This window comes from Poromitra crassiceps (assembly GCF_964638095.1).
Source record: "Poromitra crassiceps genome assembly, chromosome: 9".
In the NCBI taxonomy this organism is placed as follows: domain Eukaryota; kingdom Metazoa; phylum Chordata; class Actinopteri; order Beryciformes; family Melamphaidae; genus Poromitra; species Poromitra crassiceps.
The window spans coordinates 28,532,407-28,654,906 of NC_139630.1; the positions used below are offsets into that span (position 1 = coordinate 28,532,407).

Below are 122,500 nucleotides of genomic sequence, written 5' to 3' on the forward strand. Positions count from 1 at the left end.
GTATATGGTCTTAAATTAAGGCTAGGTATTTTTTTGGGGGTATTTGACAAAAATCAATCATAGTTATCATTTTTATACGATCCTAAGACCTATTTTCAAAAATACTCCTCAATTTACTATTGGTCCATCTGATGGACCCATTGACTTCCATTGAAACCACTCTATTGGTACTCCCAGCAATTCACAAAATTAATTTATTTCATTTATTTCAGCGGGCATCCTGGACCAAATACCTTGAACTTTGACCTTAATATCTAACCTTGGTAGAAATTTTGGGGGAGTTACATGGTCTCAAAGTCCATTGCATAGTTGTCCCATTGATTTCAATGTTAATTTTGCACAAAAAGAACATTTTTTTTTTACTTCCAGCAAATTTTTCAAAAAATCATTATTTCCTTGATGTTACACATCTCACCTTGACTCAAGCGGTTAAAATTGTAGTTTCTAATGTGTTTGCCTATTTCCCCATATTCCCCCAGTTCTGGCATAGCAATCAATTCCATACAGTTTACATGAAATGTAAAAAAAACTGATTCCTATGCCAAAGATGGGAAAATATTATAAAACTGAATTTGACAGTCCACACTACTGATTTGAAGCCTTTAGACCAGGATAGATGCTGGACTAAAGCTCGTTTGTGTTTTTTGGGGAAAATGGCTGGTAGTCCAAAACATGCGCTTTTTGGATTTTTGGCTCAAAATATGAAAAAATACTATTTTTACAAAAAATCACAAAAAATACAAAAACCCACTGATGATGTCACAATGTCTGTGACATCATCAGTAATGTCATCAGTGACATATTATTGACAAAAAAATCATCTCATGACATCACTGATGATGTCATAGGCTAGTGATGTCATAGCTATTGTGACATCATGCCTGCGAATCTTTGATACTAGGCATCTTGCAGTGGTGACTTTTGTAAAACACCCCAACCTGCCCATAATATCAGACCCAAAGCCAGTTTGTCTTTATGGAAATGGAGAAAAAAAAACTTTTTTTTTTTTTATGTACTTTTTTTTTTTTTTACTGTAGGCTACTTACTGTACACTGGCATTTGAGGGGTTAAAATTCGAATAGGTATGAAATGTTGGTATGAGGTATTAGGGAAGAAGTTACCAATGAATTATAAACAGTCAAAAATTTTAAAATTTAAATTAATATTTATAAATTAGTACAGTATTCTCGTTAACACATTGAGTGCCAGCGACGCCATATGGCGTCATTAGAAATTTACCGTAGGCTGCCAGCGACGCCAAATGGCGTCAATAACTCGAAATTGTTTTTTTGACGGGGGGGTGTCGATCTATGCTTCTTACATCGCCTCTTACAATATGAGAGCTATTGAATGTGTCTAACCTATTTTACAGAACCCTTAGGTGGCGACAGCGCACTCCAGATGAGAGAAAGTGGAGTAAAACACACAGAAGAAGTCGTTGGGGAAAAGGAAATCGCATCGCATCCGTCCGTCCGTATGCAGCTGCTTCATTGAAGCATAACGTTAGCTGTGCCCCTGCAGCAGCCAATCTGCTGTCACAATTGAGCACCTCCGTGTTTGCTGCACAGCCCATTCGCATGATCAGCCGTGGAGTTGTTATTATTCTCAACTGGAAGCATGGGAGCTGGTGACAAATACACGCGGTTGTAAAAAAGCTGGATGTAGCGGACTTGTCAGTGCAGAGCAAACGCAGGCAGCAGAAAGCCCCAGAGACACTCCCAGAAGGAGGAGTGTGCAGTTGAGGGGGGGGGGGGGCACGCAGAGCACGCAGAGCAGCATACAACACCCAGACAGCAGGACAGGATTAGGAAACGCAAGCTAGAATATCTGATGCCCACCAGCAGTAAATCAAGAACAGCAAGAAGCTGCAACCAGCAGCGCACGCAGGGGCCAGCGCTGCTGGTTGCAGCTAAAAAATAGTATTTGGCCAAACAAAATTCCTTTGTTTTCACTCTTTTATTGAAGGAAATTATTTTTGAGGTGTCATTACATCAGAAAATATTAGCAATGAGTCAATGATGTGCTTGAAATGCTTCCTTTCACAAAAGGCTGAATATCTCAGGTTATAGAAAAAAAGTGGCTGTTTTTGGTCAAATCAAGCTATCTTCTCCGGCTCATAACTAAAGAACGGAAAATGGGATCAATAAACTTTTTTTTGCAGGTGATAGAAGAGAGTCTCATCGTTATTTGTGCGTGTTCAGTGTTTACATAGTAATTATTAAAGAAATTATATGACTGTTTTAAAATGCATTGCGGCCTATGTGGCACAGTACAGCACCTTTTGCCCAAGGGCCGTGGCACTCAAAGTGTTAAGGTCCATCAGATGGACCAATAGTAAATTGAGGATTCCGCGCCTGCAGGGTACAAGGGTTAAGTAGGCTATACCTATATCATCATAGTTAATTCCTCATCAACACATACATTAACACACTGTGTTCAATAATACCGTAATTCATGTGTTAATTACCACTATCAACTTCCAGTCGCCTGCAACCGGGAAATCGATTGAGTTTCCCCCGTTGCATAACGAAGACGGGATGCGCTACTAGCCACGCTCCTCCTTGTCTGAGCTAGCCTGGTAAACCAGCCCATCACGTGAACTCACATTTAATTTCCAAATGAAAATCACGTGACGGGCTGGTTTACCAGGCTATGTCCGAGCGACATCTCAGGGGAAACATACTCGACTTCGGGGAAAGAGAGTTCTCTTTGTTTGACCGGTGCCTAGCTGGCTGTAAAGAGAGGCGTCCGGGGTGCAGCGGAGTCGCCTCTGCTGTTTACGGTGGTTTGTCAGTGGTGGTGGCCTGGCGGGGACACTGGCGCTATGTATGACTGGGATTAGCGTGTGTGTATGGGCGAACTGGGTTCAGTGCGTGCCCCGGCCGGCCGGCTACGGCGATTTCAGCAGCTGTGCTGTAGTCTATCAGTAGGCTATCATTCTGATTACTTGTTACTAGTGTAGTAGTGTAGGCTACGCTATTTTATGGAGGTTCCTCTCGTGGCTCAGGCTGATCGAGTGATTGATGCTTGTTGCTCACGGGTAAACTCAAATTGACAGTAGCCTAAAAGAGGCTTGCCCATGGGTTTACCCAATCTGGCATCCACTGTATCTTTGCCAGTTTGGGATTTGCCCCTGCAATCCGAAATAGGCTAAAAGCGAGTGAGTGTGCGCTATTACTGGGCCACTGTCAAGGTAGCCACGAGAAAACATATTGTTTCCGGCCAAGACTTTCAGAATAAAAGTCGAAATTCATGTTGTAACCAGCTACGCAGTACTGAGCTCTGCATGCTTTTATTTTTGATGGCAGGTTGAGGCAGCGGAAGTAATTGTTTGTGTGCCATGTCTTTCGTGACACTTATTCTCGTGGTCGAGCAAACTAGCTGGTTTGCACACAACGTGGTGGTCGTTTTGCCCGAATAATATCAACAGCAGCCTCCGTGTTCTTATTCTACGAAGAGTACAAACTGCAAAGCCTAAGAGTCGGTCACAGTGGTGGTGGCAGTGTCGAATGGATACCAATCGCAAGATGAACGAGCGGGTTTGTTAGAGTTTCAGGTAGCTAGCCGTAGCAATTTAGCTTTAGCAATTTAGCTAGCTTGTGGCTTAGCTAGCTTGTTTGTTGTGTGCGTGCATGGTGGAGACCTGTCGCTACAGTCACGTTGGTTCGGGAAGTGAAGAGCAACACAAGTGAAAAAGGACGAGAGCTGGAAGTTGGAGGAGGTGGACCCGCTGGAGAGATCGAGCAACGCGGGCCGTGGGGAGGAGAGGGGAGAGGCCAGACTGTTCCCCCCCAGCTGATGGACAAAAGGGGCACCGGAGAGCGTCTTGCTGCAGGGCAGAATTTGGGGACATGTTCACAAACTTGATAAATAAATGTGCTTTTATAACTCCAATGATGGTCTTCACTGATTACCTATATATTTTGAATTGTTCTCATGACTATACTGTATAAAAGTGATTTCATGATCAGCATCAGCTAATGATTTGTGAGGATATCATTATGTTGTGACTTTACAATATGTGGCACAAAACTATTAATTAATACATAAGTATGTCGTGACTTTACTATCTGTGGCACATAACAATTAATTAATACATAAGTATGTCGTGACTTTACTATCTGTGGCACATAACAATTAATTAATACATAAGTATGTCATGACTTTACTATCTGTGGCACATAACTATTAATTCATACATAATGATATAGGCACTTGTGAGGCACAACACTTAACTCATACATATATATGTGGTTCTTGGCATATAGAGCCTACAAGACATACATCCAGTGTTTGATGTCTGTTGGAGATGCACAGTGGATACAACGTCAGAGAATGTGTTGGAGTTTGTCTGGTTCGGGGCTACCAAGGCGGGCTACTACACGCATAGCCTACATATAGGCTACACGCATAGCCTATATCAGAGCAGCAACATCGGAATGATAGCTACAGCTGCTGAAATAGCCGTACCCGGCTAAGAGGTTCTGAAGGGGTCTCGGCCGGAGGTGTGGGACCCAGGCAAGGTGAGGGGCAGGGCGGGTAGGGGTTGGGTGGTGGTAGCCTGGGTAAACCCAGCCCCCAGTGACCTCGACCTGCTCTCAGACAGAACCTGGGCTGCCCTGGGTGTCGGGCCGGGAGAGAGGCTCTTAGCCTGGGGGTGGCTGGCCTGCTGGGTCGTGCATTTAGACACCCGGTAAGATAGGCACAAAACACCGGCCACATGTTCTGTGTCCCTGCAGTGGACCAAGCTTCGAAGAGGAAGGAATGCCCATGATGAACGAGGTAATGGCTGGGAGAGGTTAGATCCAGCCGGTCCCTGACACGCTGCACACCGCCTCGCTCAGCTGGTTCTGATTGTGGGCTATCGGCATTGCGGTCTGGTAACGCTAAAGTTCCGGTTGCAGGGACCTGGATGTCGATAGTGGTAATTAACACATGAATTACGGTATTATTGAACACAGTGTGATAATGTATGTGTTGATGAGGAATTAACTATGATGATATAGGCATAGCCTACTTAATTAATAATAATTCATATATGACTCGGTGTGTTCATCAAACATACCTTTCATTAGTTGATGATGCGGTAAGCATCAATTAATGGCTTAATTCATCATGAGTTAAGCATGCATTCATGCACATGTTTGCACCAGTATTGTAAAGTGTTACCGAAATAGCTTAGTGCAGCGCAGATAATTACAGGGTGTGGTCTTTGTGTTCCTGAACTTCAGTTAGCACACTAACTCCATTAAAACATAGCATGTGTGGTCAAAAGTGAGTTTTCAGCTTCACTGGAGCGGAAAACAGTTACTCCCTTCATCCAAAAATACATGACAAGGAAGAGGATGTTTTAATGTTTTTACTTATTGTCCAGCATAGCGAGTGCCATTATCAGTTCAAGGAAACTTTTCATAGCCTATAAAACAAATGCCAAACCCTGTTACATGGAATACAAATATTGATGTAGAAAATATATATATAGATATATTTTTGGCAACTCCGGGAAGAAACTATGAGAGAAAAGACAATGTCAGAGAGCCTGATTTCTATATATTGGAATATATTGACCATTTCATGGTCTATCAGAAGAAAATCAAACAAAATAGAATACAATGATAGCTTATCTTTTGGCCAAATTTCCCTCTTTTGTTAATTTACACTGAGATGTAGCAATATCAACATACATTTAATTGTTGTCCTTTACACATAATCTCTTTCAGATACACAAATCTTCTATACGAGGAATCAGCGTGACCTCACGACACTGCAAAACACCCTGCCACCTGCAGTTAACTAGTACAGTATGAGTTGTGCCAAACAAACGTTAATATCTCAAAAACCATACATCACATCGCTTATATTTTGGCATTTTGAGTGAGAGCAGAAGTAGCTCAAGAGTCAGATGTATAATATATGCATGTTTAGTTAAAGTTGTGTGAACTGTTTCCACCCAGTGACGCGGTTTGGTTACCAAAATGCTGCTCGGCTGATCCCTCGTATGAAAGCTTGAAAAGCGAGTTTCGGGAGCGGGACCACACAATCAACCAATCAAGCGTTCACACCATAGACTGTAAGGTTCACACCCACACCTCCCCAGCTAGGTGTACCTAACATCACCTAACCCGTTCTCTCCTCTTGGCTCTTGCTTCTGCATCGTCGATCAACTACATTTAAGTCAAGTCAAGTTTATTTGTATAGCACATTTCATACACAAAGGCAATTCAAAGTGCTTCACATAAAATGGTTGACACAAGAAAATAAAAGAATAAAAGAAGAGAATAAAATAGGCATTTAAAAACATCACAACAGAACTTTAAGAAAGAGCATAAAAAGTGCATTAAGCGACAGGTGCAGCAGTTACAAAAAGAGCTAAAAACTGACAGAGGACTCATTGGGTTTGCATAATAGAATAAATCAATTTTTTTATATTAAATCCCCCGACATCATGATAAGAAGCATGATTACACACATGATTGAAAAAATGTCCATAACCTTTATAATAGTTGGACGCAGTTAAAAGCGACTGTAAACATAAAAGTCTTTAGTCTATTCTTAAAAGTGAGTAAAGTTGGGGCAGATCGGAGGGCTTCAGGCAGTTTGTTCTACTACTAAAATAAATTGTTAAACATTCCTGGTTGATTGTGTGGTCCTTGCTCGTGAAACATAAGATTTGAATTGTTAGTTGTGAGTAATGACATGTGCAATGCTGTTGAATCACTTTGGTAGGCATGTCGGTAAGCTTGAATATCTCCTCAACTGCTTATGATGATTTCTCAAAGTGCATTCATTCAGCTTCTCAGTGGGACTTGGCTTAGAGTCTGGAGAATCAGAGACTGATGGCCCCACTGTGGCCGAGCTCTGGTCCGGCACTGCACCTGATGCTGGTGTTTCCATCTCTAACGCTACGTTCTGGTGCCCTCCAGAGCCCAACGGAGGCGAGAGCTGGTGCTGTCTGTCCTCGCGTAGCACGTCACCCATGGAATATCTCCTAATATCCTGCTGGAACGCGCTCACTGTGTTTGCTTCCTGTTTGCACAGAATGATGTAACACTTTGGCATAAAGTGGCAAAACAGAATGCCAAAGGCTGAGATGAGGATGACCCCCATCTCCACTGCTGGAAGGTACTGGCCTTTGACATTGGCATACACTGGTCCAAAGATGATCCAGCACATGAAGTAGATCAACATGCCGAAGGTGATGGACTTTGCTTCGTTGTAACTTTGAGGCAGCTTTCTGCCTTTGAAGGCAAAAACAAAGCCAATGAGAGCCAACAGGCCAATGTAGCCTAGCATAGCTCCAAACGCACCAAATGACTTCTCATCGCACTTGAACAGGCGCTCCTCTTTGTTTGTCATTAGCTCCCACTTGGGCCTTGGAGCCTGGAACACTAGCCACAGGCTACAGATGGCTACTTGAATTAACATGCACACTGCAATGATGATGTAGGGCTTATAGAGCTTCTTCAGGACCCTCTGCACACTGGGGTCAAACTCAAAGGCAAAGACGATCTTACAGGACTTGACCAGGATGCAGGAGACACACAGGGTGAAGCTGAGGCCAAACAGTACCTGCCGCGCTCGGCACTGCCACCTGGTGGGCCTACCGCCAAAAAGGACCACACTCACAAAGGTGCCCAAGAGAGACAGGAGGAGAAGGAGGGAGATGGGGCCCACTGACGCCCGCACAACAGGGCTGTTCCAGTAAACTATGAAGATGATCCCAGCAGAGAGGGTGAGCAATGCCGCCACGGCAGTAAAGGCCAGCAGTATGATACAATAGATATTTTCCCAACCGAGGAAGACGGTTTTCTTGCGGGTGCAGTTGGCGCTTCCTATCCTGGAGTAATGGGTGTCGGTGCCACATTTAGAACACACCACAGAATCTAGAAACAGAGGAAGATCTCTTAGAAACAACACAATACTGCACTCGCCTACCACCCGCATAGCATGTAACAAAACAACGTTTTTGACAAATCTAAATGGGCATGACTACTCAATTGGGTCCCTTGACCTCTCACATCAAGATATCTGAATGAAATTGGGCTAATTAGAACCACATGGCTCTTAGCTTTACAGCATGTCTTAGGGTATACATAGGGTATATGAGCTCCAGGATCCTAAAGACAGTGTTCTGCATGCAGTGAAAATATGTTATTCTTGCCTTTTTTGTTTCCCTATTTCTGCACACTGTTGTGCCAAAACAGTCATTAGCCTCCTGAAAATCTGTGCAAAGATCGGCGCGGCCTGGGGTCCTTCAGGCTAGAGCGAGGTGCTCGGCGCAGGCGAATGACGTGCAACACACAGGCCTTCTTGAGGCATCCTCTCTGCCTCTGAATGCCTTTGCCCCGGGAGGGTCTGGTGAGACGAAGGAGGAGCGCGGCCGGGAGTAACCCACAGGGCCTTAGACCCTCCATGCACTGAAGGGTCTTGCAATGCTGCGGTGTAGCACTAGCTCTATTGCAGCGGATTGGGCGTGATCAGCCCTTCTGCGGGCAACATTGCAGACAGAGTAGGAGGGCTGAACTGTGAGCGGCTGCTTCTGGGATGCGGGTCGGGGTCTTAATCAGCCTCGGCCCTCGGCTGGGTCTACTGGGCGAGGGTGTATGATGTTCGACAGACCCGAAACACCTTACGACCCCAGTTAACATCACTGATGACGCATCCCAGCGCATGCTGTAGTATGTATTTTTAACATGGAATCGTATATGGCGTGGGTATGCTACAAAGCTGAGAGCCCGGTGATTCCAAAGAGCCAAATCACATTAATGTGTGATGCAATACTGGCCTCATAGTAACCATTTCAAAATGTGATAATACTTTTTTTTACTTGACCTTATACTGTATAAAATGACCTATTGTGAACTCTAGGATAATCACATCCTGAACATCATTCCAAACAAAGTTAGGAAATTCCCCTTTGGTTATTTGATCATTTTACTTTTGGTATGCCTACACAGCAAATGTTACTTTGTACTTGAGTTCTTCCCTGGACGTGATTTTGGTATAGAAGGGCCACCATTGAATGTAAGCAAGCAATATTCTACGTACCATTCTACCTGTATGCAGGATATATATAGTGAGACTATTATTTTTTCATCATCATTGTAAAGCAACAGAACAGTAAAGAGGATATTAATGTGCTGTGTGTAGTTCTTCAGAGATCTAGCCTATTCTGCTCTCAAAGTGCACCAGGTTGATTAATTTTTACTTTAAAATGTAAAAAATAAATCTCCCGGGGGGCATGCGCCCGGACCCCCCTAGGAGGTCTGCAGTCCGGGATATTCGGATTGGGGGCTGAGCCCCCCCAAAGGTCTAAACCTAAAACCGCCCCTGCGTGTCTTCATTATTTGGTAGCATATAAGGCTAGCTGTAGAGGGGAGCCAAAATTAAGGTGAAACTAATGCACACCTGTGTCACTGGAGAAGTAGTTCTCAGGGCAGGGGACACATTCATAGCAGCAGACAAGCTGTCCCGTCGCTGACTTCTTCCTGAAGCCTGGAGCACAGCTGTTTGAGCACCTGGAAACCACCGTGTCACGGAGTGACTGAGGAGAGAATGGGGAAACAGAGAATATAGATTAAGAGAAGAGAAGGTGAAGACATGAAAGAAGTGTAGAGAGAAACAAATTAAAAAATAAAATGTATTACTGCGAGATTGAAGAAATGCTCTCCTGAGGTAAAAGTCAATTTCCCTTCTTGGATGCTGTAATTGGCTATGATGTCATTCACGTGCACAAATGCTGATGGAATCTGCTGACGCCAAAGGACGACATCATATCCTGTGTTGAGGTCACCTCTTTTATCGAATTTGTAGTTTTGCCCATCCATGTGAAACGTGGCTCTCCGTAGGGCTTCCTTCACCTGACGTGCAAAATGATGAACATAGAGTGAATTTGTGATCATGTGAAAAGATAGTCACATTTTCATGTGACTTCCAATCGTCTAATGTCGTGTGTGTGTGTGTGTGTGTGTGTGTGTGTGTGTGTGTGTGTGTGTGTGTGTGTGTGTGTGTGTGTGTGTGTGTGTGTGTGCGCGCGCGCGCGCGCGCATGTATTTACCTCCGAGGGCTGCAGTCTCTTGCTGGTCTTACAGTCTCTATCAACACAGAGATCTTCCACAGCCTGGGCAATAGCTCGAACTGCCAACCCCACACTCAACACAGCATAGGGACGGACCTTCTCCTTCAGCATCTCAATGGCTGATTCACTGGTCTTTAGAAACCTACGCAAGAAAGTGTTGTTCTTGTGGGCATCAGGGTTTACGTCAAGATTACTGAGGTACTGCACAAACTTGGAGGTGTTTGCAGCACACTTAAGAGTGACCCCAATGATGGTTCCTGCATCACTCAGATTCCAGTTCCCTAACACACGCCTTGACTCTGACCAATTGTCACTGGCCACCCAAACCTTCCCTCTGCCTCGCGGGTCTTGAAGAAGACTTTTAAAAAGAATCACCATATGGTCGGGCTTGGCGAAGGACACGATGACCTTGACGTTGGGGTTGTCAATAATGCTTTTGACTGTTGCCTTAATGCGGCGCTTAAGGTTATAGTCACCCAGAACATCTGGTAGGATGGAGGTGAATGCCAAGCAGATGTTGTTCTTTGCTGCATGATGCTGGAGGCGCTCAAGCGCATAGCGACCATAGTCACCATCAGCTGTCACCACACCAACCCAGGTCCAATTCTGGTTATTCAGAATCTCGATGATGGCACGTGCCTGGTGATCGTCCTCTGGTACTGTCCGCATAAAGTTTGGAAAGCGGTTCTTATCACTCAGGAGACCAGAGGTTGAACCGTAACTTATCTGTTAGGAATGAAGAAACATGACATTATACAAGAACTATAATCACATCGTCTCTCACATGGTCAGACCCTCCGTAGCGGAGGGTCTGAATCAGCATTTCCGGGTTTTGCCATAGGAATTTTTTGCGGCAAGCCTCTGATTGGCTGGGTTGTTACAGAAGTCCGTCTCTCTGTGCGCATTGGTGCATCGCTCAAAATGTACCGCCCCACAAGTTGCGTCATTCCAAATAAGGAGGTCCGTGGTTGGTCAATTCATATGTCTGTCACACATTTTGTTCTGGTCTCAGGGAGTGGTCCGTAACCACGTGTGAAGAGGGATCAGACATAGATCTACAGCTGGTTACTACGAGACTCTTTTATATCTTAGAATAGCGTTGGGCTGGATGAAGTTTTCCTTTTATCAATACTCTTTTTCTCCAATGCAGATAGCTCAGATATACGAATGCAGAGCTCTATCATCCAACAGTATTTAATAGCTTTAGTTGAATCAACAGGTATTTAAGCTCAGTCATACCTCAGGGATGTGCTCCAGGTTGAGTTGCCTAGCAACCGCTATGGATATCTCTGAGTGGTAATCACCGATGACAGTCAAGACAGGTGAGGAGGGAAGCTCTGGACCATCCTTACTGCTGTCCTCACCTAAGGATTAGGAGACAATTTGTTAGTCACTATTTGGATTTTGTGTCAACGAGCACATCACCGATGCTCATCATTATCATCATCATCATCATCATCATCATCATCATCATAAGTCCTGGACTTTATCGTGCTATCCCTAGTCTCGGTTTCCCGACGTTTGGTGAGCGGCGCCAACAGCGCCACCTAAACGGATTAAGACTGAGAGCTGAGTCTATGCTATCCCTGACAATGTCATTTATAGGTTTTTTTTTACCCTGTACTTGAAGTTTGTTAAATAAACTAAACTAAACTAAAAACATCATCATCATCATCATCATCATCATTTGTGGCTATTGTCTTAAAACCATTTGGGCAGGAAAAGTGAACAAACAAGGGTCACAGCTACAGTCCAGGTAACCTTTGAACGAGCTACTTGACCCCAAACTGCTCCAGAGCTGCTCAGTTGATACAGTAGAAGACTGCTGTAATTGGGAATGTGTGTGACTGTGGATGCATGTGCTCAGTGAACCTTCCCTAAATAAATAAAAGGTTTCAGAAAGCTGGCCAGAAACACATGGCCTGCATCAGGTTTTGTGAATGGATTCTAAAAGAAATATACCATTGCCATATGGTGTGATAGCGGTACCCTCAGTCCAACGGGGACCTTAAAAAATGTGTTTCTATCAAAAGTTTTGTCAACTTTACTACCATAAACGTAGCCTATAGTTTTGAAAATTAGCCTGCTTCTAATCCTCCCATATTCGTATTTTGTTTTGTTTTTGTGGGTGTAAAATTAGTAATCCATGTGTCATGTATCTGATCCTGATCGTTTGTTGTCTCTAGGCCATGTTCACACTACAGGCAAATCCGATTTGATTGGTTTCCCAAATCTGATTTTGGAGTGTGTCCGCACTGCCACAAATCTGATTTGGGCAAGTGTTCAAGTCGGATCTGTGTGTCCAGACCTCCATGGTTTGGGACAAGTGACACAAATCAGACTTGGAGCGTCCAGACTCATAAAACCAATCTGGATAGAATCATTAATAGGTCACTAAAGTTCACAAATCAGATTTGGCCTCCTAGTCTGAACATGGAATCTCAGAGATTCCAAAAATGCATTTTCAGATTTCAGAATCTGCTACTGATTGGACGCCTGCAAGCTCGATTACTGAATCAATTACTGACATTGCCCGCTCCCTCTCCTCATGAAGGCCAGGATCTGCTGCAGTGCGGTGGTCACGTCGGAGCAGGAGTCCAGGATGTGATAACCCAGCCTGAGGGGCCCCAACTCAGACCGCCTGTTTACCTCCTCCACCATCTGCACCACTGTGAGAGACTGGACCAGCCGAGCAGGGTTGAACCTGAGGGACGCAAACCAAATGGACTCTATAAATAAACACACAGACACACACACACACACACACACACACACACACACACACACACACACACACACACACACACACACAAGGTCCAGTGCCTATGTGTATAGCCTACTGTACCCATGCTAACACCACTTAACACGTCAGGGTGAAGACGTACCTGTTACAAGTCCGTATTTCTGTGCCATCTTCTGCAATGGTAATGTGAACACTTTCATGTATTGGAAAAAGTCCCCCAATAATAATGTCACCAGGTGCGGTGGCAGATGCAGACATCCCATTCGTAATACCATGGATAGCATTGGCCTGGTCCAGAAACACTGAGACAAACATGTAGAAACTGAAAAAACGTTTCATCTTTTGTTCCTTCCTCTTCTTTTAGTTATTCTCTGACCACAGATCCGTATTCAAGTCCCATTTGTTTTATCTCCTCGAAACTGTGTTGTGTCCAACGACAGTGTTGTGTCACAGTCTTCCTCTCTCTTGTATCTCTGTGTCGTGTGCTTGCATACATCTGTGAATTTAATCTTTATAAAAGACTCAACACATTCCTCCTCACATTATTTCCTTCCCGTCACCTCAAGTCAGCTGTCTGGATTGGAATGGAGGAAATGTCTTTCCTTGTACCGGTAAATGTTTTTTCGTTTATTTATTTGCACATATTAAAAAGAAAGAGATAACAGAAACATGAAAAGAACAAGCAGACAAAAATAAGAAAAAAGAAAAAGAGGACAAAAAATAAAACAAAGGGGCAACCAAAATAAAACATAAAAACATGGCAAGGTAATGCATAGATAGTGATAGAAATGTAACACTATACATTATATACTACTAATGATATGCTACTTTTATTATATTGTTACATGATATACTATTATTAAATACACTATTATATATATATATTTCACTCAAAAGATATTACAAAATATATAATGTCACTAGAAGAATAGGCAAGTAGACAATAAAATGGCTGTGTGAGGTGTATGTGTACTGTATTTGGGCTGTGTGATTCATCAGGGAGATTCTAGTTGAAATTTTAAGAGATAATGCTTGTTTTTGCAATATTGATATCAGTATTCCATAGCACCTCTGTAACGTATTGAAATTTGGTTATTAGTCGTATGACAGTAGGGGGGTGGGGTGAAGGTGATCTGAATGTCTTGCATCATGTGTGTATATGCATGTTATAATTTGGAGCGTCATGTGTGTATATACATTTGTAGACAAAAGTGCACAATTAAAGTGTGTTGATATCAGGAGTATTTTAAGTAAGAGCAGCTGAAGGGACATAGAAAATGTAGTCAACCTAACATTTTTAAGGGGTGCAACCGCTTCTATGAGTGACTTTGTGTGTAGGAGCATGAGATGTGACATGAGAGTCACCTGGGTTAGGGTTAGGCAGTTGTGAAAAGTCACCTGGGCCGCTGGGAGAATCCATCTCATGCTCATACACAGGAGCAGTCTCACAAGATCTGGCGAGTGATGTCACTCAACTGGAAGTGATGTCACGCAATTGCTCGACTGTGATGTCATTAGGCAGTCGTGATGTCATCAGTGATGTCACTCAAGCAACTGTTGAATGCATTTGCAATTGTTCAAAGCAACAAGTTGGGGGCCAAGGGGGCCAAGTTGGGAGGTGCCAAGTTGAGAAGCGCTAGCTGTGAGGTGTTGTAAGACGCCAACGTTGAAGGCCAGGCCGAGTTGGAAAGCGCCAGCTGTAAGTTTGTTGTAAGACGCCAAGTTGAAGGTCAGGCCAAGTTGGGAATCGCCAGCCGTGAGTTGCTGTAATGTGAGTTAACTGTATGACGCCAACGCTGTCACCTCACAGCTGGAAGGTCCTGGGTTCGATTCCCACCTGGGACGCTGTGAGCGCTGAAGGAATGCGTGCCCGTCCGCATGTCCTCGAGTGCCCGCCGCCCGGGTGGGGTCGTCAAAAGGGCCTTCCTGTGTGGAGTTTGCATGTTCTCCCCATGCTGGGGGTTTCCTTCATATAGGAACCCCTTCACCAAGAACATGCAATATCCTGGTCGCTGATGTGGTGCCTCCTCTGGTCGTTAGGGGCGCCTGTTCGGCGGGAGGGGAACTCGTCGTTGGAATAGCGTGATCCTCCCACGTGCTATGTCGTACCAGTGAAGCTTCCCCTGTCAGGTGAAAAGAAGCGGCTGGCTACTGCCCATGTCTCGGAGAAAGCATGGAGCCAGTTTCGGCTCTCCCCAGATTGGCAGAGGGTGGAGCAGCAACCAGGATAAATAAATAAAAAATCTGGATAAAAATGGGATAAAAAAATCGGGAAAAAAATTATTTATAAAAAAAAAACTAAGACGCCAAATTGAAGGCCAGAAATTATAGTCAAGTTATTTGTTATTTTCTAGTCGAAGTAAGTGAAAGTAATGGATCGATCTCAATTAACCACTGGGAATTAGCTCTTCCTTTTGGGGAGAGGAGTGCCATCTTACAAGCAGATTTGGGTCTGGATCGAGGCAACAATTGTGTGTGTTTGTGAAATGATGTCACTCAACTGGAAATTATGTCATGTTTATCTACAGTTCTGGGTTAGAGAGAGAGTGGCATCAGCGGAGGACCAAAAATGCGAGACTCATTAGCCAATGAACAGCCAGGAATGGGTCTTGCCCTACTTTTGCATGCTAAAATAAAGCTGATAATGTACAATTTGATTCAAGGGGGGGGGAACCTTTTCAGAGTACAACACAAACTGTCTATTTTTCTGCAATTCGACAGTGCTGCTTAATCCAGGACCTTACTTCCTGGAACTCTGGAGAGTAAAAAACTGGTCCATTGGAGTGAATGGAGATGTCGGGACTCTTCTATCTACATGCCTCTGGGTTAAGCTAATCAGAGACAGAGAAGGGCGGGACTTGGCGCAAATGCGGTGGGGGAGGGTGGGAGGGGGGTCTAACGTGCACGAGCCGACTGTGCACACTGCGCATACGCGGATGTGTAACATGAAGACCAATTTCAAACCTTCGTAAGGGGGACACAGGGGGTTTCTGCTTTGACAGATAAACAGAGGTAGGTTCGTCCACATACCACACACTGCACACACACAAAATGTCCGATGTCAGTTTCTAAACGTTATTCTTTGGATAAATGTCCTGAGCAATGTGAGCATGACGATACGTGCTGGTCATGATGACTGTGCCTGAGTCCTGAGTGAGGTGGAGGTAAGATGGTGTGTTAGGTTAGCTTACTTCCAATTCCATGCGCTGTAGGTGCTCTTCAAAGGTGGGTGAGAATACAATAACATCGTCAAGATATAACAAGAGTGACTGGAGAGATTGATCACCATAGATGCGCTCCATCAATCGCTGGAAGGTGCTGGGCGCATTGCACAAACCAAAAGGCATTCGATTGAATTCAAAAAGTCCAAATGGTGTGCAGAAAGTGGTCTTGGCCTTGTCCTTCTCAGCGACGGCCACCTGGTTATAACCACTGGCCAAGTCAAGTGTGGAAAACCATTTTGCCCCTCCCAGGGCATCCAGAGACTCTTCTATCCGTGGCAATGGATATGCATCTTTCCTTGTCTTTGCATTAAGGAGCCTATAGTCCACGCACAGCCTCATGCTGCTATCTTTCTTTTGAACAATGACTATGGGAGAGGCATAAGGGCTGCAGCTTGGCCGAATGACGTCACTACGCAATAGTTCCTGAATGTGAGCCTTGACTTGCTTATTTCTCCAGCAGCGCTTGCTCTGATGAGAGGGTAGGCCAGGAGGCACTAGAAAGATCAGGGGTTGAGCCACTGTCTGCCGTCATGGATTGCACCACAGCTGCCTGGCTCCCATCCTCGCCCTCTAATGTGACCGAACACAGAGGAGACTTTGTTTGTACCATGTGCAGTGCACCCAATGTGATGTTGGGTTTGAGCCAGGCATCCAGTAAGCCAACATTGACAACAGGTATGTCCACCATGCCCCTGTTTACTGTCAACAGGGCCTGAGAGATCAATACACCTGGGGGCAGACTATGTCCATCTTCAAGAGGCTCCAGTAAAACGGAAGGAAGAGTGGCGGTAGCAGAACTTGGGCAAACAACAGAGATGAATTTCATAGATCCTGCTGGAATGCGTATAGCTCGACCTTTGACCTTAGCCTTTCCCAGGTACCCCTGATCATTAAGTGCCTCAATGGACTGGCACTCTGACATGGCCTCTTTCCAGCCTGCACCAGCATATTTCAGTGGGGGGAACTCAAAGAGGTCAGGGCCAAGCTGAATAAACAACTCATGGTAGCAACCTTGAATAATGTTCATGCCAAGTAAGCCGGGCACAGACAATTTTGTCTCCCTCATACGAGGGTCTTCTGGGCTCCTTACAACCAAGACCCCCATTCGGGTGAGGGTCTTACTCAAGACCTTAACATCCAGTTCCAAGTAACCTATGTAGGGAATTTCCAATCCATTTGCCGCCTTCAACTGCAGCCAGTTGCACATTCGCAACTTATCTTCACCTTGTGATTGGAAGTGCTCTATGAAGAAATCTTCTGTCATAGTCGAGACCATAGACCCCGTATCCAGTAAGCATGGAACTGTAACACCTCCCATACTAACTCCCACAATTGGACATTTCCCTATCAGGTCAGGTGGATGTTCATCTCTGTTAACTGAGCCTAAGAGCCCCCCTCCTGGTGTCTGGCTCCCCACACCAGAGGGCGCTAGTTTTCCTGTGGCCAAACTGGGGCGGCTATGTGTCCTGCTTTATTACAGTGCAGACAGATGGGCCTACCATCTGCTTGAAAACGATAGGGTTTGGGGTCTCTCGCCTCTTTTTGTGGAATTTGTGTGTGTGTGTGGGGGGGGGGGGCGGTGTTGAGGATGCCTATGTGTTTCATAATAGCATCTAGCTGTACCTGCTGTTTCCTAAGACACTCTTTAAGCTCAGCTAGGTCACTAGTAGGAGATGGAGGTGGCACAGTCATAGCATTTGACTCAACATCCATCTGCCATGAGTTGTATGTATTGCAGGAAAAAGCACGGGCCCTTTGTCTACTCCCATCCCTTCCCTCTTCTGCCCACCTGATGGCAGTACTACGGAGCATAGTAAATGACAGATTAGGGTTTTGACTGATGTTCCGTTTGAGCTCCCTCCGCAGCATATCAGCATGCACATGTTCTATGAACTGATCGCGCAAAATCTGGTCAGAGTTAGGAATACCACCTGGTGTTTTACAAATGACCACATCCATGAGGGACTTTAAAGCATATGAGAATATTCTTTAAGAGATTCCCCCTCCTTCTGACTGCGCTGGAAAAACTGAAGCTGTGCAGCAACATAAGACTGCGAGCAGCTATAATTTTCAGTCATTATGGAGAATATCTTTTCTGAAGTGTCTCTGTTTGCTGGACTATGAAAATCAAGCTCTGCTTTCAGCACCCCCATCTAAATGATCATACAGGAAAATAATCTGTTCAGCTTGGGACATTTCTCTAACTGCCAGGCACCTGCGAGCCTCATCAATCCATTTTTCCACAGTTATCAAGTCAACAGACAATTGACCAGAAAACCTTTGGCACTTTCGCTCTCTTGGAACATATACAAATTGGGTTTGTACTGGTGCAAGAGGAACAGGCACATGGGCACTTCCTGGGCCATCAGATCGATTAGATGGCCCTGCTTCAGATGAAACAATACTTTGATTTGCCCTCTGTGACTTCAATTGTTCATTTTCAGCCTGAAGCTGCCGTACCTGCTCCATGAGGGCTTGAAGGTCCTCCATAGCACAGACCAATGTTCACTGAAGAGGCTTTGAAGTCGTCCTGAAGTCGTCAAGCTGATCCTCTGTTGACCTTGATTGCAGCTGCCACCACTGTCTTTCCCACGACTACACCTAACTATAATCCAAACAAGTTCATTTCGTCTATCTATTATTAACTATTAGAGTTTTCTTATTGAAAGACTGTGTGTATTTTGTCATACCTGACAGTTTCGACTGCTGCTTCCTTTAGTCTTCCTCAGAGACGTCATGTGATGTTGTTGTGACGTGCTGTATGGCTGGTTTATGAAGGGTTGGCCATCCCACCTGGATAGGTAGGATGACCATGCCCGCTGCTGGCCGGTAGTTTATGGAGGAGGACTGTGTCCCAGGTGTGGCATAGCATGTAGGCCCCCTCATCCCGGTTCACAGTCCGGGGTGCACGTTTCCGTATCTCCATTGCTTCCCTGATCCAACGGTGGTATTTGTTGCTTTCCGTACACCTAACTATGCTTCTCACCCTAGGGCCAAAAATAATGAAAATAAAAATAAAATAAAAACAGCTAGTAAGCAGTCTCTGTATATATCCTGCCTGACAACGCCAATTGTGACCAGGTGTTAATCAAAATACCAGAATGAACTGGAGCCAGAGACTGCCGTACTCAAAAATATATGATTTTATTGACAATATAGATGATTAAACTAGTGCCACTCAAAACCAGGCAATATCAATGCCGGCCTACAAGCAGGCCATAATGAGGGTGGACGGTCCCTTTAATGTAGACTGCACTGTAAATAAAGAAAGCAAAGAAAACAGAAGAAAACAAACCGTGTGCCAGACTGCAATATCAGGGGGGGTTACAGTATATTAGGTGGAGTCGAACCTCGCAAAGAGAGTCACAAAATGGATAAGAAAGGTCTGGATGAAATATCAAAGCTCAAACTGGATCCAGACTGTTATGCAGCACTCAAGGTGACTCAAAGCACACCAACAAAATACTCAAACCAAAATGGCCGCTCCACCACCCAAATCCCCTCTAAAAGCAGAAAAGGCCCACACAGGCTTTAGGCCCGGTCAGTAAGTTTAATAAAAACACATTAAAATCTATAGAGTCTGGGAAAGACAGTGGCAGTTCCTCAAATGTTGGTTGTTTGGAGCTTATGGTATAAAACTGGAACACATGCAGAAACCCTCTCCCAGCCAGGCACATAGGCGATTGGGATCTTCTGTGCTGGTGCTTGTACTCAAGCTCACTCTCCGCTCTATTCCCTCACCAAACGAATGGCGGCTCCAATCAACCTCCAAACAATTCGTGGCCTCAGCTGCTAGGTGTGTCAGTGTGTCAGGGTGAAAGGCCCAGGTAAGGTTTCCACCCCTATTTATAGACTTGGTCTGGGTCCTAGTGCTCGGCCACGATTAACCTCCCTTCCACACTAGTACATATAGCGAGGGTTCTACGTCACCTCCCTCTCTGGCGGATCATACAGCAGCTGGCATCATGGCTGTTCATCATCTCCTCTCAAGCTGTCCTCTGAAGCTGTCGTTTCGCCCCACTCACCTCCCCAGTCCAGCACTAAGTACTGTAATTTTTTTCTAGAACTCGCCCTATCCATCCTCAATGCTATTTCATGTATAGATCTACAGTATAGGTGCATTTATTGCGTATTTTATGATGGTTTCAAATGTGACTCACAGACTCAGCCAAGAGTCCAGAATCATCGTAATGACCGGTAATGTCCACCCCCCCCCCTCCCCCAGTTACATCGGTCTGTCAGTGTCAAGTCAAGTTTATTTGTATAGCCCTAATTCACAAGCATGTCCCAGAGGGCTTCACAGAAAATATGTCTAGCTAATTCTAGCTGACACAACAGTAGCAAATTACAGTAGTAATGATAACACATTGAACAATTGATAAAGAAATATAGAAAATATAGAAATATAGGATAGAGCGGAAGAGAGAGCAGGAGAAGGGAGGGAGAGCAGGGGGAATGTGAGAGAGGAGAGAGCAGGAAAGTGATGAGGTGGGGAGGGAATGGGAAATGCTGGGGAGTATAGGAGGTGGGGAAGGAGCAGGGGAAGGGGGAAAGAGGAGAGAGCAGGAGAGAGGAGGGGGGAAGGAGAGCGGGGGGTGTGGGGGAGGAGGGAGCAGGGAGAGGGAAGAGGTGGGGAGAGAATGGGAAATGTGGGGGAGGAGAGAATAGAGAAGGAGAGGTGGGGAAGGAGCAGGGGAAGGGGGAAAGAAAGAGAATAGGTGCCATGCTTTAAAATAGTATGGATGCCATGCTTTAGAATAGTGGGGGGGGGGGGTTTGGGAAGGGGAGGAGGTGGGGAGGGAGAGCAGGGGGAGTATGAGAGAGTAAATGGAGAGAATCGGGAAAGGAGGGCTAGCTGACACAACAGTAGCAAATTACAGTAGTAATAATAACACATCAAACAATCATTATGATAGAGAAATATATACAAAATATGGAAATATAGGATCGAATGGGTGCCACGCTTTAGGGTAGAACGGGTGCCATGCTTTAGAATAGTGGTGGAATTGTGGGAGAGGATAGAATGGGTGCCATGCTTTGGATTAGAATTGGTGCCATGTTTTAGAATAGCGGGGGAATAGTGGGGAAGGAGAGATCAGGAAAGGGAGGAGGTGGGGAGGCTGCAGGAGAGGGAGAACAGGGGGAATGTGAGAGAGGAGAGAGCAGGAAGTGGCAGGGAATGGGGAATGTTAGGGAGGGGAAGGAGCAGGGGAAGGGAGAAAGAGGAGAGAGCAGGAGAAGGGAGGGGGAGAGCGGGGGGGTGTGGGGGAGGAGAGAGCATGGAAAGGGAGGAGGTGGCGGGGAATGGGAAATGTGGGAGAGGTGAGAACAGGGAGGGAGAAGGGGAAAGAGAAAGAGAATGGGCGCCATGCTTTAGAATATAATGGATGCCATGCTTTAGAACAGTGGGGGGGAGAGTTCAAGAAGGGGAGGAGGTGGGAAAGGAGAGCAGGGGGAGTATGAGAGAGAGTATGTGGAGAGAACAGGGAAAGGAGGGGATGCCATGCTTTAGAGTAGAATGAGTGGCATGATTTAGAGTGTGAGAGAGGAGAGAGCAGGAAAAGGGAAGTCCCTGGAAAGTCCCTGGAAACCAGAAATATTTTTATTTTATTATTATTTATTTATATATTTATTTATTTAGCATTTTGAGTTCATCACATCACAGGAACCTATGTTAATAAGCCACCAGCCAAATTTGAACGATGATGAACGTCGCAAAGTATATAAATTTTAGGTTTGACAGTCATGGCAAAAGTCATGAGAATCAATTAGATTTTAGAGTGTATTTTCTCCCGCGGACTGTGTGGGCGTGTCCCGTCTGCAGCAGGTCTCCTCTCTCTCTCGGAGGAGACCTGCTGGAGGAGACCTGCTCGGAGGAGACCTCTCTCTCCGTTAACGGAGAGAGAGAGAGAGAAGGAGAGAGAGAAGGAAAGAGAGATGGAGTGTGTGTGTGTGTGTGTGTGTGTGTGTGTGTGTGTGTTCGCGCGTTGCTCGGCGCATAGCCTACTGACAGAGAGGAAGAGATCTCTGCCGCTGCGAGTGCACAGCGCTACTGTGTGTGTGTCAGTGTGTGTGTGCGCGCGTGCGTGCATGCGTGTCTGTGATTCGATTAAATCTTATGACGTGATAAGATCATGCATTTTAGCACCGTGCGCACCTCTATTCTTCAATGAGGAAATGGAAATCCAGACCTTGTAGAAAATATTTTTGGGGTTAGGGTTGAAAGTAATGTCAACTACTTTCTGAGGCACACAATTACTCACATAAGACCCTAAATTTAATAGTTAGAAGGTTTTTGTGGATTTTGGTTTCCAGGGACTTTAAAGATAAAACGAATGTTTGATTTAAAACAACGAACACAACACAGGGAATCTAGCTAATCTACAGCCTAGTCTGGCCTGTCCTACTCTAGTCTGATATTAGCCTGAACACTATAACAGGTCTACAGCCTATAGTTAGGCTGTAGATAATCTATCGCCTAACATAAGCTATTCTAACCTACCGGCAGCCCTCGACCAGTGATCGAGAGTGCCGATGCCCCCCACCCCAGCCCCCACCCCCACACACATAAGGTGTGGGAGAGAAGGCCAGGCCGGGACACAGCGGCACCCCCTGACCCCCAGTGCGTGCAAGAAAACCTTTCCAACACATGGATTGCCACATGGATTGCCTCAGTGACTTGTTGGCTGAGGAGGAACCTTGTGAGGGCCGATGTACTGGGGACCCCCCTCCGGGACAGGCCGAGAGATGCCGGGCTAAACCATTTACAGTGTCAGATTATGGAAATGAAATTGACAAAAGAACAGAAAATTGAAAATGTAAATAGGAGAGGAATACGGAAATGTAGTGTTTAAGTGATCCTAAGATCAGGGAAGAGAGTTGAAAAAGTAAAAGGTAGAGTCCAAAAAATATATATATTTAGTCTTTAAGTGATTCGTAAGTTCAGGGAATACTAGCGAATTAGCTAGGTGAAAAAGGAGTAAAAAGATTGGGAGATTCCACGAGGGTGATCTGAGGGATTCATGAGTCCGCAATGGTGACATCAACCAAGAGGAGAGGAGGGGAGGATAGGGGTCGGTGGTGATGACGAGGCCAGGGGAAGGGGGGAGGAGGACGTCAGGCAGGCGAAGGAGTAATGGGTAGGTGGGCCAGAGTGACGACAGGTGACCAGGATGATGAGGATGGGGGTCGGTGGTGAGGATGAGGCCGGGGAAGGGGGGGAGGGTGTCAGGCAGGCGAAGGAGTAGTGGGTAGATGGCCCAGAGTGACATTGTTTCTTCTGTCACTATTGCTCCTCACTCTCTCTCTCGCACTCTGTGTCTCTCTACAGGCAAACAAACAAATGAAAATAAAATACAGCATGTGTGGGATTGGTCAAAAGTGAGTTTTCAGCTTCACTGGGGCAGAAAACAGTTACTCCCTTCATCCAAAAATACATGACAAGGAAGAGGAGGTTTTTATGTTTTTACTTGTTGTCCAGCATAGCGAGTGCCATTATCAGTTCAAGGAAACTTTTCATAGCCTATAAAACAAATGCCAAACCCTGTTACATGGAATACAAATTATATATAGATATATTTTTGGCAACTCCGGGAAGAAACTATGAGAGAAAAAACAATGTCAGAGACCCTGATTTCTATATATTGGAATATATTGACCATTTCATGGTCTATCGGAAGAAAATCAAACAAAATAGAATAAAGTGATAGCTTATCTTTTGGCCAAATTTCTCTCTTTTGTTAATTTACACTGAGATGTAGCAATATCAACATACATTTAATTGTTGTCCTTTACACATAATCTCTTTCAGATACACAAATCTTCTATACGAGGAATCAGCGTGACGTCACGACACTGCAAAACACCCTGCTACCTGCAGTTAACTAGTACAGTATGAGTTATGCCAAACAAACGTTAATATCTCAAAAACCATACATCACATCGCTTATATTTTGGCATTTTGAGTGAGAGCAGAAGTAGCTCAAGAGTCTGATGTATAATATATGCATGTTTAGTTAAAGTTGTGTGAACTGTTTCCACCCAGTGACGCGGTTTGGTTACCAAAATGCTGCTCGGCTGATCCCTCGTATGCAAGCTTGAAAAGCGAGTTTCGGGAGCGGGACCACACAATCAACCAATTAAGCATTCACACCATAGACTGTAATAGGTTCACACCCACGCCTCCCCAGCTAGGTGTACCTAACATCACCTAACCCGTTCTCTCCTCTTGGCTCTTGCTTCTGCATCGTCGATCAACTAAGTCAAGTCAGGTCAAGTCAAGTCAAGTTTATTTGTATAGCACATTTCATACACAAAGGCAATTCAAAGTGCTTCACATAAAATGGTTGACACAAGAAAATAAAAGAATAAAAGAAGAGAATAAAATAGGCATTTAAAAACATCACAACAGAACTTTAAGAAAGAGCATAAAAAGTGCATTAAGCGACAGGTGCAGCAGTTACAAAAAGAGCTAAAAACTGACAGAGGACTCATTGGGTTTGCATAATAGAATAAATCAAATTTTCTATATTAAATCCCCCGACATCATGATAGAAGTATGATTACACACACATGATTGGAAAAATGTCCATAACATTTATAATAGTTGGACTCGAGCCTTTAGAGGCCACATATACAGTATCTCCTAAAAACATCTGTCAGCAGTTAAAAGCGACTGTAAACATAAAAGTCTTTAGTCTTTTTAAAAGTGAGTAAAGTTGGGGCAGATCTGAGGTCTTCAGGCAGTTTGTTCTACTTCTACTACTAAAATAAATTGTTAAATGTTCCTGGTTGATTGTGTGGTCCTTGCTCGTGAAACATAATATTTGAATTGTTACGTTGTCTGATGCAGTTGTGAGTAATGACATGTTCAATCCTGTTGAATCACTTTGGTAGCCATGTCGGTAAGCTTGAATATCTCTTCAACTGCTTATGATGATTTCTCAAAATGCATTCATTCAGCTTCTCAGTGGGACTTGGCTTAGAGTCTGGAGAATCAGAGACTGATGGCCCCACTGTGGCTGAGCTCTGGTCCAGCACTGCATCTGATGCTGGTGTTTCCATCTCTAACGCTACGTTCTGGTGCCCTCCAGAGCCCAACGGAGGCGAGGGCTGGTGCTGTCCGTCCTCACGTAGCACGTCACCCATGGAATATATCCTAATATCCTGCTGGAACGCGCTCACTGTGTTTGCTTCCTGTTTGCACAGAATGATGTAACACTTTGGCATAAAGTGGCAAAACAGAATGCCAAAGGCTGAGATGAGGATGACCCCCATCTCCACTGCTGGAAGGTACTGGCCTTTGACATTGGCATACACTGGTCCAAAGATGATCCAGCACATGAAGTAGATCAACATGCCGAAGGTGATGAACTTTGCTTCGTTGTAACTGTGAGGCAGCTTTCTGCCTTTGAAGGCAAAAACAAAGCCAATGAGAGCCAACAGGCCAATGTAGCCTAGCATGGCTCCAAACGCACCAAATGACTTCTCATCACACTTGAACAGGCGCTCCTCTTTGTTTGTCATTAGCTCCCACTTGGGCCTTGGAGCCTGGAACACTAGCCACAGGCTACAGATGGCTACTTGAATTAACATGCACACTGCAATGATGATGTAGGGCTTGTAGAGCTTCTTCAGGACCCTCTGCACACTGGGGTCAAACTCAAAGGCAAAGACGATCTTACAGGACTTGACCAGGATGCAGGAGACACACAGGGTGAAGCTGAGGCCAAACAGTACCTGCCGCGCTCCGCACTGCCACCTGGTGGGCCTGCCGCCAAAAAGGACCACACTCACAAAGGTGCCCAAGAGAGACAGGAGGAGAAGGAGGGAGATGGGGCCCACGGACGCCCGCACAACAGGAGTGTTCCAGTAAACTATGAAGATGATCCCAGCAGAGAGGGTGAGCGCTGCCGCCAGGGCAGTGATGGCCAGCAGTATAATACAATAGATATTTTCCCAACCGAGGAAGACAGTTTTCTTGCGGGTGCAGCTGCCGCTTCCTATCCTGGAGTAATGGGTGTCAGTGTCACACTGATAACACTCCTCAGAATCTAGAAACAGAGGAAGAACTCTTAGAAACAACACAATACTGCACTCGCCCACCACCGCGGAGACCCGGGTTCAATTCCCAGTACTTCCAGCTTGGTCAGACGTAGTCTCTCCCCAGTATTATTACGTTATTACTTAATTAATATTACGTTGAATCGCTGCGCTCTGCATACTACATAAGTGAGTCTATGCCAGTTAACTGTTGTTGGTTTTGAAGGCGGGTTGAAATTGAATGAGTGACAGGTCGTAGCACCGATGAGAGAGCGGTTCGAAAAATGGGCTGCGCCTCCCGTGTTGTCTGATCGCAAAGTCGTTACTGATTGGAGAGGACTGAAGCCATCACTGGCATATGACTGGCTAAGTGAACGTTCCCTCCCATAACGAGCCCTCTGAGGGAAAGTGTCCCAGACCCAGAGAGAGCTCTGCAGCATGCAGTAACGTAGTGTATCAGCGTAAGAACTCTCATGGGTCTGGCATTGAGACTAGGTTAGACGTGTCTGCATTATTTGGTAGCATGTAAGGCTAGCTGTAGAGGGGAGCCAAAATTAAGGTGAAACTAATACACACCTGTGTCATTGGAAAAGTAGTTCTCATCGCAGGGGACACATTCATAGCAGCAGACAGGCTGTCCCGCGGCTGACTTCTTCCTGAAGCCTGGAGCACAGCTGTTTGAGCACCTGGAAACCACCATGTGACGGAGTGACTGAGGAGAGAATGGGGAAACAGAGAATAGAGATTAAGAGAAGAGAAGGAAGAAGACATAACAGAAGTATAGAAAGAAAAAATTTAAGAATAAAATGTATTACTGTGAGATTGAAGAAATTCTGTCCTGAGGTAAAAGTCAATTTCCCTTCTTGGATGCTGTAATTGGCTATGATGTCATTCACGTCCACAAATGCTGATCGAATCTGCTGACGCCAAAGGACGACATCATATCCTGTGTTGAGGTCACCATATTTGTCGAATGTGTAGTTTTGCCCATCCATGTGGAACGTGGCCTTCTGTAGGGGTTCCTTCAACTGAAGTGCAAAATGATGAACATGGAGTGAATTTGTGATAATGTGAAAAGATAGTCACATGTTCATGTGACTTCCAAGCATCTAATGTTGTGTGTGTGTGCGTGTATTTACCTTATAGGGGTACAGTGTCTTGTTTGTCTTACCAACACAGTCTCTGCCAGTGTCACCACAGAGATCTTTCACAGCCTGGACAAAAGCTCGAACTGCCAACCCCACACTCAGCACAGCACTGGGGCGGACCTTCTTCTTCAGCATCTCAATGGCTGATTCACTGGTCTTTACCGGCTTGTCTGTCTTTAGAAACTTATGCAAGAAAGTGTTGTTCTTGTGGGCGTCAGGGTTTACATCAAGATTACTGAGATACTGCAGAAACTTGGAGGTGTTTGCAGCCGACTTAAGAGTGACCCCAATGATGGTTCCTGCATCACTCAGATTCCAGTTCCCTAACACGCTCCCTGACTCTGACCAATTGTCACTGGCCACCCAAACCTTCCCTCTGCCTCGCCGGTCTTGAAGAAGACTTTTAAAAAGAATCACCATATGGTCGGGCTTGGCGAAGGACACGATGACCTTGACGTTGGGGTTGTCAATAATGCTTTTGACTGTTGCATTAATGTGGTTCGAAATGTTATCGTAACTCCACGACGGTATGATGGAGGTGAATGCCAAGCAGATGTTGTTCTCTGCCGCATGAAGCCGGAGGCGCTCAAGCGCATATCGGCCGTAGACGCCATCACTTGTCACCACACCAACCCAGTTCCAATTCAGGTTTTTCAGAATCTCGACGATGGCACGCACCTGGTGAGTGTCCTCTGGTACTGTCCGCATAAAGTTTGGAAAGAGCTTCTTATCACTCAGGAGACCAGAGGTTGCACCATAACTTATCTGTTAAGAATGAAGAAACATGACATTATACAAGCGCTATAACCACATAGTCTCTCACATGGTCAGACCCTCCATAGCGGAGACCTCTATTTTGTTGTCTGTTTTGCTATAGGAATTTCTGTGGCAAGCCTCTGATTGGCTGGGCTGTTACAGAAGTCTGGCTCTCTGTGCACTGGTGCATCGCTCAAAATGTACCACCCCACAAGTTGTGTCAAACAAATAAGGAGGTCCGTGGTTGGTCAATTCATATGTCTGTAATGCATTTTGTTCTGGTTTCAGGGGGTGGTCCTTAACCACTTGTCAAGAGTTGTGCCCCAGACATTATTTATCTACGGCTGGCTACTGCGAGACTAATAACCACCTGACAATATTGATCTTCACTCTTTTATATCTTAGAATAGCGCTGGGCTGGATGAAGTTTGCCTTTTATTGATACTCTTTTTCTGCAATGCAGATCCTAGCTCAGAGCTATACAAATGCAGAACTCTATCATCCAACAGTATTTAGCAGCTTTAGTTCAAGAGGTCTTTAAGCTCAGTCATACCTGAGGGATGCCCTCCAGTTCGAGTAGCTTAGCAACCGCTATGGATATCTCTGAGTCGGAATCACCGATGACAGCCAAGACAGGTGGGGAGGGAAGTTCTGGACCATCCTGGACCATCTGGCCTATCGTGCTATAATCACCTAAGGATTAGGAGACACTTTGTTAGTCACTATGGATTTTGTGTCAACTTTGCGCACCTGTTTGCGCCTGCCTTATACTATCGTCTCTGCAGGACGATAGCAGTCCGCCACGCGTAACCCAGCAAACATTTTCACGTATAATTTATTTAGTTGACTGGGGTGGGACAATAGAAACGTGTTTACAGCGGGGAAACGCGGAGATAAAAGAAAAGATTGGAGGATTTAGAGTGGACTCAATTCAAACTCGGTGAAACATAGTGAGAGCTGCGTGCCGAGGACAGAGAGAGATGGAGAGAGCTTGTCGACAGATCATATGTGGTGTGGTGCCCCAATGACGACGCTCCAGGTTATGCATGGATAGGTGAAAGTGTCCAAGTTTTCTCAATTAATTTGCCATTAAGTCCTCTTTCCGATGTGATAAAAGTTTCTCCGTGAGATTGCCTCACTAAATAATCTGCTGGTTACCCCATTTTAGCAGCAGAATATGATGTCCTGGCACGTCCGTGCGTAATGACTTTTCTGCGCTGCGCTGAGATTATGGTGAGCTCAAGTGCAGCAGGGTATATTTGCGCGTGCTTTTCAAAGCTCTTAGCGCAAAGTAATTGCACGCATGCTGACAATAGAAGAATGCCATCTATGCCCCCGCATTCTGCGAGGAAACGCCTGGTTTGGCATCTGGCACGCCTACCCCATGCATGTCCAGTATTATAACAGGCATAGAGGTAATAGCGTGACAGGGAGAATACAAATGCACTTGTGCACGCCCCCAATTTGCATTGCGTGCAGCGTTAAACGAGCGCAAACTCTAAATTACGGCATTTGCGACATAGATCCCATTGTCTTAAAAGCAATTGGGCAGGAAAAGTGAACAAATAAGGGTCACAGCTACCGTCACGTGGCTACGTTTACATGGACAGTTTCAATCCTCTTTAACTCAGAATTCGATCCCAATCCTCTTCAAATTTATCTTGTAAACACCTAAAGCAGAATGAAAAAGGCCAATTCGATGTGAAGTCAAATTCGATGTAAGGGGGTGGTGTAGTTCGTTTCTCAATGCGATTGAAGTATTTTTCTATACATGTGAACGCTCTTTCCTCTACGATCCTCTCTAACTCACTGCGGTCTTTCTGCGCATGCCCGTTGTCAGCTCTCCCTCTCTGTCACACTTCAGGAAGGGAGGGGGAATCACATGGATACATCAAACGCGTCAAACCGCGTCAGACACACCCGGCCCCAGCAGCTAGCGAAACATGGGGGGTTCCTCTGCCTTTCCGACATGCTGCCACTCCGAACGTTAACTTCAATTATTCGGACTGGCGGTCGTTCACCTTAGAAGCCGCAATGCCGACCTTAGGTTTAGGCGTGGGGGTGGGAGAGGTTAGGTTTTGGGTTAGGGTCTGGGGGAGGTTAGGTTTAGGCATGGGGGGAGGTTAGGTTTGGCGTGGGGGCTGGGAGAGGTTAGTGAAAAACGGGGAATATAGACCCCCTTTCTGAGTGCCGATATTTCGGAGTGGCAGAACGTCGGAGTGGCAGCATGTAACCGAAACATGGCCGCTTCCAGAGTGGCTGTTGACAGTTTCAAATTATGACAAATCAACGTGGGGAGGAGGCAGCGGATTTGTTTGGCGTTAACGTTAGCTGTTGTGGTGGCTATGGCTAACTTTAGCTAGCTAGTTGTGGCTACCTTCAACAGGCAGCGCTCCACAAGCTTGTGGTGACGCTAACGTTACATGCAAGCTAACGTGAAGCTAGCTGCGGGGCAGTCATGATCTATAACGAAACGAATGCGCACATTTACATAAAAGTCAACATCACAGTGTCTTTTCTTTAATCTAGAGGCATCATTTTTCAGTCAAAAGTGAAACGGGCATGCGCAGAAAGACTGCAGTGAGTTAGAGAGGATTGAGATTGGATACTATTTTCTCTTGTAAACTCGCAGGAAATAACGATCAATGCGAATGATTTGATTCGAATTATTTCATTTCGAATTAAAAGGCCTCATGTAACCGTAGCCACACCTTTGAATCAGCTACTTGACCCCCAACTGCTCCAGAGCTGCTCAGTTGATACAGTGGAAGACTGCTGTAATTGGGAATGTGTGTGACTGGAAGCATGTGCTCACTGCTCAGTGAACCTACCTAAATCGGTAACACTTTATAATAACATTCAGTTGTAAGTCATTTATAAGCCTTTAGTTAATGATGAACTAATCACTACCAAAACATGAGTATACATTTGTAGATTATTAATAAATGCTATGTTAATATATCACAAATGTGTTTGTTGTAAGTCATCTATAAACTTTTAGTAAATTAAGTGTTCCTCACCTGTTATAAATGACGTGTAAATCATTTACAATTAATTTACAAGGCTTTCTGCATCCCCTAATCTAAAGTGTAAACCATTCATCACACATAAATGTGTTACATACAAGGGGGTAGCTCTGTCAAAATTGAAGCCAATGCGGAAGTGCACTTAAACCTGCATGCTTTTGAATAGCCTGCAGGGGGCGATCCATTGGTCTGTGGACTTCTGTTTTTTTTAACGCCTCACGTATGGCATTTTGGCCATTGCCATCATGGATCTCGACACAATTCCAGGGGTTTCCCACATGGCACGGCCTGCTATTGGTCCGTGATCGGCGAGCTGTGTGATCAGTGGACAAGCGACCTGTCAATCACGCCCCAAAACATAGTCTGCAACTACAACATAGTCTTAAACTAGCGATTTAGACCATAAACGCATTAGGAAAGTGTTTACTGAGGCCATACTTGAGGCTTCAAAACAAAAGTCCACAAACCAATGACACTTCCACATTGGAGGACACTTCCACATTGGATTCAATTTTGACAAACAGAGCTACCACGGTGGCTCAGTGGTAGAGCTGTCGCCTCACAGTCAGAAGGTCCTGAGTTCGATTCTCGCCTGGGACACTGTGGGCGCTGTGGTTGTGTTCCCCCCCATATCTTCAGTGCCTACTGCCCAGGTGGGGTATCTCGTCATAAGGACCCTTCTCTCTGTGTGGAGTTTGCATGTTCTCCCCGTGCTCCCCCAGGAGGGTTCCTCCGTATATAACCCCCCCACTAAAAACATGCAGAAGATCAGATCGTCATCGTCATCCGACCAGTGACGACAACATCCGAAGTTGGTGCCCGGGCGCTGTACGAGAAAGCGACCACTGCTCCTGGCCTGCCCCTTGGAGGAAAGGACATGCCTGGATGGGTTAAATGCAGAGGACACTTTTCACCGGCCACCGTCAGCATGAGTGTGTTGTGGCCGCATGCATGTGTTGTGGTGTTCGTGTGACAATAAAAGACGGGGCTTGTCCCGTTACGAGAGAGAGTACCCCCTTGTATGTAACACATTTATGTGTCATGAATGGTTTACACTTTAGATTAGGGGATGCAGAAAGCCTTGTAAATGAATTGTACATTATTTACACATCATTTACAACAGGTGAGGAACACTTAATTTACTAAAGGTTTATAGATGACTTACAACACATTTGATGTTAACATAACATGTATTAATCATCTACAAATGTATATTCATGTTTTGTAAATGGTTAGTTCATCATTAACTAAAGGCTTATAAATGACTTACGACTGAACATCATTATAAAGTGTTACCGTTTTGTGTCAACTTTACTACCATAAACTTATATTTTTGAAAGTTGGCCTGCTTGTAATCCTCCCATATTCTTCTGTTGTTTTGTTTTTGTGTTTGTTAAATGAGTAATCCATGTGTCATGTATGTATCTGATCCTGATTGCAGAGATCCCAAAAAGGCATTTTCATATTTCAGAAACTGCTATTGATTGGACGTCTGCAGGCTCCATTACTGAATAAATTACTGACATTTCCTGCTGCCTATCGTCATGAAGGCCAGGGTCTGCTTCAGGGCGGTGGTCCAGTCGGAGCAGGAGTCCAGGATGTGATAACCCAGCCTGAGGTTCCCCAACTCATGCCGCCTGTTTACCTCCTCCACCATCTGCACCAGCACGAGAGACTGGACCAGCTGAGCAGGGCTGAACCTGATGGACCCAAAACAAATGGACTCTATAAATGAACACACACACACACACACACACACACACACACACACACACACACACACACACACACACACACACACACACACACACACATACACAGCCCATGTGAACTGTATACATGCTAGCACCACTTCACACAGGATGAAAACGTACCTTACACACAAGTAAGTCAATGTCCCAGCCGGGTTACTAATGCCATTTGAACTATTGGTATGCGCAAAAGTATAACCAATACCTTCATGTATTGGAAAAAGTCCCCCAATAATATAGTCACCAGGTGCTGTGGCAGACCCAGACCTATCATGGTTACCATTGACCTGGTCCAGAACCACTGAGACAAAGATGTAGAGACTGAAAAAAAAAATCATCTTTTAGTTATTCTATAACAGATCCGTATTAAAGTAAGTCCTATTTGTTATATCTCCTCGAAACTGTGTTGTCATCGACAGTGTTGTGGCCACAGTCTTTCTCTCTTTTATATCTCTATAAAAGATGACAAACACGTTCCTCCTCACATTATTTCCATGAGGTGTGTCACCTCAAGTCATCAGTCTGGATTGGAATGGAGGAAATGTCCTTTAATCCATGGGCCAAACCACAAAATGTCACATACCGGTACAAATGTAGTTCTCAACGTAAGTTCAAGCCAGGAAGACTATAATATCTTTTACACTTCCTTAATTCACTTTATATCTCCACTCTTCAATCTACTCACAAGATCATAATAAGCTATCAATTTCCGGGTTTCAATGATCAATCGGCTGGTTGCCGCCCAGTCTCTGTTAACCAATTGCATAGTGTCACATCACTGCTCTCATCACCTCTCACCCCACACACCTCCAGTGTAAGCCTATCACATTGCTCCTCAACCCAGTCGTAAGCCAATTGCTTGGAGACGGGTTCCTTAAATATGCTTGTTTCTGTCTCATTCAGCCTCTCAATCACCGCTGCTGTCAGGCTCGCACCCTCCTCCTCCCCTTATCCTCCCGGTCATCGCAGACCTATCCGATTCTTCAGTCGGAAGAGTCTCATCATGAGTCTCAGAAGGAGATCACCAGCACCACCAGTATCTAGACACTGCAGGGGGATATATCTGGATGCTGATCTGGGCTGGTGCAGCTCTCTCAAGATCTCCCTGCGGTGTCTAACCGCCAAAGACTAATAACAATACTTTATTCTCATCATTCTTTCTGTCGTAAATTATTCACTTTATTGTAATAAATATCACTTTATTCATCCTTTGGTCTCTAGTCTCTCCTGATTGAACTCAAGTGGGCAAATTCTACTCATGATTTTTGAACAGGTATATATCCATAGATGATATTTTAGTATGATAGCCTTTGCAGAATGGCAGCTTTGTCACTGTTATCAGCTCATGAAGTTAGACAGACATCTTTAGATTTTCAGACTAAATCCTTCATCAAAACTATTGGAGAATGGGCTCCTCAATATAGGCTATGGGTTTCTCATTGCATGCTACACCCTTCCACCAATTTTCATGAACATCAGTAAAACGCGAAACCATAACATGCTTTACACCGTCGGTAAGAATATTTCAGTGGTAGGCTATCATCTGCCATCATTGTCTATCAGTGTTAGGATTCCGATTTCCCCCGGCCATGCTGACCCATTGACCATGCGTCTATATGAGGAGACACCGCCTGAATGGCTCTGGCAAAGGCAACATGTTGAAAGGCATGTGAATAAAATGTTTATGTGCAAAGCAGGATTTAGATTTAGAGATTTGCTTTTATATTTTAATCAAGCTTCACAACAGGGTGTGTGTGTCGTGACATGGGCAGACCATCGTCTGTGACAGCCTGTCGCTGTCCATCGGCGGTGGTGTTGAAATGTTCATCAATTGATGCATAGAGCGCCTTGCGCTGTCCTCGGTGCTGAAACATCTGAAGCGTGTCTGTAAAGGTCACTGTCCGCTTTCTTAGACATAGCCTACTATCACTTGGCTCAATACGTGACACATTGTGTTTATGGATAGGACAGGGGACATTTCAGCAATTTGACAGTTGTGACTTTTAAAAGACTCAGAAGGGCCCACTGAAAATGCCCCGCCACCTCTGGGCTGAGTGTAGCTCTGCCCCTAGCTGCTTGTGCTCCTATATATTTATATTCTCAAAACATATGAACCATGATCTGGGGGTGCCCAAATATATACTACATCTGCAGTGTAGCACTCTGTTGGTGGTATATATGTCAGGACACACACACACATCGATAAAACACATTTCTTGGATGATTGCATCATAGCCTTTGTTTTTGTTTGTTTTATTGCTGTTTAAATGTTATTTCTGAACGTAAATTCAAAACTGAACAGAATTAATTAATTAATTAACAAGTGGTGAGGCTCTCCTCACTAACTTTGCACTGTAAGCACAGACAGCAGTGCATAGATAATTATTTTGAAATAAACGTCAACAAAAATGATTTTAAAATTAAAAATTTGTTTGCTATAAATATTTTATGTATGTAAAAAATGATTAAATTTATCATTTTTCAATAGCTACATTTTGACTGGGTTTGTAAATATTCTATAAGGCCGGAATTTTGGAACGGTTGCATTGGAGAGAGAGAGAGAGAGAGAGAGAGAGAGAGAGAGAGAGAGAGAGAGAGAGAGAGAGAGAGAGAGAGAGAGAGAGAGAGAGAGAGTGCTCTTTTCGGTGCTCTGTCCCCGGCTGGAGCTGTCCCCGATTTTGGTCACAAAGTCAAATAATAATACTGGCAAGAAACTCGATAACAGAGCATTTGCGGCATGGCCGTAACTAGCTATGAGGACGGGGAGGTCCGGACCTCCCCTAATATTTCAGAGAAAAAAATAAAACAATCTGCATGGAAAAGCATGAAAAACACGGGATCACTTTTATTTTGAAACGAAAGGCAGGTCAGGCAGGAAGTCATCTGACGCCGCGTCCGCGGTAACTTGATTCCGAGAGAGCAGCAGCATGGTGGTGAGTGATGACTGTCTGTCTGCCTGGCGAGATAATTGAAGGTGAGCGAGCTTGCGAGACAGTGAGCGAGTGAACGACAGACAGTGAGTGACACTGACAGATTTTTTAGCAACAACCAAGAAAGTAAGTGTCTAGTCTGTCTCTAGTCTCGGCTCCCAGACGTTTGGTGAGCTGCGCCACCAAACGTCTGGGAATTTCACTGTCAGAAACTGTCTGTCAGAGCCCGGCGAGAACGGCCGGCAGCAGATACGCCTACATTTATTATTAGAATTTTATTTGGTAGCGGCAATGCCATTTATCATAGTTCCAATATAGAGCAAGACACCGATGTGCTGCAAAGAGAGTTTATACCTGTTGTTTATTTTACAATAATTTTTCCTACCCGGAAGTGGTCCGCTTGCTACTGTGAGTCATCAGCAGGCTCTGTAACGTTAGCCTCGGCAGTCAGGCTTATCGCTGGGGAAAAGACCTCTAGCCGCCGGGGCCGGATGAAACACGCCCTATTAACAGGTTATGTTTGTTTCTAAGTGATTAATATGTTTCTCCGCAAACGCGGCGATGTTTTGCGAGACACCCATTCTGCATGAGCGTCACTGCCCCCAGAAAGCAGGCCCGCCCACAACACTCATGATTGGTTCTCCGATGCAAGGCTTCCAACAGCGCCACCTAACGTTATGCAAAGATTTAAATAGTAATATTCTCAGTCTTACAGGAGTGAAACGGATTAAGACTGAGGGCTGAGTCTAGTCTGTCTCTTAAGTAATGTTACCTGTGTGACACGTTGGGATGCTACTGGCTAATCATGCATGATGCCAATTGCCAAGCTCCCGAAGTCAGGTATGCAGGTGGCTATATGCATGGTTTCAGTTTCATGACCCAATAAGTAACAAAAAGAGGTGGTGTAAAGTTAAAAACAACATAATATATTTTATTTTATTTTTCAATCGTTCCTATCAGGAATAAATAAATGTCCCTCTGTATGTTTTTTTTTATTATCGATGATGACTTTGTGTGTTGTGTACGGCTTGGGTTGTGTACCTGTGTTTGTAGGTGTCATTTTGATATGAATTTGGCTAAAACAGTTTGTGTTTGTTAGTTACAATTATGTTGACAGGAGAGCTGAGCAGGTGGTGACATGAAAGAGAATATACTGAATAATGACATCACAACAGTATAATCCTAATGTTGATTTAAAATGATATATTACTCTAAATATGGCTTAAAAAGGGGGGGAAAAATCTCAAATTTTTTCCGGCGGCGCGCTGGACCTCCCCTATTTCGGAACTCTGGTTATGGCCCTGGGCACCACAAAAGCCTGTCGTTGTGCACGTTGTGCAAAGTGCTGCCTGTATGTGACAGAGTAGATCACAGAGTAGATGTTCTCCCTCTGCCCGTGCCGTGGTTTTCCCAGGACCCAGCCGCCCGCAACTGAAGCGGCCCCAGAGGTGACGAACGAGAGGCGGCATCTGCTTGCTGCTTTGGCTACCGTCCCATGACAAAGTCAGTGCATTTTCTAATTTTGTTACATAATGCGGCCACTTATTACATTTCCAACCAGAAAAAAGTGCAACCCCCGCAATATGTAATAATCTGCGCAATATGTAATACATTTATTACAAAATGCAATAAATTGGATTCTAGGTGCTGCTGATATACATACCCTATTCTATGGGTATTCTTACCTGCACACTTACGGGGCAGGTAAGTGTGTTTTAGTAGATATTAACGGCTAGAAAATGTTAGACCAGAACACAGGTAACACATTTTGTAGTCAGCTAGTCTCATAGACTATGGTGGGTTTCTTACAAACACATTCCTCCTCACATTATTTCCGTGAGGTGTGTCACCTCAAGTCATCAGTCTGGATTGGAATGGAGGAAATGTCATTCCTTGTAATTGTTTTTTAGTTTATTTGCACATATTAAAAAGAAAGAAAATACTGTAAAAGAAACATGAAAAGAACAAGCAAACAAAAATAAGAAAAAATTAAAAGAGCAAAAAAGAGGACAAAAAGAAATTAAAGGAGCAACCAAAATACAACATAAGCAATAAGCCACAAGCAGCTTTACAGTGCTTTTGGAACAGTTAAAGACCCTGGAAACCGAAATCCACAAAAAAACTAAATATGTAATTTAGGGTATTATGTGAGTAATTATAATTAGCCTCAAAAAGTTTGAGATATTAGTTTCAACCCAAATCCTAAATATCGCCTTTTCAAATTTACAATTTTTCGTGAGGCAACTTTGAATTGGGCGGTGCTCAACTACTTCAAATTCCCCTCCTTGTGACATCACTAGGAGGAGCCAATCAGTGCAGTTGTCCATTCAACAAAACCTTCGTGCCCCCACAGCCCGCTGGGACTCTGTCTGAATGGGGCCCATTCGTATGTGTATTCCCAGCCAGCAAGGACAATCGATCTCCCCTCCACCCCACCTCCCCGGGGTCTGCGCTTTGGACGGCGTCCAACTCCCCGGGGAAACGGCTTCGCTGGACGGCATGAACAACAGCTTACAGCTGATCACTTGGATTCAGTCGGGCGGTAGCAGGACGTCCGACTGCAGTATGGGAGCTATGCAGGCTGCAGCACAACACACTCTCTCTAAATGTCTCGTCCCTGGCTGGCTCCCCCTGGGCCTACACAAGAACCCTCAGGCCGCAGCCGCTGGCTATCTGTCTTCGTCGCCGGTGGTCCTATCTGACCACGATCGACCCCTCGCCCCGAAAGCCTGACAGAGTGCTGAGCTACAGCAGCGTGGTGCTCCCCCCAAAATGTGAGTTCCACTGTCTTTTGAATGTTCAGCGTCTCATCCTGGCCTGCAATCAGTCTCGCTGGGCTCACCTGTATTCAATCAGATCAGCTCATTCCTTCAATCAGGGAGTCCATGTTCCTGACGTCATTGTCCCACAGCTCATTCACATCATCGTTCCAATTTGGCTGGTGGCTTATTAACATAATGTTCCTGTGGTGTGAAGAACTCAAAATGCATATTTATTTTGGGTTTCCAGGGTCTTTAAGAGGTGTATGTACTTCAATGTACTTCATGGCTCCCTTGCCAAAATAGCTAATATAGTGAGGTTTCATACCAAATTTCAATCAGAAGGCCGCCATATTTGCATAACCTGATCAGCCCGTGACGTCAGTCAAGTTTAAGTATGACATCAGTTATGACGTCAGTTCATCCTAGTGTGACCAGGTGTTAAATCAAAATACCAGAATGAACTGGAGCCAGAGACTGCCGTACTCAAAAATATATGATTTTATTGACAATATAGATGATTAAAACTAGTGCCACTCAAAACCAGGCAATATCAATGCCGGCCTCTAGGCCATAATGAGGGTGGACGGTCCCTTTAATGTAGACTGCACTGTAAATAAAGAAAGCAAAGAAAACAGAAGAAAACAAACCATGTGTGGCCAGACTGCAATATCAGGGGGGATTATATTAGGTGGAGTCGAACCTCGAGGAGAGTCACAAAACGGATAAGAAAGGTCTGGATGAAACATCAAAGCTCAAACTGGATCCAGACTGTTATGCAGCACTCAAGGTGACTCAAAGCACACCAACAAAATACTCAAACCAAAATGACCGCTCCACCACCCAAATCCCCTCTAAAAGCAGAAAAGGCCCACACAGGCTTCAGGCCCGGTCAGTGAGTTTACTAAAAACACATTAAAATCTATTGAGTCTGGGAAAGACAGTGGCAGCTCCTCAAATGTTGGTTGTGTGGAGCTTATGGTATAAAACTGGAACACATGCAGAAACCCTCTCCCAGCCAGGCACATAGGCGATTGGGATCTTCTGTGCTGGTGCTTGTACTCAAGCTCACTCTCCGCTCTTTTCCCTCACCAAACGAATGGCGGCTCCAATCAACCTCCAAACAATTCGTGGCCTCAGCTGCTAGGTGTGTCAGTGTGTCAGGGTGAAAGGCCCAGGTAAGGTTTCCACCCCTATTTATAGACTTGGTCTGGGTCCTAGTGCTCGGCCACGATTAACCTCCCTTCCACACTAGTACATATAGCGAGGGCGGATCATACAGCAGCTGGCATCACGGCATCACGGTCTCCTCTCTCTCGGAGGAGACCTGCTGGGGGAGACCTGCTCGGAGGAGACCTCTCTCTCCGTTAACGGAGAGAGAGAGAGAGAGAAGGAGAGAGAGAGAGAAGGAAAGAGAGATGGAGTGTGTGTGTGTGTGTGTGTGTGTGTGTGTGTGTGTGTTCGCGCGTTGCTCGGCGCATAGCCTACTGACAGAGAGGAAGAGATCTCTGCCGCTGCGAGTGCACAGCGCTACTGTGTGTGTGTCAGTGTGTGTGTGCGCGCGTGCGTGCGTGCATGCGTGTCTGTGATTCGATTAAATCTTATGACGTGATAAGATCATGCATTTTAGCACCGTGCGCACCTCTATTCTTCAATGAGGAGACCTTGTAGAAAAGATTTTTGGGGTTAGGGTTGAAAGTAATGTCAACTACTTTCTGAGGCACACAATTACTCACATAAGACCCTAAATTTAATAGTTAGAAGGTTTTTGTGGATTTTGGTTTCCAGGGACTTTAAAGATAAAACGAGTGTTTGATTTAAAACAACGAACACAACACAGGGAATCTAGCTAATCTACAGCCTAGTCTGGCCTGTCCTACTCTAGTCTGATATTAGCCTGAACACTATAACAGGTCTACAGCCTATAGTTAGGCTGTAGATAATCTATCGCCTAACCTAAGCTATTCTAACCTACCGGCAGCCCTCGACCAGTAATGGAGAGCGCCGATGCCCCCCACCCCAGCCCCCACCCCCACACACATAAGGTGTGGGAGAGAAGGCCAGGCCGGGACACAGCGGCACCCCCTCACCTCCAGTGCGAGCAAGAAAACCTTTCCAACACATGGATTGCCACATGGATTGCCTCAGTGACTTGTTGGCTGAGGAGGAACCTTGTGAGGGCCGATGTACTGGGGACCCCCCTCCGGGACAGGCCGAGAGATGCCGGGCTAAACCATTTACAGTGTCAGATTATGGAAATTAAATTTACAAAAGAACAGAAAATTGAAAATGTAAATAGGAGAGGAATACGGAAATGTAGTGTTTAAGTGATCCTAAGATCAGGGAAGAGAGTTGAAAAAGTAAAAGGTAGAGTCCAAAAAATATATATATATATATTTAGTCTTTAAGTGATTCATAAGTTCAGGGAATACTAGCGAATTAGCTAGGTGAAAAAGGGGTAAAAAGATTGGGAGATTCCACGAGGGTGATCTGAGGGATTCATGAGTCCTCATTGGTGACATCAACCAAGGAGAGGAGGGGAGGATAGGGGTCGGTGGTGATGACGAGGCCAGGGGAAGGGGGGAGGGGGACGTCAGGCAGGCGAAGGAGTAATGGGTAGGTGGGCCAGAGTGACATTGTTTCTTCTGTCACTATTGCTCCTCACTCTCTCTCTCTCACTCTGTGTCTCTCTACAGGCAAACAAACAAATGAAAATAAAATACAGCATGTGTGGGATTGGTCAAAAGTGAGTTTTCAGCTTCACTGGGGCAGAAAACAGTTACTCCCTTCATCCAAAAATACATGACAAGGAAGAGGAGGTTTTTATGTTTTTACTTGTTGTCCAGCATAGCGAGTGCCATTATCAGTTCAAGGAAACTTTTCATAGCCTATAAAACAAATGCCAACCCCTGTTACATGGAATACAAATTATATATAGATATATTTTTGGCAACTCCGGGAAGAAACTATGAGAGAAAAAACAATGTCAGAGACCCTGATTTCTATATATTGGAATATATTGACCATTTCATGGTCTATCGGAAGAAAATCAAACAAAATAGAATAAAGTGATAGCTTATCTTTTTGCCAAATTTCTCTCTTTTGTTAATTTACACTGAGATGTAGCAATATCAACATACATTTAATTGTTGTCCTTTACACATAATCTTTTTCAGATACACAAATCTTCTTTACGAGGAATCAGCGTGACGTCACGACACTGCAAAACACCCTGCCACCTGCAGTTAACTAGTACAGTATGATTTGTGCCAAACAAACGTTAATATCTCAAAAACCATACATCACATCGCTTATATTTTGGCATTTTGAGTGAGAGCAGAAGTAGCTCAAGAGTCTGATGTATAATATATGCATGTTTAGTTAAAGTTGTGTGAACTGTTTCCACCCAGTGATGCGGTTTGGTTACCAAAATGCTGCTCGGCTGATCCCTCGTATGAAAGCTTGAAAAGCGAGTTTCGGGAGCGGGACCACACAATCAACCAATTAAGCGTTCACACCATAGACTGTAAGGTTCACACCCACGCCTCCCCAGGCGTGTACCTAACATCACCTAACCCGTTCTCTCCTCTTGGCTCTTGCTTCTGCATCGTCGATCAACTACATTTAAGTCAAGTCAAGTCAAGTCAAGTTTATTTGTATAGCACATTTCATACACAAAGGCAATTCAAAGTGCTTCACATAAAATGGTTGACACAAGAAAATAAAAGAATAAAAGAAGAGAATAAAATAGGCATTTAAAAACATCACAACAGAACTTTAAGAAAGGGCCTAAAAAGTGCATTAAGCGACAGGTGCAGCAGTTACAAAAAGAGCTAAAAACTGACAGAGGACTCATTGGGTTTGCATAATAGAATAAATTAAATTTTCTATATTAAATCCCCCGACATCATGATAGAAGTATGATTACACACACATGATTGGAAAAATGTCCATAACCCTTATAATAGTTGGACTCGAGCCTTTAGAGGCCACATATATCTCCTAAAAACATCTGTCAGCAGTTAAAAGCGACTGTAAACATAAAAGTCTTTAGTCTATTTTTAAAAGTGAGTAAAGTTGGGGCAGATCTGAGGTCTTCAGGCAGTTTGTTCTACTTCTACTACTAAAATAAATTGTTAAATGTTCCTGGTTGATTGTGTGGTCCTTGCTCGTGAAACATAATATTTGAATTGTTACGTTGTCTGATGCAGTTGTGAGTAATGACATGTGCAATCCTGTTGAATCACTTGGGTAGCCATGTCGGTAAGCTTGAATATCTCTTCAACTGCTTATGATGATTTCTCAAAATGCATTCATTCAGCTTCTCAGTGGGACTTGGCTTAGAGTCTGGAGAATCAGAGACTGATGGCCCCACTGTGGCCGAGCTCTGGTCCAGCACTGCACCTGATGCTGGTGTTTCCATCTCTAACGCTACGTTCTGGTGCCCTCCAGAGCCCAACGGAGGCGAGGGCTGGTGCTGTCCGTCCTCACGTAGCACGTCACCCATGGAATATCTCCTAATATCCTGCTCGAATGCGCTCACTGTGTTTGCTTCCTGTTTGCACAGAATGATGTAACACTTTGGCATAAAGTGGCAAAACAGAATGCCAAAGGCTGAGATGAGGATGACCCCCATCTCCACTGCTGGAAGGTACTGGCCTTTGACATTGGCATACACTGGGCCAAAGATGATCCAGCACATGAAGTAGATCAACATGCCGAAGGTGATGAACTTTGCTTCGTTGTAACTGTGAGGCAGCTTTCTGCCTTTGAAGGCAAAAACAAAGCCAATGAGAGCCAACAGGCCAATGTAGCCTAGCATGGCTCCAAACGCACCAAATGACTTCTCATCGCACTTGAACAGGCGCTCCTCTTTGTTTGTCATTAGCTCCCACTTGGGCCTTGGAGCCTGGAACACTAGCCACAGGCTACAGATGGCTACTTGAATTAACATGCACACTGCAATGATGATGTAGGGCTTGTAGAGCTTCTTCAGGACCCTCTGCACACTGGGGTCCAACTCAAAGGCAAAGACGATCTTACAGGACTTGACCAGGATGCAGGAGACACACAGGGTGAAGCTGAGGCCAAACAGTACCTGCCGCGCTCCGCACTGCCACCTGGTGGGCCTGCCGCCAAAAAGGACCACACTCACAAAGGTGCCCAAGAGAGACAGGAGGAGAAGGAGGGAGATGGGGCCCACGGACGCCCGCACAACAGGAGTGTTCCAGTAAACTATGAAGATGATCCCAGCAGAGAGGGTGAGCGCTGCCGCCAGGGCAGTGATGGCCAGCAGTATAATACAATAGATATTTTCCCAACCGAGGAAGACAGTTTTCTTGCGGGTGCAGCTGCCGCTTCCTATCCTGGAGTAATGGGTGTCAGTGTCACACTGATAACACTCCTCAGAATCTAGAAACAGAGGAAGAACTCTTAGAAACAACACAATACTGCACTCGCCCACCACCGCGGAGACCCGGGTTCAATTCCCGGTACTTCCAGCTTGGTCAGACGTAGTCTCTCCCCAGTATTATTACGTTATTACTTAATTAATATTACGTTGAATCGCTGCGCTCTGCATACTACATAAGTGAGTCTGTGCCAGTTAACTGTTGTTGGTTTTGAAGGCGGGTTGAAATTGAATGAGTGACAGGTCGTAGCACCGATGAGAGAGCGGTTCGAAAAATGGGCTGCGCCTCCCGTGTCGTCTGATCGCAAAGTCGTTACTGATTGGAGAGGACTGAAGCCATCACTGGCATATGACTGGCTAAGTGAACGTTCCCTCCCATAACGAGCCCTCTGAGGGAAAGTGTCCCAGACCCAGAGAGAGCTCTGCAGCATGCAGTAACGTAGTGTATCAGCGTAAGAACTCTCATGGGTCTGGCATTGAGACTAGGTTAGACGTGTCTGCATTATTTGGTAGCATGTAAGGCTAGCTGTAGAGGGGAGCCAAAATTAAGGTGAAACTAATACACACCTGTGTCACTGGAGAAGTAGTTCTCAGGGCAGGGGACACATTCATAGCAGCAGACAAGCTGTCCCGTCGCTGACTTCTTCCTGAAGCCTGGAGCACAGCTGTTTGAGCACCTGGAAACCACCGTGTCACGGAGTGACTGAGGAGAGAATGGGGAAACAGAGAATATAGATTAAGAGAAGAGAAGGAGAAGACATGAAAGAAGTATAGAAAGAAAACATTTAAGAATAAAATGTATTACTGTGAGATTGAAGAAATTCTGTCCTGAAGTAAAAGTCAATTTCCCTTCTTGGATGCTGTAATTGGCTATGATGTCATTCACGTCCACAAATGCTGATGGAATCTGCTGGCGCCAAAGGACGACATCATATCCTGTGTTGAGGTCACCTCTTTTATCGAATTTGTAGTTTTGCCCATCCATGTGAAACGTGGCTCTCCGTAGGGCTTCCTTCAACTGAAGTGCAAAATGATGAACATGGAGTGAATGTGTGATCATAGTCACATTTCCATGTGACTTTCAAGCATCTTTAATGTCATGAGTGTGTGTGTGTGTGTGTGTGTGTGTGTGTGTGTGTGTGTGTGTGTGTGTGTGTGTGTGTGTGTGTGTGTGTGTGCGCGTGCGTGCATGTGTGTAGTTACCTCCAAGGGCTGCAGTCTCTTGCTTGTCTTACAGTCTCTGTCAGTGTCACCACAGAGATCTGCCACAGCCTGGGCAATAGCTCTAACTGCCAACCCCACACTCAACACAGCATAGGGGCGGACCTTCTTCTTCAGCATCTCAATGGCTGGTGAGTCACTGGTTTTTACCGGCTTGTCTGTCTTCACTTGATCAAGTCTCATACTCAATTCTTCCTGTGTTGAACTAGCCTTCTGTGCAACTGCCACACTTTGCTTCCCCATTCGCTGCTGTTTCCCCCCATATCCCTGTAGAAACGTATGCAAGAAAGTGTTGTTCTTGTGGGCGTCAGGATTTACGTCAAGATTACTGAGGTATTGCAGAAACTTGGAGGTGTTTGCTGCTGACTTAAGAGTGACCCCAATGATGGTTCCTACATCACTCAGTTTCCAGTTCCCTAACACACGCCTTGACTCTGACCAATTGTCACTGGCCACCCAAACCTTCCCTCTGCCTCGCCGATCTTGAAGAAGACTTTTAAAAAGAATCACCATATGGTCGGGCTTGGCGAAGGACACGATGACCTTGACGTTGGGGTTGTCAATAATGCTATTGACTGTTGCCTTAATGCGGCTCTTAAGGTTATAGTCACCCAGAACATCTGGTAGGATGGAGGTGAATGCCAAGCAGATGTTGTTCTCTGCTGCATGATGCTGGAGGCGCTCAAGCGCATAGCGGCCATAGTCACCATCAGCTGTCACCACACCAACCCAGGTCCAATTCTGCTTTTTCAGAATCTCGATGATGGCACGTGCCTGGTGATCGTCCTCTGGTACTGTCCGCATAAAGTTTGGAAACCGGTTCTTATCACTCAGGAGACCAGAGGTTGCACCGTAACTTATCTGTTAGGAATGAAGAAACATGACATTATACAAGAACTATAATCACATGGTCAGACCCTCCGTAGCGGAGGGTCTGAATCAGCATTTCCGGGTTTTGCCATAGGAATTTCTGTGGCAAGCCTCTGATTGGCTGGGGTGTTACAGAAGTCCGGCTCTCTGTGTGCATTGGTGCATATCGCTCAAAATGTACCACCCCACAAGTTGCGTCACACAAATAAGGAGGTCCGTGGTTGGTCAATTCATATGTCTGTCACGCATTTTGTTCTGGTTTCAGGGGGTGGTCCTTAACCACTTGTCAAGAGTTGTGCCCCAGACATTATTTATATACGGCTGGCTACTGCGAGACTAATAACCACCTGACAATATTGATCTTCACTCTTTTATATCTTAGAATAGCGCTGGGCTGGATGAGGTTTTCCTTTTATTGACACTCTTTTTCTGCAATGCAGATCCTAGCTCAGCTATACGAATGCAGAGCTCTATCATCCAACAGTATTTAGCAGCTTTAGTTGAATCAACAGGTCTTTAAGCTCAGTCGTACCTCAGGGATGTGCTCCAGGTTGAGTTGCCTAGCAACCGCTATGGATATCTCTGAGTGGTAATCACCGATGACAACCAAGACAGGTGGGGAGGGAAGCTCTGGACCATCCTTACTGCTATCCTCACCTAAGGATTAGGAGACACTTTGTTAGTCACTATTTGGATTTTGTGTCAACGAGCACATCACTGATGCTCGTCATCATCATCATCATCATCATCATCATTTGGGGACATTGGGCCCTATCTTCGCAAAAGCGGTAATTTAGCGTTTGCGCTCGTTTAATGCTGCATGCAATGCAAATTGAGGGCGTGGACAAGTGCATGCAAAATTCTGCTGCTAAAATTGGGTATTAGCAGATAATTCAGTGAGGCAATCAACTATAACTCACTGAGAAATTTTTATCACATCGCAAAGAAGGAAATTAATTGAGAAAACTTGTTGGACAATGGACATAGGCTTTCCGCCTTCATAACCCGGAGGGTCGTTGGCACCACAGACGATCTGTCCATAAGCTCTCTCCATCTCTCTCTGTCCTCGCAAACAGCGATTGCGAGACGGGAATCCGATTGGTTTTTATTGATGTAACGCCCAGGCATTGCCTGGCCACACCTGTGAATAATTCTGGTACCGCCCAAATCCCGTTTGGGGCGGCTGTAGCTCAGGGGGTAGAGCGGGTCGTCCACTAATCGCTTTGGATTAAAGAGGTCGGTGGTTCGATTCCCGGCTCCTCCAGTCTGCATGTCAAAGTGTCCTTGGGCAAGACACTGAACCCCAAATTGCTCCCGTTGGTGTGTCAGCACCCTGCGTGGTAACCTGCCGCCATCGGTGTGTGAATGTACCTACTGACTTTAAAGCGCTTTGGATAAAAGCGCTATATAAATGCAGGCCATTTACCATTTTGGGGCTCAGATGATTTTGGCACGGCTCTAATTTTCGCCTGCGGCACGTGCCGTGAACATTTCCGCGTCCCCGCCAAGAATTGCATCCCCACCATATTTCGGGGCTGTTTTAACTTTTAACGGAGGTCACGTCTACCCAGACAATTACATCACTTTTAAACAGTTACATTTCTGTATAAATCATTACAATATGCTCCCGTGAGGTGGGGATGCGTTTAGCTGGTGCCGGGTGGGGGTGCAAAACTCGGCATAACACCTGGACAAATGCGCAAGGCAGACCCCTATCTTCCCTGCCTTAAGGCACGCGCAAACAGGTGCGCAAGCGCAAATAGGGGATATCGCCTGTACCAAGATAGGGCCAAATGTCTTTAAACCATTTGGGCAGGAAAAGTAAACACACAAGGGTCACAACTACAGCAAGGTAACCTTTGAATCAGCTACTTGACCACAACTGCTCCAGAGCTGCTCAGTTGATACAGTAGAAGACTGCTGTGATTTGGAATGGGTGTGACTGTGGAAGCATGTGCTCAGTGAACCTTCCCTAAATAAATACAATGTTTCAGAAAGCTGCCCAGAAACACATGGCCTGCACCAGGTTTTGTGAATGGATGCTAAAAGAAATATACCATTGCCATATGGTGTGATAGCGGTACCCTCAGTCCAACTGAGACCTTAAAAGATTTGTTTCTATAAAAGGTTTTGTGTCAACTTTACTACCATAAACGTAGCCTATATTTTTGAAAGTTAGCTTGCTTCTAATCCTCCCATATTCGTATTTTGTTTTGTTTTTGTGGTTATTAAATGAGTAATCCATGAGGCAATTGACACCTGGCATTAACATGCGTTTTCTGCCATCAGATTGCAATCAGATTGTGACCACATTAGCCTGATTTCATTTACACCTGGCGTTAACATGCCTTTTGGGTGATCAGATTTCAATCTGATGGCAATTTGATCACCCAAAATGGGTGTCCTCTCAATTCGCATACAGTTGCTGTATCCAGATTGAGAGGACACATTGCATTTACACTTGTGTTCAATGTGTACACAATGTGTCCCTGACCACCTCCGGAGGTGGTTTGGCGAATCAGATTGCAATCCATCTTCAATGTGTCTTAACGGCATTTCTTCTTCTTCTTCTTCTTCTTCTTCTTCTCTTGAGTTTTATGGCAGTTGGCAAACAGTTTATATTACCACCACGTACTGGGTTTAGTAGTTTTCACAATTCAGCTATTTACAATGAAAAAGTAAGTGTCCACCCCAAGTGCTTGGGACCCATTTGCCTCCCTGTTTGGCACTCAGCATCAAAGGGTTGGAATTGGGGGGGGATTCCCGAGCGCGGCGCACGCTGCCGCTCACCGCTCCCCCAGGGGATGGGTCAAATGCGGAGAACAAATTTCACACATTGTGTGACAATCAGTGGGACTTTACCTTTACTTTACCTTACTGTAACACACATAATCCATAATACACTCTCGGTGGCAAATTTCCTTCAAAAGTCAAGCATACACTCCTACTCATCTCCTTCCTCCCGTCCCTAAATCTCGTCAATCTTCTGGCCTCACACACTGCTTCCACGTACAAAGATTCTTCGGCATCTACCGCTACAGTATATCAATGTCACTCACCACTCCTTTCTTCCTGGCTCACTCACACAATCCTTAACATACTCATTCATCTCCAAAGCTTTTTCCATCTGACTTTCAGACACTAACTCAATAATAACCATACCACTTTTAGTAACCTTTACTGCCTGAATCTTCCCAATTTTCCCTCCAACAGCCATCGCCACCTCATGTGGATCCTGAAAAATCCCGTTTGACTGCCGTGACACAACCACCATTCCAAACAAAAGAATCCTCCATTTGGTCATCGTTTGACTCGCTCAACTTTCCATGCTTCCTTTTATGGATATTGTTTCCATTAATCCCTCTCTTATCCTCGTTTCAAATTTTGCGGCTACCAAACTCCTCCGACACTTCTTCCTCCATTATCTAGCTGGGTTGCCTACTTCCGCTTGGGGGCGTTTACACCTGTACTTTCAAGTGGTCAAGCACAAACTGATTGCAATCTGATAGCAGAAAACGCATGTTAATGCCATGTGTAAATGGCCTCTCAGAGAACCCAAAAATGCATTTTCAGATTTCAGAATCTGCTACTGATTGGACGTCTGCAGGCTCGATACTGAATCAATTACTGACATTGCCCGCTGCCTCTCCTCATGAAGGCCAGGATCTGCTGCAGTGCGGTGGTCACGTCGGAGCAGGAGTCCAGGATGTGATAACCCAGGCTGAGGGGCCCCAACTCAGACCCCCTGTTTACCTCCTCCACCATCTGCACCACTGTGAGAGACTGGACCAGCCGAGCAGGGTTGAACCTGAGGGACGCAAACCAAATGGACTCTATAAAGAAACACACACACACACACACACACAAATACACACACACACGCACACGCACACGCACACACACACGCACATGCACACACACACACACACACACACACACACACGCACACACACACGCACACACACACACACACACACACACACACACACGCGCACACGCGCACACACACACACACACACACACACACACACACACAAGGTCCAGTGCCCATGTGTAGCCTACTGTAGGCTACTCATGCTAACACCACTTAACACGTCAGGGTGAAAACGTACCTGTTACAAGTCCGTGTCTCTGTGCCATCTTCTGCAATGGTAATGTTAACACTTTCATGTATTGGAAAAAGTCCCCCAATAATAATGTCACCAGGTGCGGTGGCAGACGCAGACATCCCATTCGTAATATTACCATGGATACCATTGGCCTGGTCCAGAAACACTGAGACAAACATGTAGAAACTGAAAAAATGTTTCATCTTTTGTTCCGTAAGTCAAATTTGTTTTATCTCCTCGAAACTGTGTTGTGTCCAGCGACAGTGTTGTGTCAGTCTTTCTCTCTCTTCTATCTCTGTCGTGTGCTCGCATACATCTGTGAATTGAATCTTTATAAAAGACTCAACACATTCCTCCTCACATTTAATGTGGTGCCAGTCACTTGTGGTGTCACTTGTGGTGTCACTTGAGGTGACACCTTAAGTGACATTGAGGTGTCAAGTGGATTGGAATGGAGGAAATGTCCTTCCTTGTAATTTACTGGCCGGGCCAGCGAAGCGGCAGGGCCACTTATTGTAGGCAGGGCCACTTATTGTATTTGCCTGTATTATTCTTCTTCTCCCGGGAAGTTCGACTTCCCATGCATGAAAACTAACCAAACTTTGCACAAAGGTCCAGTCCCATGCCAAACGTCTTTGATGCAAATTTGGGGCCGATAGTCCTAACGGTGGCACTACAGCGACCGTCTAAAGTTTGAAACTTTGAAAATTCATAAGAAATCAGGCATACGTGCTATGGCTTTGCAACTTTCACCGAAATGTGCGCCCAAATGAGGAGAAACTTTTGTACAATGCAATATATGGCCAATTATGAAGTCTAAAGACGGCAAAACTGCAAAAACTGTAAAACTAATTAAACCCTACTCCTCCCACATTTTTTCTTCAAACGACACCAAACTCCAGCATCTGCATCGGTAGACTGTCCTCCACAAAAGTATCAAACAGATTTTTGATAGATAAAAAATTGAGCCCACAGTGCATCAAAATGTTTTACTGTAAATGGTACTTTAAACAGCTAATGCAAATTCTTGCTAAATAAAGCTTGAATCTCCACTGATCACTGATGATGTCATCAGTGATGTCATCAGTTTTGTGACATCACTGATGATGTCATCTATAAATCGCTCAGCCTTCCTCTCCATAACATCAGCTTTCCCAGTAGGCTACCTCATCGACTCTACAACAGCAAGGAGGCAAGTAACTTGTGTGTCTGTTTGTCTGTCTGTACACCTTTCTGGAGACGAAGAAATATTTGTAGCCCTAGCATGAGTGCTAACTTATGATAGTGTTGTATTGCCAAAGTATAAATAAGCAATTTTTCAGTCTACCTCTCTCTCTGCCTCCACTGTCCCTACTCTCTCCGCTTCTATGTTCAACTGCCATGTAGGCCTACTTAACCTGCTGCCTTCTGCCCCAGCCCTGTCATGAACGGCAGTGTTCTAATCTAAGCAGACTGGATTGCATGCAACAGATGATAGAAAGCTCATCCATAAGAGACTTGAGACTTGACTTGGACTTGTGACTAAAGACTTGAGACACGACTTGGACTATAGCTAAAAGACTTGAGACTTGCCCGGCCACGACCCATTGCTGCGCAGCAGCTATGTATTTTAGTTTATTTGCACATATTAAAAAGAAAGAAAATAAAAGAAACATGAAAAGAACAAGCAAACAAAAATAAGAAAAAAGAAAAACAACAGCAAAAACGGACAACAAATAAAACAAAGGGGCAAGCAAAATAAAACGTAAAAACATGGCAAGGTAATGCATAGATACTGTAGTGATAGAAATGTAACCCTATACTATAAATGATGCTACATTTATTATATTGTTACATTATACTATTATTAAATACACTATATATATATATATATATATATACATATATATATATATATATATATATATTTATATTTCACTCAAAATATATTAGAAAATATCTAATGTCACTAGAAGAATAGGCAAGTAGACAATAAAATGGCTGTGTGAGGTGTATGTGTACTGTATTTGGGCTGTGTGATTCATCAGGGAGATTCTAGTTGAAATTTTAAGAGATCATGCTTGTTTTTGCAATATTGATATCAGTATTCCATAGCACCTCTGTAATGTATTGAAATTTGGTTATTAGTCGTATGACAGTAGGGGGGTGGGGTGAAGGTGATCTGAATGTCTTGCATCATGTGTGTATATGCATGTTATGATTTGGAGCGTCATGTGTGTATATACATTTGTAGACAAAAGTGCACAATTAAAGTGTGTTGATATCAGGAGTATTTTAAGTAAGAGCAGCTGAAGGGACATAGAACATGTAGTCAACCTAACATTTTTAAGGGGTGCAACCGCTTCTATGAGTGACTTTGTGTGTATGAGCATGAGATGTGAGTCACCTGGGTTAGGGTTAGGCAGTTGTGAAAGGTCACCTGGGCCGCTGGGCGAATCCATCTCATGCTCATACACAGGAGCAGTCTCACAAGATCTGGCGAGTGATGTCACTCAACTGGAAGTGATGTCACGCAATTGCTCGACTATGATGTCATTAGGCAGTCGTGATGTCATCAGTGATGTCACTCAAGCAACTGTTGAATGCATTTGCAATTGCTCAAAGCAACAAGTTGGGGGCCAAGTTGGGAGGTGCCAAGTTGAGAAGCGCTAGCTGTGAGGTGTTGTAAGACCGAGACGGAAAGTTGAAGGCCAGGCCAAGTTGGGAATCGCCAGCCGTGAGTTGCTGTAATGTGAGTTAACTGTATGACGCCAACGCTGTCGCCTCGGGGTCGTCAAAAGGGCCTTTCTGTGTGGAGTTTGCATGTTCTCCCCTCTCTTCACCAAAAACATGCAATATATCCTGGTCGCTGATGAGGTGCCTCCTCTGGTCGTTAGGGGCGCCTGTTCGGAAGGAGGGGAACTCGTCGTTGGAATAGCGTGATCCTCCCACGTGCTATGTCCTACCGGTGAAGCTTCCCCTGTCAGGTGAAAAGAAGCGGCTGGCTACTGCCCATGTCTCGGAGGAAGCATGGAGCCAGTTTCGGCTTTCCCCAGATTGGCAGAGGGTGGAGCAGCAACCAGGATAAATAAATAAAAAAAATTAGCAATAACGGGGGATAAAAATTAGATTAAAAAAATCTGGAAAAAAATTATTTATTAAAAAAAAACTAAGAGGGCAAATTGAAGGCCAGAAATTATAGTCAAGTTATTTGTTATTTTCTAGTCGAAGTAAGTCAAAGTAATGGATCGATCTCAATTAACCACTGGGAATTAGCTCTTCCTTTTGGGGAGAGGAGTGCCATCTTACAAGCAGATTTGGGTCTGGATCGAGGCAACCATTGTGTGTGTTTGTGAAATGATGTCACTCAACTGGAAATGAAGTCATGTTTATCTACAGTTCTGGGATAGAGAGAGAGTGGCGTCAGCGGAGGACCAAATAAATGCGAGACTCATTAGCCAATGAACAGCCAGGAATGGGTCTTGCGCTACTTTTGCATGCTAAAATAAAGCTGATAATGTACAATTTGATTCAAGGGGGGGGGGGAACCTTTTCAGAGTACAACACAAACTGTCTATTTTTCTGCAATTCGACAGTGCTGCTTAATCCAGGACTTTACTTCCTGGAACTCTGGAGAGTAAAAAACTGGTCCATTGGAGTGAATGGAGATGTCGGGACTCTTCTCTGGGTTATGCTAATCAGAGACAGAGAAGGGCGGGACTTGGCGCAAATGCGGTGGGGGAGGGTGGGAGGGGGGTCTGTGCGGTCTGTGCACGAGCCGACTGTGCACACTGCGCATACGCGGATGTGTAACATGAAGACCAATTTCAAACCTTCGTAAGGGGGACACAGGGGGTTTCTGCTTTGACAGATAAACAGAGGTAGGTTCGTCCACATACCACACACTGCACACACAAAATGTCCGATGTCAGTTTCTAAACGTTATTCTTTGGATAAATGTCCTGAGCAATGTGAGCATGACGATACGTGCTGCGGTCACGATGACTGTGCCTGAGTGAGGTGGAGGTAAGATGCTGACGTTGGTTAGCTTACTTTGTTTACTTTTTGACTTCGACTTTAGAGTGGTTTAATTGAGTGTACTGTAATTAGCTAACCTTTAACGTTAACTACAAGCTAGCTAAGCTGTTTGCGTCCACAGTAAATATTTCCAAAAACAACGACGGGCTTAATCCAGGCTCTCCTGACAGTAACAAAGTGTCGAAACAGCTGTTAAGAAATAAACAGAAAGCTGCACTATGTGTGTCGCAGGCATTGGCAATTGTCTGCTCTGTCACGCAAGCGAAGAGCATGATTAACATTATCTAACGTTATATATATGACATGTAGGTTGTCATTTGTACACAGTTTTGCTATTCGCGTTTTTTTTGTCACGAGAAATGTATGGTTCGGCAACATAACTGCGTCCGCGTGACTCAGAGGTGAAGTACGTTACACGGCTCTTATGACTTGTGACTGCTGGGATTTGACATGGAGTCTTGTGTACAGTACTGATGCCTTCCTCCGAGTCATGTTTCAACTGCGAACAACGAGAAAATCCCCCTAATCCTGTCTTCATTCTTATGAAAATTTGAAATAGAAACGTTTCAGTGATGCTGCAGCTACAGTTTCAGAATACAGGTAGCTAACATTATATTATTATATACAGGTCAGGAATGAGCAGTCATGTGCCTAGCCGCGACGTGCAACTATAAAGGACTTTACTTCATTCCCACCAAAGACCACCGACGCTGATTTTCACAGTTCCTCCTCTCTGCTGGAAGCTGTGGTCAACAGTTCCTCCTCTCTGGTGGAAGCTGTGGTCATCAGTGATAGTGCAGTCTCGTGACTGATGTAATCTTTGGTTGTTGTGAAAACCTGCCGCCTCTGGAGGGAAATAGATCTCCGATGGCACGCTCTTCAGTGTTCACTGTTATAACACAGCAGATGCCTTATATGACTTATATCATGGCCTGCTAAATGTCTCACAAGAAACCAGGGGAGCAGACAGTGATTCAGAATACTAGTTGTGGTGGAGGATCAAGCAGGGACCTTTGAGAATTGAAGCCTTTTTTTGTCTCTTTACATAAAATGAGTAAAATAGCTAAATGGTGAAGAGGTATACAGTTCCCATTTTGACCAATTGCACAGTTATGTTAACATGAATGATGAAGGTGGGACTTCTCCCTTCAAGTGGGAGTGTGCATTAGTTTTAGAAACTATTATATGGCTGCCTCCACACCATAGAGCCAAGGTAGGTAGGCTACATGCAACCAAGGATGCCGAGTATGGATGGTATTGTGCATGCAAAGATGAATTCATGCAGTAAATTGGTGGTGGGAGAATATTACTATTTTTTATTCCCCTTGCTCAGATTATTTAATGTTGTATGAATTTACTCTGGAGTATTCCTAAACAAAAGCGTTGTCACAGCTTAGCCTTTTGCATGCCACATACACAGCGGTCTCAAATGCAGCGTTCTATGTTTTGTTATGTTATCTATAGGAGTCCGGTGATGTCGTACCTGTGGTGGGACCAGGTCTCCCCCAACAGTACCTTTGACAACAGCAGCTGCTACAGCGTCACAAAGAGCACCGTTCACGAGGCGGATATCAAGTTCGGAGGGGTGCCCACCGTACTGCTGCTGAACTTCATTCTCTTCCTGGTGTGTGTGTGTATGTGTGTGTGTGTGTGTGTGTGTGTGTGTGTGTGTGTGTGTGTGTGCGTGCGCGCGCGCGCGCGTGCACTGTACAATCAATGGCGCCCACGCGCATGCACATCTGTCTGTCTGTGTGACTGACTCTCTCAGTTAAATTCAGTGTACTTTATTGGCATGAAAGTTAAGAATAATATTGCCAAAGCATGAAGATATAAGTCACACTTGGTTTTTGTGTGTTTGTCAGTGGCGGGTTGGCACCACACCACACAATGACTCTCTTTCCCCCTCCCTCTCTCTCTCTCACTCTCTCTCTCTCTCTGTCTCTGTCTCATGCAGAGTAGGCCAGATACATTCTCCACCAAAATACATTCTTTACATTTTGATGATATTATTCTGGACTGATTAATATCTCCTCTACTATGAGCAGAGCATAATACAGTTCTTCCAGTCATGCAATATAGAGTATGCATTAGAGTATCGCAGGAATGAGTCCAGAAGAGTAGCACTTGGGTTCGTTACAGGAAAAGGGAATGGGCTTTTAGTATGGGGATTTCGGTTAACTGCATGAAATAATCAAGTTTTTTACGCGCTTTTTAAACATTTAAAAAGTGGTCCTCATTTGCGAAGATTATCTTGCTGAACACAGATTTCCATTCCCATAAGCTTGTGTTAACCACAGACCTTATTTCATGCATTTAACCGAAATCCTCATTCTAAAATCCCATAGCCTTTTCCCCTAAGAACAAACACGGTGGCAATTTCTGGTTGAAGCCTACAAAAATATGCCATCCCTGCGGTATTCTATACACCATCTAACTGAGACCTCACACCTCTGATACCTAGCATTGTTGAATTACCTTTCAAGATATATGATAAGCCTGTTGATTGGTAACTGTGACTCTTTGATGTGAAAACGTATTGTTCTGTGCTCCATGCCACCTACAGGTGTTGGTGATCATCTTCTCTATCATCAGGAGGAAGGTTTGGGACTATGGGCGTCTGGCGCTGGTCTCGGGCAATGAAGCGTCAGTTCATGCACTCACACAGTTGCACCATTTTATTGTTTGACCCTTGCATAGGAACGTACCACAATGAGTAAACCTAATAATTCAATGATAATTGAGGAACGTTATGGTTGGTTTGTTAGTTTTGATTTTGTCTTTGATACTCACCTTTCTATACGTGTATCAGGTTCAATGAGTCATCACACCGTCGCTATGGACGCATGGCATCCTGTGTGTCCAGTACTGAGGACCCTGAGTATGAGCTGGTATGGGAAAGCCTGTTTTTGTCATCAGTTTCATCGCCAAAATCTTGTCATATGAGCTTATAAGAGTAGCAGTACTGATCAAGAGTTGACACGTCATATACACAATCAGTCATCACATCAATTAGATTTTTTTTTTTTTTTTTTTATCGCACTGTGATGGGCTCCAAGATCATGTTTGTTTCATTGACTTGACAGTTGACATACCGTAAATTCCGGACTATAAGCCGCGGCTTTTTTCCCGTTTTTTGGCCCCTGCGGCTTATATAACGGTGCGTCTTATCTATGGATTTTTTCAGAAAAAAAAAAAAAAAAAAAAAAAAATCTCTCTTTTTTAGCACTCTTTCTAACTATAAATCCACTTCTGTTTTAATTTCCTCTCTTGCCCTCTTTTCACCACACCGCGGACACTGTGTGCACTGTAAAAATAAACAACGGTGGTGTTGTGTTATGTTGTTTTGTTGAAATGTTGTAATACGGTAAATGGGAGCTTCCTCAAACAGCCATCTCTTCCCGACAATCCCCTCTGTGCGTGACCACTTACATATGGTAATTACGGTAAGCAAACGGCCACTCGGGCAACAACTCCCTCCCCCGACTACCAGGAGAAAATCACAAACTTCGGTGAATTCACACAAAGGAAGATCAAGGAATATTCACAACAAGACGAGCAGTAGAAGCAACACTCTCACTTACCATGGGGAAGGTACGCAGAAATTCACACGAGGCAGCTTTCAAGTTGAAAGCAGTCAATCTCGCATTAAAAGAGAGCAGCCGCCGATCAAACAGAGCAGCCGCGCGTAACCTGGGCAAAAGGGACTGTCCGTCCGGGGGAGAACTACTGAACAACTCCCTCCCGACTATCAGGAGAAAATCACAAACTTCGGCGAATTCACACAAAGGAAGATCACGGAATATTATAGGAGTGTGAAAACATCCACAATTACCAACGGGTTCCAAAACGCTGGACTGCTGCGGGATGAAGAGGATGACGCCACGGGGACTGCCCCCTAGTCCGATACCTCACGAGTCCGACACCTCATGGTTTTGGGTTAGGGTCTGGGGGAGGTTAGGTTTAGGCGTGGGGGTGGGAGAGGTTAGGTTTTGGGTTAGGGTCTGGGGGATGTTAGGTTTAGGCGTGGGGGTGGGAGAGGTTAGGTTTTGGGTTAGGGTCTGGGGGAAGTTAGCCTCTTTTTTCGGACTCGTGAGGTGTCGGACTCGTGAGGTATCGGACTCGTGCCATGGCACCTGAAGGAGAGAGGAGAGTGGTTGACGAAGCCACCCTGAACCTGTTCGTTTCCGACACTGAAGATGAGGACTTTGGTGGTTTCAGTACGCAGGAAGAAGAGGAAGACGAGGATTAGTGACTTGACTTCTCTGGTTACAGGTTTGCTGCACATATACGGTAGCCTATTGTTGTGTGATTTTGTCTGGGGATTAGTGACCTGACTTTTGTTTTGTTTTGTTGAAATGTTAATAAATGGGAGCTTCCCCAAACAGCGATCTCTTTCCCGACATTCCTCTCTGTGCACGAACCCTTTCATATGGTAATTAAACATCAAAACACCCGCGGCTTATAGTCCGGTGCGGCTTATAGAAGAAAAAAATAGTCAATTTTGGTCCCGCGGCTTATACACCGGTGCGTCTTATAGTCCGGAATTTACGGTACTGTTGTGTTCATGGTTTAAGTCTTAAGGTGTGTTTGGCATACCAGACGAGGACTGTCACTCAGCAATAGGATCAACATATTTACTGTCGTCGTTGCTGTATGCCATAGTAATTAACATGTCTCTCTTTCTGTGTAGGGCTGCTGCTCTTGGCTGCCTTACGTCCTCAGAATGGAGTGAGTGATTTTCAATTCTTGTAATTTGTTTGTGTCTGTTGCTGTGTTTCTTAGTTTTTGACTTACTGTACCCAACATTGTGTGTCTGTGTGTGTCTGTGTGTCAGTAATGAAAAGATAAAGGCCAAATGTGGCATCGACGCGGTCCACTACCTGTCCTTCCAGCGTCACCTGATCCTCCTGCTGGTGATCATTACTATCACCTCTCTCGCGATCATCTTGCCTGTCAACCTGACTGGAGACCTAATGGGTGAGTTTGGCTTTTTATATATATATATATATATATATATATAACATGAAAACAGTCTCTACAGGAACAAGTCCATATGAAGTTGACCGCACACTCCAGAAGAACAGGGTGACCAATGCTGTATCAAATGATCATATTTATTTTAAGAGGAACAACGCGTTTTGCAGGCATGCTGCTTCATCAGGTTCATAGTAAAAGTGCAGTGATTACAAACACCTTTGTAGCAGGCCGTGTGACAGAACGGCCCGCCCCTCAATGAACAGGTCAATTAAGCAATTAAATGAGGAAACACAGGTTACACAATAAAAACATACCTTAATGGGCAACAAGTGTAAGGCTCAACACCAGAAATGCCCGCAATCACATTAAAAGGGCAGGAAACCTCCTAAAGAGAGTCAATGCAAGAAAGGAAAAAGTACAGCAGCTGCAGCAGTGTAAAGTGCATAACAAAACATAGAACGCTGCATTTGAGACCGCTGTGACCAGCACCTCCCTGCTTGGATTGTGCACGAGTAGCCTACTTTTCCCTTGATATATATATATATACTGTATATATATATATATATATATATATATATATATATATAAAAGCAATAAGCCACAAGCAGCTTTACAGTGCTTTTAGAACAGTTGAGAGGTGTTATTTGGCACCACACAAGTGTACAATGCTGATGATCAGTGTCCAAAAATGTACTTCATGGCTCGCTTGCCAAAATAGCTAATATACTGTATTTTTTTCTAGAACTCGCCCTATCCATCCTCAATGCTAATTCATGTATAGGTCTACAGTATGGGTCACAGGTGTGCATGTATTGCATCTTTTATGATGGTTTCAAATGTGACTCACAGACTCAGCCAAGAGTCCAGAATCATCGTAATGACTGACCGGTAATGATCAGTGTCATAATCACTGACTCTCTAGTGTGGTTTTTTCGAGGTGATGTTCAGAGATGTGTTATTGTAGATAGATTGTCAGTGGCATGGCTCATCAACTTTGCCGTTTGTATACTCATTTCCTCTGCCCATCTTCCTGTGCCTTCGAAGTTATGATTAAAAAAAAAATTCCTTTCTTTCAGACAATAACGATCCATTCAGCTTTGGAAGGACAACTGTTGGCAATCTTCAAAAGGAGTAACTATAAGAATATATAGATAAACTATATCAATATACAGACTATATATATATATATATATATATATATATATATATATATATATATATATATATATATATATAGATATGTATAGTCTGTATTCAGATATGTAAAATGTTAACCCTTTTTGCCTCTAGTAACACATTCCTAATGCTAACTACTGTTAACCCTTTTTGCCTCTAGTAACACATTCCTAATGCTAACTACTGTTATCCCTTTTTGCCTCTAGTAACAAATTCCTATGGCTGCACACAGTGTTCGCAGTTCTCTACCTGATCCTGACGGTTGTTCTGCTGCGACACCACACATCACAGATGAAAGGCATGGCCAGTGAGACGGTGAGTCTCTGACTTCCTCACATTTCAGAGACTTGATTACTGTATAGAGGACCACATATCTGGGTCTCCACACTTCTACCTGAATATCTGTTACCTGTCTCTAATGCAGGGCTGTACACTTTATCAGGTGGTAGCACTGGTGCTAGTAATGTAAAAATGTAAGTAGCACAAAGAAAGATTTAGTAGCACACACAGGTGGCGGTTAAACACAGGCTTTATTGATCCAAATCCATTAGATATTGATCATATAGATAGGGATGGGTATTGTTCAGATTTTAATGGTAGCCTATACTACTAGATACCGATACTGCTTATCGATCTGGTACTTTAACAGTATTCTTATCACTTCTTTTTGTTAAATTAAGAACGGAAATTGCGTTATTTCCTGAACAAAACAGTTGCAAATGGGTGTGTTAAGATGTGCAAGATAATGTTTATGTAGCAATCATAAATAGGAAGTCTATTTTCTTAATCTCCAGTAGCACCCGTGCGAGAGGAAACATATTTCTCTTTAGTACAGACACATTTTTAATAGCATATGCTAGCAAAACTGTAGCACTGTATAGCCCTGCTCTAATGGCTGTATTTGTTGAAATAGTATCCACATTACGTGCTGCTCTTCCCATCTCTTGACATTACTTATACATGTGTTGGATTGCATCCAGACTAATACTATGTAGAGCTTCATGCATAATGAAAGACTGAACAGATTACAATGTGATCAAAGCCTGATTTGAATTGCACCCAAATTAAACTATTAGACGCCGAGTGTCACTCATCTATACACTGGTGCCTAACTCTGATCTGTCATCATGGCTTTCTCTTTATAGACTAGAAACTCCTTGTTTGTGTGTTCAGTCCCTAAAAGTGCCACAGCGGAGGATCTAAAGACTCATTTCGTGTGAGTAGACTGGATTGTTGTATGCCTGTATTCTTGAATTGAGGTCCTCAATTGCCATCTGCTCCCATTCCTCAATGTCGGTACTGGTTTTCTACAGAGATGCGTACCCTTCCTGTCGAGTGTCTGCTGTGACCCTAGCTTATGACGTGGCCAAGCTCATGCACCTTGACAAGGAGAGGTAAGAAACCACGGATGACCGTAACATCACAAGTGTCTTCAGGCCTGTGTTCAAGTAATGTTGAGGGATTGGATGTTTTTTAACCAATGGTGGTGTTGTGTTTTTTTTTCCCCCACCACAGGGTGCGTGCCGGCAAAAACCTGCGCTACTATGAGCAGGTCATGGAGAAAACGGGGAAACGTGAAATGATTAACCCCCGTTTGTGCAGTCACCTCTGTTGCTGCTGTCCCAACTGTGAGGAGGTGAGGTGGATCAGATGATTTGACAGTGTCTCATGTTAAGATCTCTTCAGCTCTTGAGGAAATTAAGAAGTAAGCTTAGACTGCATATATAGTAGGCTGTGTTCTAGCTCTAAATTGTGAGGTTGATTATAGTCCCTCATTTGCTTTTTGAAAGCCAGCTGAGAAGGTGAAGGTCTCGGTGCTGAGCTCAAAGTATTCCAGTCCAGAGTTTTGGACCTCTGAATTTCAAGTTGTACTGGTGGCTAGATGTTTGACAGAAAGGTAAATGGAGATGTTTGGATATGAAAGGATGTTAGATGGGAAAACGAAGAAATTGTGGAAGGTAACAGTTTATGAATTTGAAAATGAACAGGCATGTTTGGAAACTATTTAATTTGTCGATAGATAATAGTGAATGTGTCTTGAATAGTGGTGCAGATGGTTCATGTCTGTTGGATTGTGAAATCATTCTTAGGAACCTCTTCCGGATGAGTAATTTGTTAAGGTACGATGGATATGTAGCAGCCCAGACGATATTGCAATAGTTAATGTATGGGAAAATAAATCTATAATACTGAGTTAGATGAGCAGAAAGATGGACCAGGAAGCATACCCTTCTCAAGATACCAAGCATCTTCATAGATCTCTTACATATATAATCAATGTTGTTTTTACAATTTAAACAATCATCGACAATAACTCCTATTTTGTTTGACAATATCTTGTCTGTTGCTAGAGCAGCTATCCATTATCCTGCACGGTCACTTTTACTTTGAACTTTCCAGTACTTTTTATCTGTCTTGTTTTATTGTTTTCATTGCTGCTGCGACTGACAGACAGAGATGTATTCAAATGTATTTCAAATACATTTGTGTATTTTGTCATTTGTATTTGGCTGGACAGAGAAAAATAAGATGTGATTTGTATCAAAATACTTTCAGACCTTGTATTTTGTGTATTTTAAATACATAAAATACTTTTTTCTTTAATTTTATGTCATTTTATTCTTAAATTGACACATTTGTAACATTGACACTGGTTTAAACTGTGGAGAAAAAAAAACGCAATGTGACATGCCACTTCTACTCTGCTTCTGATTGTCTTACCCTCAGAACAAACTCAACCACAAATCAGAGGCAGAGTAGGGTGGGTCTTGAGTCAGACTTCACATCACTTCTTCGTCTAAACTAGTATGAAGCCTTGTATTGGTGGAAATTCCCCCAGAGATAAATTACTAATATAAATTGATGATTTAGATATTGCATGCACTGGCCTATCTGCAAATTAAATGGTTTACTGCATATTCGAACCAGTGTATCATATTAGAGAGACACACCTAATTATCTTCTTTAATTAAAATTGGCTAAGTGTGTGGCGGTGTGTGTGGCGGCAGGGTGGGTCATGATTGTGATGTCATCAGTGATGTCACTTGAGAAATGATGATGTCATCAGTGATGTCACTCGAGCAATTGTGATGTCATCAGTGATGTAACTCGGGCAACTGATTTCCCAACTGTGATGTCACTCAGGCAGTTGTGACGTCATCAGTGATGTCACTCGAGCAACTCTGATGTGTGAGCCGATGGTGCAAAGTTGCAGGATGGCGCCTACGTAGGTGGGTGGGCGGTGTCTCTGTTTTTGAGGAGGTGTCTCTCCACGATTTTGGGAGCCCGTGGAGCCGGCGATTTCCATAACTGCAGCCATGGCGCATCATCTCCAGGGATACTGTTATGATGTCAGATATCTATTGCTAAACATGGTCAAAGTTCCAAAACTTGAGATTAACATGTAGAAATGCTGCCTGTAGGTCAAAAGCCCTCACAGAAGGTGATTAACAGCTGATGTGAGGGAGAAATTGGCTGTGCTGAAAAACAGCTAAAACTGAAATGGAAGAACTGTAAGTGCCTTTTAAACATGAACTCTGGATCATGTCGGGCTAGAGAGAACAGGATATTTTCAGGTTTTGCCTTTCTAAACATGAGGGGTCTTTGTTAAGAAACAACTGGATATGAGCCGTTTTTTCTACCAGTGGGCGGCGGGGGGGGGGGGGGGGGGGGGGGGTGGCGCGGTAGCATGTATCGAAAACAAGAAATGTGATAGGAAACAGCTTTAGCTATGAGGCAGTCAAAATAGTGGTCGCACCGTCGTCAATCACTGTGGGTGATTTATTTTACAAGTGGCAACTAGTCATATCTGACTAGTTTTAAATGTATTTCTCCCCACAAAAGTTTGATAGCCTATCAGTCAGTCAGCTCCTCTACGCAGTGAGGAGGCACAGTCACACAACACTGCCTGCTGCCTCAAATGGCTGCCTCACACAATAGAATTGGTTGCATCACGTTAGGACAAATCTGGAGACTTCAAAAAGCATGCCGTTTTAACGGAGTCCATTCCGACAACGAGGGGTGGCAATGTGCCAAAAATGAGCGCTTCCGCCTTTGTTAGGCTACATAAAGCCGCCCAGTCAAAATAGTGGTCGGACTGTCGTCAATCACTGTGGGTGATTTATTTTACAAGTGGCATTTCATTTTCAAGTCATATCTGACTAGCTTTCAATGTATTTCTCCCCACAAAAGTTAGGCTTTTTCTGACATGGGAGCAAGCAAGCAGCGCAGCAGCGTCCCTCCTGACGGCCCGGCCACATCTACGCGTCGTTTGACGCGGGCTGACGCTGCTGCCCATCCACTTTGTATTGGAACATGCTGCTCGCGTCGCTTGGTCTCCCAGCATGCTTTGCGAGGCGTCGAGCAGCATGTTCCAATACAAAGTGGATGGGCAGCAGCGTCAGCCCCGCGTCAAACGACGCGTAGATGTGGCCGGGCCGTGATGGTACGGCCACATCTACGCGTCGTTTGATGCGGGCTGACGCTGCTGCCCATCCACTTTGTATTGAACATGCTGCTCGACGCCTCGCAAAGCATGCTGGGAGACCAGACGGCGCGTAGCAGGCTTGTGAAGCGACAGTGGGCAACAGAGGGGGCGGGGTGGAATTTGACAAAGTACAAAGCGAGCCAATTGAGCTCGTCCTAGGACCTATCCTACCCTTCCTGTCCTCTTCCACTTCCTCTCTACCACCAATTTTCAAAGAAGCAAAGTAAATCTAGCAGCATAGCTTGGGAGCTAGCTGCTGCTTCCGGATTTCCACGCCCACCAAGCGTCAAGCGTCCATACAGCCAAGCGTCCATACAGCCAAGCGTCAGCCCGCGTCAAACGACGCGTAGATGTGGCTGCACCGTGATGCACTGGACCTGGCTGCCTGCAACTACAGTCAAGCCAGCCCTCACCTCGGAAAGCACGGTCATTCTAGCCCCCACTTAACAATTCAAGACGTTTTTGCAGCACTTGAAGAAACCGTGAGTTTGCTCGTTGATATAAGCGATTGCCCGAACGATTCATTAATTAATAAACTAGCGAACGTGAAGTGAGTCACGAAGAGCCACACCTGCCCACTCAGATCTGCGGATAATGACCTGCCACTGTTAAACATGAGCTGCGATTGCGTGGAAGCGGATCTTATACCGGCGGTCGAGGTAGATAAGATACGGAGTCGCGGGAGTGCGCGTAGGCCGGCTAATTGTTGTTTAACATGCAGGCCAACCGGCTAGGTGCAGGTTATAATACGGATTCCACTGCATGTTAAGAAGTGGCTGTAGTGTGTTAGAGGGTACACAAAGGAGAATACTGTCACAGAGGACTAAAGAGACGATTTACCATCTAAAAGAAACCAGAAAAATTCACATTTGAGAAGCTGGAATCAGAGAATTAGGACATTTTTCCTTAAAGAAATGGCTCAAAATGATTAATAGATCAAAATAGGCAATTAATGTAATATTTGGCAATGAATTGACTAATTGTTGCAGCTCTTTATCAGTTTTTATAAAATGTATTTTTATGTATTTTCAAAATACGTATTTGTATTTCAAATATATTTTTCAGACCAGTATTTTGTATTTGTATTGTGATAATGTTTTTTTTAGCAAGTATTTGTAATTTGTATCAAAATACTTTATGATGTATTTTCGCCCATCTCTGCTGACAGAGTCCTGGTTTTGGCATTGTACTGTACCTGCACAGACATTTTCCAGTACCGTAAATTCCGGACTATAAGCCGCACCTTTTTTCCCGTTTTTTGGCCTTTTTTGGCCCCTGCGGCTTATATAACGGTGCGGCTTATCTATGGATTTTTTCCAAAAAAAAAAAAAATCTCTTTTTTAGCACTCTTTCTAACTATAAATCCTATATAACTATAATAAGTTTTAATTTCCTCTCTTGCCCTCTTTTCACCACACTGTATGACACTGTATGACACTGTGTGCACTGTAAAAAACAACACAGGTGGTGTTGTGTTATGTTGTTTTGTTGAAATGTTAATAAATGGGAGCTTCCTCTACAATCCCCTCTGTGCATGAACCCTTACATATGTTAATTAACATTAAAACACAAAAAAAAAAAAAAAAAAAAAAATACCATTAAAACACCCGCGGCTTATAGTCCGGTGCGGCTTATATAAGAAAAAAATAGTCAACTTTGAAGGTGCGGCTTATACACCGGTGCGGCTTATAGTCCGGAATTTACGGTACTCTGTATCTTTTATTTGTTGTATTTTATTGTTTTTTATTACGGTGTGATGCTGTTACTGCTGTGATTTTTAACCACGTGTAGGCTGGTCACCAATCTGATTGGGTTGTTCTTTTAGACCACTGTACCCTGCAGGCCACTTCCCTCCCCTTTGCTGTACTGTATGTCATGTGCTTTGCTGTACTGTATGTCATGTGCTTTGCTGTACTGTATGTCATGTGCTTTGCTGTACTGTATGTCATGTGCTTTGCTGTACTGTATGTCATGTGCTTTGCTGTACTGTATGTCATGTGCTTTGCTGTACTGTATGTCATGTGCTTTGCTGTACTGTATGTCATGTGCTTTGCTGTACTGTTATGTCATGTGCTTTGTGTGTTCTTGCTGCAAACCAAATTGCCCCTCGGGGACATAATGAAGTTGAAGTTGAAGTTACTACCGTTTTCTGGCACTGTAGATGTGCCACAATATTTTAATGGGCTTAATTTAGTTTATGAATGAGTTGAACATGTTTTCTGTGGATGTGTGTGTGTGTGCGTGTTTGTGTTTGTTCTTTCAGGTAGATGCCATAGAGTACTACCACAGACAAGAAGCAGACCTGTTGACGCAAGTGAGGGAGGAGACAGAACTGGTGCCACAGCGCCCCCTGGGGATGGCCTTCGTCACTCTGGAGACTGAGGCTATGGCCAAGTAGTGAGTACACTGTAGTTACTTTAAGGTGTATGTTTCTGCCTGTATTTGTGTGCTTCCTCCTTCGATTAATGAACTAACCTCAGACATATAATACTTTATATCTCAGCCAATCTGTCCATAGCACCCATGTTTATAGTATCTGATATTTTTTAGTAGAGCCCGACCGATACTGGATTTTTGAGGCCGAGGCCGATACCGATATTAGGGAGTAAAAAAATTCCGATATCGATATATCGGCTGATATTCTTATATTAAATATACACATTATATTACACAATGTTTTTGCAATGATCCCTCAAATATCAAACACTTGACAAAGATATGACTTGACATGACTTGAGATACTGTATGTAATGTAGGCAGGATATTTTACAGCTTATCAATAAACTTTATTGTCCAAATTGACATCAATGTCAGGCTTCTTCCTGCCCCTTTTCAAACAGTTCACCTTTTTTATGTTTGCGTTTACGTATTTTCCTTTTGATGAAGTCTATTAGACTGTTATGTTTACTGTTTTTTCACTTTGTGTATTGTTTTAACTGTTATATAAATAAATCGTTTCAATCAATCAATCAATCAATCAATCAATCAATCAATCAATCAATGCAATGAAATGGTAAACTTAACTGGGGATTTAATAATTATAAATAACTAGAAATACAAAAACACAAATATCACAAATATAAAATATAACTTTAATTAAGAAGAAAGATCAAATATACACAACATGTTGTCTATGACTTAAAAAAGACAAAATAAAACAATATCGGCATATCGGCCAACATATCGGCCGATACCGATATATCGGTTATCGGCCGATATCGGCCGATAATATCGGTGGGCCGATATATCGGTCGGGCTCTATATTTTAGGATAAGTTTTATTTTGTTGATGTGTCTTATTGACAGTTGTCATTTGCTCCCTTCAGCATTCTGAAAGACTTCAATGCACTGGACTGTAGGGGCAGAACCAGCAGTGATGGAAGTGGAAGATCAAGCTGCTGTTGTGGGAGGGAGCCCCAGCCTTCAACCAACAGCGGACCTCTGAAAGTGAGGAACTGGAGGGTCAGTTATGCACCCCACCCCAAGAATGTGTACTGGTAAGGCTTGAAACAACAACAACCCTTTATTTGCACCACTTACAAACCATGTGCACAGTTTACCCTCTGGGGACAAGGGTACTGCAGGCGATAGCACTGGAGGTGTCGCTGCGATAGCAACTCCTGCTTATCAGTACTTTGAGCTAGAGAGATGCTGTTTTTTCCCCTTTGAAACTAGAGGAGAAGAACTTTCCGACAAGCCACACTTTGTGTAGGTGGACCATTTACTGTAAAAGACTGTGCAAACTTAAGTAGTAAAACATAGGGGAGGTTTACCTATAGACTTGAGCATTGCTTTATCCCATACATGGGCAATATGCGGCCCGCGGGCGCCCCCTGTGTGGCCCGCGATGGAATTGCAAAAAAAAAAAAAAAATTTTTTTTTTTTACAGTCCACTTGAACGCAACATGCAATATACCCGCTGAATAAGTGTCCAAATGTTCATGTCATTCTGGGCAATACTCTTCTGTTATAGCATTTCAGTCTGGAATATGGAATATCTTTCAATAATATTTATGACTGAAAGGCTAAAAGTAATCTCATGTGTAAGAAATGACTGTTCTACATTGAAGTAGAAATTTAAATAATTAACTTGGTTTTGGATTTATTTAGCTTCAAGAGTGCATTTTTGTTCTTGTGTGACCCTCAACACAGGCTTTGAGAATCCCGGGCCACTTACTGATACTTATGCTTAAATTAACCCACTCATATTCTGGTTTATTTCAAGAAAAACATTTCGGCTAGTGGAAATTCTAATTGGCTGGTAACTTTAAAATCTAGCAGCCATATTGGCAGGTGGTGAAAAAAGTTAATTTCAAGCCCTGCAGGGAGAGCAGGTGGTGACATAGGAGTGAGTGAGGAAAATGATCAAATATTGGTGGTTAAGACTGAATAATGACATCACAACTGTTAATTTAAAATGAGTTATTCCTCTAAACCTGGCTTCAAATGCCCCAAATTTTTCGCGCTGGCGCCATTCAGCCCTCAGCAAACTCTGGTAGCGAGGACATTTGTTTGTGGCCCTCTCTATCATCAAAGTTGCCCATCCATGGGTTACGGCATGACAATATTTGTTCGGCCCCCGGCAACAATCTGGGTTTCTTATGTGGCCCCCCATGAAAAATAGTTGCCCACCCCTGCTTTATCCTATAAGCTTGTGTGTACAGATCGACTGTTATCAGCCATATTTGTTGCTACGTACTGTATGTGTTTTGATGCCCTGATCATATAAGTAAGTCCACATGACCTCTCTGGCCACTTGTGATCAAGTTTGGATCACGCATAAGTTTGTGTGGATCACATTCGCTACCTTAACATCGTGGATCATGATAATAGTGTAAAGCATTTGTGTGTCAAGGCATACTTCCCTGTTTAAAACTCATTGATTCATTCATTTTGAGATACTTATATTTAACTTATTACTTTTAGATTTAGTTATTTTTTGTATTTATTTCTTTATTTCTTTATTTATTGCGAGGGGGGTTAACTGTTTGCATTGATATTTGTATTAAAAAAAATAGGCGTGAAAAATATTGTAGTTTTGTTTGAATTTGTATCATTTTACCATCTGTTGGTTGGTAGCAAAATATGTAAAAGCCCACATAGCTAACATCATGACAGACTACCACCCCTGGCACAGGGAAGTCTAGTGGTTAGAGACAGCATCCTGTAATTGTTAGATCACAGATTTGGTCCTTCGAGAGTATCACTCTAAATCACAGTGGAAAAGAATGCCTACTAAATTCCTAAAATGTAGCAAAACTACAAAACATATATTTAGATTTGTTTCACTGATGTAAATGTGGTTTGAATGGAAATCGGAGTGTGAGGCACCACTGTGTAGTAGTGCCACTGGAACGTTTTCTCTCCTTAGCACTGCCTTTCCTTGTGTAACTATCCAGTTGCTTCTGTCTTTTCTCTTTCCCAGGGAGAATCTGTCGGTGCAGGGTGTTCGCTGGCTTCTGCGCTGTGTGCTGATCAACCTCTTCCTCATCCTCCTGTTCACCTTCCTCACCACTCCCTCCATCATTATCAACGTGATGGACAGGTTCAACCTCACCACGCCCATCTACGACCTAGCCACCACCGTCAACGTAAGGCTTCACATGCAGACTCACTTGACGCAATTACAGTATGTTGTCTAAAACTATGAGTGTAGTGTTTTCTCTTTTTTCCTTTCAGAGTGCGGTCATCAGTCAGTTCCTCCCCACTCTCTTGCTGTGGACCTTCTCTGCCCTGCTGCCTACCATAGTCTACTATGCTACACTTGGAGAGGCACACTGGAGCAGGTACATGCACACACATACACACCGTAATAGTCTAAAAAGTCTAGCAAAATATCTTCATCCAGTGCCATCTGTAACTCAGGTCCAGTGAGCAGCTGAATCTGATGAACAAGCTGTACATCTTCCTGCTCTTCATGGTGCTGATCCTCCCCTCGTTGGGACTCACCAGGTAAACACTACCACCATCAGTTTAAAATAGCATCAATTTCTCCAGGTACTTGTTTAGTTGCAGTAACTATAGGACTTGCAGTTTGGGTTAAATGGTCTCTTCCCAGTTACAAAACTTCTACTATTACATAAATAAGTAATTTACGCAACACACATTGATCTTGGAACTGATTTTGTTTTTGATCATGATTGGTAAAATGTTCATGTTGTTGTCATTGCAGAGTAGCTAATGTTGTAGGTTATGGTAAAAAAAAAATGCTAAATTTCCAGACTTGTGTTACACAGAACTTAAAGGTCCCAATTCGTGCAGCTGTAACCTCTTAAAAACGTATGTCTCTGGTCCATAAAACATGATTCTGGATTAATCTGTCGAAAATATAGCAACCCCGTTTGTTGTGACGGAGTTCTCACTTCCTCATCTGGTCGCTTCCCAAGAATGGCCTGTTTCTATAATATATTCAGAACTAACAGTTCCCATTGGCCGCTGAGGGAGAGCCCGCCCCAGGCTCCCAGCGGCCAATCAGATTAGCGTCTGTGGACCAGCACGCTAGGTTGCGAGTTATCGTTAACTTAACGGTACTACGCTAAAGAGGACATCTCAAAATGCCTAGACTTACCGAATGCACCTCTGCAGTTGCTGGATCACGTACAGTTGGCGTCGCTCCAGCTAGAAGTGTTCATTTTGTGGCTATAGACTAAATGGTGCAGGTAGCTTGTGTGAGAGGGACCCGCGCAGTATGCAGGAGGAAGCTAGTGACGTCGAAATTCCCCCAGATTCCCCTCTGGGCAAACGACGCGTTTGGGGGTGTGGCTTGGAGGAGACTGCAGGGGGACGCTGGATAGGGACTAATCCAACTGTGGCAGTTCTGAGCGTGTGACCACTCATTACAGGGAGGGCTGACAGCAGTATATATGCATTTACAAGTAAAAACAGCTTTTGCACGGAATGGGACCTTTAAGAGAACTCTTATGTAGTTATATTATATATATTTACCAGTCAGGTAAAGAAGAAGAAGAAGGGGAATCCTCCCAGGGCGAGGATCATATCTAGGCATGTACATGTAATGGGATACAGACAGAACTCTGCTTAATTCTGTTGTGATCTTTTTTGTTCTTGTCCATCAGTATTGCGTTTTTTCTCCAATGGCTGTTTGATGAGAAGTCTCCCGGGGGTTTAAGGTTTGAGTAAGTAATCCTCACTTTTCCTTCAGTAGCTTCTAATTAAGAATGTACTGTATCATAAATTTGTCAAGGCCAGTATGTTTTTGTCTAGACAAGTATTATGTGCAGAATTGCTCATTGTCTCATTATAATTTACCCCAGATAATATTGTATCGTCCTTACACCTTTTCCGATCCTATTCCTCTCTCAATGGTTTGTCAAATGTCTTTTTCTCCTTCCTCTCCCACACACCAGGTGTGTGTTCTTGCCTAATCAGGGGTCGTTTTTTGTCAACTACGTGATCGCGGCAGCACTGGTGGGTTCCGGGATGGAGTTGTTGCGGTTGCCAGGGTTACTGCTTTACATCATCCGTATGGCGCTTGCTCGCTCGGCTGCTGAGAGGAAAGCTGTGAAACAGGTTCGTCATGGCCATTATCCGTTTACTGTGGACTAATGCTCCGGCCAGGGAAATGGTCACCATACTGTGACCATACTGACCACACTGACTTGTGCTAGTATGCGGTCTGACTGTGCTAACTGAAATTCAAAGTTAGGAAAAAAATCATCCATGGTTGTAAAAGGCCCAATGGCAAAATCAAAGCTGGATTTGCTTTGCTTATTAAATGTAACCTTTCCACTTTCCAGCACCTTTCTTGCATTTTTGGACTGCAAGGTCAAGGGAAATTGAGAGGAAAAGAAGATATTTCATAGAATTTCCAGTATAATACTTTTCTCTTACAGCCTTAACATCTGCAACTCTGTTGGTAGTTGTAAGTACTTGATAACAGTCAACAGCCACTTGTTGTCATCTGTTTACAGAACCAGGCCTATGAGTTTGAATATGGAGCCATGTACGGCTGGAACCTGTGTGTGTTCACTGTCATTATGGCTTACAGTATCATCTGCCCTGTCATTGTGCCTTTTGGTGAGTAGTTGGGAGTGACACACACACACACACACACACACACACACACACACACACACACACACACACACACAATACTCAGGGTTCCTACAGGTGCTGGAAATCCTTGAAAACACTTGAATTTTAATGTGGTGTTTTCGCGGTTTTCACCAGTAGGGCGCGGCTCCAGGATTAATAGTGTGGGTGCTGGGTGGGCCTACAGATGAACAGGTGGGCCAAAGAAAGATGATAATAAAAGACTACGTCCCTCTTACTAATAAGGGTTTCTCTGCAGCACGCTGCTGCAGGGACCATTGTTCAGTTCAACACTGACTATTAGGAACACCATACTAATTTTTTTTTATTTTTTTATTTCACCTTTATTTATACAGGGATATCTCTTGAGAGCAAGCTCTCATTTTCAAGAGAGCCCTGGTACAGAGGAACACATACACAAGGTTTCAAGTTACAGACAGACAATCAAAACAACATTAAGAATAGGTGAAAAACCCACTTTCAAGTAAAACAAGAGCACCCATTATGTGGGAGACCTTCTAAAAGAGTTTTAAAGGAAACAAGAGGGATCAATGCTTCTATTTTCAGAGTGTCCTGAAGTCTATTCCAACTGTTGGGGGCATAGAAAGCAAAAGCACTCTTTCCTTGTTCAGTCCTCACACGTGGGATAGATAGTCTAATACAGGACTGTGAGCGAGTTTGATAACCTCCACTGTTATGAATGAGAAGTGAGGACAAATATGCCGGGAGTTTCCCAATTAAAGCTTTGTAAATAAATAAAAGACAGTGTTTTTCTCTACGAGCCATTAGGGAGGACCAGCCCACCTTTTCGTACAAAATACAATGGTGTGTAAGAAAAGCATCGCCTGTGATAAAACGCAGAGCACTGTGATAAACAGCATCGAGGGACTTCAAAATGGAAGATGAGGCATGCATGTATACAACATCACCATAATCAAAAACCGACATTATTAATGATTGTACAACAGTTTTTCTGGCACTGAATGAAAAGCAAGATTTGTTCCTATATAAAAAGCCGGTCTTCCTCCTCAGTTTCTTTGTGAGATGTTCAATATGAGTCTGGAAGGAGAGTCTGGTGTCTAACCAGATACCAAGGTACTTATAAGAATTTACTGATTCAATTTGCTCGCCTTGGAGCGTGTGCATACTAAGATTGACATTGGTGCAAAGAGATCTCGTGAACATCATCCACTTTGTTTTAGAAGAGTTTAAGACTAACTTGAGGTCAGATAGAGACCGTTGAAATGAGTCAAAAGCCATCTGAAGTGTTGAAACGGCCTGAGCTGGGGTCGCTCCAAAACAGTATAAAATAGTATCGTCCGCGTAATAATGGACATTGCAAAGTCCAGCGGGAGAAAAAATGTTATTAATATACAGTGTAAATAAAATAGGCCCAGAAATTGATCCTTGGGGCACGCCTTTACCGTTGAGCAGTGAGTCGGACCTAACACCATCGGCTACCACTACCTGCTTCCTCTCGGTCAGGTAGCTGGAGAACCACCTGACCGAGAGTTCGTCCAGACCTGTGGCGGACAGTTTATCTAGTAAGATCGCATGGTCTACTGTGTCGAACGCTTTGGAAAGATCAACAAAGAGAGCTGCACAGTGCTGTCGGCTATCTAGACCATTCAGAATGTTATTTAAAACAAGGGATGTGGCCGTGACAGTGCTATGTCTCGGTCTAAAACCTGATTGATGGGACTGGAGAATATTGTGCGTGTCTAAAAATGTCCGAAGCTGTACGTTTGCTAATGATTCAAGCACTTTAGCCAGACAGCATAGTTTTGAGATAGGCCTATAGTTATTCAGATCGCTCCGGTCACCTCCTTTGAAGAGGGGGGAAATCTGAGCTGACTTCCATACAGATGGAATCTCGCTGGTAGTGAATGTTAAATTAAATATGTGGGCAATTGGTGCTGCGATCAGGTCAGCGCTAAGGCGTAAGAGGAACGGTGTAATGCCGTCCTCGCCCGTGGACTTCTTAGTGTTCAGCTTTGCCAGAGCCTCGCGGACTTCATAATGCCTCACCGGCCTGAATGAGAAACATTCACCTGCAAGGGGGGGGGTGGAGAGATCCTCGACCGCGGGGTCGTAAACATGGTCCGAGGGGGCCGTGTTGGTAGTGAGCCTATCAAATAAAAATCCCGCAGAGACAAAGTGGTGGTTAAAAGTGTTACACATCTGCAGTTTATCTAAAATTATCTCACCCGCAGCATTAATCTGGGGGGGGAGAGCAGACGTGGGTGCTCTCCCCCCCCAGCTACCCAGTACCCTAATACTGGGTAGCTATCAGCTTTCAGCTCAGTGTCAACCGGCTACCAAAGTGAGGTTCAACATGTTACATTCTGAGATGCTTTTCTGCTCACCACAGTCGTTGTTTTTCGCACCATTATGTGTGAACTATAGAGACGGTTGTGTGTGAAAATCCCAGGAAATCAGCAGTTTGTGAAATACTCAAAACCAGTACTCAACCCAGCTCGTCCAACCATGGTCAAAGTAGCTGAGATCACATTCTTTTTCCATCCTGATGTTTGATGCTGACCTATATCTGCAGTATCATTGCACTGCTGCTGCTACATGATTGTCTGATTGGATGGTTGCATGAATAAGCAGGTGTACAGGACAGGTGTTCCCAATGAAGTGCTCAGTGAGTGTCCATCTCCGGTATGAATGGTTGTCACAGAAGCCTTACTGTCTGGTATCTATTTCTATGCCTTTTCCTCATATATAATATATCTCCTCCCCTCCTCCACCTGTTTTGGATACCCAGGTCTCCTGTACCTCCTGCTAAAGCACCTGGTGGACAAACACAACATGTACTTTGCCTATCTGCCGGCTCGCCTGGACCGCCGGGTGCACCTGGGAGCTGTCAGTCAAGCCATGGCTGCGCCCATCATCTGCCTCATCTGGCTCTACTTCTTCTCTGTCATCAGGACAGGTGAGAGACATGCATGTGCTACGCCTGTGGTGCGTTGTGTCAGCAAACTGACCTGTGAAAGGTTTTAGTATGTTGTTCTATTTGTCCTTTTCTTTTTTCCATGTATTATTTGGTAATGAACGTAACCAGCAGCGGATTCAGTTGTCACACTAGGAAACTGTGTGTATGTCTAACTAACTCAGTAAAATCTTGTGTGTGTGTGTGTGTGTGTGTGTGTGTGTGTCTCAGGCTTCATGAACGACACGTCTCTGTTCACCCTGGTGATCCTGTGTATCACTGTCTTCATCTGCATCAGCAGATCTGTCTTTGGACACTTTCAATACCTCAGTCCACACAACTACATGGTGAGTGCGTGCGTGTGTGTGTTTGTGTGTGTGTGTGTGTGTGTGTGTGTGTGTGTGCGCGCGCACTTGCATCCGTGTGTGCGCACACTTTCATCCCCTATAGACGGTTTTCACCAGAGCGCAACCCCACAGCACTTCCTTTTTCTCAGCATTCGGCAAACTGCAGAAATATTCATATTGTTTTCGCTGCTCAGCTGTATAGACGGTTTTCACGGAATGGTTAGTCCTGCATTTGAATGTTTTTTTTTCTTTTATGTCCATAGCAAACACTGCAACAGGAAGTGAGCGGGGGTTCAATTTAGAATGTTTTTGTTGTCAAGTTAAAACCGTCTATTACTTCTTGTGTGATTTTGCAGGTGAAAGAGGAGGATGAGGAGACAATAGACGAAATGGCAGGGAACAACATGGTAAGTGTGCATGTTCTATGACAGATTTCACTGCTAATTGTTATTGACCCTCCATTTGACCTTATGAGTCCAATTTCAGGCCTATCCTTGACTGGTGCCAATTCCTCATCTGCTTGGTTAGTTAAGTTAGCCATTACTTTCACCTAGTTGTCATGGAAATGGCAACGGCATTGAAACTAATTCATGGAAGTAAAGAAATACGCTTCCAGTGAATGATCCTGTTGGTACCAGTACCACACATTAGGTGATTATAAAATGTTTGGACAAGATGTGTCTTTCTCGCAGTGAATCTCAGGGCTTCCCATTTTTTCTTGGCATCCTCGGGTTGGCTAATACGTTTCCAGGATCTTATTCCGTTCATCCTCGGCATTCTTTTGTTTTGGGTTCATACTTCCAGCCGTTGCATATCAAACATCAAACGCATCATGGAGTGCACAAAAACCCACATTGAGAAAGAGCCTTCATCCCTCCTTGGTGCATTGATGTCAATACTTCTCTCTCACCTCTTGCATGTCCACAGGTCTACCTTCCAAGAGTGCTTAGTCCCGAGTCCGCCAGCACCCCTTCAGAGGATCCTACACTTCAGCAGTCTTATGGCTCTACGGAGAACAGCCCAGTCCACTGCGCCAGCCCAGTGGACGCGGACGACGACCTCTTGGAACCCTGAATCATTATTAGAGCCTGGAGTCAAGGTGCTCTTGAGTGCTGATTAGGAATCGTGCACCTTTACGATGATTTCAGTGTTTCATTCATTCAATAATTCAACCCCACCCCACAGCTGAGTCAAACACAGCCCGTCCCCGAGTGGAAAGCTCCACATGGCGCTACTACAGAAGAGAGTGGAAGAGAGTTCCTAAGCCTGGAGGTGTGCCGTCCAACACAAGGATGGGAGGAGGATGTGAGGTGAAAATATCATCGAGGACACTGAAAATGCATTGCTCTCTACAGAAATGCAGGTAAATAAGAGCAGTAATGAATGTTAGTCCTATTAGGAATTTGGGTCAATGGACCATAGAAACACATCCATGGGGAACAGCATTGAATGACAAGTATGTCAAAGACTCATCTGTTGGTCCTTCTGTAAAGCACAAGTACAGCTAACAAATACTGTATTTGCCTTGTAAATTATGTAAGACTCTACTGCCCAGTCCACCAAAGAATGTAAAGCCAAAAGGTGGCCTTACACACAGGCATAAGGGTTATGCCAAGAACCTTTCTCCTTCCAATGACTCTATCCAAATGACTCTTAAGATATGTCATGCAAGTGCTGAAGCCAGTTGTCCAAATATGACCAGACTAAAACAACCACACCAGAGCCACTGATGCCAAAATGGTGTAAAAATAAAGCTTGCTGTATGTTCATAACTCGTCCAGGTGGATTTAGCCCAGTTTTGAATGGTCCATCCATAGTGCCTTTTTTATAGCTACCTTTTTTATGGCAGAGGACAATTCCTGCCAGCTGAGTAAACTCTTGGCTAATGTTGGCATAGCAGTTTTTGTTTGTTTTTGTTTGTTTTATAGAGAGAACAATCTTGTGTTTACTAAGAAGAGCTTCCTGTTTAATTAGACAACAGCACAAACGTTATCCCAGTATTTGTAGCCAGATTTTGTTTAATCTCTAGATAATAATGGTTAGAGCAATTATTTAGATGTTTTGCTTGAGGCAAGACTTCTTTAGTTTAATCGGTGTCAGGAATGATGATGGGAATATTGGGAATATTTTAGGGGTGATAAAAGGTCAGTGCTTGTTTGCAGCTAATGTACTTTTTAATCTTTCTTTGCAGCATTTTTTATTATTTTATTTAACGATAATTATTGTAATATATAACACTCTTTTCAAAAATCCACAGGTTTACTGGTTGAACTCGTTATTAATGCATGGCTGCATGATTTCAGTGTAAAAACATGCGGACGTGGTAAGTGTAAAATACTGACATGTATGTAAAGTGTAAAATATAATATAATTGAAGTGCACCAGCTGTGAGCGTGTCTTATCAATGGGGGGCACTGTTGAGCTGCGGTGTGGTAGCTTCACCTCTGAAATAGTTCACAAAGCGGTGAAAAGGAGAAATGCACAGCATTGCACTAAAGAGTTCTTCTAACTCATTTTGACATTTCAAACATACACTTCCAGTAACTCCACCTCCTCACCTGATCTTCCACTATTGTGATGTCTCCCTTCCTGCCCCACCCCCCACCCTCTTGTCCCATTGCCCTTTCCCCTTTCTCACCACGGTACCTACCCCAGCAAAGAAAGACCTCGAAGTGTTTTTAGGGGGCTGTAGTGATTAGCACAGTTGTTAAATATGGGTAATGAAGTGCTAAGCTAACGGCATATCTAGGTTGTTAGCTGAGATGAAAAGGGGGGGGGGGGGGGGGGGCGTCGTTATTGGATTAGGATCAGTGTACCCTAATTGAGGTTCAGAGTAGTTCCTGAGATAAACAGCCAAAATCGGGAACAGTAGCATTGAGAAGTGCGTCTTAATGGCTTTAAGCAACAAATGGACTTCCTGGCTTTAGGAGCTGACACACTTTTCTCTTATTATGCTGCGCTAATTAGTCTTGATGTATACATGCGCACACATAACACTGCTAAAAGCCTCTTAAAATACATTTTAAAAGCAAAAAAACAACAACTCTTAAGCCTAACGGAGATCTTGAGTGCAACTCGGTAATCTCCATCAAAGGTCTCAGACGCAACATTAAGAAGGTCCAGTCCAGTTCACCATGTGCTTTGTCTGTGTAACCGATTGAATCAATGATTGTCAAAATGAGGCAAAGAAGGGTTGAAACCCAGCTGCACCCATCTTGGAACCATCATCACCTATCATCTGCAGAGCTTAAATCTCATGTACTAAGAGACGAGTATCAATTTGATCATTGTGTTTGTGGAGATATGCTGTACCTTTATTTCATAACACCTGAGTGTACAGGGCTGATCAGCTTTGCTTTGCCCCTAATGTTGGACAGAGATTAAGGACTACAAAACAATCTCTTGCTTGTTCACTCATACTGTACACGACTGTTACTTCAGTGTGAGTGTGTGATCGAAAAAAATAAAAGATGATGTATAAAGTCTGTTCTCACACAGTGTTAACTGCTCTCCCAGTGTGCAGTCATTGAGAATACCACCAATAATCTTGTGGGGGGTTTTGTAATGGAAATCTAATAATCACCCAAACTTGGACTTGGACTTGGAGACAGAAGTGCATCAACGGGGTCACGTGAGAAAGCTGCGCAGGGTCGGGATGCGGGGGCACTAATGACTTGCAGACATGCTCAAGTGGCTCTGGAGATGAGCTGGGGAAAGAGATGAGAGTGTGATACAAGACACCTGATACACTGTATGTGTTGTGTGTGTTTATGCTTACTCGCTGTTTTGAGAGACGGCCATTTTGCCGGCTCAGTGGAGCAGAAGTAATGTGGAAGTGAAGGTTGTAGGAGCCTGGGAAGCGACTCGCTCCAGGCAGAGCCAGCAGCAGCCAGAACTACAGTATACAGCATTCCAAAACCACACACCGGACCCCTGGCCCCCCCCCGCTACCACCACCACAAACCCGCTGGCTCGGTTTCCGACCCACATGATGGCTCCCTGGGCTTCAGGCTAATGGGTGTGTGAAAGTCTGATCTGAAGTTTGATCTAATTGCACGCAAACTAGGAGTGGTTTCACGGCCTCAAGTTCAAACGGGTCACTCAAGCATGCCGCACGTACACTATTGTTGATGTTCACAGATTTTCACTACTGCTTGTGCTCTGCTCAACATTTGATCCTTGACCCTTTACTTCTCCATCCTACGCTGGATCAGAACATTTACCCAACATAATGCTCTGCTACTGTGTAGGTGTGTGAACTGAACCCGGGGCCCTCGACACATTCTTGGTATTGTTTAGTCTGTGCCTTCTTACACCACAAGCACTTTGTTATTTAGTCATCTCACTCCCTCTCCCTCTGTATTCACTTCATTCCGCACTCCCAGGCCACTGAACTTACCCATGCTTAAGAAGAGGTGTGTGTGTGTCTGTCTGTGTGTGTGTCTGGGTCTGACTCTGTGTATCAAATAGGAATTAAATCCATTTAGAGTTCCGGGGTTGGCGGTGGTGGGGGGGGGGGGGGGGGTCAGTTTTCCTTCATGTCACCACCAAGATCGATGGATGTGACCTCTGACCGCTCCAATTTGTATATAAACATGGCACCGGCCAATCACGGCATCGCGTGGGCTCGTGCCAGCCAATGAGAGCTCGCGGCAGCATCGTGCTCTGTGGCACTCCCCACCTTTTGTCCCGCGGGATTAGTGCCGTGGCAACGCTGGTCGCCTGGGAGGTGAGTTTCCCAGAGCAGAGGGGACCGGGACAGAAACGGACCACTGACAGTAAAGCGCTCCACGTCTCTCCTCCCTCCAAGCCTCACAATTTGACTACTCAGTCGTCTCACTCAATCGTAGTCTCACACAACAGCCCCGTATTTTCACTGCGGCCCTACTTTTTCATACATGTAGCAATCACGATACGACAGTACTTGCCTTAAACACAAGGTTGTTGTCCGCCGAACCCGGCTATTTGTGTTCTTAAATATTGCGTGGCTTCCAATAGCTAGACATTTTTGTCACGTTTGTTAATATTGGAAACTACGCAATATTTAAGAACATGATCATAGCCCAGTTCGGCGAACAACAACATTGTGTTTAAAGCAAAACCGTTTTATAGTGATTGCTACATATACGAAAAAGTAGAGCCTTTGCTAATGGATTCCGCTGTGAAAATACGGAGTCATTGTGTGAGACTATGATTGAGTGAAACAAATGAGTAGGCGAATTCTGAGGTTAACCTCCCTCCCAGCCAATAAGCCTATTTCACCCCCCCCCCCAAGCCACCCATTTTGTGTCTAAAAGGAAGGAAGTAAAACAGGTGTAAGCAAGACATTGATTAGAACCCACCCCAATTGCTTGCATGCACCTGCTTTACTTCCTGCCTTTTAGACACAAAATGGCTGATTTGGGTGGGATGGGAAATAGGCCTATTGGGGACAGAGGGGGTCATTCTCGGTTACAGCTCCCCGCCTCCCTCCCCAAAACATCCACATCCAGTGCCAACTCTAATGAGGTGTCACCCTGGGTGAAATGCTGAGAGTGTGTTTGTCTGGGGGAGTGGGGGGCTGTCCCCGTCTGTACTCATCCAACCGCTCTGTGTGGTGGGGAGCTCCGCGGAGAAGTCACCCCACTCTCCCTCCCCTTTGTATTGGTGGACTACATTAGCCAGAAGTCACCCCACTCTCCCTCCCCTTTGTGTTGGCGGACTACATTATAGCCAGAAGGGCGGCGGTCCAGGCAGCTGAAATCAGCGCCACTGATGAAGCATGTGACTGCAGACCGAGGCCCTTTTGTTTGGACAATTACAGCTGACGCACAGAGACTTGGAAATGCAGCGTGGCCTGATGGGAATAGGCTGAATGGGACTGAATACAGATTGGGAATTATTCAAACTTACTAGTGTTCTCTGACTGCTGCCCTTGGGAAAAGATCTCTTGCATGGAAGTAAGCTTCCTAACTCAGAAACCTGCAGATGTGGATTTCAGGTGGTTGTAGGGCCAGTGGCACAAAGCAAGACAGTGGAAAGTCCAGATCAGCCAGCATAAGATCAGGCCCACACTAGTTGTTTGCCCAATTATCTTGTTAGAAATGTTTAATTATGTTTGATTTCTTGAGGTCAAATGAAGGTACAGTGACAAGCAAAATAGAAGTGATGCATCCAGAATAAAACACCCCATTTACACCTGGGTTCTAAATGCGACCTGTATCTGGATAAGTTATCTGGATAATGGTCGCATCATGTAAAGACCAGGTGTAAGTTGGGTGAGAGAGATCTGAACACTCCAGATGTGGTCAGGAAGATCTGATCACGATGCATTTACACCATCCCTTATCCGGATACAGGTCACATTTAAAAACCAGGTGTAAATGGGGTCTGATTCTCTGTAGTTTCTTACTCTATCAGATAGCCTGCAGTGCAAATAAAAGCATAATTTCCATTGGTCGTGTGAATGTTTCCGAAAGCTGTTCACATTTCATTCCTGAGAAGGCAGCATCCAACTGTGTTCTGATCCTTTCTCACTGGAGGCCCCATGCAGTTTCAGCCAGATCTAACCGAATTCAATGATTAAGGATTATCATTCATATGTTTCTCATCATAGCCACACTGATTCCCCTGTGAAATGTCCATTGCATGTTTTCCAACTTTCTCCCCCTCAACAACTGACTCTATACTATCCCCTCTTCCTCTACTCCCCCATCCTCGATGATGTCTCAAATCCAGCCATATCACCTCTCAACCTCAACCCCAAAATACACACAGTCACGTATACAAACACACACTGTTCTCCCAGCTCCTCTCATTTTTCCGGCCTTAAATCCTCTTCATTCATTGCGGTGGACGAGATGCTACGTGAGCTGTGAGCTGCGTCATGGGCCTGTAAGTTATCTCGAATTATGGCCATCAGAGAATTTCAGTTCACATGAAAACATAAAGCCCCATGCAGTTATGTTGCGTCTCCTGCAGCCACTGCGCGCCACAGCCCGTCTACTGGTCTCCAGCAACAAATTTACCTCCAGAACCTCTCATATATAATCACACATTTCAGGCAGTGGTAGTTGCCTATATATTAATGTCTTAGTTTTTTAGATGAACACAAAGACTCTCATGCTCTCTCTCTCCCTCCCTCCCTCTCTCTCTCTCTCACACATTCACACGCACACGCACACACACACACACACACACACACACACACACTGCACACAGTAGGAAGTTGTATGTGGCCTGTTCACTCCAATTCCCAAGTGGCTTGCTGTCATGTTAGTGAGATCTTAGCATGTATCCTGCCAGCTGTGCAAAGGGCTTAGCCATTATTCTCTCTTCACCTGCCAGACTCTCCTTGGTCCTTCCCTTCCTCTGCCCCCCCCTCCTCCCTCTCTGTCCCCCCCCCCCCTCTTCCTCCCTCTCTCTCTCTTCTCCTCTCTGTCTCTCTCTCTCTCTTCTCCTCTCTGTCTCTCTCTCTCTCTTCTCCTCTCTGTCTCTCTCTCTCCCTCTCTGTCTCTCTCTCTCTTCTCCTCTCTGTCTCTCTCTCTCTCCCTCCCTCTCTCTCTCTCTCTTCTCCTCTCTGTCTCTCTCTCTCCCTCTCTGTCATGGGCTCATGAGTAGTGTTTGAAGGAAGCACGTGCTCATCTCTGAGCTCCTCATGTACATGAGGAGCTCAGAGATGAGATAGGAGAGTCTCTGGCACTTCTAGAGGGGATATTCTGTATTATCAATATTCTGTAAAGTACCAGCAAAAAAGAACTGCAAATAGGTTTACTAATTATTCCAATCATTTATTTAACTTGACAACATTGAAACATTCTAAATTGCCCCCTAGCTTCCTGTTGCGGTGTTTGCATCCTGTCAGTAAACTAGATTTATGTTTATTTCCTGACAGAGATATCTGCTCTCTCTCTCACGCGCGCACACGTACTAGAGGGGGCAGCTGACGTCGACCGTCGACATGCAGCAGCCACTAAACTTTCATAATATTTTAATTTGGACATTTTGTGGGGCATGATGCGCCGGAGCGTTGCTATGACAACCGGAGTAACTAGAGATTTGTTTTCATTAGCAACGAAACTGGCAACCGGACGCGTAGCGAGCTAGCATGTTAGCAGTTTTCCCCCCCTACATGTAAATACACAAAATGGACTCAAACTCGTTGTACTATTCTTTGGACCTTGTTACTGGAAGCGGTTATACTTTGAATGCTGAGCAAAGGGCCGCTCTGCAGACTTCCTTGGTCATCATGAAGAAGAACTACAAGTTTAACCGTGTCTTGTTCTGGGGCAAAATACTGGGAATAAAGGGCGATTATTATATCGCCCAGGGGAAGGAAGAGGATGAGATGAAGAACAAAAAGAGTCTTTATAGGTAAGCTAACATTCGCTAATTCCCTTATCTCTGTCTCTGTGGCTCACATGCTAACATGTGTGTCTGTGATCTGCTCTCTCCAGCTTCAACTGCATGGACTGGTTCCTGCTTCCTCCTGCCACAGATGCAATGGTGGAGCAGGTGTCCAAGGCTGCAAAGGGTCGCTTCACGGGAGACCCCTCATATGAGTATGAGCATGCTGAGGTGTTGAGAGGAGATGGGGGTGAGGCTGGAGAGGAGGAGCTCGTGGTAAGTGTGGTCAGTGCCATGTAGTCTATATAGTCTATGTGTGTAGTGCATGTAAGCCATGTAGTCTATATAGTCTATGTGTGTAGTGCATGTAAGCCATGTAGTCTATGTGTGTAGTGCATGTGAAGGGACAGATTTGATCATGGGTATCATCATTGGGTCATGGGAGCATGCACCAGTCAGTTAAATGATAGGCTACTACATGTGTCCATGGCTATGCATTCAGCAGGGGTACCACAGCCAGAAAGAAAAAAATCACAACTGCAACAGACAGTGTTAAATTGTCTTTTGGGCCAGTCTATAATTATGATCAAGTCTATTTTTAGCACAGCAACCTAGAACCTTACCCCGAAAAAGAAAAAAAAAAACTAAGCAGTGCTGTAGATACAGTTGCACAGCAACTGTCTTACCTTGGCACTCAGCGCTCAGGAGAATTGCAGAGGTCCCAAAATGTCTGTTATTTTGTTCTTGGTTGCAGATCAAGGTGAACGAGGAAAGGAGGCTGGCAGTGACAATTCATCAGATTGACGAGGAAGTGTCTGTGGTCCCACGTGGCGCTTTCATCAAGAGTCCTCACGGCCTCGTCCAGACCAACCGCAGCTTTGACGGTACATCTATACTGCTGTGCCACATGCTTGTGTGTGTGTGTGTGTGTGTGTGTGTGTGTGCGTGCATGCCTTTTATTGTCATCCCTCAAGAGACCCAACAAGAGGTAGTGATGGAGACTTTTTTTCTTTGCACAGTGGTGCTCACGTGTGTGAATGTCCTCCTGTGTACGCTACATGTGCCTGTTTTCATACGTTAAATTGTCCCACGACATCATTGTGTCACCGTTGCTGTCATTCAGTTTGAATGCTGTGTCTACACGCATTATTATTTATTCCTCAGGTCTTTCTCACTCTGAGGCAGAGAAGCTCGACAATTTTCTTCACTTCACCGAGCCCAAGAATCTGAAGAAGAAATCCATCCTGGAGATGGCCGATTTGAATCCATCTGTTGACTTCCTGGACCCACTGAGTGACGACATACCTAAAGGTGAGACCACAGGGTTCGGCCTACGCTACACTATAACCTGGCACCACATGTATAACTACACATCAACCAGAAAGAACCCAGATGTCAGGCCTGGTGTACTAACAGTACAAGATTTGTGTAATAAAGTGTACAGCAACTATAATATTTTTATGATCAGCAAGCTCCGCGAAATGTTCTAAGGACAACCGTATCTAAACCAGTACAGAAAAAGTTCCCCACATGAAAACCATTACAACACAACTACATTTCGAGCAAATGCTCCAAGCAACAATTGTTAATGAGGCCTTTACAATGGCGGTGGTATAACATGAGGTTATGTGGCCATGCTACATTGTAGCTAAATGAGCTGTGTTACTGGCTCAAATCATTACAATGATTCAATTTGCCGATGAGTCACTGGGGAATTCTGTCAGGAGGAAACAACCCAGACTCTGCTGGATGAGGCTGTTGACCCCCCCCCCCCCCCCCTCCATTTTTCAGTGCTCTGTGTACAGTAAAAGGTCTGTTTTGGTTAGGTCATCTAAATAAGTTGCTGCTATAGTGGATCACCAGAGGTGAGGACGTAAGCAAGGCTGAATCACTAAAGCTCCCTAGTCATCACGACCAAGTCACGTCTGCCTCGTCGTCGTGCTGTCGACTGATCATCTGCAACAGATGGAATATGTCTTCTCAGAATATCCTGGAAGACTTTGTTCACCGCTGAGTTTTTGGGTGCAATGGTCTGATAACAGGCAACCCCAGCCGATCCAACACTGTTGCATTAGACATGGCTGGTAGCCCTCAGTCCACCGGGGTTCAGTGAGTTCACCGGGTTTGTGAGTAGCGCCCAGTAAGTAAGTAGCGAAAGGACCACCAGAAACCAAACGGATGCCAAATAAATGAATGGGATGGCAGTTAATGATAATATTCTGACATGTTATCGTTTGCTCGGTGTGCGAAGCTGGTTGCTCAGTTGGATGTAGGCCATAGTTAATGTAGATGAAATGAGGTCCCGTTTGCATGTGTGTGTGTGTGTGTGTGAGAAAGAGAGAGAAAATGTTTGAGTGTGTTTAGTGCCCATGACCAAAACACGCAACAGCTGGCTGATTTACTGTAAAGAGCGCGTACACATCTCCTTATACGCGTTTGTGTGTGTTCGTGAGTTTATGCGAATGTCTGCAGCATTGTTTATTTTTATTTTTTATATAACAATAACATTATACAGCAGCTGTCCCAATGCCACACTCGTGTCAACGCTAAGTTTGGCTGAAAAGTAGAAAACATCTTTAATACGGGGAGGGGTCTCGTGGGGGGACAATGTGGTCAACTGTATCTCCACCCAAAGACAGGTGCTTTCCTCTGGGACCCCGAGCTGAGTTCCCCTCTTCCCCACAACAACCCTGAAGGTTTGCATGGAAACAGTCTCTGTCTCCAGCTCCCTGATTTACTTCTTCAGGTTCCTCCTAACGCCACAATGGAATTAAAAAATCACACTCCCTGATGAGCAGCGGTTTTATTGATTTACACTTACAGCCTGCCCTATATGCTGGATGGTGCATGGGCATGACCTTGCACTTCTTTGACTTGTGTCAAAAGTACAACTGTCTGGCTTGTTGGAATCACCACCCTTTAATATTAAAGAAATCCATCAAATAGTAAGTAATAAGATCCATGTCTTGTGCGCAGTTCTCTGAGTTTTTGGGTTCATATAGCCCAACCCAAAAGTATTGAGAAGGTTAGAGGTTAGACCATATCAAAAGCACAATGGGCTGATTTATTGGAATATCCTTTGGATACTTCTGGCATGGGACTAGTCCAGTCATCTGGGAATTACAGTGCCTCCATTTCAGCCCAGCTCAACACCACAGACAGTCTCAGTCCAGCTCAACACCACAGACAGTCTCAGTCCAGCTCAACACCACAGACAGTCTCAGTCCAGCTCAACACCACAGACAGTCTGAGTCCAGCTCAACACCACAGACAGTCTCAGTCCAGCTCAACACCACAGACAGTCTGAGTCCAGCTCAACACCACAGACAGTCTGAGTCCAGCTCAACACCACAGACAGTCTCAGTCCAGCTCAACACCACAGACAGTCTGAGTCCAGCTCAACACCACAGACAGTCTGAGTCCAGCTCAACACCACAGACAGTCTCAGTCCAGCTCAACACCACAGACAGTCTGAGTCCAGCTCAACACCACAGACAGTCTCAGTCCAGCTCAACACCACAGACAGTCTGAGTCCAGCTCAACACCACAGACAGTCTGAGTCCAGCTCAACACCACAGACAGTCTCAGTCCAGCACAACACCACAGACAGTCTCAGTCCAGCTCAACACCACAGACAGTCTGAGTCCAGCTCAACACCACAGACAGTCATTGGACATGACGTGTCAGTGTTCTGCTAAGATCCCATTGCTCTCAGCATTAACAATGATCTGGCTGTGGGCTGAAGGCCAGCAGCAGACAGCTGTGCAGCAAGGCCACCCGGATACAGCCAGGGAAATCCAGCACACGGAATGACTGAAGTCCTAGCCAACTTTTAACTGCAATGTATAAGACTGTCTACTGTACATTGAATCATCTGGAGTCTTGTGTGTGTGATCTCTGCAAATCCCCATAATGTGGGAAGAGCAATTATTTGCGCAGCCTGCGGGACATTATTTTTGATATAATATAAACTGAATCTCGTCTTGTGTTTGTGTGTAGGATCGTGGAGCCTTCAGTTTGAATGTTGCAGCAACGTGTGTGTGATCCGCAGCCTTTTGTGGCTTGGCCTGACCTTCTTCCATGTGCCAATGACACCGCAGCACGGATACATCTACACGGGTGATGGCTCCAAGAATTTGGACCTTCCCTTCATGCTCTAAAAAAAAGAGACGAGCAAATCTTAAATCTCTAATCCAAGCAAACAATTTGCTGGTGTGCATATTAGCGCTACATCATCCACAGACCAACCCTCAAAGACAAAATAGATTTCATAAAGTAGATGTGTTTTTTTATTTTTATGTGTGTGTTGTCTTAGCGCAAATAAACGAAAGAGAAAAACAGTCATACAGTTTGTGAATGATGTACTTAGAATGATGTACTATAGGCTTTTCATCCCATTTACTTCGCATGCACAAAAGATATGCCCATACACTCGTACAGTAAACACACGTTGAGAGGCCGAGTAAACGGACACGTTTTATTTGCACATCTGCGTTGCCTTGAGTATACACAGTCAACATACCACCTACTTTGAAACTGTAACACTGACACAGTTGCTGTTCACACAGAGTTGTCAGCAGAGTTCATTTCGAGGGCTATTTTTTTTTTCCAAAACCCAAATGAGAGAATAAGACTGTTCTGGGTGGGGTGTCAGCTTGATTCACTCAAAGCATGAGGCAGCTTAATAAACACCAAAAGAGACAGAATAAATACAGATACACACAACTTTTGTTCAGCCTTTTCCCCCAGCGTCAATTGCTAGATCACTTGCGCTTTGTGGTTGTGGTGGAACATCCAGTAGAAATGGCCTCCCTGCATATCGGGTCTCTCCGCCGTCTTCTTCACTTGCTGTATTGTTGGCAGGCAGGCATCCTGTCCTTCAGTGGTTAAAGTAAAGCGGTTTGACGCCGTAACGCACATTGTCCCTGAGCATCGGGTGGCCCACAGGCATGCGCTTCTTGCACCACTTCAGGCCCGTTTTGTGGATGGGTTTCACCGTGTCAATGGACCAGCGAGTCAGGTATCTGTCAGTTGAAAGAGTAGATGTGGTTTTGAAAGATTATGGGAATAAAGCTGATGCAAGTTAGACTTCACATGCATTCTGATAGTTGGTCACAACAAGGAGATCAGAGATAATGGTGGGACGTGCACGCAATACACAGGATTGATCGCTTTCGCACAGACACACACATGCAAGTGCACATTTCCAGTCATATATAAGCATCATGCTGCACACACACATGCATACTTTACCTGTTGAGCTGTGGCTTAGGCCTCTTTGGGACATGGCCTTCTGGGAGTTTGGGTTTGTGGTCAGGGAGCAGGCCTTGAACAAAAACAAAACAGACCTTTACTTTCTTCATTCAAACGCGTCTCAGCTTTTGTGTCATCAAAAAACATCAACTATCAATCAGTAAATCTGATGCCAAGAGGAACAAACAATGATTTATTTCTATTTAGATATATTTCTATTTATAGACGTGGCATTGCTTCTAGTCACTAAACTAAAGCCAAATATGTATATATTAAAAAGTCAATGTAACTGACATCATGACAGGCTAACCAATTCAACTTCACTCTCTGGGTCAGTGATGATATAATAAAATGTGTGGTTTTGGTTGGGACTGTACAAGTGGGAATTGTCTGGATGGGAACCGGGGACTGTACAAGTGGGAATTGTCTGGATGGGAACCGGCAAGCAAAATCCAGTTTAAAAAAGAATCATGCAACTGGCATTGTGCCAGGCCAAGAAAATTAAATTTCAATATTTTGGTCACTTCAAATTGTGGGAATGCACAGACGGCCAATGAGTATGTAACCTATTAGCATGTCCACACGGCCCCATTTGCCATCTTGACGACATTAGATTCACCACGCCTTTGTTTGCTGCTCTTCTGTAATAAAACAGTACTGTCTCTGAGACATCCTGAGAACTCGCAGTATTTCCAAACTTGTAACCATGGGGACCCGCTTTTCAAAATAAGAGAGGCAAGCGAGGTCCATTTGTAAGGACTTGGAATGGGGAAGTAGAAATGCACAGACTGGGGACAGGCAGTAACACAGACCTGCTCTGTGGGCCATCTGCACACAGATGGCGATCTTGCGATGTTCCTGTGGACAGAGACCAGTGACTCTCTTGGGTAACATCCCTCCATCTGACCTGATGAACTGACTGAGCAACAAGACATCCTGAAAGGGTACAACACAACAGGAGAAAAGAACATCGAAATATTAAAGAAGAGAAAAATGAAAAAGTCCTAAGCTCATACACACTTTTACATGATCTCTCGCTGATAGCTTGGTCATTACACCACCAGTGAATACACTTACTGTGTAGTCGTATTTGTGCTGCAGGTTCCATCGGTAGATGGGGCACTTGGCTGTGGGGTTGGGGGGTTCTGGTGCTGCTGGAATGTCCACTGTTTGTCCCTCAATCTGGCAAAAAAATATCATTCCTAAATTAGTCTAATAATTAACTATGGTATCTTACTTCTTAGGCTTATCTATGTGCATGTAGTCCCCACAAGTCTTTTTTTCTCAGAGTGGAGTTTTGGTTCTAAGAGATCTCAAACAAAATGGAACATAGTAGCCTGATATTCAGACTGAATTGTCAACTCGTTCAACTCATTTCCCTCTTCAGGAACAGCCCACTCTACAACTCTGTGGAGTGGGCTGGACTTCGAAGGACTGGGGCCAGGCTAGGCAGGGGCCATAGTGCTTCTCTCTACTAATATTCAAATGTAAGTGCAGTGAGAGAGAGAGTCTTTCTCCCCACGCCAAGGAATGTAGAGTGCCAGATCCCCTTAAAGTGTAACTAACCCCCAAAACACTCACACCCCCCCCCCCCCCCCCAGCTTTTCATCAATGTATATGGCTTTTGATGTGGTATGTGAAGGATTCTGGTCAAAGTCTCCACATTTGAGACCAAATTGTTACATTTGTACACAGTGCATCATTTTCAGCAGCAAAAGTGCCCTCTACGGGTTCAAACCTGCTTTTTCTTTGGGCCTCAAATGAATGGCCGATTGGGTACATCCGTACATCGCTACGTCACGGTGGTGTTTGCGTGTGGTGTACTTCAATGTGAATCCAATTGTATATTATCAGTTATATTTTATTATGAATTCAATGTAGCGTGAGCCCTTCCTGGGTGCTGAGACAACGCAAGGTGTTGTGGGCAGGCCCGTATCTAGCCTGCCACACTAGGGTGGGCTGGTAGGGGGCAACTTTGGCGGTAGGTTGCCAGAGGTTGTGGGTTCGGGGATGGGGATTAAATTGCATTATATTCAGTGGCGCTGGAAGTACTTTTAGGTAGGAATGGACTCTCGGTGCTGCCTGCAAGGGCAGCCAAAAAACTTTGACGTTTTTTGGACTTTCATCCAAGAATATTTAATTTTAAATTAACATTAGGATTATACTGTTGTGATGTCATTATTCAGTATCTTCTCCTTTTCTCACTCACTTTCATGTAACCACCTGCTCTCCCTTTAGTCGTTTTACACTACAACAGACAGCAACACAGGCATAAACACTGAACCAAATTGTTCCAGTAGGAGTCACCATTCTGTTTTGGGTCACCAAACTGTAAGTAGGAACTTTCACTCAGGTGACAGGACAGTGTTTACATTATTATTGTCAAAACTATTAGCAAACATGTACAAACTAACTATTTACAAAACTATTGCTATATTTCCAAGACGTTTAGTCTTATTCAAATTCAAACTGAAAAGTGACAAAGAAAACTACTTTGAAAGCAGATTGACTTACCCTAAAAATAAATAAAAATACTTCATCCAGTTTAAAATAATCAACTCCATAACATTTCTTTTCATTGGATGATCTTATTTCTCAAATCAAATTAAAGACTAGTGCAGTGAGACTTAACCATAGCTAAAAACTATTTGCCATTTAGCCTTCAAACCTATATTTACAAGACTTTTAGTCTTATTGAAATTAAAACTTTGAAAGCAGATTGACTTTGTTACCCTAACAAATAAATAACAATCCTTCATCCATAGTTTAAAATAATCAACTCCATAATACTCTTTGCATTGGATGAGCTTATTTCTCAAATCAAATTAAAGCTATAACTACAACTGTTAGGTGCCCTAAACTAACTAACCCAGTGGTCTCCAACCTTCAGGTCGCGACCCTAAGCGCGGTCGCCTGGAATTCAAAAAGGGAGATACAAAAAAAAAAAAAAAAAAAAAAAAAAATTTTTTTTTTTTTTTGGGTGGGCAAGATAAATTTTTGGGTGGGCATAGCCCACCCCTGCCCCCCCCTAGAATCGGCCCTGTGGGTAATCGGCTAGTGTGGCTAATTCTAGTGGCTAGTTAGTTACAGTATGTTACATGGCAGTGAAATGCCACTGAATGACCAAATTGATATAACTTTTAACCATTTCGGGTAACACTGTTTCCATACGGACCACCAGTGTTGGTTAGTTATTTTATAACGTGGCTATATTTATAACGTACTCCGGTTTCCGGTTTATAATTCGGGTCTGAATGCAGCCTAAGAGTATAGTGGGACAAGAGGAGACTCTCTTCTGCCGCTTTCCTTGATTTTTCAAATGAGCCAGAGTGCCGTTTTGCCAGAAATCTGGGGGGGGTTAGTCCCCCTTTAAAGTGCAATTTATTAATTTTCCTAAAACATGCAGACATGTTGTTCTCACACATACAGGACAGTGTCAGAGGAGTTAAAGGTGCTGTAAGCGATTCTGGAGGAAGGATTGAGTCAACACGGTTCTCATTCCCACTTTGGGTTGGTGATCCGGTCCAGAACACCGACCCAAAGCATCAGTATTTGACTACTTGTGAATGAGAACCGTGTTGACTCAATCCTCTTTGTGGAGTTCTCTCTCCTGATTGGATCAAATGGGATGGGACACCAGAAAATGTTTTCTTCTGTTTACCGCAAAGCAGAGCGAGTGGGAGACTCGTGTTACTGCCAAACACTCTATAGCAGTGACTTCTGTCAGAATATACAGATATTTAACACTTGGGACAGGTACAGGTTCAATGTGTCGTGCACAAGAACACTTTAGAGATGCACTGTGGCTGTCACAGGGATCTCCAGGGGTACTCTGAGCTTTCCTCAAGTGCCAGCGAGCTGCCAGACAGAAGGCTCATTACTGACTCTTACTTAGTCATCTACTTTAATAGAAATGTGTTGTGTTATTAATGTGGTCAGTCTGAATCAAATTGCTGTAGTGATGCTAGAAGCCTTGTAGTTGCACACCTATCTCCACACCTCCACGCTTCTCATTTTAGAGCCATGCCAATGCAGGTGAATGTGAGAGCTTTGCTCTTACATCTCATCCATTGTGACAGAGCCTCTCCTTAAGAAAACAGGCTGAACTTACAATTCTATGCTCCACATAGTCCACACTGCTCTCATCATGTCAGTGTTTGTAAGGGCGTGTGGTAGAGTCTAGCAGCTAAAGACAGTCACTTTTTAGATGTCAATGATGTGTAAGATTAACATTCACATATAAGATGAATGTGCACTGCTCTAACTCATCAGTTTGGCACTCGTCATATGGGTCTGGACGCAAGGCGTCCATTGGTGGTTATTGAGGACAGATACTGTCCGGGCTGCCTGATTGGCTGGCCAATGTAGGCGGCGGGACTAATCTTAACGTTATGACGCATTACAGGGCACCGCATCAACACAGGCCTGTATGTAAAATAGCTATCTAGCTGTTAGCTACGTTAGCTAACCCCACTACTGCTGCTGTAACCACTTCACCGGGCTCAAACCGCCAGTGTGAGTGACCAAACGTTTTGCTTGTTAACCAGTTCGAGTCACGCTCTTTCCAGGGAGCCCATCAGCTTTGAAATCCATTGGCCGGTTGTTGAGCTGCTTGTGGCTTGCAGCTAAAGTTGTTGCCGGTGTAGATACTGGATGTATTGAAGGCAAGAGATCCCACCCATCCCGCCCCTTCCATCATTATTTACAGTCCAACATGTCTCATCATGTCTCAGCTATTTATTATTATTATTATTATTATTATTAGCCGAAATGTCAATTGGACCGTAAACAATAACCGCGACGCACGGGAGCAGAAGTCTTGAAGTTTGCATACAAAAACTTCAAAAATCAGTCAATATCATCAGCTATATATCACCTGTATCATTCTGATTGACATCAAATGAATTAAAATGGCACTATATGATCATCTCTGTCCATGTAATTTAGAGTGTAGTGCCTTCACTTTCATTCCAAGGGCTCTCACTACTAATTATAGGGCGGTGAGCCTATTCATTTTGAAGTTTTATTTTAAACAAACAACTTAATAAGTTGTGTATAACATTAAAATAGGCTGCACTTGTGGGTGGGGAAGGCAGATAGTTTTTGTTTGTTTATTTTTGCAGATGCAGGGGAGGGCAGAGGGGAAATAATATAAGGGAGGTCATATTTTACCCACCCCACGTAAATATTGAACATTAAACAGCTTTCCTGCATGCAACCTACCATAACAGTTTCATATAAAATACAATTTTACTTACAGTTGTTGTTTTACCCTCTTGCTTCTCCACCACTGTAGAACAGACAATGTTTTGTAACGTTAGTCATCATTAATCACAACATGTAATGACATTATTTACCAGGCAATTACTACCACTTTGTTCTGGTCTGCATTCATTTCGATGATATGGTTAGTTTAAAAGACTAAACTCATATCAACTTATTTCTAGGGCATTTCGAGCTCTTCATTTCCAAAGTAACGTTTACGTTATTCAATTCCCATTCTTATTGGTCAAGTTGTGGTCATCCTAACTAAATAAAGTACAGTAACGTTAACGTTAGCGAAAAGGAATCATGAAAGTTACAACACAAAATAGATAATTGAGACTGTAAGTAATGTTCGTCTATTTCACAAATACAATATCTTCCCATATCAACAGGGTAATCGTTACATGTTTGAATGGGTAACCCAGGGTAACGTTAACATGCTAACGCTAGCTTGGTTAAGATTTCACTTGACAAGCTAACGACGTGACGTTTCTAAAGAGATCTCACCTTGGCGGATCCCTCTGCTCTGAATGTTTACAAACGGCGACAGTTGGGGAACATGTATCCTCTGCAGAGTACATAAGTTGCTGCTAGCAGCGACTGTTTTAACGCCAGCTAAAGAGGTCCAAAGGGACCTCAAGACACTGCGGGCAGCCATCTTGGTCTGTTCTGTTGACCTTCCTTCCTGCTCCTCGACAATCTCGCGAGAGCGATGTCAGACAGCGACGCTCGTGGTGAAGCAGCCTGCCAGAAGTACACAAGTGCACAAATAACCTAGATCTGTCAAGTAGGAGTTAGGGATTTTATAGCCTGGTGTCATGATTGACAACATTTCCTTTATGATCTGTGCGTGATCTTCAACAGTTATTTTCAGTTCCTATTAAATTATCATGATCTTTCTTTCTTTCTTTCTTTCTTTGGGGAGGGGAAGTAAAACAAATTCACCTGATAAGTTTCACTTTCCCTTGCAGTCTACACTCGGATGCCTTGTAAGGGGAACAGAATATCCTGAAATAACGGGCTCAACTGCATAACAGCAGCTGTTCCCAAACTTTTCAGACTCATGGCCTACTTGAAAATCTCAAAAATGTTCTCGGCCCACATCTGACCATAAACGGTACGGAGGCCAAATCATGTGTTCTCTCAGAGCACTTTTTTATTTTAACTGTAAAAGGAGCTGTCCACCAGCACCACACAGAAATCACAAACTGAAAGTGAGAGGCTGTCTGCAATAGGCTAATTAACTAATAATTGATTACAAATTAAGGTATCATTCAATGATGGACAAATGCATTCTCATACATAATAATTATATATATATATATATATATATATATATATATATATATATATATATATATATATATATATATATATATATATATATATATATATATATATATATATATATGTATATATAATTTTTTTATTAAATTATTTGGCCCATCGGGCCCGGTCCACAGGTTGGGGACGGCTGTTCCATCTATAGAAATGAAGTTATGATTTCAGCATAAGCCAAGGCTTCCTGCCTCACTTCACAGACCTCCAGATTTATGGTTCCTGGTGTTAAAGCGCCGTTGTTTCCAGATGTGGACAGACGTGCCAGCGCAGGGGAAAATAATAAATCATGCTTCTGAAACATATATGACGATCATGTACTGTAGCATGTACATTTGGGTCACAGCCACAGGGGTAGTTTGATTCTCATTTTGCTGTCCTTCAGAAACCACAACAAAGATAGGGTCATGGATGTCATCATGCCGAGTTCACAGGCAGATGAAAGGACAAGGAACAGTGCAGGAACATGCCCGACTTTTGTTGCAGAGAGCAGAGGATACAGGTAGATTCTTCATGCGCAGGACGACCAGATATGGAGGCCCAGTTTGATGTTTGATAGGGTTATCATGAGAACATTGCATGCCTCTGCCTCCGAGCCTACATAAGCAGATGACAGAAAGCACAAAGGAAACCCTGTTACCTCTTGAATCCATTGTTATTGTTTGCTGTTCTTATCTTATGGGTTCGGCATTTGGCATAAAAGAAAGTAAGAAACCCTTAGAGGTACGCCTATGTGCAAAAAATGTATCTGACTTACATTGTCTAGCCATCATCTTTTTGAAACATAGCCTTTGTCGGTGAGATGTTTGAGATAATGTTACAGCAAAGCCTGTGTCTCCCTCAAGGCTTTATGGGAACAACAAACAAGCCATTTACTACAAGTACAACAGCTTGAATTAATGGCGGAGATGATTGGTGCCCTACTAGTTTCCCGTTGGTTTTGGCACCTCATAATTACCGTGGTACAAACAGGGTTCTTTTTTTTTTGCCCTCAGGGTCGGTTTATTCGTTCAAACAGAATATTGTATAAGTGAAAACACTGAAAGCCCTGAACTCTGAGCCCCGGTGAACATGCAGCATTCTCTCCATTCAATTACAGTTGTCTCTGATTGATGGGTTCCTACCCGTAGAGAGGTCGAAATAACTGCAAAACACAAACTCGTGAGAGAGAGCAGAGCCAGTTGTCTGGTGCTTTTGGAAGCGAGGACAGTTTTTTTGTGGAAATGCGTTTTGATAGGCACGATATTGCAGCTTGTAGACAGTAGACATCTTCATCATTTATTCAGCTCACAGTTCATGGGGCGATGACAGTTATGGTTTCCAGGTTCTTTCTCGGGTCATTGCTGATAACGCTTCTCTCTAACGTGTCTCTCTCTGCGCAACGGTTGGATTTGCATAGTTCAGTATTCTGCATGGAAGGAGACCTCTATCTGATGCATGTTCAGTTGTTCACCATCATAGCTCCTCGCGTGCATGGTCAAAGAATGTGAACAATTTCTCAAACGCCGTCCAGACTACGAAGCCTTAGAGAGCCCTACACTGAGATGCAAACGGACGCCATCTGTAAATCGCCTCATCCACGGAATGAAAGATAGAGATTAACATCGCCCGGCCGTCACAAAGACAGCATTGTCTCAATGACCAGGTCCCTTCGTCAAGGACACTTAAGCAGTCACATTCCTTGAGAGAAGCCCCCCCACCAAAAAAAATAAATGACATTTAAAGTGTCTGGCCACCTTCTCACAGGCTTTGATATTCAAATGAAACATGGCGCTATACAAACAGGCGCCTCAGCTGAGGAAGAGGGGGGTGGGGGGGAGAGGGGGTGGGGGGAGCCTCAGCTGAGGAAGAGGGGGGTGGGGGGGAGAGGGGGTGGGGGGAGCCTCAGCTGAGGAAGAGGGGGGTGAGGGGGGTGGGGGGGGGGGGAGTAAATCAGATAGGATTTCCCTCAGATGAAAAGAGCTGCTCTGACATTTTCACAGCGAGTGCTGAGGGACACTGAGGCAATGTTGGTTTGAAGTCCTGGTGGGAAGTTATGGCTGTGTGGAAAAGGTTAGCGTCTTCACCCTGCTTTCCCTGGACAAACTGCTCAACACAGCATGGGATGAGCAGATGAGCTGGGCATGGTCACGCCACACACACACACACACACACACACACACACACACACACACACACACACACACACACACACACACACACACACACACACACACACACACACACACACACACACAGGCATGTCCGCCCCGCCCCACCGCATCTCCACTCTCTGGGCAGGACAGTTTGTTTTGCCTTTCATGTTTTGGTGAACGCTGCAGAGCCCCTGGTGTTAACCCCCACTGAAGAACCTATAAACAAGAAAAGACTGGCGGGGATTTCAGAAAAACAAAAGTGGGGAATCTCACTGGATTGTTGAATTTGGGGGAGCCGCAGGGACCTTTGGTCAAGCTTGCAAATCATTGAATTATAGCCCAGCGGTCCGCAACCTTTTCCAACTCTGGTCCATTTGAGAATCTCAAAAATGCTCTCGGCCCATCTCTGACCGTAAACAGTACGGAGGCCAAATGATGCCATCTCTCAGAGCACTTTTTATTTGAACCATAAAAGGAGCTGTCCATCAGCACCACACAGAAACCAGAAGCTAAAAGTGAGGGTCTGTCGGCAATAGGCTAACAAATAATTGATTACAAATGAAATAACAATATCATTCAACAATTGAGAAATGCATTATTATACATAATACTAATAATAATAATCATCATCATCATCATAAATAGTTTTTTTCCCCACAAAGATTGCAATGTTTTGCAAATGATGTGGCGGCCCACTTGCAATACCTTCACGGCCCACACGTTGGGAATGGCTGAATTAGCCAATGACGGTGTTATGCTCCTCATGATAAGTTTTCCATGTCACAGTCTCTCTGATAGCCTCTTATGGTTCTCTATGCCGTGACGTCTCTTTAGATCAGGATTTCCTATCCGTGAAAAGACAAAACCTTTAGACAGAATAGTTCATTCCCATGCAGATGGAATGTCTGGATTTGCCACTCTTCAAATTGACGGGCACACTCTGGTATGCAATTAAGGCGTAGCTGTCACTTAAGAGGCTTTCCCTGGGTGATTAGCTTGTAAGGGCTGTTGCATCCAGGGAAGTCAACTGAACACAATTAGCCTATTTCAAGAGAGAAGGGGGTTTGTAAAAGGCCCCCACTGTTTGGAAAATGAGACGAGAAGAAATAAGCTGGCCGAAGCAGACGACTGGACACAGGTTCCATAGACCAAGCAGGCTGACCAGGCTTTTGATTTGATGTTGGGTGGTGCCTTGCACTGCCAGCGCCGTGAATCTTCATCCTTCCAAGTGTCAGGAACGCACCCCCCCCCCCTTCCCCACACACACACACACACACACACACACACACACTCTCTCTCTCTCTCTCTCTCTCTCGCTCTGCCCGGCCAGCCACCCCACCTGCTCTTCTGTGGGGTGAATGGAAAGAGCCGGGGTATACGTGCTAAATGGCACTGGCTTCTTCAAATCAAATCAATGCTCTTTGGAGAGAGGCTCTTATGCTCCGCTTGGCCTGCTAAGAGTGCTGGCTTCTATCCTCACAATCTGCTCTCTCTCTCTCTCTCTCTCTCTCTCTCTCTCTCTCTCTCTCTCTCTCACACACACACACACACACACACACACACACACACACACATACACACACAGATACATACATACACACACACACACACACACACACACACACACACTCACACTCACACACACACACACACACACACACACAGATACATACACACACACACACACACACACACACACACACACACACACACACACACACACACACTCGCCTGCATCTGTCCTTCTCCCACACACACTTTATGTGCAACTTTATGGGCCCTTTGAATCCATTTCTGTAAGTTCTATCCAGTTTGCATCACCAATGATACAAAAAGCACATGGCTCCTGAGTGGTAAATTTTTGAAAACACTGCACCCCCCCCCCACACACACACACACACACCACCCCGTAGTTTTAGTTTGGAACCTCCTGAGGTCCAGTCTGGTTTGGTTGAGTCGTGTTTGATATGAAAGGGTGTCCATTTCTCCACAACATCAGTGTCCAATAATCCCTGTATATCTTTGCATGGTTTCCATCTTGACGGCCCTCTGCTGAGACTTGATGTGTTTTGAGTAGGAGCAGTGCCAAGTAGTGAAGCTCCACTGGTCAGCAGCGCAGCGCAGCGCTCTGGCATTGACCTGGAAAAGCCTCTCTCTTAACCCATTGATACCTGATGCAGCATTTGCGTGTATATCCCTCATTTGTGTGCGTATCCCTTTAAGACCGCGAACCGCGTTAACGCGGTTCGCGGTCTTAAAGGGATACACACACAAATGCTGCATCTGGCATCAATGGGTTAAACAAAGGTATGAACCGTGTTTCACCCGCAGGAACAAAGAGACATAACCAATGATTCAATTCAGCTCTGGGAGTGATGTTTTAGTGATGGCAGGCTTTCTCATGCCGTGTTGATTTGTGAAGCACTGCCCAGATTACTTTTCCCACCATGGCTGCCACTGCCCCCGCCTCCAACCGGCCCCCTACTCTCCACTTCCTCCTTGTGCACGTTGCCATGACGCTGGGAGCGGCATTCTCCCGCAGACCAGATGGTTTTTCCAGTGAAGCGATCTCTTTAGCCTCCTAAAAGACTGTCTACAGGTGGTCATGTGACCTGTGAGGTGACCGTCCCCATTATAAACATGCAGGAGGTGCATGCTCGGCGGGGTTTGTATAGGGAGGGACGTGTGACTTTTAGGGGTGGGGATCACCAGATGCCAAACGATACGATATTATCACGATACTTAAGTCACGATACGATAGTATTGCGATATTGCGATATGCTAGCGTTGCGATATATGGAGTATTGCGATATGTTGTTTCATCTAATGAGATAAAGTTTCCAGTTTGTTCATCTCACTTCAATAATTTGTATTTAAAAACGAGATGGTTCATCTCAAGGGGCTATCCATTAAATAACATTTCAATTTATTGCAGCAAAATGGGATTGTCAAGGTGACAGACTGACCAACACTGTCATAAAAGCCTGTCATAAATGTTGCATGCACTTGACATTTTGTTATAATAAAATATCACGATACTTGGCATTCGATACGATACGATATATTGCCCACAAATTATCGTGATACTGTATCGATTTTTTTCCCTCACCCCCAGTGACTTTGTGTTTTGTGAAATTCAAGCCTCAGTGACAATTGTGTTGGTGACAAAGGCAGTGATGAATCAGATTGATATCAAATGCATCATCAATTAAAATGTTCCTTTTGGCAGTAGACTTCCTCAAGTCAGCTTAGGGGGTTCTTCTGGAAAGCACCTTTACATGAGAGAAAGGCCTGCACTGACATGAGCTTGACCCAGTGCTATCTTGGTTTAATCTGCGCAGCTTTCTGCTGTCTCTAAACTATTTTCATTTGTGAGATGTGTTGCGTGGTGCCTTGCAGTAAATTGTTTGTAGCTGTCAGAGGGACGCCTGTAGGAGCGGAGGAGTCTTGCCCGACCTTTGACCCTGGCTACTTCCGACCAGGTGTGGTTTCACACCGCGCGGGACTTTTCTCCATCAATCTCCATTGAACACGATGCTGATGGCCTGTTGGCAGTTCCACTTTTACGTCACGCTGGTCTGGTCAGTCGCTATAGCTCCTTTCACCACTTCCCATTTCGACATACTGTACTTTATCTGGAAGCCAGCCTCAATACGTGCCTTCCCCTCTTTGTGTGGGGGAGAAAGTCACGTCAAACTCGATTAGGAAATCTGTCAGTTCAATGATGCCTTGCATACATCCCAGAACGTCACCATTTATTTCAGGCAAAATTATCCTTTTATAACTTTTCTTTTGGAACTGGTTTGCGTGCAAGACTTACAATCTTCTGAAACCAAAATAGTCAGCAGTGTGCGTCATTTCAAAAAGTAGACCTGTAAAAAGTAGAGATTTTTTATTGGACCGACGCTGCTTGGTGGCCACATGTGTGCCGAATTTATCAGCGGACCGTAACGATTCAAAGTCATGTTCTATGTATATTTGCTGATAATAAGTTAGGCAACATTTAACTGTCAGATTTCAGCATGGAGTTGAATATGGCGCTCTCCCATACAAAGATCACCGGGCCTAGTTCAGTCACCATGCCTTGAGGAGGGTGACTTTTATGTGAACCACACCTGCATCTGAAAGAACCTGAGTTCAAACGCAACATTTCTGCCCCCGCAGTATAGTCTCAGTACTCCCCTTTTTCTGTGATTCTTATTATAGTGAGTGAAACAGGGTGAATGGATTGAATAGTATAGAATGCATAGAATGCAAGCGGGGAGGGTTGTAGACAGGTGTGAGCCCAGCAGGGGGCAGTGGTGATTGTCAGGTGCGGTTGCGCTCGACCGACTGCTGTTTGACCGCCTGCCTCCATTCCACCTCCTTTAGATTGTTACCCTGCAACAGCGAATCAGCACCAAACATGGGAGACAGTGAGGATTAAAGGATAAAAACACATATTCAACTGGATCTTATCACGCTCACTTGGATTTATAGATGCATGTTTCATGACCTCGATTTGATTATTACGTGTCATGGGCTAAGATATATAGTCATATACAAACCTTTAAACTTATCACCGTTTCATAAGCATGCTAATGGAAAATTATTGCTTTTATCAGAATGAACTATAGCCTTTTTCTAGGCCGTTGATGGGCCAAAAACATAGGCAATAAATGCTTGTTCCCCTTTGAGGGCCCTGTGTTTCCAGACTGGAGACCCCTCCACTCCTCCACTGAGACATGCTATGTGGGGGCTCCCTGATGGGCTACATGATCTTTGTCCCCAGTGCTGTTCCTCTCTCAGCCGGGGGTCTTTCACAGAAACTACTTGAGACCTTCTTTTTTCCTTAGGTTTACTACCCTCTATTCTCTTGTACTTTTTAACACCGTGTCCAATGCATCTTCTCCTCTAAATGGGAATGCAAAAACCCATGTGTGTGTGTGTGTGTGTGTGCGTGCGTGCACGCGCGTGTGTGTGTGCGTCAGTGTGTCTGTGTGCGTCAGTGTGTGTGTGTGTGTGTGTGTGTGTGTGTGTGTGTGTGTGCGTGCATGCGTGCGTGCGTGCGTGCCGGCGTGTGTGTGTGTGTGTGCGTGCGTGCGTGCGTGCGTGTGTGTGTGTGCGTCAGTGTGTGTGTGTGTGTGTGTGTGTGTGTCCAGTCTGCCTTGCCGTGGTGGGAAGGGGCAGTATACAGTGAGCGGCAGTCAGTCAAGTGTTTCTCCAGTCTTGAGCATCGGGCTTAATGAGGAGACATTGACAAAAAGACATGATGCAACAAAAGGTTGGACGTTGAAAAGAGGCGAACCTGAAGTCCCTCCAGTCATTCAGGCATACGTTAAAGGACCGGGCAGTCAAATCAAAGACTAAACTCTTCAGTCAAATTTCCCATCACTGGGAAAAACAGGACTAGCCACAGCAATGAGCAAAGAGGTGGTTCTTAAGTGAAATACATGTTAATGTCTTCCGATTCACACGAAATCATCAATATTCTTATAACTAGTAGTACTAGTAGTTGTTGTTGTTTACCAAAGGAAGAGCATCCGGTCTCGAGGCAGTACTGTGCTTAAATCTGTGTATCAACAGTAGTGTTGAATTATGCATGTGTGTCACTCTATCTTCCCTCAGCCAATGTTTGATCCAGCTGCAGACGCCCCTTCTGACAGTAGGACGCAGGTTAAGCAGCACACACTGTGCCGCAGCACAGGTAGCATGGCCTCGGGTTTCGCTTTAAAGCCACTAACAGCGCAACTTCAAAGCAGAGTTAAATGTGTTTGCATGTCTCGGTTATAAGCTACACGCTTTACGGTCAAGCGTTAAAACTTAACAGATGGCATGTTTCATTGTTCAGGAATTAACCGCAAATCAGATTATCACCAGTTTGCCGGCTGATTGGGTCTCACTTTAATGACCTAATATGCAATGCCTGCTTAGAAAAAAAAGTTTGTACTCTCGGGTGGCTGCCTTGCCAGCATATCTAATAAGTGTATCTAATAATAATAATGTATCTATAATAATATATATAATATGATGTATCCAATAATAATAATGTAAGAATAATGTAATGAAAGCATAGCTTTTGCCATTATTCTATCATTGCTTCTCTCATCATTTTGCTATTTGGATAAGCATAAGCTCACGGCGTATTCTGCTGAAAAACACGACGGAGCTTGCGATGCCTCATACATCAGGACTACCTTGTCATCGTGGTTTGGTTACTTGTTCTTCAGAAGTGATGACCGTCCGGGGATTTTCATTTGTCATTCTAGATCCCTCAGCATCTGCGTCTCTCACCGCAACATCGCCATCATCTGAGGTGTCTATCAGAGGAGCTATTTGGACGGAGGCCTTTGGATCGAGCGGTGTCCAACTGTCCACCAGATGTTTCCGGTCAGTGTCATAATATACAGTATCTGTCCATTTTACCCCCCTGCACTTATTATTAGCATTGAGCTCTGTTTGGCTCAATCTGTGGTCTGTTCTGCTGGCACCGGTCCTGAGCGGAGCACCTCAGGATATTGACCTCCTCTGGTTCTATTGCAGCGTGTAACGCTAATTCCTCCGAGACGCAGTGAAGGTGTCCAAGATGGTTTCCGCCATAGACTTGAGCACACATTTTTTCTTACGGTACGATTGATCGTTTTCCACGAGAAGCAGAGATCAAGATAACATTTGCTCCCCCCACTTCTTATTATTTTGTCTGTAGCTGGAAATACTGCTCTCTTTGCATTCGACTTGGAAAAGGCTCAGCGCTAAACATCTGGCTGAGTGAGAAATCTTCCGTTAATTCCCACAAATGAAAGACAAGCGGAGGAATACGGTCCAAGGGAAAAAGTTGGAAAAGAAACAAGTCAATATTATGGTTAATAAATCCCCTACAGCTCACCAGGAGAACTACCGTGATGATGATAAAGGAATCTCTAGATCTTACTCAGCATTCAAAGACCTCAGGATAGACAGAGACGACTTGCATCAGGGGGGGTGGGGGGAGGTGTCACGTCTGTAAAGCCTTGCCAAAAGCAAATTATAGTTGATCGCACATTTCAGCCTTCCTTCAACCCACGCTGTTGGCTGCCGAGATTCAGGCAAGCAGACTTCCTCTCCCCCCCCCCCGCTGAAATCCTTGTTGAGAAAACCTGTCCAGCTGGCAGGAGGCCATTTACAAACGGGGGAATGTTTCCTCTTTGTTGTGGTAAAAGCAAAATGACCCCCCAAAGCCCCCGTGAAGCTCACGTGGGACCTTCACGAAGCCGTGAAGATGGTGGAAAGAAAGCAAAGGATTCAAAGGAGGAGAGCAGGGCGAGGAAGATAGAAACAACGCTGAAGTACCAGGAGGAAAAGCACAAAGGCCTCTCAGCTGATATCAAGTCTCTTCATGTCTCATATACGCCCCGCTGACAGAGTCTCTCATATGTGCTCTATACAGCAGAGAAGAAGAAAAACTAACCTGAAAGAACATCAAAGTCCCTCTGGTCCCTCATGTGATGCTATATTAGATGCGGCTCTTTTATGCCTTTGACCTCACAGCTGTTGGAGAGATGGGAGAGACCTACCTGATGGGAGAGACCTACCTGATGGGAGAGACCTACCTGGGCTTTTTCCTAAGAGAGATTGCTCTGGACTCCGAGGTGAGGTCATCCCCTCACTGTCAATAATGCACTTCACATACTCTCATCCACATAGAGTTCCTGTTTAGCCGTGTCAGCTCCCCCTGAAAGCATCGCCGGTGCTCTCGAACCTCAGCAAAGTTTGCGCTCGAAGCAAATCGCAGCAGCTGGACACTCTGCTTGAGTAAAGCGTCAGAGTCTGAAACAAAGGGAGGAGTTGATTAATTTCTATTGCTGCTCGTCATGATTGACAGTCCACATCAAAAAGGCTGAATAATTCAGGGAAGATGGTACTAGTGGTGTAGTTAAGAATGTGATACGGAACCGACCTGGGATGGCTAGGCTAATTCTCGGTGAAGGCTAGGTTCAAGGTTAGGCCTAGGTTAATACTAGGTTGATGGAAGGCATTATTAGATGGTGAGGTAAAATGGGGTTGATGGTGGTAGCATAGAGGGGGGTGTTTCCAGCACGCTGGATTACACCGTTGAGCCTTCTTGAGGTGGGCCTAATTTAACGAAACATCTGTGAGGGAAGGTTGAGAACTTGAGAAGCCCCCATGCATGCATGCTGCATACTGCTGTTGGCTAGGGTAGGTAACCGGTGTTTGGTCCATCTGAGGAATGACTCCAGAGATCTATGACGGTGTAGCCTGATGTCTCCTATGGTGTTGCATCTGATGGTGATATCGCTTGTTTGTTTGCTTGTTTTTAATCTGGATTGATTGATTGCATCCTTAACCCATGCTAATGCTAAGGGCTTGTCCATGGGTGGAGGCGGCAGACAGGATTCGATCCACCGATCTCCTGCTTACAAAGCGCACACGCTAACCGCAACCCCAAGAGAGCTAGCTCTGGGGGCTTATCCAGGTAATCCCTACATCTCTAGATGTTTGGTTGGATCTAATATTACCATGAAATTAAGTGGAAACAGGGAGTTTAGCATTTTGCAGCCCTAATTCATGGTTATTACACTAAAACTACCACAAGTGTTTCCAGGTAACAAGTCACAGCATTAAACATATAATTTGTACAGTATTACCTTGAAACAAAAGGTAATGTTTGGAACATATATGGAGTATGAATTTCAGCATTATACTATGGTAATTACCAATTCATCAACCAATATTATCTCATTATTATCAGGTTAATTAATACCCAATACCCATGCTATTGTTAGCAGGTTACCATATTGTTACTAAAATATTACTATAGTATTACTAAATAAATAGTTTTGCCTCATTGCCATTTTTAAATGTGTTTCCCCATTATTACCATTTGTTTCTGGTCCTGTTACCCTATTACATAAATTTCAGTCTATTGACCCAGATATATGCGTTGTTAATACCAAGCTTTTACTGGTTATTAAGACCATGGTAATGACATGGTATTACCTAATTATTACTTTATTATCATACTATTACCCCCTATTACCATGCTGTTATGAGTTGTTACCGACAATAAGATACATGTAAAAAGGAAAGGGGGGGAGGGGGGGGGGTAAAAAACAACAACAATGCAAATACAAACAAAATATGGAATGAGTTATGCACAGACATCTGCAATGTGTAATATTAAGTACATTTACTTTATATTATATATTAGTGATTTAACTAGATACAGTATAGAGAGTATATATATGTAGATGTATATGTATAGAGAGTAAATACTAAAGACTAAAAACATCAAACATTAAAATGTTGCTCTGTACACAATGTCGTTTTTGGTTTTCTTGGGTTGAAATAATGACCCGCTAGCATCATAGACTCCCATACTCTGCCTTCATGTTGTGAGTTCAAGGTTCAAGTCATTTACCAGAAATCTCTCTGGAGCTGCATCTGGATCCTGTCAGTGCTTCACTCCCTAGAACAGCATGAACAAGGGGAAGTGTATCCATTTGACAAAGGAGATAGATGTTTGCACTTGTCAAAAGACCTAAGAGCATCTCATACCCCTCTCCGCTTCCAGGGACAATCTGATTTTCACAGACTTGTATATTTAATCCAAGAGTTTATTAAACACTTTATAGTGCTTTTTTATTATTATAGATATCTTTCAGCAGTGAACAAAATGGTCAGCTGATGTTCATTATATAACTCCTTCTGATCGCTTGTAAATCTAGTTTGGCTCTAGCAGCGCACGTTTTCCACGATACTTGGACTTGCACTGACTTGAGAAACTCTTTTGACACGGATCACTACACATGTTAGATGTTAAACAGATCTCTTCTGTGTTTGTGTAAGGTTTCTGCAGGACTCAGTCACTACTGGAGCTAATCAACTGCTGATCCCCAGGAAATCTTCACATATTTGATCTTTGAGAGTTGTAAAAACAAGTCGTGTCTTGACTTCTGTTCAAAAAATCGAAATGGCAGCTACAGTTATGGTGACAGTCACTCCAGACGAGATGTTTGTACATTTCATCTCATCTGAGGGTCTCTGTGAGCAGCTGCGTACTTTTAACTAGACATTGCAACCCCAGGTGACCTGCTGTACAAGTTGCTGTACAGGTGGGTCAATATCTCAATTTTAGCCTGACAAAATGGTAGCAACATAGAGAAGATAGGAGACGATCCGAACATGTAAGCCAAGCTCTGAGTTTTGAAACGTCCCAAAAACGAGATGTAAATCTTCTTATAAGACTGAGAGACAGTTAGAGGAGCAGTTATGAAGATGGACACACTCCCACTGTGCACTGTTGCATGCACTGGGTCCAGAAGACACCTTTGACACAGCACAGAATATGACAGCCAAATCATTCACTGGTCCTCATATCCCAGCCCCCCCCCCCCCCCAAAAAAAAAAACTACCTCCCTGCAGCAGAAATATGGCTCTGATTATTGGGGCTGTATGTTGAATGAGTGGTAGGGTAAAACCTTGGGAGGTGCAGTAATGCGAAACAGATATACTGTACTGTATCTTTAGCACTATCAGCACACACTTACAATGAAGACATACCTTTGTGATCATCCAGAAAATCACTTTAAACTCCTGCGCTTTGAGCCGTGAACACCGTTCAAATCCAGATACCAGACGACTGTCTCCGTTGGCACCGACAGCATTACCTGTCTGCTGGAAGAGATGAAGTAATATCTGCCTACCCCCCGAGGCAAGTTCACTGGAGGAGGTATATAGAGTTTGCATGCCACCGCTAACAGGATAAGCCTACATCATTACAATTACTGTCGGGCCTACTACTGTCAAAGTATTTGCCACTCTCTTACAAATAAATGGTAAATGGTAAATGGACTGTATTTATAGAGCGCATTTGATATAGTCTATCGACTACTCAAAGCGCTTTTACATGAATACCTCACATTCACACATTCACACACCGACGGCATCTGCAGCCACTGACTGTTTTTTAGGGGGCACGGTGGCTCGGCGGTAGAGCTGTCGCCTCACAGCTAGAAGGTCCTGGGTTCGATTCCCGCCTGGGACGCTGTGGGCGCCGAGGGTGTGTGCCCCCCACATCCTCAGGTGCCCACTACCCAGCTGGGCTATCTTGTCAAAAGGGCCTTTCTGTGTGGAGTTTGCATGTTCTCCCCATGCTCCGCAGGGGTTCCTGTTCCTCCATACAACATACAGTAAGTATGGACGCCCACTAAAAACATGCAGAAGATCGTCATCTGACGAGCGACGACTACAACCGAAGTTGGTCCCCGGGCGCTGTACACAAGAAAGATGCCCACTGCTCCTGGCCTGCCCACCGGAGGAAAGACAAGCCTGGATGCGATAAATGCAGAGACTATATTTCACCGGCCACCGTCAGCATGAGTGTGTGTGTGGCCGCATGAGTGTTGGGCTGTCGTGTGACAAATAAAGACGGGTTACTCCGTCTAGTTCTTCTTCTTCAGACGGGTTTGTCCGTCTAGTTCTTCTTCTTCTTCTTCTAACCTCAAACATTTTGCCATTTTGATTCACCAACTGCACCTGACCTTGTATGATGACTTCTTTACCATCTCAGTCGTTCTCATTTCATTGACTTGGAAATGTGCAGCTGAAGCAGTGTTAGTGCATACTGTGGTGTGCGTGTGCACGTGTGTGAGCGTGTGCGTGTGCGAGCGTGTGTGTGTGTGTGTGTGTGTGTGTGTGTGTGTGTGTGTGTGTGTGCCATCATGGCACAACATGGTCCTGGACTAGAGACACCTATCGTAGCGAGAACTACCACAGAAGTGGTTTTTACTACTTTTCCAGATGTTTTGCAACCGTGAAAGATGCCGTCACAAAACTTTACACATGTGTAGTTGACATAAAAATGAAGGCAGAGTTTGAAAATGGGTGTTATCCAAGCAAGGGGGCCTCCCCCCCCAGCCCCCCCCCCCCACCACCACCATGCTTGTGAATTAGGGCTATACAAATAAACTTGACTTGACTTGACTCACCACCCCTTCCCGAGATGAAATGATGAGATGATGAGAGAACTGATCGGGGGTGATGTTACCTTTAATCTCAGAGTGTGATCTTGTCTTGTGGCCTCACCAGCGGTCCATACCCCTATTCTGAGAATGAATTTGAGCCCATTATGTAAAACTGTTTTTTTTGGTCGTGGTCGATGCCTTTACAATATCTGACAGGCTGTATTGTATGTCTGAAGCCGTGTGTCTGCGTGTGGCTCTGCAGAGAATTGTACAGAAAGCTGTCTTGCAGAGTGTCCATCCAGGCGCTAATTCCGTTGAACAAGACCCAGAAAACCCCTGAAACCCAACCAGATACGTAACCAGTCTCTGAACATTTCCCTGGGACTTTTGCCAGATTGCAATCACACTGACTGCCAGCCAAACCGGAGACCCCCGGGGTCTATCTTCTGAAAGAAGTGTTTATGTGCTTGCATTATCTTTAAATACACTTTCACACTTTCAAATGCATTAAGACCAACTGCTTAGCTGATCTGTTTCAAGTCTTTATATCATTTGTAATACAGTATTACAATGCCAATAGCCCATACTACAGACCATCAGACACAGTGTAACCACAGTTATCTTCTGTCCCACACTAGGAGGATATAATTTTCTTACCTCATTCACAAGATTGGCTGAATCCCCCTAGTGCACTGAAGGATAAAGGAAATTGCAATAATCTCAATTTGGAGTCCCCATTGACTTATTACATGCACACACATCAAATGTTGACGTTATCTCCATATGAACTAGGTTTGGGAGTTAGTTAGGTTAGAGGGACCTCTGGGCCCATGTCCAGGGTGCCTGAACCTTCCAGGCCAGCCTGCAGGATAATAAAGCATGGCTTTGTTTGTCCAAAACAAGGATGGAAGATTGTATTTGTCTTCCTCCGCAGGTACAATAAAGACATTAAAACAATACAATACTGTTAGACAAAGTGAGAACCTCACAGCAGCCCCAACAGAGAGTCTGTTTTGGCCTGTGATCTTTACATCCTGGCAGGGGATCCTGGTGGATCTGCTCCAAGCTGAGTACGCCTCTCTCTTCACTGAGGCCCGGCTGGAAATTCAATTACCTCTTTTTCATAGAGCCACTGGGGTCACGCGCGCGCGCACGCACACACGTCACACACACACACACACACACACACACACACACACACACACGCACACACGTCACACACACGTCACACACACACATACACACACACACACACACACACACACACACACACACACACACACACACACACACACACACACACACACACACACACAAAGAATAATATTACTTTTAAGATGGCTAAAGATAATAGTCTTGGATGAATAGTCGCAGGCCCCCTTTGGCTGTTTTGCTCAAGTGCGTTTTGTTGACCAGCGACTTCTATCACGTCGTACACTACATGCTTATTGAAATGTAAGGGATATTTGGCACAGAGCGGAGAAGTGAACTTCATGCCTGTCGTATGCAATGACTGCTTAAGCTGCTTCAATTGGAGAACTCTGCTCTTCTCCCAAAACACATGTTCTGTGTATTACATGTGCAGTCGTGCCTCAGGCTTGTTACAAGTATTCTATAGCTTCATTTACAATGTCAAAGTTTGTTTTGGGTGTTTTTATTCTTCACTAAGTTGATGGTTACACAGAGTCTCTGCGGCGAGGAACCTACTTTGCAAATCGTAGGTAGCACCACCTTTTCATGGCTTCTATTCACCTAATGTTCCAACACAGGGGTCAGCCAGTTACTTCCTATTGTGTTGACACTTCCTATGACAGCACAGTACTAGTGAGCAGGTAAAACAGACGGTGTTTTGAACAGGAAGTCATAACACAACTGGGTCAAGTGGGCGGGGCGACATAATGTGAATAGTCTCTGCCGAGCACTGGGCACATGGAGAAACCATTCCGAAGGCCCACACGCACAGGGAGCGTCATATCCCAGCGTTTGGAAGCCCACGGCCGAACACGCACCAAGAGCGTTTTGACGTGCGCCAAACTGCCTTGACGCTCGTACTCCGAAGCCGTTTTGATTTTCGAGTCAAATGAGGTTCCAGCAGCGACCAAAGCCTCTGAGCTCCCCCCCTCCCTCTCTGCCCACTTCCATCCCCGTCTCTGTCTCGATAAGTAATGCTCCTCAAACTCTCACGGCAGTTTAAATACAGGCATTAATACGCTACACTAGCAAGACTAGAACGTGAGAATAAGGTTCTAAACACATCGGCTAGCAAAACATAGCCTATCCCTGGATGTCATGATGAGATTAGAATAAGTTTGTCCCCCCGCAGCACTGCCTTTTGTCTCTCCCCCTCTGCACGGCAGACCGACAGACAGGTAGGATGATCCAACAGCCTCTATCCCAAGCTTGCCCAGAATGACGTGCCGAACAAAAGGCTATATTTCCCGCTGCAAAGTCGATCTTTGAGAAGAATACTAGAGGAATAAATGCATTCGAAACATATTGATCCAGAGGAGAGAATTGTAGCCTATTCTGTAGCCTACCTTTCCTCTGCAGTAGCCAGGCAGCAGCACTGTACTCCAAACCGCGCCGGAGCTTCTCCCCATGTTTAGAAAGTGATTAAGCGGTTTATTGAGTCATGTCTAGCAGGGTAACTGCGGCGGATAGTCGGACCTGATTCTACGGTTATAATCAGCAGTTCATGTTTAGAAGAGGCTTATGACAGGGGCTCAAAACTACGGTATAACAACTTTTTTTTAATCGGTCAATTGTGCCTGATTACATATAAAATGAGTCAGTGCAGTGCAGCTAGGCTGCTGCACTGATGAAGGGTTAAGAGCCCGAAACGTTTGCAGGCAATAAAAAGTTAACTTGGAGTGCTATCCTCTTCTCTTTTAATCTTGACATTCATTGTGGATTTAGCACCCAGTTATTTGTTGAGTTGAGTTGAGCGCGTTTTTTTATTTATTTTTTATATAAAATGAGTGGCCTTTTCCCCCAAATAGTGATGGTTCTGTCATTCTGTGGTGTATACATTTCAGATCTGACGCTTGCAGTGCGCTATAGGGGCAGAAATTGACGCGCGTCAAATGACGAGCGTCAAGATTCGCTCCCTGTGCGTGTGGGCCTCTAGAGTCACTGGCACCTTCTAGGAACCTGGCTTGCATCTAAACAAAAGAAGGGAGGCAGAATCGCCTGGTTCAATACATCTGACGACTAATTTTTTTTCAATAATCCAACACACAACTAAGCTGCAGTCATCTTAAAAACTGGCGTCCTGCTTTGTCTTGATTTAAAATTGTGTTTACTGAGCATCTTCACTGACATCCCGTCTTTTGGATTTACAGTTTGGCTCGCACACACACACACTGGTCTTGGAAGGCTTCTCCTGTCTGAATGTCAAACAGCAATTAAGACGCATTCATAACCGTGAGTGATATCCAAACGTCTGGCCCTGGATGCATTAACGCACTCGCTTGCTTTCATTAACGCCAGTCACTCAGGGAGTCCAAAACCACATCAAGGCAGCACAATGATTCAGCCGGATGCTTCAAAGACTTCTCAATTTGTATGCCCAGACATCCAAGTCATTACACACAACTGGAGAGCCTTTACTGGGGGTTCTCTTTCGTTTTTCAGTTGCCGTGTAGAACCTAATTTCTTAATTTCCTCACTGCAAATGTCCACAGCTGTCCCTCAAAATCCCTCAAAATCCCTTCATGTTGCTGGGAAGTGCCAGATGCCAGACCAACACTGTGACTGACAAAGGTACACACACACACACACACACACACACACACACACACACACACACACACACACACACACACACACACACACACACACACACACACACACACACACACACACACACACAATGGCTGAAAAGGATGCCACAGACATTCTGTGCCTTCAACACTATGAGAAAAATGCTCTTTCATGTTGTTCATCGACCATGTAAGCAGCAGAGTTTGGGAGTGTTTCAGCTGCTGGTTCGTGTTGCTCGGGGGTCCTGGCGTTTGCTTTGGCAGCAAACTCTTGACAGTGACATATATGAAGAGGCTTCTTCAAAGCCACCTCTTTCGTCTCTCTTTGTGCTCCCCGTGCCGTTCATTCTTCTCCTCTCAAACATCCCGGGACAAGTGACAGAGAGGATGGATGACCCTGAAGCAGCCCAGCTACTGAGGTATCCAGTTGACTTCCTTCTCCTTCTCCTTCTCCATCTCCTTCTCCTTCTCCATCTCCATCAACACGTCGCAAAGGAGTCAAGACACAACAAGATGGAATGTAGCCCGCACAGTGACGTCCCAGCATCAACATCAACAAACAAGGCCACCAGAGCAAGGCTGATGTCCAAGTCCATTTAAAAAAAACACACGAAAAACACGATTTTAGACGGACAAGCCCGTCTTTATTGTCACACGGTTACACATCAACACATGCACGGAGGGCCACAAACACACACATGCTGACGGTGGCCGGTGAAATTTGTCCTCTGCATTTAACCCATCCTGGCTTTGTCCTTTCCTCCGGGGGGCAGGCCAGGAGCAGTGGTCGCTTTCTCGTACAGCGCCCGGGGACCGACTTCGGATGTTGTCGTCACTGGTCGGATGACGATGACGATCTGATCTTCTGCATGTTTTTAATGGGGGGGGGGGTTATATACGGAGGAACCCCCCTGGGGGAGCACGGGGAGAACATGCAAACTCCACACAGACAGAAAGGCCCTTATGACGAGATACCCCACCTGGGCAGTAGGCACTGAAGATATGGGGGGAACACAACCACAGCGCCCACAGTGTCCCAGGCGAGAATCGAACTCAGGACCTTCTGACTGCGAGGCGACAGCTCTACCACTGAGCCACCGTGCCCCCTTTAGAAAGGAGGACTTCTGGCTGCCTCTCAGGCACTTTTGCTTTCCTTTTTTTTACCCCGATTTTTTATCCCATTTTTATCCCCCATTAGTGCTAATTTAATTTATTTATCCTGGTTGCTGCTCCACCCTCTGCCGATCTGGGAAGAGCCGAAACTGGCTCCATGCTTCCTCCGAGACATGGGCGGTTAGCCAGCCGCTTCTTTTCACCTGACAGGGGAAGCTTCACCGGTAGGACATAGCACGTGGGAGGTTCACGCTATTCCAACCAGTTCCCCTCCCTCCGAACAGGCGCCCCTAACGACCAGAGGAGGCACCACATTAGCAACCAGGATATTGCATGTTTTGGTGAAGGGGGTTCCTACATGAAGGAAACCCCCAGGGGGCACGGGGAGAACATGCAAACTCCACACAGAAAGGCCCTTTTGACGACCCCACCCGGGCGGTGGGCACTCGAGGACATGCGGACGGGCACGCACTCCTTCAGCGCTCACAGCGTCCCAGGTGAGAATCGAACCCAGGACCTTCTAGCTGTGAGGCGACAGCGCTTACCACTGCGCCACCATGCCCCCCCACCACTTTTGCTTTCCTGCTGAAAGGGGATACATACAGGCATGTGACGAAGAGCTTTTATTGCAAATAGAGTCTGTGCTTGTTGCAAATTGCTTGTTGGATGCAGTCAACCGTGTAGTTCACAGACGAGATAAAAATCAACTAATCAAACAAGTCTGTGTGTGTGTGGGTGTATTTGCACGATGCCCTCTGGAAGAAAATGAGTCGGTAACAGTTATGAATTCTCCATTGCAGCCAACCATGACACGTTTTCTTAACCCATATATACACTACACTGTTTATTGTCGTTTTCAACATTGTCTCTACTTGGTCGTTGCCCCTCGGGCGATTCTGCCTGCACTGTAGTTGTTATTTCCTGTCAGATGCTCTCCCTAATGCTGCGCTCGTTCCCTGTGGTCCCACCACCACCCAGACGGCAGAGCCCCCCGCCTAGTCTCCCTCACCTCCGGCCCCCTAGCCTCAGTGTCTCACCCCCCCTGGAGGCAGTGACAGCCTCTTTCCCCCCTCCTTTACTCACCCCTCAGCCTCCCCTCACGGTCCCCAATCTCATTGCCGTGCCGCTCACCCACCCCTACCATTTCGTCCACACCCCTTCTCACTGCTGACCCGACCCCACATCTGGGAAGGGTTAAGGCGAGCGCAGAGTCGACCGTGTGGACATTCAGCTTGAGATGCTGGAAAACGTCATTCGCCTCACAAAGTGAGAGTGAGGACTCTATTCTCGTCCCCCTGTTCCCCGAGTAAACTATATGGGAGGATTTTAGGTGAGCTGCAAAGTATTACCTGTCACTTCAAGTTGCACAGAGTATAGCCACAACTCTGTTCTGGGATCAGATTGCAAGGCTCTTAGGAACATTTGTTACGGGTAGTGGGTCAATTTGTTAAATAATCTCACCCGTTAATCCTCTTACAGGAGGGTACGTGTCAGTCTCCCCGTGCGCCGTGAGTTGTGACCACGAGGTGAGGAATTTGGAGGAAACCGCAGATAAGTAGGCCGAGTCAGAGCTTTCAGGTAGGTTTGGAAGACAGGTAGCTTCAGGCGGAATAAAAGGAAGCCTTGAGGCAGGAATTATACTAGTGCTACTTGTCCAAGTAGGTAACAGGTGAGGCCGTTTGAACTGAAGTAGCACTCGCAGAGCAGATGCTACATGCAGGAGATTGTTATTTTATTTTAATTTTTTTTGCAATAGGCATGGGGAATCTAAGGCATTCGAAAACACGATAATCTGATGATCAGTGAGTCAACGTGTGGTGCTGGGGTGAGACTTGAGGTTGATGTTTTTCGGGGGGTGGAGATTCCACAGATGAGATGCAAAAGGAAAGAATCAGGTGAGGATCAGGCATAAGGGTTGGGTAGAAATGATCAGGTGAGGTACATACTGTACTGTTTATAATGATGGGAAGCGGCAATCTCAGGTTAAGCACAGGTAAGAGGAGGCGTGGCCAGGGCCTCCAGGTGAGGCGCACCCCGGCTAAAAGTGGAAGGCCACCTTCGTGGATTTGAAGACGTGACAGTGCGCAGGCTATCCTCGGGGCTCCGGTGCACATCTGGTTCGCGCTGCTTTGTTTTAAAGGGAACCTGTTAAATCCATTATCATCGCAGAGTATCTTAAATTACAGCCAAAGAGCGAGGGGAAAAAAACCGCCGCGAGAGTGATGACCTGTGAGAAAACTTCCACTAATCCTCACCGACACGGGCTCAGCAGCTTTTATAGAGTGACAGATTGACTACCAGTCATAAAAATAGCATCGGGGAGAACGTTTTGCCGTGTCAGTCAGACTGTAACGTGATCCTAATGTCACAAGACATGACTCGGGGGGGAAAAGTATGCGTTGTGTCTTTTTGAAGGCATCTTCTTGATGATCTCACCTGGAAGGGAAAACTTTACGTAATGCTGGAATTCCATAAATGAAGATAGTGGCAGCAAATAGAGACACTGCATGAAATAGGCCACGCCCCATCACGGGGGAAAAGCTCCGTTCATTTCCACACACCAGCGTCATTTTCCTTGAATTAAACATAGCTAAAAGCTGTTGTGTGGTGGGCTGCGCAGACAACAAATGGAAAAAATCGCCAGTTAACGTTTTTTTGTACTCCTGAGCAAAACAAGGAAGCCATTGAGAATTGGCGAGAAGAAAAATGTGGATGTTGCTGTCAATGAAGTAAGTTGGAGTGTTCATCTTCCGTATATACAATATTTTTGTGCAACACCGGGGCCATGCACGCGACATAGGAGAACGCCAGGATTGGACGGGAGTTTGTGTTTTCCCCCGTTTTGCCCGTGGTTTCTGAATGACGACGCGCTCCGCAGTGTCTCTATAGCAGCAGATTATTATTACGCTCATTTCCATCCACGAGAGTACGTTTGGGGATATAGTGTTATCCTGGATTTAAGGCTGCTTACCGGAAACCCGGAGAGAAGAAAATCCCTAAGCTTGTGTAGAGTAGAAGTTTACACATTCTCTGGGATGGAGGCCCAACGCAGAGCCCCTATACTCCTCAGGGGGCCCTTTGCTAGTTGAAGGATGGAGTGATGACAGTTGGATGCTGTTTGTGTATAAAGAGAAAACAAAGTGAGGCAGCTCGGAACATGTTCGCCCCCTCCGCTTGTCAATACAGAGAGAAATGTGCCTTGACCCGACACGAGTGAGAAGCTCGCTGAAGCCCAGACAACACAGCCACTGTGTGTTGAGCTGTGCGTCTGCTCTAGCGCCGGGGCAGTTTACATACGCTTCATTTGCCGGCTTCAGTCTGTCGAGTTTGTTTGATTCCGTTTGTTTATTTTCTTTTTGCACAATTAAAGTTCGACGGAGACAAACTGCAAATTAAATCTTAAGCTCTGGGGGCAAAAGGCATCAATCTAAAACGCTGCTTTTATTTCGGTCGTTTGCGAAAGGACTTGTGACAGGCAGCTAAAAAGCGCTGTATCCAAAGGAATGTGTGGAAATTTGTTTGCTCATGACTGTGTTGGTGCTTTTGATTCACAACAAGCACATAATAATAAATAATACCTAATTAAACAATCATCACCCTAGCGTAGAGACACTGCAGAGCGCGTGATTCAGAAACCACGCCCAAAACGAGGGGAAACAAAAACTCCCCTCCCAATCCTGGCGTTCTCCTCTGTCACGTGTTGCACACAAAGATCATATACGGAAGATGAACACGCCAACTTACTCCATTGACAGCTAGATCCACATTTTTCTTCTCGCCAATTCTCAATGGCTTCCTTGTTTTGCTCGGGAGTACAAAAAAACTTGAATTGGCGATTCTTTTTTACATTTGTTGTCTGCGCAGCCCACCACACAACAGCTTTTAGCTATGTTTAATTCAAGGACAATGACGCTGGTGTATGGAAGTGAATGGAGCGCTTTCCCCCTGTGATGGGCGTGGCCTATTTCATGCAGTGTCTCTATCCTCTTGGAGTCAGCAGACTCATGTTAACTCCACTCACACTGTGCTTTCTCATTGTCCCTCTGGTGTGTGTCTGTCAGGCCTCTGTCAAAAAGTATTTCCTTTTCATCCTTGAGGGCCAGATTTACCACATAAGGCAATGCAAAAAAGAAAAGAAAAAGATCCAGAATTTGGACAACATATTACAAGTTAATTTAGCATGCTTTTCTGTCATCAACAACTTGTGATTTTGAAACTGTCCTGATGCAGTAAACACCACCCATCTGGGATCCCATGCTGATGAACTCAAATGATGCAGTTCTGCTGTGTGTGCCTGTGTGATCACACAATACTGTATGTACTGTATGTGCTGTTAACCCATTAAGACCTAAGGCGCCCTCTGAAAAGCCTTCTAGAACCTGAGGCGTTGGGGTTTCCTGTCAAACTTGGGTTTCATTGGAAATGATTGCCTTTGCCCTAATGTTCATTGATATAAAAAATAAACAATAAACATATTTATTTATTTGGTGGTCGGGGGAGGGGGTGGTAAGTGTGCTTTCCACACAGGTTTCTGAATTGATCAAAAAAATCAATGTCCCGTGAGAATGTGCATCCCGCTACACATCTCTCACACTGTGCAGACTGTACACACAGTCTTCTGAGTCCCACTAGTGTGATGTGGCAAAAAAGCATCATGTAAGTTTGAATTTGGGTGATATTTTAATTTGAGCTTTTTCAGGTGTACACACAGATTTATATAGAGAGAGGCAAAGTGACAGCCTACTTCCTGCTTCAGCACTGTACCAGAGATTTTCATCCGCCATTTATTTTCCCATACACATTTCGTAAAATGCGTATAAAAATAGTGTTACTGGTTCAAACCAAACGGTACAGATATATTTAGAAACAGGAGAGTTCGCATAACATTTCACTGGGACCAAAACGTTAAAGAAATGTGGGTTTAAAGAAAATATTTTTTCGATGTAGTTTTTTAAAGTTTTCTTTCTTAAAGTGTTCTATGGTCTCTCCCGATTATAGCGTTAGCTGAACCCTTTGGTTTGGCCAAGTAAAACTATTTTATAAGCATTTTACGAAATGTCTATGGGAAAATCTCTGGTACAGTGCTGAAGCAGGAAGTGACGTTCCACTTTGCCTCTCTATACACAGTTGTATACATTTGGACACAGGTCTTAAAGGGATATATACTGTATATACATGTTGCATCAGGTCTTAATGGGTCGGTTAGTGGTTACTTGCGTCTGTGCATGAGCCAGCTGCACTAAATTTCTTGCAGTTTGTGTGGCACATTTTGCACATATCTACTGAGCAGCTTCTCTCCCAACACAGCTCACAGTGCTATGACTGCATAGAGTTTTAGTACCAGTGGGGATCAAGCTCTACCCCCTGGCAGCTAGCGTTAGTCCCATGCTATCCATCAGCCAGCACAGAACCACTGTGTATTAAGATGTGGGTCTGCCTGTCACGGCATTAGGGTCGGATTGTTTGAGCAGGCAGGTGTTGGCAGATACACTGTGTTGAGAGGCGTAGGGCACGGAAATGTCACGGCGGCTGAACAGGCTCTTAATGAGAACTAACTGTTCTATACTTCTGGCACTCTGCAGCCATTCCAGTCCCTCACGGGCTCCACGGGTAGACTGTACGTACCCTTCCTCCATCTGGAAGTGATGGCAGAGTCACCTGTGTGGTGACCGCGCCGGCCAGGTGGCCACAGGGCAGACAGCTGCACAGCTCTATTTTAGTTTGATATCAAATGGGACGACCTAATATGGACATGAAGGCGGTATTATTCGCCACTGCCTATGGACATGTTCCTTCCTATGTGTGTGTATATACTATGCATGTGTGAACGTGTGTGTGTGTGGGTGTGTGTGCGTCATAACGAAACGTAGTTTCCCAATATTTATCTACTGATTTTAACAAATGGAGGCGATGATTAAAGATTAGTCTGGCTATCGTAGACACATCTCGCGGCAGGTCAGGGGAAGGAGTCCAAGTTTTGACAATCGCAAATTAACCACAGGCAGCACCCGTACGCTCACAGCTCCAGCACACGGACAGAGAGGCACGCACACGCACACACACACACACACACACACACACACGCAGGGTGGTCAGAGCGCACTCGTTGAACTCGCCAGTGTTTCATCTCGTACCTGCGGGGTTATCTGTCTGACAGGCGGGAGTTGAGCTTGGCTGGACGGGGGCTTCCCCCGACATACTGGCCTTTCAACACTCGTTGACTTTCACACAATCAGGAGGGTGGTTTGTGTGCGAGGGCGCGTGATGTCATATATTATGCAAAGCTTTCCAAAATACCTTCCAAGATCATTTCCAAATGAGGAGGCATTCCGTAAGTCTCCTCACACTTGTAAGACATCTACCTATACTTGCCCCGCCTAACCTCTCTGATGGGAGACGGCGAGGACCAGTTGAATTGCATTTGTTACTAATCCGTCTTACGGAAGAGACAGCTCTTATAGCGGGAGCCAGCTTTGATCCCCAACGGATGAAGACAAAAAAGCACTTAAGCTCCTTAGACAGCCTCCTTTTTCTTTCACTTTCTTCTTCATCGTCTTCTGGCTCGTCCCTCGCCTCACTGCCCCACAGATCGCTAATGTTGGAGGATGAGGTTAGCGAGGTAGGGCTAATGTTGGAGGATGAGGTTAGCGAGGTAGGGCTAATGTTGGAGGATGAGGTTAGCGAGGTAGGGCTAATGTTGGAGGATGAGGTTAGCGAGGTAGGGCTAATGTTGGAGGATGAAGTTAGCGAGGTAGGGCTAATGTTGGAGGATGAGGTTAGTGAGGTAGGGCTAATGTTGGAGGATGAGATTAGCGAGGTTGGGCTAATGTTGGAGGATGAGTTAGTGAGGTCGGGCTAATGTTGGAGGATGAGGTTAGCGAGGTCGGGCTAATGTTGGAGGATGAGGTTAGTGAGGTAGGGCTAATGTTGGAAGATGAGGCTTGCGAGGTCGGGCTAATGTTGGAGGATGAGGTTAGCGAGGTAGGGCTAATGTTGGAGGATGAGATTAGCGAGGTCGGGCTAATGTTGGAGGACAAGGTTAGCGAGGTCGGGCTAATGTTGGAGGATGAGGTTAGTGAGGTAAGGCTAATGTTGGAGGATGAGGTTAGCGATCTCGGGTTAATGTTGGAGGATGAGGTAAGCGAGGTCGGGCTAATGTTGGAGGATGAGGTTAGCGAGGTCGGGCTAATGTTGGAGGATGAGGTTAGCGAGGTAGGGCTAATGTTGGAGGATGAGGTTAGCGAGGTAGGGCTAATGTTGGAGGATGAGGTTAGTGAGGTAAGGCTAATGTTGGAGGATGAGATTAGCGATCT

General features: G+C 44.6%; 5 protein-coding genes across 7 annotated transcripts; 2 read left to right on the plus strand and 3 right to left on the minus strand.

Annotated features, from left to right (window-relative positions):
* Window positions 1-5,420: 5,420 nt before the first annotated feature.
* Window positions 5,421-13,273, minus strand: LOC310782144 (G-protein coupled receptor family C group 6 member A-like). Its single transcript, XM_083642836.1, has 7 exons — window positions 12,964-13,273; window positions 12,607-12,782; window positions 11,318-11,442; window positions 10,058-10,804; window positions 9,648-9,860; window positions 9,409-9,544; window positions 5,421-7,883 (listed from the first exon to the last, which is right to left on the minus strand). Exons 1-7 carry the CDS (start codon window positions 13,158-13,160, stop codon window positions 6,715-6,717), a joined length of 2,763 nt encoding a protein of 920 aa, XP_083498962.1. The 5' UTR covers window positions 13,161-13,273; the 3' UTR covers window positions 5,421-6,714.
* An 11,546-nt stretch (window positions 13,274-24,819) lies between these two features.
* Window positions 24,820-50,077, minus strand: LOC310782238 (uncharacterized protein). Its single transcript, XM_083642919.1, has 12 exons — window positions 50,070-50,077; window positions 49,590-49,765; window positions 46,490-46,614; window positions 45,070-45,948; window positions 44,434-44,569; window positions 42,832-43,868; window positions 32,541-32,673; window positions 28,544-28,683; window positions 27,226-27,999; window positions 26,902-27,114; window positions 26,663-26,798; window positions 24,820-26,097 (listed from the first exon to the last, which is right to left on the minus strand). The coding sequence occupies exons 2-12, from the start codon at window positions 49,720-49,722 to the stop codon at window positions 24,929-24,931; spliced, it is 4,875 nt and encodes a 1,624-aa protein (XP_083499045.1). The 5' UTR covers window positions 49,723-49,765; window positions 50,070-50,077; the 3' UTR covers window positions 24,820-24,928.
* A 3,823-nt stretch (window positions 50,078-53,900) lies between these two features.
* tmem63a (transmembrane protein 63A) lies at window positions 53,901-79,537 on the plus strand. Of its 3 annotated transcripts, none has more exons than XR_014553014.1 (24): window positions 53,901-53,926; window positions 55,548-55,707; window positions 56,647-56,726; window positions 56,893-56,971; window positions 58,774-58,811; window positions 58,918-59,060; window positions 60,137-60,191; window positions 60,443-60,551; window positions 61,382-61,452; window positions 61,550-61,630; window positions 61,752-61,872; window positions 66,986-67,119; window positions 68,048-68,218; window positions 70,147-70,312; window positions 70,401-70,507; window positions 70,587-70,673; window positions 71,798-71,857; window positions 72,089-72,251; window positions 72,653-72,758; window positions 75,544-75,711; window positions 75,940-76,055; window positions 76,412-76,462; window positions 76,983-77,418; window positions 78,313-79,537. XR_014553014.1 is itself a non-coding variant. In XM_083642688.1 (24 exons), exons 2-23 carry the CDS (start codon window positions 55,558-55,560, stop codon window positions 77,127-77,129), a joined length of 2,403 nt encoding a protein of 800 aa, XP_083498814.1. In that variant the 5' UTR covers window positions 53,901-53,926; window positions 55,548-55,557; the 3' UTR covers window positions 77,130-77,154; window positions 77,241-79,537. The 3 variants fall into 3 exon arrangements, 2 of the variants coding, with proteins under 2 accessions (XP_083498814.1, XP_083498813.1); XM_083642688.1 differs by having other exon boundaries at window positions 76,983-77,154; window positions 77,241-79,537; XM_083642687.1 differs by having other exon boundaries at window positions 76,983-79,537.
* A 4,450-nt stretch (window positions 79,538-83,987) lies between these two features.
* rsph9 (radial spoke head component 9) lies at window positions 83,988-88,540 on the plus strand (the record flags this gene model as incomplete). The annotated part of the gene is made up of 5 exons (XM_083643439.1): window positions 83,988-84,407; window positions 84,491-84,656; window positions 85,135-85,264; window positions 85,545-85,691; window positions 88,380-88,540. The coding sequence occupies exons 1-5, from the start codon at window positions 84,181-84,183 to the stop codon at window positions 88,538-88,540; spliced, it is 831 nt and encodes a 276-aa protein (XP_083499565.1). The 5' UTR covers window positions 83,988-84,180.
* Window positions 88,541-88,853: 313 nt separating this feature from the next.
* On the minus strand, window positions 88,854-95,562 carry mrps18a (mitochondrial ribosomal protein S18A). Its single transcript, XM_083643793.1, has 6 exons — window positions 95,406-95,562; window positions 94,892-94,923; window positions 90,711-90,815; window positions 90,446-90,569; window positions 89,634-89,706; window positions 88,854-89,404 (listed from the first exon to the last, which is right to left on the minus strand). The coding sequence occupies exons 1-6, from the start codon at window positions 95,554-95,556 to the stop codon at window positions 89,260-89,262; spliced, it is 630 nt and encodes a 209-aa protein (XP_083499919.1). The 5' UTR covers window positions 95,557-95,562; the 3' UTR covers window positions 88,854-89,259.
* Between the last annotated feature and the right edge of the window lie 26,938 nt (window positions 95,563-122,500).

Bases quoted from the DNA above. Each gene is read 5' to 3' on its own strand.
- LOC310782144 (XM_083642836.1), bottom strand. From the start codon at position 13,160: ATGAAACGTTTTTTCAGTTTCTACATGTTTGTCTCAGTGTTTCTGGAC. The intron at 12,783-12,963 runs GTACGTCTTCAC...TGCGTCCCTCAG, and splicing joins GAAATACGGACTTGTAACAG to GTTCAACCCTGCTCGGCTGG. The intron at 9,545-9,647 runs GTAATACATTTT...TTCTCTCCTCAG, and splicing joins AGCATTTCTTCAATCTCGCA to TCACTCCGTGACACGGTGGT.
- LOC310782238 (XM_083642919.1), bottom strand. From the start codon at position 49,722: ATGGTGGAGGAGGTAAACAGGGGGTCTGAGTTGGGGCCCCTCAGCCTG. The intron at 28,684-32,540 runs GTCAGTAATTTA...CCTAATCCTTAG, and splicing joins GACGATAGGCAGCAGGAAAT to GTGATTATAGCACGATAGGC. The intron at 26,799-26,901 runs GTAATACATTTT...TTCTCTCCTCAG, and splicing joins AGAATTTCTTCAATCTCACA to TCACTCCGTCACATGGTGGT.
- tmem63a (XM_083642687.1), top strand. From the start codon at position 55,558: ATGTCGTACCTGTGGTGGGACCAGGTCTCCCCCAACAGTACCTTTGAC. The intron at 60,192-60,442 runs GTAACTATAAGA...TTTTGCCTCTAG, and splicing joins GTTGGCAATCTTCAAAAGGA to TAACAAATTCCTATGGCTGC. The intron at 72,252-72,652 runs GTTCGTCATGGC...ATCTGTTTACAG, and splicing joins AGAGGAAAGCTGTGAAACAG to AACCAGGCCTATGAGTTTGA.
- mrps18a (XM_083643793.1), bottom strand. From the start codon at position 95,556: ATGGCTGCCCGCAGTGTCTTGAGGTCCCTTTGGACCTCTTTAGCTGGC. The intron at 90,570-90,710 runs GTAAGTGTATTC...GTACCCTTTCAG, and splicing joins AGCACAAATACGACTACACA to GATGTCTTGTTGCTCAGTCA. The intron at 89,405-89,633 runs GTAAAGTATGCA...TTCAACTGACAG, and splicing joins CCTAAGCCACAGCTCAACAG to ATACCTGACTCGCTGGTCCA.